The sequence below is a fragment of the Mesoplodon densirostris genome, chromosome 4 (genome assembly GCF_025265405.1).
Source record: "Mesoplodon densirostris isolate mMesDen1 chromosome 4, mMesDen1 primary haplotype, whole genome shotgun sequence".
Taxonomy (NCBI): domain Eukaryota; kingdom Metazoa; phylum Chordata; class Mammalia; order Artiodactyla; family Ziphiidae; genus Mesoplodon; species Mesoplodon densirostris.
The window spans coordinates 34,606,826-34,748,305 of NC_082664.1; the positions used below are offsets into that span (position 1 = coordinate 34,606,826).

Consider the following 141,480-nt stretch of genomic DNA (forward strand, 5'->3'; position numbering starts at 1 on the left):
CTCACAGACATCATAGTTCCTCCCTCTTTCTAAGGGAAGTTGGGTCATCTATTCCAGAGGTAGGTTCTTTCAGCAGCAAAGCACTTCTGGCTTTCTGGGTGATTCATCACCAGCTGGATTGGGGCTGCCTGCAGTGCTGGTAATGGACTGGGCTAGCGTCCCAGAGCCTGGTGCTGTAGAGCCGGGAGTTCCATTCCTTGAGCAGCTCCAGAGAAAGCCCCAGCTGGTGGAAAGGACCTGAGTATTCGCTTCCCGGCCACTGACTTGAGCAGACACCTTCAGTCTCGAGTCACACCCATTGGCCTGTAGAATGGCAAGACCTCTGCCCACAGTCTTGGTTCCTTTGTCATCGCATCCAGAGAAATCCAAAGGATGGATGGAAAAGGGGCCAGAAAGGCTGAGCCTCGGGGAAGAAAGGAGTCAGGGTGGTTCCCCAGATGAACCCTCTCATTTTCCTTTATGATCTTATCTTACTTGGGCTGCCCATGTGACCCTGGGGATTTTTTTTTGGGGGGGGGGAGCTGTTTTTCTTAACCTTCTTTTATTGAAAAGTCATAATGGACCTGCTCCAATGGAAACCAAAACGGCTCCCATCAGGGGCCAAACAGCCTCCCCAGACAATCATTCATGGAATATTTACTACGCATCTATTACCTATCTTAAGAGAGACAGGACCACGTCTTTCTTGTTTGCTCTTGTATCTTTACTCTCCAGCCCAGTGCTGTGCATAGAGCAGTTGCTTGATAAATATTTGTTGAATAAATGAATGAGTGAATTAAATTTGGGGAAATTAATAAAATATGCATGTCATCATCTATCTTAAGCAGCTAAAAAAATCAATTGCTATTATCAATGGCAGTAGGAATGACAGTTATTGATTCAAATGGTCAATAATCATATGAACAGATTAAACCCATAAGAAGAGACCACTACTCACCCATCTTCATGGCTAAAATTAAAAAAAAAATTTTTTTTTTCTTTTTGATAACACCAAGTGGTGGGAGAATGTGGAGCAACTGAAATTCTCACATCCTGCTGCTTGGAGAGTAAATTGTTACAGCCAGTTTGAAAAACTGGCAATAGCCACTAAAATGAAACATATATCTACTCTATGATGCAACAACTCCCTTCCTAGGTATATATATACCCAAGAGAAATTAATGCATATGTTCATCAAAAACACACATAAAAATATAAAACTGTTCATAGCAGCTTTATTCACAGTTTCAAATTGGAAACAATGCAAATGCATTGACAGGAGAGTAGATAAATTACTTAGCACATGCTTATACAATGGAATACTACACAGGAGGGAAAAAGAGAAAACGAAAAACAAAGAAAAAATCAACTACTGATACAAACCACAACATAAACAAATCTCACAGACATTAAACTGAGTGAAAAATCCAAAAACCAAAGTGTGCATACTGTATGAGTCTAAAACCAACTTTTCAGGCCTTACTTTCCTGGCTTCTCTGCCATATCCGATGTTGCTGATGCCCCTCACTTTGAAGCTTCACTCTGGATTTTTATGACACCATGTTGTCCTGCGCTCCTGCCGACCACTTCCTCTCTTTCCAGGGGTCCTTGTTCTTTACACTTCCTTTCTAAGTCCTGATTCTCTGGGTTCTGCTGGGCGCTCTTCTCAGCAGAAGAAGAGCTCTCATGGTGTCCATACTATCCGTAGTCAGATGACTTTCAGACACTGTTTCCCCTCAGGTCAGGGCTGTGCCATCACCTGCTTGCTGGACAGCTGACTCTGGACATTCTCAGAGCACTTCCAGTTCAGTGGGTTCAAACTCAATCCATGATTCTGCTCCCAAACCTAAAATTCTTTATCTCAATTGATTGTACTTCCACCATTCACCAGATCCTCTAAACTAGAAATCTATGGCTAAAACACTGGTTCTTAACCTAGGTATGGCTGATATTTTGGGCTGGATCATTCTTTGTTGTAGGGAGACTGTCCTGTCCACTGTGGGATGTTTAGCAGTACCCCTGGCCTTTATCCACTGGATGCTAATAGTAACCCACCAATTATGACAACTAAAAATGTCTCCAGGGCTTCCCTGGTGGCGCAGTGGTTGAGAGTCCCCCTGCCGATGCAGGGGACACGGGTTCGCGCCCCGGTCCGGGAGGATCCCACATGCCCCGGAGCGGCTGAGCCAGTGAGCCATGGCCGCTGAGCCTGCGCATCCGGAGCCTGTGCTCGGCCACGGGAGAGGCCACAAGAGTGAGAGGCCCGCGTACCGCAAAAAAAAAAAAAAAAAAAAATGTCTCCAGACATTGCCAAATATCGTGTGTGTGTGTGTGTGTGTGTGTGTGTGTGCGCGCGCACACACGCAACTATCCCAGGGTTGAGAACCATTGGGTTAAAGGCATGGTTTTAGGAGTCACATATAACTTTGGACTAGGTAGCTACCTCTCTGAGCATTAGTCGGTTTTCTCTGTAAGATGGAGACAGTCTCACATCACAGGTGGAGCTTAAATAATATAGGTAAAGTGCATGGTCTGTCCCATATCAAACATTTGTTGAGGGAATTCCCTGGCAGTCCAGGGGTTAGGACTCTGCGTTTTCACTGCTGACGGTGCAGGTTCAATCCCTGGTCGGGGAACTAAGATCCTGCAAGCTGCGTGGCCAAACAAAACATAACAAAAACAAACAAAGAAAAAACCAACCAACCAAACAAAAACATTTGTTGAGAGCAGCAAAGACTCCTCTCTCTCTCCTGCTTCACTCTCTCCTGCTCACATCCAAGATTCTAGGCCTCTCAGTTTTATCAAGTATTTCTTGTCTATCCACTCTTCTCCATTCGCGAAATACTCAGTGTTTATGTCCCTCCCAACCAAATTCATATGTTGAAATCCTAACCCCCAATATTATGGTATGAGGAGGATGATTTGGTCATGAGGGCGGACCCCTCATGAGTGGGATTAGTGCCCTTATAAAAGAGACCATAGGGAGCTCCCTGCCCCTTCCACTATGTGAGGCACAGTGAGAAGATGGCTGGTTTTAAACCAGGAAGCATGCTCTCCCCAGACACCAAATCTGATCATGGACTTTCTCCAGCCTCCAAAACTGGGAGAGATCAATGTTCTTGTTTAAACCATGTGATCTACAGTATTCTGTTATAGCAGCCCAAATGGGCTAAGACACCATTCCTATTTGGATTATTGCAATTTCTTTGCAACTGTTTGTCACAGCTTCCAGCCAGCCTTGTTCCCCTCAGGGCCACACTTCACAAGGCACAGGAGGCCTTCATGTTCTGGCTGCTGCCCACCTCTCCAGCCCCACCTCTTGCCCCTCCTTGCCTTGAGTTTCTAGTCTAGCCATGCTGAAATGCTAGGCATGCCTTTTATACCATGGTTTCCTGCCCCCATGTATTAGCTCACACTGTTACTTCTGCCTGGAATAACCTCCCACACTCTTCTTTGTCTGGCTGACTCTTGTTCCTTAAGGCTCACTTGAATTTCACCTCCTCCAAAAGGTGACACCTGGAGCCTCCTTTCCTATGCTGGGCTCAAAGCTTGTCCTCCGTGCCCCACTCTGTACCCCCTGGCCGGGGAACTATCTATCTCCTTGCAGTATATTTTTGTTTCTGTGTCTGTCTCTGCAGGGCTGCATGGGGGCAGGGAGTGTGTCTTTTTCATCTCTAGATACATAACATCCAGCACATCCCCTGACACACGGACGGTACTCAGCAAATATTTGAGTGAATGAATGGATACGGCGCCATCATTACCCTCTATGTCAGGTTTAGAGCCGTAGTTTAGAAGTGGATATAAAACAGTCCACAAATCTGCTGTCTCCGTGGTTCTGAAGCACTGCTTCCTCAGCCAGGGACTTGTGGCAGGCACAGTGCTGACCAGTGACACTTGGCATAAACGTGCGAGATTGACTAATGATGCAGGGAGCGACAGCACCACCCATATCTGCTTACAACAGCATCAGCTGGCTCTCCTGGGAGTCACAGGCAGTTTCTTCACCTTTTCCATCTGTGGCCTTCCAGGTATCCTAATTCACGGCCCTTTCTAACTTCTTCACTCACCTCTGGACTGACACACTTGCGTTTCTGCAGTAGACCCAGTCATCCCTCAGGGGAACAAATATAGATGAAGCACTGCTCTGTGCATAAGCTATTGGAGGCCTTCTTGCTACTGTTCCTCAGTCCAGGACCCCTCAGAGGTGCCCACCAGGGTGTGAGGCCTGCCTCTTCTTGGTGTCTGTCACTGCTGGAGCCCACTGGGTAGACCTCCCTCTTACTAGGCCTGAGGAAGGAAGCCCAGGCAGGCACCAAGAAGTTAAAGGTGTTTCGTCAATCTTGCCCTCCTTCCTTCTCCAATAACAATATGGCTTTGTTTGTCAGGCACACGATTACAGGGTTGGCCTGTGGAGTCCTGAGAACCTGATAAACCCTTTTTAAGCTCAGCTCTTTGAACCTCAGTTTCTCCATCGGTCAGGGGTGTGTGTTGGAGGGACGTGGCGTAGGTAGATCACTCGGAATTATCGGGATGCTGCCCAGGTGTATATGAGGGTAGCTCGAGCCCTGCCAGCCCGCGGGGACTCGCAGGGGATCCCGGGAAGCTGAGCGACATAGCCCCTGAGCCCAAGGGCGGGCGGCAAAGGACCCCGCGGCGAGGCGGGAAAGCTGTGTGGCCTCTGAGCGCAGTTGGCTGGCAAGAAACCTGGCTCCGGGAGGGCAGGGGTCTGCGGGGTCGCGCAGGGCGGGGCGGGGCGGCAGAATCAGGAAATTCCCAGGAAATTCCTTTCCATTCCGGCACTTCCCGCCCCCCTTCCTTGGGTGCCGACCTCTCCGGACCCTGGGAAAGAGAAAATGGAATGCTTTTCGGGTTTCCTAGCGTCTGTCCTCCAGCTCCTGGCACTCTGGGGTTTGGAGCGCGCCGGAGTTCGGGGCCTTCGTGTCGGCGGGGAGCGTGTCCAATCCCCCGGCGGCTCCTGGGGCTCCCGAGCGCGCGCCCGCTCGGTCCCCGAGCTCGGGGAGGCGTCCCCCGGCTTCGGTCCCGTTCAGCTTAAGCTGGTGTCACATGAGCCACGGGGGAGTGGGAACCCGGGGAGTGGGCGGGGGCGTGCGCGCCCGGAGGGGGCCGGCCAATCCACCTATATGCGCCGCGGCCCGGCTGACGGATGCCAGGAATTCCCAATGAGAGGCGACGGGGGGAAGTTTGGGCAACTCGGTCTGGCCAATGGAGAACCTCGGGAGGGCTCTGCCCCTTCCCCTCGCCCCCGCCCGCCTCTGCTCCCGCAGCGCCAGTGTGTCCGCCTCGCTCAGTGTGCGTGGAGATTAGGTCTGAGCGGCCGCCTGAGGCAGGCAGTCAGCGAGCTCGACCCGCCGCCGCCGCCGCCGCCGCCGCCCCCACTAGCAGCCGCCTTCGCGAGCAGCGCCGCGGCGGAACCGGGCGCAGGGGAGCTAGCCCGGCCCCGCCAGCCCAGCCCAGCTCAGCCCATCCCTGACTCCCTCCCCACGCCGGGGCAGCAAGCCGCAGCAGCCGCCGCCGGGAGAGAAGGTGGAGGAAGAAATCCAGCCCCTAGCACGCGCTCACCATCATGGACCATTATGATTCCCAGCAAACCAATGACTACATGCAGCCCGAGGAGGACTGGGATCGAGACCTGCTCCTGGACCCAGCCTGGGAGAAGCAGCAGAGAAAGGTCAGCAACCGCCCCAGCCCACCGCAGCCCTCCGCCCCGGGCCACTCCGCCCGCAGGGCTCTGGGCTCCCGGCTGCGAACCGGTTCCAGGCGCGCACGAGCGGGGGCGGGGGATGCGCGGCCGCAGCGAGGAGGGGTGTTGGGTTACAGGCGCGGGGCGGAAGGGGGAGCGCCCGGGTCCCAGAGCCCGCGAACGCCGAGGCCAAGCGCGGGGAGGTGGGGCCGCCGGCGGGCAGGTCGCCTTGGGGCGGGCTATCCAGGCCACCCGGCTATACAACCTCACCAGCCCCGGGAGGGCAAGGCGCAGGGGCGGTGCTCGGGAGGCTGGGGCTGAGTCCCCGGCTCGGTGGCTGTTAGCTCCGGATCGATTTTCCCTTCCCTTCCCCGCCCCTTGACCGCCTTTCCGTATGGCGTGCGGTGGCAGCGCGCTTCCTGGGTCGCCTTGGTACCTGGAGGGGACATGGTGCACGGATCCTCCCAGCCCCTGCCCGCAGGCCGAGGGGGAAGCGGGCGCCGGCGGGATTGGCAGCCTCCTCTGGGTCTGCCTGGAGGTGGACCTGCCAGAATGGGGTTGTTGGGGCCGAGAGAACCCGGGGGCAAACGCGAGCTCCCCAGTGGGCCCTGGCGGGGGCGGGGTCAGGACGGCAAACCGTTTTATTGCTTAACTCAGCGGTTGGTAGCTGCGAGTGGAGATGGGCTTGCGTCTGCGTCCTGCCTCTCCGACCCCCGCTCATTGCCGGGAGATCGCGAATTTGGGCAACTTGATCTGAGTCGAGGGGCTCTAGGGCAAGGCATTGTCTCCGGGGATATTTGGGGTCAGTCACTGGGGCTCCATGCTTAGCCAGCGAGGCGCGTCCCAGGCGCCGCGTGCGAGGGCGCGCTCCGCCACCGGAGCTGGGCTCGGAGCTGGCGATGGGACCCGGGCACAGTGGCCGGTGGCAGGAAGAGTTCACAACCTACTCTTGTTGGGGGGGGTGAGGGCGCCCCAACCCTGTCCCTGCTTCCTGCCTGCGCGGTGAGCTCTTGCCCCAGGCGGCCACGTACCCTGAACACCCCCTCCCCCTCCCCCGCTCCCATCCGGTCCCTCCTTACCCCCCAACCCCCCACCTCCACCCCTCTGCTGATCTGGGAATGGGGGGGGACAGGATGGCGCGTCCCTCTGGATAGTGCGGTTAGGGCTGGGCTTGAGGGAGAAAGCTCATGTCCAAAAATGGTAACATTCATTCCCTTTTTTAAACTTAAAAGGGGGGGGAGTTTAGGGAGCCGACTGAAGTTTTTTTTCAGCCAAAGGCATCCTGTATTAGCTCACTCAGGAATCCTAAGCCCTGAAACGGCGCCCTTTTACTCACTTCATCAGACAAGAAGAGGTAATTTAAAACACGCGCACAAAGGGCTTCCCGAAGCCGGGCGACCTGAGCTCCAGGGTCTTGGCTTCTCCTGGACCCAGCCCTCTGTGGCCGCATCCGAGGGTTCCCGGGCTTCGAGCTGACTTCTTTGCCATGTGGCAGTTGCTTAAACACCCCTCCCCCTCTTCCTGTCGGCCCCTCTGGGAGAGCTGGGGGAGAGGTGAGTCCTCCCTCACCCGGTTTATCTCCTGGGTCAGTTGGGCTGTTGGTGAAATTGAGAAGGGAGTGATTTGGAGATTCCTATGCGGGAAAAGGTGGGGCTCTTCCCCCCCCACCACCAAGGTGCAGCTTTCTTGAGAATAGATTTTAAATTGGACGTGAGGGGTGGAATTAGGGATTAGGGTGTGGTGGATATCTTGGGATCTTCCATGGGCAGTAGAAGTGGAAAAATTCCTGTTTGCCTAACACCTACTGTGTGCCTGGTGGGGCAGGAGTGACAGGACTGCCCAAGAATTAGGAATTAGGTCCTTTTAAGGACTGTGGGACTAAGCACTGGGCACTGGACCTGCACGCAGTGCTCATTATTATCAAATGAATGAATGAATATATTAAAAGTAGTTGAGGAGAAAAATTATGTAGTCTCTTTCTCTCCACACACACACACACACACACACACACACACACACACCCGCACTCACACTCAAAAACCCTGACCTGGGTGGTAGTGGGTGTGCACCAGGCTTTTGGGCAGCCAGGTGGGAACAGGGTCACCTGGGAAACTTCGTTATCTAGGGACAAACTCAACAGTTCCAAGAGCTGGCATTGGCTGATGTGTGCCGGGCACTCTTCTAATCATATATACTGTTTCAGTTGTTACTGCCAACAGCTCTGTGAGCTGGGCACACGTGAGGATGAAGAAATAAGGGGCAGAGGGGGAAGTAACCAGCCCAGCGTCCTGACGGGTGCACGGTGGGGCTGGGATGCAACCGTGTTCTGGGCAGGCAGCTTCCCCTCACTTGTTCCTTGTTGGTGAGAGAGGCCGGAAAGCTGGGTCTGGCATCCAGCCCTGCGAAGATCTCGGACCAAGAAGAGCCAACGCCTGCTTTGGTGGGGTTGATGGAGAGGGGTACACGGCACAAGCTCTGGGCCTGATTGGGAAAATCTGGTCCAAGGTTTGTTTTTTTCCTGCCATTAATTCTGTTACCTCTCAGTTTCTGCACAGTTCCCCTAGTTCTCAGAGGGCTGGTGGGGCTATAAAGTGGTACAACAAGTGGAGGATCAGACTTAAAGTAACTTGGTGCTTTTGATACCCTCCCTGCTGACCATGGGAGGTGAGGGTTGAGTGGGACCAGATTTAACGAGTGGACAGAGGCCGACCATTCCAGATGCAGGCTGGAGAGTGAGTCTGGGGGTGAGGGCGGGGAGGAGGAAGACACAGTACCGTGGGATACAAAGGCCACTGGGTGGGAGGCTGGAGACCCTGTTTTTAGCCCTGGTACAATCAGTGCTATGTGTGAGACTTCGGGCAAGTCATTTCACTTCTCTGAGCTGTTATTAGAAACTTCAGCACATACTTTTGGAGCACCTACTCTGAGCCAGGCCCAGTTCCAGGTGCTGAGGGTAGAGCAGTGAAGTAGACAGGTGAGGTCCCTGCCCTTGTGGCCCTTCCATTCTGTTTCCTCCTCTGGCTGCGTGCCTGCCCTGCCCACCCCTCGGGGCTCTTAACAGGCATCAGATTAAATGACTTCTTGGGCAAACGGTAAGGCTGATGCAGATGCAGGTAGAAGTTCCGTTCAGGCAGCAGGCATGACTCAAGAACCTGCCTCAGGTTGGCTACAGCTTGTCCCTTCAAAGAATGTTTCAGTGCAGAGTTCATCATGCTGGACTCCCTGCCTCCAGACACAAAATGCAGTGGATTGGGGAAGTTTACCGGCTTTCACAGTCTTTCTGATCTTGGAAGCTGAGCACCAAAGTCACCTTTTCTAGGGGCCCCAGGTCTGAATGCCCATTTTGGGGGGACGACCATAGTCCCCACTTTATTCCCTCATGTGGATCTCACCCACGTCCTCGTGTGCACACGCGCACGCATGCCCGGAGTCAGGTGGGCTGGAGAGAGCATGGATTTTGAGTAGCATCCTGGCTTTACACTTCTAGGCTTGTGGTCCTGGGCAAGTTACTTAACCTCTCTCAGCCTCCAATTTCTTATTTATAAAAAGGAGCTAATACCCCCCTGCTGGGCTGACAGCAGAGAATATGTAAAATGGCAGCTTCTGCTGTTCAATTTTTTTAAAAAATTAATTTACTTTTATTTTTGGCTGCGTTGGGTCTTTGTTGCTGCGTGCGGGCTCTCTCTAGTTGCGGCGAGCGGGGGCTACTCTGTTGCTGTGCGCGGGCTTCTCATTGCAGTGGCTTCTCTTGTTGCGGAGCACAGGCTCTAGGTGCCTGGGCTTCAGTAGTTGTGGCTCGCGGGCTCTAGAGCGCAGGCTCAGTAGTTGTGGCGTACGGGCTTAGTTGCTCTGTGGCATGTGGGATCTTCCCGGACCAGGGCTCGAACCCGTGGTCCCCTGCATTGGCAGGCGGATTCTTAACCACTGCGTCGCCAGGGAAGTCCCCCTGCTGTTCAGTTTTATTCTCTCTCTTCCCTCTTAAATCCTGGAGGCTCTGGTTTAATGTGTATTCCCACAGGTGCCAACCTGTTTTTTTTTTTTTTATAAATTTATTTATTTATTGCTGTGTTGGGTCTTCGCCTCTGTGCGAGGGCTTTCTCCAGCTGTGGCAAGCGGGGGCCACTCTTCATCGCGGTGCGCGGGCCCCTCACCGTCACGGCCTCTCTTGTTGCGGAGCACAGGCTCCAGACGCGCAGGCTCAGTAGTTGTGGCTCACGGGCCCAGCCGCTCCGCGGCATGTGGGATCCTCCCAGACCAGGGCTCGAACCCGTGTCCCCTGCACCGGCAGGCAGATTCTCAACCACTGCGCCACCGGGAAGCCCCTGTTTGTTGTTTGTTTTTTTTTTAACATGTAGGACCTTAATTAATATTTGTTGAGCTGATGGAAGTTCAAACAGAGAGGCAGCCCTGGCAGGTGAAAGAAGGTGGTTGTTCATAGGCCCAGGTGTTGGTTCTCTACCCACGTCAAGCCGGGTTGTCACGGGGTGTGGCAGGAAGAGAGGCCACATTGTTTACACTTGCTTCTGGACTGTGAGACCATCATCACAGGAGCTACCAAGGCCACCGATCAAGGTGGAGGACTGAAAAGAGGGGAGGGCCTGCTGTGGGTGAGTTTACCTGGGGAGGAGTGGGACGTCTGCTGGCCCTGAAGGCAGGAGGTTAGGACTTCTAAAGCCAGAGTGATGCCTGGTGGAGATAAAGCCTAAGAGGGGAGAGAATTGGCCATCGTCTCCATCCTCATACCCCCAGTGTTCTTCACTCCTTCCTGCTTCACTCCGTGCCAGAGTCCATGGGGGCAGGGACCCAGCCTGTCTTGTGCTCTGCCTGGCAGAGAGTCAGGCCTGTTGTACATGGTCCAGAAATGATGCGAATAACTGGATAAATGGCATCATGCATGGCTCCCAACTCCGGGCCAGGGGGGTGGAGATTGGGATGAAATGCTTTACATTCCAGATAAAACACCCCATCCTGGGGCTGGACCCCGGCTCCAACCTCTACAGGTGGACATGCTCTGGGCACACTGGGTTCAAGTCTTGGCCCCTCCACTGACGAGTGGTGTGATCCTGGGTGAATCACTTACCTGCTCTGTGCCTCTTGATGCCAAGGGGGAAATGGGGATAATAATTGTTCCCACTTGAAATAGCTGCGTAGAGGTTTAAACCAAGTAATGTATGTAGGGAATTTAGCATAGCACCTAGTAGCATATAGTGAGTACTCAATAAATGTTAACTATTTTGAGGAACCAGATTTTCTATGGCCTTTACCCATGATGCTCTGAGATAAGATGTAGTATATAAACCCATTTCAGAAGGAGACCAGGTTGACTAGAAGGGTGTGGGAGTTGTGTTGTCCTTGACCTTTGACCCCGAAGTCAGCTCTGGCTCATTCAGTGTCACCTGACCTCTCCAGTTGCTCAGTACCTTTACCTATAGAATGGTATCGAATCCCTTGCCTACCCTTTCCCTACTTCCCTGGGTATCCAGGATGAAGAGATGAATGCTGAAGTGCTTAAAAACTTTGTCAGTTGGTTGTAATACAGGTAAAATGACCTCAGAGAATGGATTTCCTCTAAAAGAGACAATTCTAGAATGTCTTCAGCCCCCTCTGATAATTAGCTGAGGCCACTCTTTGGGTTCGGCCCACACCCCCAGCTGCTTACCCAGCCCTGCTTTGCTCCAGGACGGGTTACAGCTGCTTCCTCTCTGAAACCTGTCCCACATGGGTGCGCTGAGCACAGGTGCCCCACTGGTTGGTGAAGTGATTGACAAAGCCCGAAAGAGAGATAGAAGAGATGGACGAGGCCTGGAGCATCAGGGCTGTGGGTGGAGGCTGCCACCTTCCCTGCCCTGGACAGATAGATGTGAGAGTGCCCGGAGCACAGGGCGAACCAGACTTTCCAGTTCTGAGGAATGTTGAGACGTTGAGGGCCTGCTGGTCACTCGAGATGGGCTTGTAGGATCCAGCCTTTTCAAAGGGAAAAGGAGGAAACTCATTTCCTGAAGTCTGACTTCTAGAGGAAGGCTGTCAAGGCTGTGCTCAATGGGATGGGGCTGGGAGAGGCCCTCACCGCTGGGACCTTCCTTGTGGGGCGATTCTGTGTGAGGAGGTCAAACCAAATGGGCGACCTGTCGTTTGGGATTTGTGGTTGGGATTTGGGCCTCCTTTTTCCAGCTTCTCGAGGAAGTCCTGAGGCTGGGCGCCTGGCCAGTGGCCACAAACCACAAACCTGGCTGGAGGACTTGTCACATGAGACCTGGTGCCTCCTGCCCTGCCAGGGTAGGGCGGCCTGAGACAGGACCCAGCCACAGACCTGCTACTGTGTGTCTCTAGGGAAGAGCCGTGTCTCTGCTCCTTAACCTTCTAGCCCCTTCACAGTGTGAGAACATGGACCATTTCTCCTTGCGGAGTCAATCAGTGAGCGCTGATCAAACCCCTGTTAGGTATCAGATGCTCCACCCATGTGGGGTTGTGGAAATGACAGTTTAGGTGCAGAGGGAACCAGAAAGACAGAAAATCCCACCAGGCCACGGCAGTCACGGCCAGGGGCGTGGCATTGGCCACTGTAGAGCAGGAGCCACCACTGCTGCCTGAGGTGACAGGGAAGGTCTTGCTGGGAAGCGTGTGTGTGTGTGTGTGTGTGTGTGCGTGTGCGTGTGTGTGTGTGTGTGTGTACAGAAGGGTAAGACAGTAGGGGAGAGGGAGACGGCTGGAAGGAGCCCAGGCAGCAGTGAGTAGTCCTGCAGGCCGGGAACACCCTGCCGTTGTTTTCCCTTGTTGTCCTCCTCCCCCCATTCTCTCTGTGCCTCCCGGAGCTGACCTGTCGCCTTCCCGAGAGGCCAGGCTGTTTGTACGGCTCACAGGTTGGGCTCTGGAGCCCCCCACCTCTGCGCAGGTGTGGTGTTAGTTGGGACCAGCGCCACCCGAGCTGCCCCCATGTGCGACCCGCCCAAGGTTCTCCTGGGACCTGGTGTGCGTGCGGCCCAGGGCTATGGTGTCAGGGAGGCTTCCCAGGGCCCTGTTTTTATCCCCTCGGAGTGTGGTCAGTGGGCCCACATCGCTGCAGGAAGGGCCCCAGGAGCTGGGCTGAGTTACTCACCTGGGGTGCTGGAAGCCCAGTCCAGTCTGGAGCTCCCCAGAGGAGTCTCGGCTAAGAGGCGGCAGGCAGAGGAACCCCCGTAGCCTGGTTCCTTAGTCCTGGTCAGACGGGGTCACCCTGCTGGGACTCGGGTGCTGTCTCCATCGGCCAAGGCGGGGTCCTGCTAAGTTCTAATTGCCGAAAGTGGCCGACGCCAGGCACCTGGGGAGTGGCGGGGGCAGGAGACCCTCAGAGCCACGCTGGGAGCCCACCTTCCTCTTAACACACGGCCAAGATTGCTCGCTGGTTCTCAGGCCGAGCATCAGGCCCTAGAATCCTCCCGTCTCAGCGGGTAGAGGGTCACGGCGTGGAGAGGGCTGGTCAAGCACTCTCCTGCTTGTCTTTCCTGTTCTTCCTTCCCCCATCACGTCCTGGCTGGGGATTACCTGGCAGGATCTTGCTGTGCAGGGTAGTGAGTCCTGGGTAGTGACCCTTTGGCCTCAAAGCCACGCGGGCAACACTCACGACCCCCACCTGCCCCCGCCTCGTGCCCTGTTCAGCCGCCCCAAATGGTGCAAGGCCTTCGTCCAGCTCCAGCCTCTCCCAGACAAATGAGCAGAAAGTGGCCGTCCCGGCAGCCCGAGAGCAGAGCCAGGAACAGGACTGGATTTTTTTCTTTCTTTTTTAAGTTGAAGAAATTCTTTTTCTCATAAAGATCACAGTGGCTCACGCTTTCGGAGCACGTGCTAAGTATCCGGCCCTGTGCTAAGGACTCTACGTGCATTAACACATCTAATCCTGTGAGGTGGATACTGTTACCCTGTTTTACAGATGACAGAGCTGCCCTGGAGCAGCCGCATGACTTTTCCAAGATCCTGCAGCGAGCGAGAGGTGGAGCAGGGGTCTGTAGCCGGGCAGTGTGGTTCCCGATTTGCCTGCTCAGACTGTGCTCTCCTGCTTATAAAGCAAATGCGTGCGAATCTAGGAACAATTTAACCGAAGCCAAACATATACAAAACAAAACCCAGTGATGAAAACGTTCTGGAATTAGATAGCAGTGGTGGTTGCAGAGCCTTGTGAATACACTAAAAACCGCTGAACTGTAGGCTTTAAACGGGTGACTTTGATGGTATAAGAATTATATCTCAATTTTTAAAAACCCTCAGAAAATGCTAATATAAGAAGGGAATGACAGTTGCCTGTCATCCCACCTCCTAGAGGTGAGCTCTCTCCATCCTTACCCCTCTTCCTCTCACTTGGGAGCCCACCTTTTCTGTCTTGCTCACTGTTTACGCTAAGGTCAGGGATACAGGCTCATGGTAAGCGAGTGGGAGAAGAGAAGAGGAAAATAATCAAGAAGGGTGGCTTTCATAAAAAGCATCATGTGGCCTTTTTCTTGGAAACTGCTTAAGAATAGGTCACCGATAAGAACAGGCAAACAGAAGGCTGGGCTGGGGGAGGACGGGTGACCTTCCTCATTCCTCCAAGGCCGAGTCCCATGGGACCTGCCTTGTTGGCCTGAGATTGCTTCTCACCTTCTGCCATCCCCAGGGTTAACAGGGTGGGTCCAAGTGGGGCAGCTGTCCCCAGGGCCTGAGGCATGAAGAGGGGAGGGCAGGGCCAGGGTCCTACCCCAGGAGGCAGCTGCCCATTCTCAGAGGTTGCCTAGCAATAATGGGAACAGGTGACTTAGCCCACTACAGAGGCGGGAGGAGAATAAAAGGCAGCCTAGGATAGAAATCGGGAGTAGTTTCAGAGGATGCTGTTACCCTGGAAACCGCCTGCCTGGTCCTTGGCTACAGCGGGCTACTTCTGGGCTGGGATCCACTCTTCACTGAGAGGTTGTGGGGTCCTCTCCAGGCCTGTCACCCACAGTGTCGGGGAGGGGGACGGAGAGAAACCCCTCTTGCACGTGGCCTCTGTGGTGGATGTGTTCTCTGCGGTGTCATTTAACATTCACAACAGCCTTGTAAGGCATGTGGGATGATCACACTTGATAGATGAAGATCCCGAGCTTAAAGATATAAAATAACAGGCTCACACCAGAAGGCTCACAGTGAGAAGGGGCTGGGAAGGAAGGTGCTGGTACCCTTGGTGCTTAAAACAAACCTTTCATTTCGGTTTAAAGCATTTCACATGCCCAGGATGTGGGAGGTAATGTAAACACTATCCACGTTCAGGGAAGGGAAGAGGAGATGAGAGAAGGAAGGCTGGAAAGGAGAGTTGTCTGTTTTATATCCAACAACCAGCCAGTAGTATTTATTAAGAAAGTCTTGGTTCCCCAAACAAGTAAAAAGAGTGATAGTTCACATGGATTGAAGGTTGCATGGTTTGGATTATCTCAATCTGTCAAAAACCCCTTTGAGAAAGGTACTTTTATTTCCCTTGTTACTACAGATAGGGAGATTGAGGCTCAGAGAGGTTAAGTAACTTGCCCAAGATTGACCAGGTAATAAGCCAGGTTATGAATGAACCCAGGCAGGTTGACCTTGGAACTCCACCCTTAACCATAAGTACAGACGCACCCTTTGTTATTTTGGAGGTTACGTTTTAATTGATACATGGCTGATATAAATGAAATAAGGAACAAGTCAAGATGGAATATAACCAAGTACTCATCATACGGTTCATGATTTTTAACATTTATGCTTTTACGTATGGTTTTTCTCTCCATTCATCATGATGAATAGACTTGTGAGGCCTTATCCCCATTTTATAGACAGAGCAAGTGAGGCTCAGAAACGGGGAGTGATTTTACCTCTCGCAAGCTGAATGGGGCAGAGTTGGTTCTGAATCCCAGGACTTTGAGGGTCTGTGAGGCCAAAGGGGTGGGTGTGGGCCTTTCCGAAGTTCCTTTTCTTGGTTGGAAAGGTAGTGGAGGATTCTAGTTGTATTTCTCCCCACTTTTCAGTAGGAGTAACTGTCAGGAATAGACTCAGGTCCCCGGTGGCCTCTCCTGGAGCTGCTCCCAGCTTTGGGGGACTGGCTCCCCCACTATGAAATTCAACCACGTCCCCTCCTTCTCTGCTGCTTGGGTTCCTTCAGCTTCACCTGCTCCTGCCAGCCCCTTTGTTTGGTCGCCAGGGGAACCTAGCACCCTTTGAACCAGGTAGCTGAGGCTCAGTGTTTATTTTGGTTTTAGAAGCCTGTGCGTGTGAAACGCCAAGGTGGAGGTTCTGGTTTGAGCTTTGAGGCTGTTCAGAAAGCTGATGAGGGAAAGTATGGGGGCTTAGGCTGGGGTAAGCAGTTTTGGCTTTCAGCGCCGCGGGCCAGGCCAGAGGACAGCCCTGGGGGGAGGACAGTGCCCTTCCTGCCCCCTCTTCCCTCTGAACCTTGCAGCTAAGGGTCTAAATCAAAGGCCCTGAATGGTTCAGCTGAGGGCAGAAAAGTGATGGGGGTGGGGAAGGGAAGGGAGCCTCCTCTACCTTGTGTTTACTGTTCCGTGGTGGTTGGTACTGTGGAGCTTGGTCGCAGGCCTGTGATTTGAGGCCAGGGCTTACAGGGGAGCGTTTTTTATGGGCCTGAAATTTTATTTTTTTCTTTTTTTTGTGGTACGCGGCCCTCTCACTGTTGTGGCTTCTCCCGTCGCGGAGCACAGGCTCTGGACACACAGGCTCAGCGGCCATGGCTCACGGGCCCAGCCACTCCGCGGCATATGGGATTTTCCCGGACCGGGGCACGAACCCGTGTCCCCTGCATCAGCAGGCGGACTCTCAACCACTGCGCCACCAGGGAAGCCCTGAAATTTTATTTTTTAAAAGCCATCGGCAAAGCTGATTATAACCGAGGGAGCAGTGCTGGGCTCTGTTTTCAAATCATCTGTAGGTGAAATGACACGAGGGGAGGGAGCGGCGAGGTGGGTGGCCCCCTTCAGGCAGGTCTCCTAATGAAACTTGGCTTTCCATCTTGGAAGAGGGGTGGCAGGTCCTGCATGTGGGTGGGAAGGGACTTATTACTGTCAGACTCTTTCTCCTCATGTCCCATGTGGAAATGTGCACATGTCACAGCCTGTGGTTTGAGGATGGAGAGAGAAGTGGGGCTTTTAATTCTTCTAAGTCCCAAGACCAGGAAATGGGATCACTACCTCCCCCAGTGGGAGGGTCTGGTGGGGACAGGGCCAGTGGCTTTGAGGTCCCGTGTCTGTTTTGACCTCTAGTACTGTGAGTGAGTGAGCGAGGATGTGTACGTGTATGTCAGTGTGAATGCAGGCGTGTGTGTGTGTGTGTGTGTGTGTGTTCACGTGTGTGTGTGTGTGTGTGTCTGGCTCTGAGAAGCCCCGCTGTTGTTTTTGGCCACTGCCTTGACTTTGGCAGGGGAGTGGCCCCCTTTCAAACACCACAGACATCCTCCAGATAATATATAATGGCCCCTTCCAGTAGAGTTCCCGATACTTCGGAAAGGCCTTTCTTTCCAGGAACCCAAAGTGCTTTTCCAGACTTGGCCCCGGGAGTTGGGAGATGGAGGAGGTGAGGGAAGTGGGGGCCAGACCCCTGGTTTCCTGCCCTTCCCCCTGGATGCTGTGCTGGCCGGGGCTGTTTGGAGGGATCTTTGCATGCATGAAGTCCTGAGGACGCCCCAAACTCTAGCCCCAAAGAAAGCCACTTATATATATTTATTTTTTTGGTAAGTTACGCAGTGGTAAATTGAGTTTCATTGTATATAATCAGCTTTTTAAAAAGTAAGGAATTCCACATTGGGGTTTCAGTTCTCTGGGCCTGTCTGGAACCCCCTTAATGGGCTGCTTGGTGCAGGCAGTGAGGCCACATTGGGGCCCAGGGGTGCCCGGCTAGGGGACCTGCCCCCAGTCCCTTTCCATGGAAGCTGCTGGTTCAGGACAAGGCCAGCTTAGGCCCACCTTGTGGCCCAGGGAGTATGTCTGGAATGATATACAGCGGACCATCTCCCCCCTCCCCCAAGCATGAGGCAAGCTGGTGCTGTGCTCCGGGCCAGGCACGTTTCTGAGTGTTTCACAGATATTCATTCGTTTAATCCTCACGACACCTGTGTGAGATGATTTGCCTGGGGGTAAGGAAACTTAGAAAGGACTGCGAAGGCTCAGGTGGTTACAGCCGTTATTTCTCCATTTTCTGCTCTGAGGCCAGTTCACAAAGACGATGCACATTCCAGACTGGAGGTCACGGCGCTCCTCTCCCCAGTCCCATTCCTGTCCCTCCGTGGAACTGACCGCTATCCAGTTTGGTGTTTTCATTCCTAAACATCTGTTTGTACAGTTCTTGCCTGTGTAGTTGTCTGTGTGACAGATGGTGTCCCACACAACGTGTCGCCATGCACACCTCCCTTTCTGCACTCACTTGTCCCGCACCCCACGTGACAGGAGCTCCGACCCCTCTGGCGTGGATGAGACGGCTGACGCCTGGAGGGGCTGGAGGACTTGGGGGATTTGCCCGGGTCACACAGCCGCTTACAGGTGGCAGGTGGGACCAGAAGCTGGGCTTCTTGCCTCTGCGGTTGGTTCTTTGTGTTCACCTGCAGCTCCCTGCCCCATCGGAGTTCAAAGACTCACTGGTATTTGGTGAGGGAGGGCCGGAGCCGTCACTCTTGTTTCTTATTTTCTTTCTTCCCACATGTGCTTTTGACACCTGGTTCTCGTCCCCTGGGGCACTTGTACCCTTGTCTGCTGCCCTCTTCCTGGGGCTCGAGAGTCAGGTTCTTAGGGACTCACACCACATTGCCATTTTTTTCTCCTCCCAGGAGAGAGCCCTTCTGCTTTTATTGTTCCTTGATGAAGCAAATATGCAATGACAGAAGGCTACTGTGAATTTGGGAATGCTTCTAGATGAATGTGTGTTGTACGTCTCACAGTGGCTTCTTGCAACATTTGGAAGTTAGTTGTTCTCTGCACATAGAGTTTTGGAAGAGGCGGGAGGTGGGAAGCCGTGGCTGAGCCCGTCTTGCCTGGATCCCAGGGGCAGCCAGTGGGATTCCAGTTATGTCTCTCTGTCCCCGCTTGGTTTCCTGGCTCCGGCCCTTTCTTCCTAATCCCGTGGCTCTCAGCCACTCAGCCCTTGCCTTGCTCACTTAGCGCCTAGGTAGAGGATGGGCTGGAGAGAGCTGGAAAGGACAGCCGTGTTGGCAGCCCTCACCGCACTTGCGTAGGGCACTGTTGTGAAGCTCTTGGCTCTGAGGACATTTGGAGGGTTCTCAGGGGATGTCACTCATCTGTGACTGACTTGGGACTCCTTGGATGAGTGAAGGTGGGTTTGTGGGGTCTCCTGGGGCCTCCTAGTAAGGGGTCCATTACTTGGGGCTCCTGAAGGCTGTGCCACTGGGATCCAGACACTCATGCCACCTCATCCCAGAGCCTTGAAGCCTAGAAGGATAGGGGTGGTTTGTGGAGTACAGCAGTGGTTCTCAAACTTGAATGTGCATCAGAATCACCTGGAGGGCTTGTTAAAACACAGGTCGCAGGGCCCCTTCCTCAGTATTGGTCATTCAGTGGGTCTGGGGTGGGGCCTGAGAATTTGCATTTTTAACAAGTGAGATGACACTCTGAAGTTACTCGCAGAGGGGGAAGATGTAGGCAGGGGTGAAGAATTGGGGCTGTTTTTGCAATCTACTGTAGAGGTCTTGAACCAGACTGTGACTTTGCTGGTAATTTCTACCTAGCGCCTCCTCTCCCTTCCCCCCCCCCAAAAAACCATGTTCTTTCTCTCTTTGGGAGGCCCAGGCTTGGGGAGGGAGATGTGCTTCTGCACCCCAAGAAAGGGTGACTCCTCAGGAGCCTCCTGCCGGCACATAGTAGGTACTCACTAAATATTGGATGGACGGTGACAGTGGGTACATTTCAAGGGGGTGCGGTAGCCGCAGTCCAGCAGGAGACGTCTGCAGATGCCGAGGTGCTGGGTGTGATGACCTCCCAAGTCACCAAGGGTCACTCCAGTGATGGGGCTGAATCAGGGCCCAGAGCAGGGCTGGCTCCCAGGACTCAGAAGTGTGCCCTGGGGTCAAGAGGACACCCGAGCTGGGGAAGCGGCCTTTTGCTTGGGATGGGGTCTGAGCCTGCCACGCTGCTGCTGCTCGGCACCCCCTCCCCGGGTGTCCTGTTGCGGGGAGGTGGGAACCAGTGCAGGGCTCCAGCTCCCTGTTAGGTAGTCCAGCTGCCTTTCTTTCTCTTTTGGCCGGCGGCCCCCTTTGGATTCCCCTCCCGAGGAGCTGGCCTTGCTAACACATCCCTCCACTCCCTGCCCTATTGCATTTGGCTGAGGCCTCTACTTCAGAAATTCTTAGGGAGTTTCTGGTCCTGTTGTGTGGGTTTGTGGGCCTCAAAGGAAGTAAAATCTGGGCCTCAGTTTTCCTTCTCCTTCCAGGTCCAGAGCCAAGGGTTTTCTCAATTATTGGACATCAGCAGCCTGCTGTCTTTGGGCTCGACCTCCTGGGGGTATGGAAGCAGACAGAACCCTGGGCTCTCCAGCTCCCCAGGATATGGGGTTCAGCAGGACCTTGGTCCACCTGCCTTCTGCTCCCTTTCGGTTGGGACCTTGGGGGGTGGCATTTCGGAGAGGAATAGGTTTGGAGAGACTGTCCCTTTTTTGCACCGTTAGGCGGAACAGGGAGAACGGTTGTACATGATCTACCGGGGCCTCAGGAGACCTGAGGTCTCGAGACCTCTTAGAACTTCCTGTGGCTACTGTATGATGCTGGATAAGTCACACCCGATTGTTACCTACAAAATGAGGGGGCTGGGTTATAGGATGACAGTGCTGCTCTGCTGTAAATGTCTTGCTTGGATTATCACATGAGATGATCTCCAGGGTCTGGGTCAGTGCCAGTATTCTGTGTTCTCGTCCTCTTTGGGGGGATTACTCAGCAGAGTCTAGCACTTCTTGAGGTGACCTTGAGGTTGATCCCTGGGCTTCCCAGTCTGGCCCTGAAGATAACCTGCTAATGCACAGTCTCTTATCTTACATGTCCTCAGCTTTCAGCAATTTGTTCCCACCCTCTAGAGAGGGCATGGGCGGGGTGAATGAGCTTCCCTTATGGACCCACAATGCTCTGTGTCTCGGGCCCTGCATGGACTCTCTTACTCTGGAAATGCCTGCTTGGGGTGTGGCCGAGTGGAAAGCCAGGTGCCTGGGGAGGGGAGAGTGGGGAGCCCTGTTTGGGTTGGTGATGGGCCCCTTAGCTTTGCCTTGTAGGCTGGATGCTCCAGGTATGGTCTGGGGGTGGGGATACTGGGGGGGGTGGCTCTGGAGGGATGGGGAGAGCATCTCTGCCCACTGCAAGGTGGATGGTTCATAGTCAGTCCTTTGTATAGGCTTGGCTGACCCACGGCCTGGTGCGAGGGAGGCGGCCTGCCTGTGGGTTCAGTGGGTAGGAGAAACTCCTGCCAGAGCAAGGGTATCTGCCCAAGGGACTGGTGTCAATGGGCGGCCTTGTTTTTCACTTTGTTTACTCCCAGAACCTGGCTCTATCCTTTCCCTTGTAGCAGTTTGAAGAAATCAATTCATGGAATGCCTGACCAGAAGGGACCTATACTGTTACCTGACCTTCCCCCCATTAGATGAAGAGACTGAGGTCCATAGTGGTGATCTGACTTGTCCAAGGACACACTGCCAGGAGTTCATTCCTCGTGGGGCTGGTTTTAGTAAAGAATTTATTCTGGGTACATATACATCATCTTCTGAAGTCATCCTTGCAGGTGGGCTCCAGAACAGCTGCTGACAGATAGGCGGGGTGCGCCTCTGTGCTCTGAAGGCAGATGGAGCTGCCAGACTTCTGGCTGGTGTGTGGGTGGTCAAGTTCAGGTGAATTTCACACATGCTGGCAGCTGTGCTCTGCCAGGCTGGAGGGGGTGATGGACAGACAGGTGGGCCCTGTGCATGGCTGCCCTTACACTCAGATGTTCCTGGCGCTGGCTTCTGATTTTGCCGTTGAGGAGGGGAGCAAGAAAGGAGTCAGAGGGACAGGTGCTGGTGGTACTAGTGGTCCTGGTCCTGATATTAACACTTAGTACCGCCTGCCCAGCCCTGTGCTGAGCCCGTTACACGTATTATATCAATGAGTCGTCATAACCACCCCGTAAAATCTAGGTCCTCATACATTTTCATCTTCACTTTACAGAAGCGCTGGAGCATTATCGCGAATAAATAATTCGCCCCAAGCCACCAACTCCTGGGCTCTGGCCTGTGCACCCAGGGCTGCTGGGCCAGAGCCTGGCTGTCTCCTCTCTGCCAGGACAAGCTGCCTGACGGCAAGTCAGCCCTGACTGGAGAAGGGAAGCCCCTCGCCAGAGAAGGAGCTGGGTCTCTACCCTCCCTGGGCCCCAAATACCTCTCTCCTGACACACGCATTCCTGCGCATTCCTGAGGAACCAGGAAGTGGCGTCTCTCTGGTCCCCGACGCTGCAGGTCCCAGCACTGTGTCAAGCAGTGCAGGTGGCTGGGGGGGGGCTCAGGGCCAGATGGGGGCTTTTTATGTCCCCTCCATACTCCTCTTTGCCCTCCTCCTTTCTTCTTGTCTGTTCTCTTTCCCTCCTGCCCCGCAGTGGCACCCCAGACACTGACCACCCCTGAGGATGGCCTTGGGAGGTGAGGCTTGGCCAGGCCTCACCTCTGGGGAGGGGTGGCTTTCTTTGCCTTCCTGGGGGGCGCAGGGTGTTGGTTGCCTTCACTGGCTGCCCCAGAGTGGGGCATCTTCTTGGCTGTGTCAGGGTTGGGCTGCTCCTGTGTCCCTAGAGGTGCTCCAGGCCCCCACCCTCTGAAATAGCCACGCTTGTGTTTCCCCATCTTTGTTGCAGCTCCTGTACTGGCTGTTTCACATCCTCGATCATATTTCCTCCCCACAACAAGGTAGGAGGTATCAGCCCTATTTGCAGGTGAGGGAATCAAAACCCCGCCAACTCAGAGAATGCGCTGAGGCTAGTATACGGCAGATTGAGTTTAATGCCCAGGTCTGTGGGCCAAAGTGCCCACATCTGCTATAGCCCAGTGTGAGCAGAAAGTGGCAGCTGAACAGAATCCCCCCCAAACAACAACAACAACAACAACAACGAAACACTTCCCAGCCCGACTATAGCATCCTGGGTCCAGGTGGGCTGGGGTATCTCCCTGATGAAGGCGCCTTGCTGGCCTCCTCTGAGAGAAGAGGGCAGCTGGAAAGCATTTACAGGCTTGTGGGCACCTCTTACTCACTAAGCTGTGGCTGGGGCATTGCTCAGAAAAGCTCATTCAAGAGAATACATGATGCAAGGGCAGCCAGAAGCCAGTCAGAGCCTGTCCTTTGTGTCTGGCCTTGTTCTGTGATTCCTTCTTTCCAGAGAGTTTCGGTGCCCATTGTCATCGGGACCTGTTAATAGGGGCTATGGGAGCCTGGTTAATAATAATAGTAAATAATAATAATACTGTAAGAGCTATATGCACTGACTTTCTAATGCTGTGTGCCTGGCACTGTCCGTAACTTTTTACACGTAAGCACTGGGACAAGGACTTTGCACATACTAACCCATATATTCCTCACAACAACCCTGTGAGGTGGGCATTAGTATCCCCGTTTTACAGATTGGGAAACTGAGGCCCAGAGAGGTTTAGTTATTCACCCAAGGCCCTACAGCTAGCCAGTGGCAGAACTAGGATTTGAATCCAAGGATTTCCATTCAGTAAGATCATGCATGATTCCCTGGAGGTCAGGGACCTCCTCATGGCTTTTATTTCTATCTCCAAAGCTGGCCTAGCACCGGATACTGAGTGGGCTCTAGGAAAAGTTGCAATGATAGGATGTAGGGCGTTTGCATCCTGCCCTTTGAGAGGAAGTTGCCTTTTAAGTTGCAGGGATCTTGGTATGGGATCCTGTGGGGGTGTGAGGTGGGCAGCAGCCCTGAGGCCCACCCTGGGGCTCCTGCAGCCACTTACTGAATTGGGGGAGCGCTGTGTATGGGGAGGCTTCAAGTGCAGATGGAGTCGGCAAGCCTGAGAAGAAAAGCCCAGGAGACACAGGGCCTAGAAGCCCCTCATTAGCTATTTGTTCCTTTGGGGAGGTCTCCCCTGTCTTCCTGTCATAAGTGACATTAGGTGTTTAACTCCCAGGGAGGGATAAGATAGCAAATAATTTAGAATTTAATAAAGTTATCAATTCATACAAGTGGGGGGCAGGGGTTGTTTCTTATTTCTCTTCATCCATGATGCCTGGCATGTGGTAGGCACTTAAGGAATGTTAGTTGCATGAATGAATGAATTTTAAAAAACCCTTATGGAAAATTCAAGCACAGGAGTAGAGAGTAGTGTAATGAATCCCCATGTACCCATTACCCAGCTTCAACAGTTAGCAATGGAACCTGTCTGTCGTATGTAGCCATCTGGGATACTTTACAGTGAGATTAGCATGCTAGGATGAACTGCTAAGACCTTCTCAAGTGGGAAAGGACAAATGGAGATGAAATGGTGCCCTTGTGACGCGGCTGTGCCAGGCACGCTGCAGGTGCTTATCTGAAGGTTTGACCTGACTGTACTTGATAACTGGACCAGGTGGCAGTGGGCTCCAGCCCCAGGGTGGGAGGAAAGTTTCTGAAGGATGAGTTCAGCAGATCCATGAGATGCTCAAACATGTACGCTGGGGCTAAAGGCGAACGATAGTTCATCCACTCAGTTCACATTTATTGTGGATCTCTTTTAAACATTCAAATGTTTAAAAAGTACAGAATAGTAAAACAAATACCCAGGCGCTTGCCACCCAGATTCAAGAAATATTAAGCACTCACTCTTTTCAGCTTAGGGCCAGATGATGCAGGATGTCTGCCTCTGAAGAGGCCAGTGGGGGAGAGACCCATGAACTAGCATTTCCCTGTCGTGTTCAAAGATGTCACAGCCCATATAGTGAAGGGAGCCCAAGGAAGGCCCCAGGCCACCTCGGAGGAGACTGGTGTAAGACCTCCTGGAGGAGGTGACAATGTGAGCTAAAATTTAAATCTAGAGTATGTAAGAGTGAGTCAGGCAAGGGGGGTGGTGGCGAAGAGTGGGCCAGGCGGGCCAGGCCTTGTGCGACCAAAGGCTTGAGACAGTGAGTGTCAAGTTCTGGGAAGGGAGGGGCCGGGGATGAGTGTGAAGGAGGTGCGGGAGGGGCGGAGAGGAAGAGGCCCGAGGGTGGGTGACGGTGAGTACAGGGGGAGTTGGACTGTGGGGCAGTAGCAGGGTCTGGGCCTGTCTGAACTGCACGCTGCACGCTGAGAGGATTAGAGAACCACATAATCCCCTGTGGAGTCTGGGGAAGGGTGGGAACTGCGGCAGAGGAGTATTTGAAGGAACCTGGCTGTTGAGAGAAGCTCCAGGCTGGAAGAGTGGCTGTGCTGGACTTGCTATGTTCGGTGGCCCCAGGGCTCAGAGAAGCAGGCCATGGGGGAGGTTGAGTGGAAATGGAGTCTAGCTCAGAATTTCTAATAGTCAGACTTTCCAAAGAAGGAATGAACTGTTAGGTTGGGAGTTTCCTGGTCTTGAATGTGTTTAGGTAGACCTGAGATAGTGAAACGGCAATGGGGGAATTCCCTGGTGGTCCAGTGATTAGGACTCAGCGCTTTCTCTGCCAAGGGCCTGAGTTCAGTCCCTGGTCGGGGAGCTAAGATCCTGCAAGCCAAAAAACAAAAAGACAAAACAAAATTTAAAAAACCTTGTAATTGAGGTATTCAACTAACCCAAAAAGAAAGGAGATGGGAGGGACGTGGAGGGAGGGGGGCACTGGGCCTTCAAGGCCCCTCCTCATTCTGGGTTCTAAGAATATAAGCTGGGGGAGAGTGGGTTAAGTGACCCGTGGGCACAGGCGAATGGTGCTCCAAGGAAGGCAGCCATGGAGGAGGTGCTGGCCTGTTGCCATGGGAACCATCTCTGCTGTGGGTTTCCAGTTCCAAGGATGCCCTGGAAGGGAATGAGCTCACTCCACCTGCAAGGTGATGAGTCAACCTGCTCCGAAGTCCTGCTTGCTCTCCAGGGCTGGGCAAGAAGTTGAGTGGCAGACCCTGCTTCTGCCCCTCCTCGGACCACTGATACTTCTCTGCCTGATGTGGGCTGTTGTCATGAGAGACGAGATGGGGGCAGTAGAGGAAGCCACCCACCATTCTGGTGGCCCTGGGGAGCCTCCGGTAGAGGCAGGAGGAAGCCTGTAGTCCAGTTGGCCAAACCGAGGCGCTCAGCAGGGCTGAACTCTGCTATCTGCAGGCCACTCAGCTCACATCGATGGGGCAACAGCTACACCTGTGCTGGGCCTGGGGCCTGCAGTCCCGTAGGTGGACGGATGCTGTGATTTCAGGCGTGCTGAGGGTTTTGAAGAAGTTCAGACTGCTCGTGAATGTGTATTGGTCAGGTGTGGGCTGGTTTCTGAGGGTGGATGAGGAAAACTTCCGGGAGGGAGTGGCATTTGTTCTGACACTGGAAGGCTGAGGGGTCACTAGTTTGCCAATCAAGTCCTAGGTATTTGGAGGTCCAGGGTTGTGGCTCATCTCCTTCCTCCCCACCCACCACGTGTGCGATTTGTTGTTCTTGTGAGGGAGTGCACAGAGCATGTCCACTGACTGCCAGGGGATGGCCAGAACCTCAAACAACTGTGATTTCAGGGCACCAAGCATCTTCCTCAAGACCCTATGAAATGTAGACCATCATCCACTGGGTTCCAGTCCCTAAGGATCCAGATGAGGGCCCTAACCTGTTCTCTCCCTCCTGGTGTGGCAGACTGGGGATGACATTGGAAAGGCCAGGGGAACTCTGCTTTTCTAGTTTCTGGCTTGCCTACTTGTTTCACCTACATGGGCCTCTGTTTCCTTTTGAGAAGTTAAACAACTTTGGAGGTTTGAGAAAATGACCGTTTTAACCCTTTCACCTAAACACAACTACTTATATTTTCAAAAACCTGGTTTTTTTTTTATCCTCATGCTTGTATTATTTTGATAGTGGTAATCACAGTGGATCTACAATTTAGTTTGCTTTTATATTTCCCCACTTGGCATTTTATCAAAGATGTTTTTTCTTATATAGCCTCATAGCCTTTATGTTCCTTCCCTGGAGAAAGTGTAGGGATTTTTTCATGAATAAATATTTATTTGTATTTTCCTGCCTCTTTCCAAAAAACGTTTGAGGAGACATGTTAAAAGGCTCATGTAAAACAGAGTTTTAAATTAAAGTTAGACGACCCAGAGCTTTGTCAGGGTGATGGTGGTGGGGTGAGGTAACTGAGAAAATAGTGTTAAAAGAGGTTTGTCTTGGGACTTCCCCGGTGGTCCAGTGGTTAAAAATCCACCTTCCAATGCAGGGAACTCAGGTTTGATCCCTGGTCGGGGAACTAAGATCCCACATGCCATGGGGCAACCAAGCCTATGCGCTCTAGAGCCTGTGCGCCGCAACTAAGGCCCGATGCGGCTAGAGAAATAAATATTTTTTTTTTTTTTTTTTTTTTTTTTTTGCGGTATGCGGGCCTCTCACTGCTGTGGCCTCCCCCGTCGCAGAGCACAGGCTCCGGACGCGCAGGCTCCGGACGCGCAGGCTCAGCGGCCATGGCTCACGGGCCCAGCCGCTCCGCGGCATATGGGATCCTCCCAGACCGGGGCACGAACCCGTATCCCCTGCATCGGCAGGCGGACTCTCAACCACTTGCGCCACCAGGGAGGCCCCCAGAGAAATAAATATTAAAAAAAAAAAAAAGGTTTGTTTTTGTAAGTCAGCACTGACCCTAGTTTTGAGCTTCCCGGCAGCCAAAACAAAACAAGAAATTGGAATTCACATCTGTTATTTCCTAGTAAAGGGAAGTGTACCAGTTCATTGGAAAGAGACACTTAGCCTCTCTGTGTAAGCACTGAACACCCAGGGCTCTTCCATTTTAGGAGACCAGGTGGATGATGCCATCAGTGTTAGTTTCATGGAACATAGAGACCTTTTTTGTATATTGGTTCTTAAGTCAGCCCCAGTAGAGCCAAAGGCATGATGTTAAATCACACTGGTGTGAAGGCATTTCTGTGGGGAGCTGAAGAATGAAATCTTATTCTACTGTTCCTGGAGGTGCAGCCTGAGCGAGGCCCCAGTCCTTGGAGATGCTTCTCAGCGTTTCCTGGAGACTTACATGCAGTTGTCTGACAGGAGCCGGAGGGCAGTCTGTGTGGACTCCTGTGTTCAGAGGTTTCCTGAGGCCTTTACTGAGATGAGAACTTTTGCTTTCAGTGCTGGGCACATGAGGGCCAAAGTTGCTATTTCGTTAGGAAAATGAGAGTTTGGCCGATATCACCTCTTCACGGGAAAGCTGTCAAGGCCAGAGCTGTCCTCTGGAAGCACTTGGGGGTCTGCTGTGCATCTCAACAAGATGCTCCTGGCCCCAGGCTCTTTGCTACAGAGGAGGGACGAGGCCGTCCAGTCGGGGCTGGGCCTGGGCCTGGGCCTGGGCGTGGACCTCTACTGGCTGCCCCACTCCTCAGCCATACGTCTCCTCTTAATTCTCCCATTATTGGACATTTTCATGGTTTCCAGTTTTTTTTTTTTAATTAATTAATTATTTTTGGCTGTGTTGGGTCTTTATTGCTGTGCATGGGCTTCTCATTTCAGTGGCTTCTCTTGTTGCAGAGCACGGGTTCTAGGCACGCGGGCTTCAGTAGTTGTGGCTTGCGGGCTCTAGAGCGCAGGCTCAGTAGTTGTGGCGCATGGGATTAGTTGTGCCATGGCATGTGGGATCTTCCCGGTCCAGGGCTCAAACCCATGTCCCCTGCATTGGCAGGAGGATTCTTAATCACTACACCACCAGGGAAGCCCCATGGTTTCCAGTTTTGAGCTCTCATAGATAATTACTCTATAAATATTCCTTTCATGTGGACATTTTCCTGCATTTTAGGATAATATCTAGGAGCTGAGTTAATCAAAGGAGATGATCGTTTCTATACATCCTTTTACATATTAATCAGTTACCTTTACAAGGCAGACTAGCTTAGTGTGCCACCAGCAATACACAACCTATTTTTTATTGAAGTATAGCTGATTTACAATATTATATTAGTTTCAGGTGTACAACATAGCAATTTAAAATTTTTATAGATTGCACACTCAACCTATTTTTTTTAAAACTAATTAAAAAGGAAAGTAATTTTTATTGTGGCAGATTTGGAAAATACAGCAAAATACAAAGAAGAAAATAAGGATTGCCTGAAGTTTTACCACCTGAGAGCACGGAGGTGTGTCTTTTTTTTTTTTTTTCCTCGGGCCTCTCACTGTTGTGGCCTCTCCCGTTGTGGAGCACAGGCTCTGGACGCGCAGGCTCAGCGGCCATGGCTCACGGGCCCAGCCGCTCCGCGGCATGTGGGATCTTCACGGACCGGGGCACGAACCCGTGTCCCCTGCATCGGCAGGTGGACTCTCAACCACTGCGCCACCAGAGAAGCCCGGAGGTGTGTCTTTTGATGGTCTGCTGTGGTGAACCTGTTGCCTCTTGTCAGGCAGGAGTTTGAGCTGGGACAGTCTCTCCTTTAATGGCTGTCCCTAGGTGCCCCTACCTGGCAGGGGGGTGCCTGATTTTCCTCTGACCCAAAATATCTTTTCAGCCATTGGCCTGTCTGGCTGTGGACTTACATTTCTAAGGTTCTAAAGACCTTCATAACATTTTCATCTAGTGCTCGATACATAAGAAGTTGGCTTGGAAACTGTCAGGATTTAGATATTTGGATGGAAAGTGTGAAATATTATCACCTAGTGGCAACTTAGCAGATTCCTCAGTAGCTACCACATACCGGGTGAGATCTAAGGGCCGCGGGTACGGCTGATGAGTGCCGGTGGGACAGGCGGTCAAAAAGTAGAATCTGAGGGCTTCCCTGGTGGCGTAGTGGTTAAGAATCTGCCTGCCAATGCAAGGGACACGGCTTCTGGCCCTGATCCGGGAAGACCCCACATGCCGCGGAGCAGCTAAGCCCCTGTGCCACAACTACTAAGCCTGGGCTCTAGAGTCTGCGAGCCACAACTACTGAAGCCAGCACGCCTAAAGCCCATGCTCCACAACAAGAGTAGCCCCCGATCACCACAACTAGAGAAAGCCCGCGCGCAGCAACGAAGACTCAGTGCAGACAAAAAAAAATAATAATAGTAAAAAATTTTTAAAAAGTAGAATCTGTGTCTGAGAAGATTCTGCCCAGCCCTGGCTCCTGACCGCATTCCCCAAGTTCCCGTCTGTCTGTGAGGCTTGTCAGAAGAGCCAGGGTGTTCGGTGAAATTGAAGGGAAGTAGAACGAGTCGTAAGTGAGAACCTACGCCTGCCATCTCTGTGCTGGTTCTCACTTCTCTGAACCGAGCATCCCGTGGACCAGGTGACCCTCTCCTCTACCGCTTGTCTGCAGGAGGAAGCCTCCAGGCAGAGGAGACCACTTCCTGATCTGGACGGGCCCTTGCTGAACTCTTGGTTAGGGTGCTGGTGATGGGCTGAGGCTTGCTGACACCTCCAACCCACAGTGATACTTCTGTCACCCGAGCAGTTACACATCTGCTCTGAATTTCCCAGATGCTGGAGTGAGAGGATGAAGAAGGTCTGTTCATGATATGACTTGACTTCAAGTAGGGACGGAGGCCTCAGTCCCTAAGAACTCTAAGAGCTGACTCATGATTTCTTAGGTGGCTTCACATGCCAAAATGGGTGATTATACTGGGGGTGCCTGGTACAGTGCATACGGTAGGGCACACCTGGATGGTTGTGTTATTTTAAGTATGGAGGAGGTGGTGCACAGAAGCTTCCTTTTCCCTACAGCTCTGGCCCTCCCCTTGAGTTGGGTGGGATTTGGGCAGGGACCATAGCTGGAGGCTCATGGATGTCTCGGGGGAGGAAGAAGTGATGCTTAAACGATGGCATCTTAGAGTTACCCACGTGTGGGACTCTCAGGCCTCTAGGAGGTGCACCTGGAGGAGGCTTGATGTTACTAGTGCTGTTTGTCCTATGGTCAGCTCATCTGACACAGTTGGGGACAGTTTTCCAAGGTCCGGGGGCTGTGGATGATCAGAACTTTGGAACCATGGGATTCACCACAGAGAATTTTCGTGTTGGGACATTTCCTTGGGGGCCCTGAAGGGGGAAGCCATCAGAACGTCTCAGCTACTGTTCTAGTTGTTTGGGTAAAGAGCTCCCTGTTGGAGCCTTGTAAGGCTCTCCAGCTTGCGGCCATGTGGAAAGGCTGGGATTGATTTGTTCTGTCTGGTTTGTTAGACACTCTACCCTCTTTGCCTCTCCCCACCCAGGAAACCACATGAACTGTCAAGGCGGGTCCAATTACAATTCATGGTAATTGGAGGGAGAGAGGGACTCCTGAGGAGGCAGTGACTTGTGCTTTTGCTCCGTGAAGGAGAGGTTTCTTTGCTGTGAGGAGTGGAGGTGAGTAGCAATTAAGGGCCTCCTCCTTACACCTTATTAAATGACCACCGACTCCAGGTGACCACGGCTTCCCTGTAGGTATTCTGGTTCCCGAGGGCACATCCACCCTCTGCCACCCAAGTGGAGAGTTTCACTCCAAGGCTGTCTTCCTTAAAGGGTGGTCCACGGACCACCTAGAGTTCACGTAAAAATTGTAGCTTCTTGGGCCTTGCCTAGACCGGCTGAACCAAGTACACTGGGCTCAGAGCCCAGGAATCTGCATTTCTAGCAAGCTCCCGCCTTAATTTTTAGGTAACACTAGAGACCTCTGCGAAGGATTACCTGGGAATATTGTTGCTTCGGTCTGAAGGGCAGGAGTTCAGCTAAACAAACTCAACTCCTCCATTCTCATTCACTCCTCCTCTGGGACATCCTGGTGATGCTTCGTCCTCTCGTAGACTTCGACCACAAATTCACTAGCTCTCCAAAATGTGAGCCAGGCACCTCTTTTGGACCCCAGACCCAGAGGGGGAATATTAACAGAGGAAAGGAAAGAAAGGAAAGAAAATCTCCTCTTGCTTCTCTGACTGTGATTGTTTTTGGCTTTGGAGCAGGTAGGCCAGTCGACTCTCTGCAAGGCTGTGTTAGAGCAGTATTGCAATGATAATGGTGGAAGCCACTTTTCTCATCCCAGGCATGCGGAGGGGTGTCTGTATCGGACAGGCGGCCCATCCTGCCCTCCAGTCCCTCCGGGCCTGCTCAGGGCCCGCCTTGCCACTGAGCACAAACATCTGTGTCCTGCAGTGACCTGCCAGCTCTGTTGTTTGGTTTCCTGTGCAGGGAGGGCTTTTCAGTGTTGTGTATCCTGCCTTGCCTGGCTCCTCTCTCCCTGTCCCACCTTAGTGACCTCTGGTCCTCTACACTCAGTTGAGCCAGATTCTGACTGTGGGCTGTTGTCTGGGTTCTAGCTTTCATCCAGACAGCGTGACAAGAGGAGTTTGGGTTGGCCCTAGACTGTGTGAACGCCTCCTCACTGTTATGGCCCTGGATTGTTTCAGCCTGCGGGTCTGCCAGCAGCATTGTGTTTTGCTGGCACGGACACAAACTGCCCCCTTGAGACAGGGGTCCCAGCAGCAGGAAGCTAGAAGGCCTGTAGGACTGAGCTCAACAGGCAATTCCCTAATGACTCCACACCACTAGGGGTCCTCTCAGGGATTCTAGGCCAAGAAACCCTCTGGCAGCCTCTCTGCCTAGTGGGAGGTTTTTTTGTTTGTTTGTTTGTTTGTTTTCAGTACGTGGGCCTCTCACTGTTGCGGCCTCTCACCGTTGCGGAGCACAGGCTCCGAATGTGCAGGCTCAGTGGCCATGGCTCACGGGCCCAGCCGCTCCACGGCATGTGGGATCTTCCCGGACCGGGGCACGAACCCGTGTCTCCTGCATCGGCAGGCGGACTCTCAACCACTGTGCCACCTGGGAAGCCCTAGTGGGAGTTTTGCAGGGGAGATGTGGCGCTGTGGAGGTCATGGCGTAGAAGAGGATCAGGGGCCTCAGAAATGGGGGGCGGGGGCATTGAGTCTGGTAGGGAAGGCGTCAAGGGAGCCACGACAGGTCTGCTGATGTCAGAGTGGACTAGGGTTACAAGAAGGATGGGTACAGAGGAGGTAAGATTTTAGAAAAAGGATCTCCAGAGCGCTGAACCTGGAGGCCCAGAGAAGATGAACTCTTCCAGTCAGTACAACTTAACTTTAAAAAGGTAAAAATGAAATCCGATCAGGGCAAGTTTCTAGTCGAATAAATGCTTGTGCTCTTTTCTGAAGGCCTTGAGGATTGGTGCAGCCTGGGTTAGTGTATGGCTCGTTTATGTAGCAAAAACTATGGAAATGTTCTTACCCTTGGGCTGGGTAATTCTACCCCCAGGATAGTGTCCTGAGGAAACTGTCCAACTAAAACAAAGAAATGCTTCAGAATATTCTCTGTGCTCTCCATAGGAGCAGAAGGAAGGCTTCTGTGTCTCACTAACGTCAAGGGAGGAATTTAACAAACCGTCCTGACATGTGATAGTGGTGGAACATATTTTCAGCCTTTAAATGACATTTAGGAAGATTACACAGGAATGAAATGTTCAACAGACTGTTGAAAGTAGGAGAACTTTATGTAGCATGTACATTATAATCGGTTGCAACTGTAAACCCCATGTAAACAGGAAGATAACGTACAAAAGTGAAAATGGCTGTGTTGAAGTTGTAGGATTAAATACTTAAAAAAAATAGTACTCAAATTTTATAGCAAGTCAGAGAATTGCTATCTGAGGCAACATCCTGCTTCAGATGTCTTTCTGCTATCACCTGTCCCTTTTCTTGAGGAATGGCAGCTCAGTGAGATCTGACTGTCCGTTCTGAGCGCTTTGGTGTGTGCTGTGCACTGCTGAGCCCCATGGGGCACACAGAGGGGGTAAGACATGGTCCCCTGAGCCTGAGAGCTCAGGGGGAGGTTTCTTCTCCCTGGGGAGACAAAATGTGCTGGGCAAGCTGATTAGTGCTGGGTGCTGAGGCTTGGCCCTAGCACGGCCAGGGGCCGTGGGGAGGGGAGGGGGCAGGTGGGTGGATGGCCTGGGCCTTCAGCCGGGAGTTGGAAGGATCTGTAGGACCAGGGAGCAAGCAGCCTGGCAGCCGGGAAGCCTGCAAAGCCCAGCAAGAAGAGTCCAGTTCTCCTAAGATGGGTTCTATCCAGGTCCTCACCGCTTTGACTGAGATCAGTTATTTAAATAAATGCCTGTGATTCACCCCATTTCTAGAGACTTGGAACTGAAGTCCAGTAAACGAACGCTTCCAGTAATCTCCAGAGTCCCCTGGGACAGGGCTGCTGCACAGGCCCGCTCCCCGCGTGTTGGCTGTGCCCCGTCTGCAAGCCCCACCCGTGCCCTCCCCAGGGACAAATCCCCTGCTCAGGATCCACTCCTGGGAGGCCGCCCTTTGGTCCCTTTTGGGTTGGCAGTGGGAGATCAGTGTTCCTTCCCCAGTGATCTCTCCTTTTAGATCTTTCCCTGGCGTGCAGGGGTGCCGGGCACTGCTGGGAGGCCGCCCATCCCCATTTTCCATTTGGAGACATTGACATTTTGTTTAAGAGGGGGTGAGGTTGAGAGCGTGTGAGGGTGAGAACCGGAGGTGCTGGCTCCTTAAGGCTTGGCCTTCAAGTGAATTTTGGCAGAAGGGACACTGAATGTTTAATTTTAGGGCCAGGAGGGGGTGGGGGAAAGTCCCTACTGCATCTGGTCTGTGTTAAGTCCTTCCCTTCAGAAAAGGGCTGTGTTTATGGTTCAGATCCGGCAGAGATGGGCGAGAGGGGCTCCACGTTCCCCTACTAGGCAGTGGGGCACAGGGAATGCACAGAGCTTCCTTCTGGTCCTCCGACCCCATCCCGAGATAAATGGTTCCAACTCTGAGGAAACTTCCACATCCATTTTATCCCTGAGGTTGAAGCAGGCATTTGCTTCCAGCAGCTGGGCTTTGCAGGCGGCGGAGCTGGCCGGCTGTCAGCTTGGCTCGTCTGGCGTCTGAGGGTCCTGGATGGGTCAGCACTGCTGCTGGCTCCCGCAGGCCTCCCGGCTGTGAGTCCGGGACTGAGGGCTTGCGTCCAGGAGGCCCAGGTTGTCAGAGCTGGAAGGTCCTGCAAAGACCAGATCCAGTCCCTTCTTGACAGATAAGGAACTTGAGGCCCAGAGGGCTGAAGAAGCTCGTCCAAGGTCAGAGAGTCGGGATTCGAACCAGCCTTTCCTGACTCCCAGTTTGGTTCAGTGCGCTTTTCAGGGCCCCGTATGGCTTCGCCTTCTGCCTGCTGTTACTCTTCCAGGCTCTGCTTCCTCAAAGGGCCGGCTTTGGGGACAGAGCTTGTGATGGCCAGTCTTGAAATTTGGTGGCAACATTCACAAGGCTGTGAGTGCCTCGAAGGCTGGCTGACTCACCGCCGTTTTCCAGCCCTGGCATGGTCCCTGGCTCAGGGGAAGAAGAGCTCAGAAAAAGTTAAATGAATGGATGAGTGGGTGGCTTGGCCTGAGGGTGGAGGTGCTGGTGTTCCAGTTAGAATCATTGTGCTTCCTTCTGGGCATCTGTTCTGAAGCTGTCCTGTTCCAAGGCTGGGTCTTGTCTTCTCCAGCCCTGGCTCAGTTCCGGCGCATCACCCAGCTTTCAGGGAAGTCTCGAGTTTCAGAGCCGAAAGGAGCCTTCGATAGCAAAGGGTCCATCCCCTGCAAGTTACAGGTAAGGAAACTGAGGCAGGGCCACACAGCTGGTCAGTGGGAACACAGGACTGGAGCCCGAGCTTGGCGTGTTCATGGAGGGAGTTGAGGGTCCGCTGGCCTCCCCATCCCGTGTCTTCCTCAGTCGGGCGGACGAGCCATTTCGTCTGCCTCCCTCTTCGCTCTAGCTTCCTCCCCACTGCGGAGGGTGGTTTCACCAGAGCCGACTGGGGAGAGGCCGGGGCATGCAGGGATGGGCCACGTCATTCCCTTGTGCTGTCCTAGAAGGGGAAAAAGGGCGGGCGGGCTCATTTCCTTGCGGGGGAAACCAGAGCTGGAGTCACCCTGGAGTCAGAGCCCAGGGAGGGGCTCCCAACCCTCTCACCGCCTCTGGCCCTGGGTCGGGGGCACTTCCCTCCTGCCGGGCTCATGAAGGGCGGAGGAGGGCCGGGCGACAGTACCGCTGTCCCCCACCCCAAGTCTGCCTTACTGCCTTTGGGAGGGCGTTTCTTGTGGTCCTCTGCAGGGCAGGCTGGTGGTGGCAGCAAGGGGAGGAGTCCGGTGACAGCATTGTCCCATTCTAAGCACTGGGAGTTGTTAAACCCCCTCACACGTCGTGATTTGAAATGTTTTTACCTTATAAGTCTCTATCTCTTTTTTGGTTTTATTATGAAAGTAAGACATGCTCATGGTAAAAAAAAAAAAACCCCAAAAAACAAAAAAAAACAATTCCCCACAGGTGACATGGGTATTCTTCTATGCCACACATAGGATTTTGTATTTAATTTATATATTATTTATTTAATTGTGGTAAAATATACATAACATAAAATTTACCATTCTGACCACCTTTAAGCGGACAGTTCAGTGGCAATGGTTACATTCACGTTGTTGTGTAACCATCACCACCTTCCATCTCCAGAACTTTTTCATTTTGCAGAACTGAAACTCTGTACCCATCAAACAACAGCTCCCCGTTGTTCCTCCCCCGGCCCCTGGCCACCACCATTCTACTTTCTTCTCTGTGAACTTGACTGCTTTAGGGACCTCATTAAAGTGGAATCAGAGAGCATTTGTCCTTTCACGTCTGGCTTGTTTCACTCAGCATAATGTTTGTAATGTTCATCCCCGCTGTGGTGTGTGTCAACATTTCCTTCCTCTTTAAGGCTGACTAATATTCCGTTGCATGTACGTGCCATATTTTGTTTACCCGTGCATCTGTTGATGAACATTTGGGTTGCTTCCACCTTTTGGCTATTGTGAATCATGCTGCTGTGAACATGGGTGTGCAAATACCTGTTCAAGTCCTTGCTTTCATTTCTTTTCTGTATATACCGAGAAATGGAATTGCTATATTTTATGTATTTACTTTTTGGGACTCTCAGGCTCTTTGAGCCCCCGTGGCAAGGGTTGATAGGTCAGCACAGTGCCCTGGGCACCCGCCCCCCTCCCCCCCTCCGACCCCGCCCTCCTTCCTTTTCCCCCAGGGCTGGGTCCCTGGCCCGCTGGTCTGCCGTGGTAGCTGTTGGCAGAGGTGGGCAGGTGGGCGGGCTGGCCAGCTGGGTCCCCTTTGTGTACCGTATCCGGGGCTGGCTGCAGCACAGCTCTAGGGAGGTTTGGAGCTGCTGAGCTAGTGTGAAGCTCCGGCATCTCCTGGGGAAGAAGGGCCTTTTTGGGCCAGGTTCCTATCCCTTCTCCTGCTGCAGATCTGGGGAAGGGGGCTGTAGTCTTCTGGGTGCCCTGGGGTGGAACAGCGACCCCAGAGCCAACTGGCCCCACTCTCCCCATTCGCTTTTTTTCTTTTTTCCCCCCAGTTCTTCCTGCCCCAGGCCATTTTCCTCCCAGAGGGTTAGCCTGTGAACGATCGCTGGCCGGGGAGTTCAAGAGACTAATGCAACACTTCCTAGCTGCCTTTGGAGAAAAGGTCTATTTCTTGCTAATAGAGCAGGCTCTCCTCTCCTGCTTCCTGCTCTACCCACAGTCGCCCACGATCTCAAGTCAGGCCCCCAAATATGCTCACACCGCAGAGCAAACTGGTTGCTGCCTGCTGTCTGGAATGGACCTCTACCGCGTGCCGCATACCTGCCCCCGGCGGGGATCTGTGTATCGTTCCCCTGAGCGCTCAGTCTGTGTCTCACTGGTGGGGTGTGTAGTTATCAGTCAGCTTGGCCATGGCTTCCTGAGAGCTGGGCCCTCTCTTGTTCTGGTAGTCACTGGTCTAGTGCCCTATACTTAGTGGATGCCCAGTGAGAGAAAGAGAAAGTGGAAGGAATTTGGAATTTGGTTAGGGAACTCCTGGTTTGGGGTTTGAGGCCTGCTCTTTGCCAGCTGAGTTACTTAACCTTCCGGAGCCTCAGTTTTTCCATCTCTAAAATGGGGATCAAAATCTACCTCTTAGGGCTTCCCTGCTGGCACAGTGGTTAAGAATCCACCTGCCAATGTGGGGGACACGGGTTCGAGTCCTGATCCGGGACGATCCCACATGCCGTGGAGCAACTAAGCCTGTGCTCCACAACGACTGAGCCTGCGCTCTAGAGCCCGCGAGCCACAACTCCCGAAGCCCGCATGCCACAACTACTGAAGCCTGCGCGCCTAGAGCCTGTGCTCCGCAACGAGAAGCCACCACAATGAGAAGCCTGTGCACCTCAATGAAGAGTAGCCCCCGTTTGCTGCAACTAGAGAAAGCCAGCGTGCATCAACGAAGACCCAACACAGCCAAAATAAATAAATTAAAAAAAAAATCTACCTCTTGTTGTGAAGAGTAAGTGTGATAATCAGTACAAAGTGCTTGGTAAGTGTCACTAAATGTCAGCTGTGTCATTGTTGTGCCCTCTAAGTGGGAGAGACGTCATCAGCTGCCAGGCCTGGGTGAGGACTCTGCAGGAAGGCGAGGTTTTAGGATGGCTATGGTGCTTCCCCTCTGCTTCTCAGTTGTCTGGTCCCTGGAGAGACTGGGTGAGAGAAGGAGGGGGCCGTGTGATGCTGTGTGGCTGGGTGGTGGCAGTTTCCTCTGCAGGAGGAAACTACTTCCTCTCCAGGGAGTCGGCAGTTGCTCGAAACCCTCCGTGAGGCTGGCTGCTGCTCGCTGAGCAGGGATTGTGTGTTGAGGGGAAGAAGGGGTCCGGGGTGCCTTGGGCTTCATTCCAGATGTGACATGTCTTCTGATCTCGGCACCCTTCCCTGCCAGACCCTCTTGGAGCCCCGCTCCCCAGCACCAGGAGGTCTGGCTCAGAACTGCCCCTGCCGTGGTTGCTGTATGACTGTTTCTTAGGGGGGTCCTACCTACCTTTGTAGGTTGCAGGCTCCAGGACCCCTGTCTCCCTCATATTTGAGGACAGAAAATAGCCGCCCCCACTGCCATGCAGTAGAGCTCTCCTTTCTCCTGCAGGATAGGATGGTTGGGACCACCCACGCATGGGTTGTGTCTGGGCCCTGGGGAGGGAACAGGATTGCGAATCCCACTTGGAGCTGCTGGCTCCTTTCTGCCCCTCCCTGCAGGAGAGTCCATCCTGCAGAGGCTTCGGGGTGTTGGGAAAAGCCCGGCCTCGGGGCTGCCAGTTCTGGGGTGAGGGGAAGCTCTGCCATCTTACTAGCTGTGTCCTTGAACAGGTCCTCCTTCTGAGCCTCAGTTTCCTCATCTATAAAAAGAAGGCAGGGCTTCCCTGGTAGTGCAGTGGTTGAGAGTCCGCCTGTCGATGCAGGGGACACGGGTTCGTGCCCCGGTCCGGGAGGATCCCACATGCCGCGGAGAGGCTGGACCTGTGAGCCGTGGACGCTGAGCCTGCGCGTCCGGAGCCTGTGCTCCGCAACGGGAGAGGCCCGCGTACCGCCAAAAAAAAAAAAAAAAAAAAAAAAAGAAGGCAGTCTGTCTTGCGGGATCACTGCCAGGACTAAACGAGATGATGGTGTCCTGCACCTGGTGGGCTCCCTAAGCAGGGGCAGGGCTTGTTATTTTGGAAGCGAGCCCAAAGCCAAGGAGCCCTTTCACAAACTCTTCTTTCCCTTCTCTACCCAGAAGGCAAGGTGGTAAAGACTTCCTGTTCGTTTCCACAGCCCAGAGTTGCCCAAATTCGCCTGATTCTAGGATTCACCCGAGTACCTGTTACTTGTTAAATACCGATTCTCGGCCCCCACCCCAGAACTTCTGAACCAGAATGGCGATTGTCGGGTTGGGGTCTGTATTTTCATCATGTTTTATCAGTAGGCCAACTCGAGAAAACTCGCCTCCCTCAGACTGCCCTCCCGGTGGCTGTATCATCTGATCTTCACAGGAGGCCACTGAGGCAGGTCTGAGGTAGGTGTGGCTGCACGCATAGGTGAGATGGCGAAGTTTAAGGGGGAGCCCGAGGTGGTGGTGGTCTGAGCCACTGGTTCCCTCATGGTGGAAACAGGATTAGAACTCAGATCTCCCAGTGCTGTGTGTCCGTTGTGCCTGCAGACATTCTAGCAAAGCATGGAAAGGGTGGGCGATGGAGGGAAGTGGGGTGACCGGAAAGGGGTGAGTAACAAGGCTGCAGTGCTGGCAGAGGGGCACCAGTGGTGCCCTTCTGCTGCCCCTTGAGGGAGGCCTGCAGAGACCAGCCACAGGGACAGGGGTGTAGGGTGTTGGGCGGAGCCCTTCCCCCACCAAGATACTTCCCCAGCTGTGCTGCCCCTTGAGGGAGGCCTGCAGAGACCAGCCACAGGGACAGGGGTGTAGGGTGTTGGGCGGAGCCCTTCCCCCACCAAGATACTTCCCCAGCTGTGCTGCCCCTTGAGGGAGGCCTGCAGAGACCAGCCACAGGGACAGGGGTGTAGGGTGTTGGGCGGAGCCCTTCCCCCACCAAGATACTTCCCCAGCTGTGCTGCCCCTTGAGGGAGGCCTGCAGAGACCAGCCACAGGGACAGGGGTGTAGGGTGTTGGGCGGAGCCCTTCCCCCACCAAGATACTTCCCCAGCTGTGCTGCCCCTTGAGGGAGGCCTGCAGAGACCAGCCACAGGGACAGGGGTGTAGGGTGTTGGGCTGGAGCCCTTCCCCCACCAAGATACTTCCCCAGCTGTGCCTTCTGAAAATCAGGGCCCAGGTGAGCAGGATGAGCACGGGCTTTGTCCCAGAGCCACTGGGAGTCAGCAGGTATAAGGAGGTTAGGGGGTGGCCTGGGCCAGGCGCCCGAACACCTTCCCGGGGCTGTTGGCGGAGTCCTGGAAGTCCTTTGTGCAGGTAGGTCTACGTCTCCCTCCCTTCCCTGCCTTTTAGGATTAGGTCTGGGAAGCCTTCTAGAAGCACAGGCAGGGCTGGCTCCCCTGCTCAGGTGGTGGAAGGCAGCGTGTGCGGGGAGAGAGGAACGGGCGTGGCCAAGGTCAGCTGGCCATGCCAGGTACAGGGGTCCACTGCCTCCCTGCTTCCTTATTCCCAAGGTTGGCCTGGTCCATTAAAGGAAAACTAGTTTAGGGCCTCTGTATACCACCCCCCTTTCCAGTTTCCCCTTAAGTGGCTCTTAATGATGCTTTCAGGCTGATTTTCTCCCAGTATTGGTGGAGAGGCTTGGGGAGGGTGGGTGGGAGGCACTGGAATTGCTCCGTTAGGGCGTTCCAGGCTGAGGTGGGCTGCCCTGACTGCACAGCAGCGTCACTTCTACCTGGGGGCTTCTACCTGGGGGCTTCGGGAGCTGCTTCTGCCTGGGCGCACCCCCGGAGGGTGATCCGACTGGGCTGGGGTGAGGTGGGCTGGTGCGCAGTGTGAGAAGAGGAGCCCCGCCCTGGACTGGTGCACGTGACATGACTTGCTGCTGGGCCCTTGGGAGGGGCCCGAGGGAGGAGAGCCAGGCTGACCGAGCCTGGGGTTAGGAGCTTGGGCTCTGCGCCCGGTTCTCTGGCTCCTCTGGCTACTGTTTGATGTGACCTTGTGAGCATCTCTATGTCTCAGTTTTCTCCTCTGTAGAATGAGATTAATGATAGCACCTACCTCATAAGGTGGCTGGGGGGATTAATTGTGTTAATACTGACAGAGCTCTTGGGACAGTGAGCTGGGGAGGGCATCCCTGGCCTCTGAAGTCCTTCTGCGCTGACCTTCAAATTAGATTGTCAGGCTGAGGACTGTGGGCCTTCTTCTGTAGCTGTGGTGAGTGCTGTAGGTGTCTGGGGGGCAGGGAGCCGCGTTTCAGTGGATGGCACCTTCACCCATACCGCCTTCCTCGGTTGGCTTGGGTCCAAAACCTGAGTGTGACCTCTGATCCCTCCCTCCCTCCCTCCCTGAGTATCTCTTGCATCCACCCACTTCTCTGTCCCCGCCACCACCTCCCTGGTCTAAAGCCACCTTTGTCTCTTGCCTGGACCTGTGCGTGGCCCTCTGACTGGGCTCTGCTGCCGTTCTGGCCCATCTCTGATCTGCTCGTCACGGTGCAATTAGGAGTCTCTTTCCAAGATGCAGGTGTAATTATGTGTAAACTAGCACCTGATTCCTGCACCCACCCTACCCACCCCCCAACCCTCAGCTGAAATCAAATAAAACCTCTCCCATTGTTCTCAGGAGACACTGTCCTAACATCCTATGGGACCCCATGCCCCTGCAGTAATGCTGACCTCTGGCACCCCTCTCTTCTCCTCCTGCACCAGCCCCAGTGGCTGTTTTCCAGTGGCTTGAGCAGGCCTTCGTCCCTGACCCCTGGGGCCGCTGATATTTTCTTTCCTCTTCTTGGGCGGCACCACGCTCCTGACCATCCCAGACCCCACACACGTGTGTTGGGTACCGTCCATCTCGGTTTGCACCTGTTGTTCTGATGTATTTATTAATAGCGCCTCCCTTTATTTTCAAGTGCCCTGGTTTGGATGATAAACTTTGTGGTCCCCCTTTCACATTTACAATCTCTTCATCTAATTAAAATTCCTCAGCTTTAAAAATTCACTGGCTTCCTCAAAGTAGTGGTCAGACACACACACACACCCTGGACCAGGTTAGGGACCCGTTTTAGCCTCATGCCTTCCAGAACTTTTCCTGTATGCATTGAAGCTCGGCTTGCAAATATATACTCATTGATGTGAGTCTTTGGTTAACATTTGTCATTCTTGTTAGACCAAAGGCTCCTTGATTTAAGGGACTATGTCTTGGGCTTCCCTGGTGGCACAGTGGTTAAGAATCCACCTGCCAATGCAGGAGACACGGGTTTGAGCCCTGGTCCGGGAAGATCCCACATGCCACAGAGCAGCTAAGCCCGTGCTCCACAACTACTGAGCCTGTGCTCTAGAGCCCGCGAGCCACAATTACTGAGCCCATGTGCTACAACTACTGAAGCCTGCGTGCCTGGAACCTGTGCGCCGCAACAAGAGAAGCCACTGCAGTGAGAAGCCCGCGCACCACAATGAAGAGTAGCCCCTGCTCGCCTCAACTAGGGAAAGCCCGCACGTAGCAACGAAGACCCAACACAGCCAAAAAAAAAAGAATAAATAAAATAAATTAAAAAAAATAATAAATAAGGGACTGTCTTTACTTGCCCAAAATGTGACCCCAGTTCCTGACACAGTCAGTGCTCAGTAAGAATTTACTGAATGAGTGAGTGAGTGAACGAATGAATGAATTTACCTTCTCCTGCTCACTGGCAGGGGGAGCCTGGAGCCTGCGTGGGTCAGGAGCATGGGCAGTGGCCTGCCTTGAGGGAAGCTGCTGACATCGAGCCAATCCAAGCCCAAACAAGCCGGTTGCCCACACCCTGGCATACATACCCCCTGACTTGGCTGCCCCTATAGTTATTCATGACCTTTCTCAACGGGCTTTGTGTTTGGAAAGCCAAAAGAGACAAGCGTTCAAACCCTCTTTCCGCCTCCCCAAAACTGAGACTTAGGAGAAAGAGTTGCTTGGCCCATTCTGTCTCTCTAGGGAGCCCCAAGGTCCAGGACCTTCTCGCATGGCTGGATATGAGTGCTGGCGTGATTCTCACCCAGTGTCCTGGGCTGCCCTCCCCGGTCCAGGCCCAGGGACTGCCTGGGGACGGCTAGCTGCACACGTCCCCGTGTGGTTCTCAGCAGACCTGGGACTGGCGCTGGCCGATTCCTCATTCTTCTCCAGCCTGAGCAAGGGTGGAAGGCTTACCTGGAAGAGCCGCAGGCCCCAGCACAGTGGAAAGGGCCCACACATTGGCATCCTGTGGACCCCAGTTCAGATCTCAGCTCTGCCTGTCACCAGCTGCGTGGCTAGGAAGGTTGCTTCCTCTAACCCTCGCGTTCCTCCCCTAACGCAGGATTCTTGAGTGGATTTGCTGAGATGGTGCATGCCTCACCCAGTGGTAATAACAGCCCACGTCTTTGAGCCACTCCAAGATCTTATTCCCTCTCTCTTCCCCTCCCCTTGGGGCTCCCAGAGGTCCACTTTGCCTTCCGTGTCCCCATCTTGGAGTTGAGGGCTTAACACGGTACCTTCCTCTGGAACAAGGTTAGGGGGAGGCTGCGGTGCCCTTGGACAGCCCGTGTTCTCTGCGGCCCCCTCTCCCACTCACTGCACACTTTCCGAGCTTAAGCCCGGTGCTGGGAGACAGAGCGGGTGTGGCTCTCCGAGCTCCCAGGAGGCTGTGAACACACTCACCCACAGACAGAAGCCCCGTGTCCCACCCCGTCCCAGCAGTTAGTTGGCCAGATCTGCCTACAGCTGCACTTCTTCCCACCCTTCTGGAAATGTGGAAGTTTCCACAGACATGTTTCTATTCCTTAGCCTCTGCTCCCTGCTCCTGATCCCCCTGGCGCCCCATCCCTTGAGCCAGGCTGGCCGTGCTGAGGTGTTGGCCAGCCCCCTGGCCGGCAGGCCCGCCGCGCTGGGCTGCCGACGCCCCAGGTCGCTGATGGGTCTTAGTGGAGGCTGGGAGGGCAGGGACGGTGTCGGGCCACGTCCGCCTGGGCCTGGGTAGGGTTTTTCATGGCCCACAGGTTGCCTGTGATTTCTTCAGAAAGGGGTTTTGGGGTTTCTGTGCCGCTTTATAATGCGCTGATCTGTGTCTGTATTTTGGGAGAAGAAACTTTATTTTCCTGGACCTCAGGTGAAGAGAACTGGCTTAATGAGGCCCCTCAGCTCATGGCCCACTTGTGGGTCCATCCAGGTGAGGCCACTGTGCGTCCATCATGTTTCACCCCACAGTCTCCCTACGATGGGCACATAGGGGGTCCCCACCCCTTCCCTGCCAACACATATAACGGAACGATGAACATTCTCCCACGGACCCCCGGGTTCACCATGTGAGGATTTCTTTGAGAGGAGATTTCCCGGGTGGCTTGTTGGGCAGGTACGGGGTGAATTTCATGATGTAGTGCTGGCTTCTCCAGCATGGCTGCACAGCCCACCCTTCCAGCCAGGCATGAGGGCTCCTGGATTCCTCAACCACAGCGACATTTGGGGTAATCACCTCTCTAATTGTTTACCAGTCTCTTAGGTGTAAAGGACAAATGATTGTTTTATATGCAACTGAGGAGGAACTCTAAAGTGCCAAGCCTCTCTGTTCCCTTCCTCCATTCAGAGTTCCTAGAACCAGAAACTTCCTCTTAGGCATGGGGTGATTGCTGTCATAGCTGAGAGTCACGGAGGTTCTCTGCAGAAAGCCCCCCACTCCCCAGGGAGTGGCGGTTTATAGGGAGTCTGTTAATGCCCCAACCTCCCCACCCCCACCCAGAGTGCACATCACTCGTGGGATTCCTTGTGGCTGGTGATGCTTACACAGCTGCTGGATTCTGAGGTTGTGCCCCCTGCCACCTGCTTTCTGCTTCCGGCGTCTCTGGCATCCTGAAGGTTCTGGGTTCCCTGGAGCTTTGACCTTTCCTTTGGGAGGCTGCGAGTCTACCTGCGTTCCAGTGTGAGGTCATGTGGCGGTCCCTCGGGAGGGAGGTGGGTGGCATCATAGCACTGGCGTGGGGTCTGGGCTGAGGTCGTCTTACTGAACTTATGTCCTTGATTGGGTCAAGGAGCCTAGGGCCAGGGAACGCTGGGGCACAGTGCCGGCTGGTGCGTGCTGGCCCAGACTCAAGCACACAGTGGGCATGAAGGCGATCTCTATAACCCCAGGATGGTGCCAGGTGACCATTTAGTACACATGGGCAATTCCATGGGCCCCGAGTAGGTCTCTATCTCACTCTTTTCTGTGAGCATCCTTTTTCATTTCTTTCTTGTATTTTATTTTATTTTATTTATTTATTTTTTTGCAGTACGCGGGCCTCTCCCGCCGCGGAGCACAGGCTCCGGATGCGCAGGCTCAGCGGCCATGGCTCACAGGCCCAGCTGCTCCGCTGCATGTGGGATCCTCCCAGACCGGGGCACGAACCCGTGTCCCCTGCATCGGCAGGCGGACTCTCAACCACTGCGCCACCAGGGAAGCCCTCTTTCTTGTATTTTAATAATGAACTCTAGATATTATTAACAGCTTATCATGTGCTTGGCTTTTTGCAAATGTTAGCTCATTGAAACCCCTTAATACCCCAGTGAGAAAGGTATTAACCCCTTTTACAGATGAAAAGACTGAGGTTCAGAAAGGTCAAGAACTTGCTCAGGCCCCAGTGTTACTAAGTGGCAGACCCAGATCACATCCAAGTCATCTGCGCCTAAACCCGTCCTTGTAACCGTCAAGCCCGTGGTCCTCAGTGGGATCTCTGGACCAGCAGCATCAGCACCACCTGGATTCTTGTGGGAAATGCAATTTCTCTGCCTGTCCAGAACTACGGAATCAGAAATCGGGGGGGATTCATACATCTGTTTTCACGAGCCCTCCAGGTGATTTTGATGCACCTTCAAATCCGAGAACCCCCACACGGAGCTCTGCTGCTTTCCTTTTTCTCCTTTATTTTTTCTGCCCTGCGCTTGTGTCATTGGGCCAGTCAGCGTACGCACAGACTTTGGGCCTTGGCTTCTCTTCATGGGTTTCATGCCCACTCTAAGAGGTACAGTGTCTGTCCCTACTGGGTCTGGGGCCTGCAGGAACCCCTCCCACGTCCCTGAAAGCATTTGATAGAGCTGTCTCCGCTGCCTCCAGCTGCAAGCCTGGCGACAGTGGCCACCACGGGGGTCAGAGTTCCCAGCACTGTGCCAGAGGAGATGCCTCGAGAGGGCAGGGGTCCCAGCAGTGGACTGTGGGACAGGCCAGAACAGAAGCTCCAGTCCAGCAGGTTATTCAGGGACACAGAGAAGAGACCTGGACATTTTCTTTATCCAAGCAGTGTCTCTTTCCTTCTTGCAAATTTGTAATAATGGTTTGGCCTCTGGAGAGGCCACATGGGGGGCTTGGAGCCTAGGCAGGACCCTTGTTCCCAGTCAGCAAATCACACTCAGTAGAAATGACCCTGGCGAGAGGAGGGGAGCTAGCTGTACTTGATTTTACTTTTTGAGCCCCCACTATAAGTCAGGTATTGTGCTATTTGATTCTTACCACAACCCCAGGAGGGGGTGGGCAGATTGATTATTCCCATTTCACAGATGAGACCATCGAGGCTTCAGGCTGTGAAGTTGAGGGTCACAGCTCAACCATACAGAGGAGTCAGGTGAGATGCTCGAGGCAGCCAGACCACAGCTCCCCGTATTTTATGAATACCAGGCTGGGCCAGATTCTTGTCATGCGGGGAAGTTCTCTGTGGGATTGAGTGGCCCATGGCTCTCAGCATTGTGCCAGAAAAACCAGATGACCTCACATGTGAATGACTTTTCCTTCTTTGGGGAAGGAATGTGTGGGCCATTCCTGTGAGCTGCAGCCCACAAGACCTGTGTGCTGTCAGACCCACAAGGGCCAGAATCCGACTCCAGACATGGGGGAGGTGTCATAGGCAGGCCCAACCTTGGGGTCAGCAGTGGGGAGCAGGCTGTTCTCACACTGGCCTCCGTACGTAGTGTCAAGTGTGCCCAGGAGGGGCCAACAGGCCTTTGATGGTTAAGCAGATGTCCTGGGGCGTGACCTGCTCTTCAGAGTAACCACTCCCTGGGGAGGCATCGACAAGGCCAGTGGCACCTAAAGCCCACACAGTTCAGGCCTGGCTTGAGTGCTACATATGCCCGAAGATGAGACCAGACCTCCCACCTTGGAATCTTGGTCTCATTTACCTCAGTACCTGGAGAGAGCCAGGGTCTGGGGCCTGTCTTTGAGCCTGGTTTCTTGCCAGTGGGCCAAATGGGTAAACAAAACAAAACAAAACAAAGACCCCTTGATAAAAGACTTAGTGGGGTTCTGGAATATTTTAGTTTTTTTTTATTAATAGCTTTATTGAGATATAATTCACATACTGTACAATTCACCCATTTAAAGTGTACAATGTAAAGTTTTTAGCGTAGTCACAGATATGTGCAGCCATTACTGCAGTCAATTTTAGATCATTTTCATCACCTCTAAAAGAAACCCCATCCCCCTTAGCTATCACCACCCCCAGCCCTAAGCTACCACTACTCTATTTCTGCCTCTGTAGATACATTTTTGGTTTTTTAGCATCCAGTGAGCACTTAGTCTGCATCTGGCACTGGGCTAAGCCTTCTGTTTAGCTCACACAACCCTCCCTCAGGATAGCCGCCCGGGGTAGACACTCTTTTTTGTCTTTGTCTTACTGATGTGGATGGAGACTGAGGCTCAGCGAGTCCAGGGTCCCAAAGGCCATAGTGACAGAGCCTGCCAATGGCTGGACCATTGCTGTGGCTCTTTGGTCCCAGGAGAGGCCAGGCTGTGGATGGTGGCAGACTGGTGGGGGCAGCTGATGCTCCTTGGCCAGGAGCTGAGAGGACAGTCCTTGTTTCTTCACTGGAATCTGGCGCCACCTGACTTTTAAAACGGCCCTGAATTCTCTCAGGAGCTCCAGATTCTGCCTGCACCTGGGGGAAGGCACTGGACTGCTTTCCAAAAGGGCCTTGGTGAGAAGGGGTGCCTGGGCCTCGTGGAGGGGCTGGCAGCTCTCCTCTCTCCCACCAGGGTGTGGTCATTAGGTCAAATCACCTCCTAGAATGAGCCATTTGGCCATCTGTGCTTTGGCCTTGTGGCCTTGGCGACCCTCCGGGCATCTGGTGCTGTGTCTCGAAATGGGCTGCAGGTGGACATGAACCGGAAACACAGGCCCCTGTTCCTCCGACTCCTGTTCTCACCCTGGCCAGGGGCTGGCCTCAGGGTTTCCTCATCAGTCAGTAGGAGAGAAATAACAGACCTCTTTCCTCCCAACCTGTAGAGCTCTGTGAATGATTAACTTTGATTGAATAGAAAGGGAATGGGAAGTGAGAGCAGTAGGACAGAGGGCAATTATGAGGCTCCTGCCCTTTCCTGACGGCTGGCTATTTTGCTTCCATTGCCCTCATTCTGACAACAACCCCACAAACTTGTGATACGATGTATCCCCATTTGTCAGGTGAAGTAATTGAGGCCTAGACAGGTTCATTAAAGCCACACAGCCAGCCACTGAGTGACAAAGGCCGGCTGGATTAACGTTTTTTAAGCCTCTGTTGTGAACAGAGCACCAGACAGTCTCTGAGTTCATGAGATCTAATTTGGTCCTCTCTAATGCTGTGCCGTCATAAGTCTTGTTATCCCCATTTTACAGATGGGCATCCTGAGGCTGAGATTGAGAATCCTGTACAAAGAGACAGAGCTAATGAGAGGTGTAGGCCGGGGGCCCAGCTCTTTCCAGTTACAAAGTCCAGCTCCTTTGGGAGCCTCCAGCCACCTGCCTCTGAGTTTCCAGGGCCCCAACATTCACATGGCTTTGGGGGCAAGCGGTTAGAGAGGTGCCCTTTCAGAGCAGAGGAAACCGCCTGGTAGTTCAGCACCACTCCCAGGGGTGGAAAGTAAACAGATCTGGGTGGAGATGTTCTTGAGGACTCTGCTTTTCATCTGTGAGTGAACCAGCTGACTGCTTGCTTTGAAAGGCTGGCAGCCAGCCCTTGATAAGTTAACCAGATACTTCTATTTACGTTACCGGAACACTGGGCATCTGAGATCACTGCTGGCAGGCCTTTGCTTAGACAAACCACCCAGTGCCCACGCCCTGGCGAGGCTGGCCACGTGCAGGGGTCAGAGGGACTCCACGGTGGCCTGAGGGAGAGAGAGTGCTTCCTGGCTGGTCCACAGTGACCTCCCCCGGGCCAGCAAATGCTGCAGAGACCTCGGCCCTGAGCTCTCAAGGGGCCCTGGCCTGACGCTTGCGCATGGTGGCCAAGAGTGGCAGAGGAGGGTGGGCTGTGACTGACAGTCATGGCAGGGCGCCTGCCCAGAAGGGTGTGGAGATCGCAGGGCTGCTGAACTGATTTCTCAGTTGATGAGCCTAGACCAGGACCAGGGTCCTGGTTGCTGTACTCCAGGGAGGGGAAGATCATCCGATGAGAAGCCAGCTTGTACAGGAAGCCCTGTACCACCTTCAAGAGGCTTAGAAACTTGCTCGGGTTTTTCTGGGCCACTGGGCCAGGGGGTACTGTCCTTCATCTCCCCCCACAGTTAACAGTTTGCTGTCTGTTGGGGTGGACATGTGGGTGTAATTGCTGCTTTATCTTCATGTCCTGGTCCCTAATTATGACTTTCCTTATAATCGTTTACACTGATAAGGCACTTCAAAGTTTTTCACAACCCTTTCTCTATATAATATTTTATTCTATTACTAATTCTTTTAAATAGATGGAAGAATTTTTCCTTTTTCATCTCTTCCTATTCTTTTAAATTTGGAAACATTTGTTTCCCCCACCCCGAGAATTCATGAGCCCTGACCACCCCCCCCCGCCAGCTCACCCCCCATCCCAAGTAATCCCAGAGAAATGGGAAGTTCCCTCTATCCCATCCAGAGGTCTGACTCAGCAGATAAACGTATACACGTCCACACAGACTTTTCTTAGATTTGCATGGCTTTTTGTTTGTTTGTTTTAACAGATAATGACTGCACATGGTATAAAATTCACAGGAAACAAAAGGGTATTCTGTGACAAGAAAACGCCCCACCCTCCCCTGTCAGGAGCCTCCTAACTCCCCTGCCTGAAGGCAGCCACGGTGCCAAGTCCTGTGTATCCTTCCAGGGATTCTGGCATAAAGCTTTTATGGACTATCCAGCAAACTAATAACAGGTGTCTTTTTGTGAGGGGTAGGCAGCCTTGGGACCGAAACCCTGATCATGCGTTGAGTCATTGAGGTGAAACTGCCCCTGTGGGATTTATTGGCCTCTGACAAGGAGCTGAGCCCATCAGTGGCCATCAGCCCTACGTGGGAGCCGAAGAGTGTCCCTGGGTCCTCTACGTGGCTGTGTCTTTTACTTTTGCACGTTATGATGGGACACGTTGCTGGGCTCTGACCTGCAGGGTCTGGGACTCATTTGGGATTACATAGCTGGAAGGGGTTGAGGTGATACATATGAGGTCACACGCATGCCTGGCTGAGCCAGGGCAGAGCCCAGGTTTCCTGACCCCTGTGCTCTGAACAGTAACTCCCCTGGAGTGAACTGTCCCTCCACCCGCTGAGCCGGCCTCATTTTGGCTGCAGGTGGGTTGTCTTGTTGGCTCAGGACCAGTGGAGAGGTCAGCCAGGTGTGGATGGCCTGGATTGTGCGCTGAGGGGAGTACACATCACAGAGGAGCGCTAGCAGGGAGAAGGGCAGGGAGGAGGTGGGGATTGCCAACCACATTTGCAGACGGCTGGGCAAGGAAAGAAAGTCATCGCAATCCAGTTACAGGAGCCCAAGCACTGCTTGCGTCAGGATGGGTTTTGTTTCCATCGTTTTCTCTCGTTCCTGTGATCGCTCACATGGTTTTAAGCCTGTGGTACATACAGTTTTGCATCCTGCTTTCTTGGTAATTACATATCAGCCTTTTCCCATAATAATATATAGTTTCAGAACCCATCATTTTGGCTGTCTAGTGTTCCATTAAGTGGATGAACCATAATTTATTTAACTCATACTTTATTAATAGAATTTGGGGCTATTTCTAATTGTTTCCTCTCAAGTAATGCGGGCGAGGATGTCTTTGTGCCCGTAACCCTTCTCTTTCTTGAGCGATATTTACCCAGGATAGTGTCCCAGCATTGGGCTAAAGGTTATGCCCGTTTTAGCTCCCCTCGGCGAGTTGCCTTCCACCGGAGTTGTACAGAATCAGCCTACCTGCTGTGATGTGTTGCGGCTTGGCCACTGTACCCACCCTTTAATGGGAATTAGCAGAAACTTATTTTTGCAGATGTAATAAATGAAAATTGGTACCTTCGTTTGAATTCACAAAACATGGTGGTGTGTGTGCACGTGTGTGTGTGTATGGGGGGGACGCACACCTGATTGTCGTCCCTGGTGACAGGTGTGAGTCCTTGATCAACCCAAACAAGGAGAGCTCCTGTGGCCCCTCACGGAAAGTTCTCTCAGTTTTTGCTTACAGATTCCCGGATGGCTGATGCCGGTGGTGGTCTGCGAGGAATGTTAACCGTGCTGGGCACAGCTGTCTGCTCGCGTTAACACACCATTCGTTCCTGTGTGGGAACTCTTTTGTTAGGAGACTTAGAAAGTTTTCACGTTTTCCCACTGTGGAACCAGAGACCCTGTCAGTCTTAATTCAGATTTAGCCTGCCCCTATCTTTTGAGGGGCTGTGGGATGTCTTATTTTTAAGTTGGACCAGCATTTAAAAATGAGAAGACTCACATAAAAGTCCAGATTTCTGGCTCCTCTTCATTGGAGGTCTGGCACCTGGGGACGCACGTTCCCATATGAGCCAAGGAGAGACGCCTCCCATCCCCTCACCACACCTGCCCTGATACCGAGATTGTGTTCTAACTGCGATTATCACCGTGTATGCTCGGGACCAGTTCTCTGTGCCCATGTTGCTCTGCTGAGTGGAAACCCAAAGGATACCCCGAGAGGGCCACTGTTTCAAGAGAAATCCATGAGCGCACATGGAGGCAAGGGCGCTCGTCATTCCCACTTTCCTTACCCTTTCCCCTTTGGCCTTTTATTAAACTTCTTTGTGCCTTAGTTTTCTCATCTGTAAAATGGGGAAAATAATAGCACCTGCCTTGCCGCATAGCACAGGGAGATCAGCTCGGTGCTTTGTGACCGCCTGGAGGGGTGGGATAGGGAGGGTGGGAGGGAGACGCAAAAGGGAGGGGATATGGGAACATATGTATATGTATAACTGATTAAATTTGTTATAAAGCAGAAAAAAAAAGAAAAAAAATAAATATGGATCTCCCTAAAAAAAAAAAAAAAGAATATTCTTGGTGAAGTAGTAAAAATATTAATTGTATTAAATTTCAAAAAAAAAAAAATAGCACCTGCCTTGTAATGTTGTTTTGAAGATGGAGTTAAAGGGGGTAAAGCACTCAGAAGAGGGTCTAGCAAGAGCAAGTACTCAACAGATGTTAGATACTGCCATTATTATTATTATTATTATTAATGGCATATGTGCTTGTCTTCTCCAGACTAGATTCTCAACCAGAGGTGATTTTTGGTTGTCACAACTTGAGGTGGAGGATGTACCTGCATTTAGTGGGTAGGGTCCAGGAATGCTGCTAAACATCCTATGATGCATAAGACAGGCCCCAAACCCTTAACAAAGAAGTAACTAACCCAAAATATCAATGGTATTGAGGTTGAGAAACCCTGCTCAGACATTTGAGTGTGTGACTCTTGGTCTAACTGAACTCTTCAAACACATCTCTAACCCAACTTTTCAAGGGCTACCTTGGGCTCTCGAAGAATCAGCATTATAAGGGACCTACTTAGCTCAGCCCCCAGGGGGAGCTTGAATCCTCTCCCAGCACCCTCACCAAACACATGCCTTTGGTGGGTAATGCACTGTATACCCAGTGTTTGGTCTGTTCTTTATTACATTGAACTCTAGTCTTCCCTGCAGCTTCCTATCCTTGATCCTAATAATAGTAGCTACCATTTATTGAGCCTTATGTGTGGGTGATTGTACTTAGCACTTGCCATGTGTTGCTGCACTGTTCCACACCACCTTTCGAGGCAGGTTCTATTATTATACCCATTTTACAGACGTGGAGATTGAGGGTTGGAGAAGTGACATCACTTGCCCAAGTTTACTCAGGGCCAGAGATGGGATTAGATCCAGGTGAGTCTTGCTCTAGAATCCACGTTCCTCGCCATTACTGCCTGCCTTGTTCTGCCCGGGGCTGCACTCAACAAGTTTATTCGCTCGTCCATGGGAGGGTCTTTCAAATATTTAGGATGAGTCCCTGACTCTAGTCTTCTCTCTTCCTGGTCAAAGAGCCCCAGTTCCCAGCATTCTCCTCAAAGACATGTTTCTGATCTGCTCACCATCCAGAACGATCTCCCACCTCTGGACAACCAGCTACCTGCCTTGGGGCTATGCTCCCTTTGCCTCTCTTCATCACGCTGCCTCCAGAGAGGCTGCCCATCCCATGCCCATCCCATGCCAGTTGATGGCCCATCAACTCAAGACTCTCTGTGCCAGTGCTGACCGGAGTCACCCAGGTTCCCTCTGGGTGGTGTTTTCACTTCACAGTGACCTGTTTTTCAGTGACATGCCACAAGATTCAGCCCACCTGTCTGCCCTTGGTTCTGCTGTTCCCTTCCAGCACCCCACACACACCTGCAACCTGAAATCCACATTGTCCTGGTGGAGCAGAAAAGTATACGGGACTGGGAGTCAGGAGGCCATGTTGTGAACATATCCAGCCGTGTGGCCTGGGAAAAGTCACTCACCCTCTCTGGTCCATGTGTCCTCAGTTGTAAAGTGAGGGTTTTGACTCGGGTGTGCCAAGCATCTCTTCCAGCTCTAACATTCTTTGATGACATATGTTGGACAGCGTGAACTTGTAATAGTTATCTCTAATTATTGTGGTACCCGTAATGATAGGTAATTATGGAGCAGTCATTGTGTTCCAGACCTTCTTTTCCATGTTTTAAGTGGGTTATCTTATTGAATTCTCCACCAACCCCATGCTGTTATTACCCCATTTTACAGACTGGTGCCTTGAGGCAGAGCCATGTTGACTCACTTGCCCAAGGTTACCGCCTGGCGAGAAGCTGATGGACTGGAGTTTGCCTTGTCTTCTTCAGAGTGATTAAATCCTTCCAGGCTCTTAGATCCTTGCTCTGTGGAGTGATTTTTATTTTTAAATTAAAAAAAGAAAAGAAAAGATTTTGGCCACACCTTGCGGCTTATGGGATCTTAGTTCCCCAACCAGGGATTGAACTCACGCCCTTAGCAGTGAAAGCACAGAGTCCTAACCACTGGACTGCCAGGGAATTCCCTCTGTGGAGTGATCTCAAGCAAGTCCTGTGATCTTCCTGTGCTCAGCATCTTGTGTTTTACCACTCCGTCCTCCCACCAACGTCAAGACTCTGAATGCCACTTGACTTCAAAAGCTCAGCCCCTGGCTCATGCTTATGGGGTAATCCTCTGTACCCCAGATCCCAGCTGAGCGTGATTATTCAGACACCCTTTAGAATCTAGAATTTAGATAATAATGATGACAGTAGTGACTACTTCTTACACACTTAATGTATTTCAAACACATTAATATTATCATTATTAATATAAATTAATATTAATATGTTAACATTATCATTTTTCCTAGTTTTTTTGGTTGTGGTGAAATACACTATATTATTATTTAATCTTCATTGCAGTCCTGCCTGGCAGGTGCTGTTGTCTCTAGTTTACAGTATGAAAACTGAGGCTCAAAGAGGCCTGTGTGGCTGAAGTCACATTCTAGTGCATATGAGCTGGGGAGCAGGGAGAACATGTTCTCAAAAGCCACTTGCCTTCTCAACACATTTGAAAGGAAATATAGGGAATTCCCTGGTGGTCCAGTGGTTAGGATTCGGCGCTTCCACTGCCTGGGGCCTGGGTTTGATCCCTGGTTGGGGAACTAAGATCTTGTAAGCCACTTGGGGCAGCCAAAAAAAAAAAGGAAATATATGGATAGGATACTTGTTAAAGATATAATGGAAAGCCCTTAGAGGATTCTGTGTGAAAGCAGGACTGTGAGACCCACAGAGAAGGTAGACAAAGATGCTTCTCTCTCCATCAACTCCGTGGACCTTGGCCCAGCTCAAGTGTCCTGTACTCCCTCACCCCCTGTTGGGTTGGAGGCTGGCCTGGCCCATTTGTAACCTTGGACTACAATACTGAATAGTTAAACTCTGTGTCTCCTTAAAATCACCTTTATGCCAGATTAAACATGGGTAGATGCTTCAAGGTCAGTGAGAAGTTGAGCAGGAGTCTGGGTTCTCTGCCAGCCCCTCCCTCTCTGTCCAGGGCCTTCCGAGGCTGTGCAGTGGGGCTGGAGGTAGATGAAGTGCGGAGAGAGGCTGCTGAGAAGAGAGCTAAGCTAGCCCTCACTGTAGCTCTGGGAGCACTTCCAGCATGGTGCCCAGGCCCTTTTTCCTGGGACCTGTCTGCACACCCGAGCTCATTCTGCAACACAGTGGGTCCATGGAAGGCCCATCAGTTCCTCCTATCTCCTTAGTCAGGCAGTGAGCCACAGCAAGGATCCCCTGACGGGGCTCTTGGAGCAAGCGGAAGTTCAGATAGGGCAGGGCCTGGTTGGGGGTGAGGCAACAAGATGCCACCTGCCCTTTATTTAAATGAGGCTGGACCGTAACCCTGCTGGGGTAGCACCGCCCACCATGCTGGGGCATCTGGGCTGGAGGCCAGGGGGCCAGGGTCTCTAGCCATGGGCATCCCTTGTGGCTGTTTGCTTTTCCTCCTGCTAAGGAGCAGGTGTCCCCCTCTGTCAGAATGTGGGCGCTCAGGCTTCCAGTCTAGGGCCTGCCTGTGCCGGAGGAGAGAGCGTGGCTGTGCGGTGCACTGCGTGGAGGACCTCGCTTCTGACCCTGCTCAGGCCCCGCCAGCCTCCTCTGCTGGGGATCCACAAGGCCACGGTCAAGGTCACAGGCTTTCTGCCCCCATACCGCAACTTTAGCCCTCTCCGAATAACACTTCAGCACCTGTTCAAAGAAAAAGAGTCCCCAGACACAAGCTGTCATCTTGGGGACACAGCGCAGCACTTGGCAGGGTGGAACCCAGGACGGAGTTTAGTGGCTGGAGGCCGGGGGAAGGGTGTGGGCTGGGCGCACGGGGGGCCGAGTCCTCTGAGCCCCTTCCCCCGGAGCTTCCAGGGGAGCTAGCTTTTCTTCTCCCTCCTACCATTTATTGAGCTCGTGTTACGTGGTAGACACTTTATAAATATTTTCTAGTTAATCTGCTTGACTTTTATAGCGTGCTGTCACTATCCCTATTTTGCTGCTAAGGGACCCGAGGTTTAGGGAGGTGAGTCGGCAGGTCTCACCTGCAGACTGGTAAAGAGCGGGTCTGAGCGCTGAACCGGATCTGGTGCCCCCCCCCCCAAGTGCATGTTCTTAATCACTGAGTTACCCTTTCCTCCATGACCTGAGCTTCGAGCTGCTTGCTGGGGAGGTGCTCAGAGACCCCTTCATAGCAGCCACCTGTAGGGGCCGGGAAGGGGGCTTGGGGTTTTAACCAACTGCAGCCCCTGAGACCTCAGAGGCCGGGCTTTGTGTGGGGAGTCTTGAGCAAACACAGGTGCGTGTCAGCCTCCAGGGCTCTGGGACTGGCTTCTCCAGGAAATGGGGCTGGCTGCTTTCAACAGCCCTTTTCCTCTTGCAAAAGTGGTACCTTTTTACCCACGTGGCCTCTTCCTCCTTTCTCTCACCCCATCCCCTCTCCACGACTAGGTGGTAAACAGATTTCACAGCCCCTCCAGCTGCGGGGGTCTGGGGATTCCCACCAGGACCCCGGCTCCACTGGACCTGAAAACTATCCCTTTGAGCTGCTGGGGTGACCCACTTCCTGCCAAGTCAGCAGAAAACCCCAGGCAGAAGCTGAGTGTGGGCCTGGGAGGGAGATGAGAGCAATGTGCTGTGGAAATGCAAGATGGTGGTAAATGACCGCCCCCCCTCCATCAACGTACAGTGTGATGACACCCGGGCAGAAGTGCATATACAGGAACATGACAGCTGGGAGAGAATAAGGAACTATAAACAAATTCATATTTATTTTAAAGATTTAAAAATTCTTTAATATTTTTTACATCAAAAAATTGACAGCACAGTGAAAATAAAAACTAAGTAGCCTCTCATCCCCTGCTGGGTTTGCAATGCCAACACGAGAGGCAGGGGGCCTGGTAGATACTCTTTCTTGCCCTGCTTCATCCCCTTTCCTCTGAGCTGTCTTCCTCTTCCAGAGGGTCTCTGAGAGCGCTGTTTGGCCCATCACCCCCCTGCACTGATACCATCCAGGTGTGGTTGGATCTTCCAGGACCCTCCCACTTTGCATCGGTTCTCACTTTTACATCCACTAGAATGTCCGTTGCACAGGGCAAGGAATTTTGTTATTTTGTTCACTGCTGCGTCTACGACTCTGTGCCCCGAGACTTTAGGGTGAGTCCAGGTGTGAAGCTGACCAGTGGTCACCATGCAGTGGGATACGGGCAATGATAAGAGGGGTTGCAGGGTGCCGTGGGCTCACACATCAGCCCGATCTGGCGGGTGGCTATCAGGAAGGCTTTCTGGAGGAGGTGATATCTTAGCCCAGTCTTAGAAGAAGAGTGTGAGTTAGCCAAGCATGACATCAAGGACATTCCAGGCAGAGGAATCAGTGTATGTCCCCTGCCCACCCCCAAGCTGTGTGCCAGGCTTACGAAAGCTTTGGGACAGCACACACATCCCTCTTGTCTGTCATGGGTGTGGACTGGCCTACAGAGTGGAGCTGTGTTTGCAGGGAGGGAGAAGTACCCTGCGTTGCTGAGTTTCTGGTGAGATACGATTTAGGAATGAGGCCCAGTGTTGGAGGGGTGTCACAGTGCGGCCCCCTGTCCCCACCTCGTGTGGGCTGCTGTCTTGCCTTCTTGCTCACAGGCTCGTCAACTCTTGGTTATACGCCTACGCAGCCATTTCTTCTCCCCAGTACTCACTGCTGTGGCACTGCCCCCTTCTCCTGCCCATTTATTGCCACTTCACTTTGGAGTTCCCCAGGGCAAGAGGATGTGGGGGGGGGGTCATGAGTCTGGTGACCTTTCCGCGGAGGAGGAGTAGTTCCAGGGTGGTTGCTGCTGTTATGAGAAATAACAGTCACCATTGCCACTTTGCAGGACAGGTGGGGAGAGAGCTGGCTGGCCCTGCTGTGGGGGACTGAAGGTGGGCCCTTGAGCCCCCGTGTAGTTGAGAGCACCATCTGGGGCAGAGGAGTCTTGAGTTGCCAAGGAATAGGTTGGATCTACAGTGAGAGAGCTCTTCCCTCTGTGTGTGACAGCTGGGGAGAGACACTCGCCCAAGTTCTGTTTGGATGGGCGAGCGAAATGGAAGCGCGTGCTGTTTATTTCTCATGTTTGTTGAGTCACCCTGTTCCTTGTGTGAGCCACCAGAGGGTGCTGTTGGCACAGGATAGCTTGGCCTGCCTGATGGTCTGCTTAATACAGAGGCTTCAAGGTTGCAGCTCTCTCCCCACAGATCAGAAAATGACGGCGCTGATGGTCTTTCATTTAGTCTTCTGACAGTCCCTTTTTGAAATTCTTGCTCTTACTTTTGCACCTTAAGGTGCCTCCACCTCCCACCCCAAATACACACGCATACACCATGGGGGCACTTACTTCTCTCTCTTTATTCTGACTGCCCCTCTGAACTCTGTCCCCAACAAAACGGATTAATCTTCCTTTAGCTAGCTGCCAAGTGGACAAGGATTTAATAAACTTATTTACCCTAAGGTGTTAATGAGGCTCAATACCTTACCCCTGGGGTACTCGACCTTGTAACTGTGAAGATCGAAACTAAGCCTTATAATCTAAGAGGTGAACGGCTAAGAATGGAATTGTGCCACTTCTCAGTGTGGGTGGGGATGATGTTTTGGGAAGAAGGTTGGGAGGGGAGCTGTTAAAGGAAGGTGCTGCTTTGTCCATCCCACTGGTGCCCACCCACGTCACTGGCCCTGCAGGGCGACCCCTCAGCTGTTGCCCTGCGGTGAGGTGAAGGAGACTGCAGAACAGCCACGCTGAGAGGTTTTATGGCCTCTGCTGAGTGGGTTTCTCACCCTTTATGGTTAGATGTCTTGACCAACAAGGATGACACCACCAGCCTGCCCAACACCTTATACAGAACAACTGGAAAAAGGGCGTGAGACGGACGGGTCCTCAGGGCCTCAGAGACCATGCGGCTTGTGGGAGAGACTGACCACTTGCTCTTCTTCCCTTTGCGCAGACGTTTACAGCATGGTGCAACTCCCACCTCCGGAAGGCAGGGACGCAGATCGAGAACATCGAGGAGGACTTCCGGGATGGCCTGAAGCTGATGCTGCTGCTGGAGGTCATCTCAGGTGAGCTGGACCACTGGCCTTGGGAGAGAGCCAGAGCAGAGGTGAGGTGATGCCAGATGGGTGGGGCCACCATGGCCCAGGATCAGGCACTGCCCACTGGGTTCTGCCACTTTGGGAATGCTGCCCCGACACCTCTGCGTCTGCTCTGTCCTTGGTTATGGCTAGCTTTGGGTGTCTTGAAAAAAGTTGGGGGTGACGTATGACTTCAGACAAGGAGACTGAGTTTGGTCCTGCCTCTGCTACCGGCCATCTGTGTGCCCTCGGCCAAGTCGCTGCCTTTCTGCCTCAGCATCCTCATTTGCTTGAAGAGGGGTTTGAAGGATGGTCTCTGAGGTCTCTTCTCCAAATACTAGGATTCTGTGGTCAAGAAAGCAACCGTGGCTGACCATCTCCAAACACTGGCTCCACTGCTACCTAGCTACCTATATCCAGGTGATCCCAGTCCCTTATCCAGCCCCCAGCTTGGAATTTGGGTGTCCAGATATCTGGAGGGACAGCTCCTCTCCAATGCATATCTCCTTTTTCTTATGAATACCTTTCCTCCACCATCCCTTAAAGGTTGGAGGTCCCGAGATTCTAGCCTTGGCTTCTGCACTGGAGGATCTTGGCTGCTTTCTTCACGTTACCTTCCACCTTGCCGCCAGTCCTAGGCTAGTCTCAGTCCAACCTTCTCACTGGAGCCTCCTTTTCAATACTGAATCGCACTGGGCATCTTCCCCCACGTGTGCCCCAGGGTTCAATGCCTTTGCTCTTTGGCATTCAAGTTTCATTCATTCTGTTGCCTTCTATTATCCTTCTTTTACCTCTGCTACCTCACGGTGTCAGTGTGCCTGCGTCAGCTGTCACCTAGATAATGTCCAGAGGCCTTTGACCCCTCCTCCCAGCTTTTCCCTTCCCACCGCCCTCCGTTACCATCCAACGGCCCATATATGGTCGCACTCTTCCCTGCTTGAAACTTTTCATTGCCTCTCTGGGGCTTTGCGCCTGCAGCCCACATTCCTTAGCATAGCTAGCAGGATCCTTCATGAGCTGGCACCTGCTTTGTTTTCAACTAACTATTCCCCAAAATGTGTCAGACTTCAGACCCTCTGCCACATGGGGGCACACGCAGTCCTCCCCAGATGGCACGCTCTCTGTTTTCTGTGCTTTTGCACAGGCTCCAACCGCCTTCCCCCACTCCCCAATACTTGAAAATATTTTCATTGCAGGTGAAATCTGTGGGGTGGGGTGGGGGGGGTGTGTGTGTGGTAAGATATATGTAACATAAAATTTACCATTTTGATCATTTTTAAATGTACACAGAGGGGTTAAGTACATTCACATGGTTGTGCAACCATCACCACCATCCATCTCCAGACTTTTTCAGCATTCCACACTGTGGCTCCATACCGTTCAATGCCAACTCCCCATTCCCTTCTCCCCCACCTCAGCCCCTGCCCACCACCATTCTGCTTTCTGTCTCTGTGAACTTGATTCACAGATTCTGTTCTAGGTTCCTCGTATTAGTGGAATCATATAGTATTTGTCCTTTTGTGACTGGCTTATTTCATTTAGCATAATGTCCTCATAGTTCCTCCATGAAGTAGCATGTATGAGAATTCCCTTCCTTTTTAAGGCCAAGTAATATTCCATCGTGTATATATATCCCACATTTTGTTTATTCAGTCATCTGTCAATTCACACTTGAGTCATTTCCACCTTTTGGCTATTGTGAATAATGCCGCTAAGAACATGGTGTACAGATATCTGTTCAAGTCTGTACTTTCAGTTCTCTTGCGTATGTACCCAGAAGTGGAATTGCTGGGTCCTAGAGTAATTCTATATTTAATTTTTTTAGGAACTGCCATATGTTTTCCTCCGCTTTTTAGAGTGTCTTTCCCGACCTCTCTTCCAACATTTCTGAGTTTAAACAAACCTGGCATTGTTCTTTTTCATTTTTCAAAACTCAGCTTAGGTGTTTCCTCCAGGAAGGCTTCTCTGACTACCACTGCCCCCCACCCCCCACCCCCACTCGTGTTCTGAGTGGCTGCCCTCCTCTGGGCTCCTAGAACAGGCCGTTGATTACTCTAGTGTGTCATTTGCCATGCAGCAGGACCATTTTTGGCTCATGTGTTTTCTCCCCACTGCACACTGAGCCCCTTGGGGTGGGGACAGTCTCATCTGTATCCCAAGTGCTTAGACCTGTACTTGGCACATAGGTGATGCTCAACAAATATTAGAGTGACTGACTGCCCGCTGGGCTTTTCCGCATACCCACCAGGGGCTCTCACTGAACGGGCCGACCTGTGCACATCTGTGGGGCGGGGAGAGATTGAGTCACCGAGATGTTGCCTTTTCCTCCTTGAGCGTTTCTGGAGGTGGGTAGGATAACAGGGGAAGGAAGAGGGTGCTCCCTGCAGAGGTCCTCTGAGTGTGGTCCCTGGACCACCCAGCAGAGTCAGCAGGACTGCTTGGCCACATGCAGATTCCCAGCCCACACCCCAGACCTCCTAAATCAGAAACTCAGGAAGCAGGGGAAGGGGACTGGACGTCTGCAGTTAGCAGGTCCTCCTGGTGGTTTTGTGCTGATTGAAGTCCCAGAACCGCTATCCTTGCTACCTCCACTGTCTTGGAGAAGCCCCGTTCCAGCCAGTGTACGTGGCTGGCGGGCTGGCTGGCGAGCTCGGGCTTAGCAGGACCTAAGGTCTGGGGCTCTAGCGGGAGCAGCCTTCCGGGGGCACGAGGGGCTGCCTCCATCCATCCTATCGGAAGGGAGCCCTGCGGCATCTCATCTGCTCAGGAGGGCGGTAGGGTACCTTGCCAGAGAGGGGAGCAGTGGCCACAGCCTTGGGAAAGCCGTGAGCGGAAAGTCTTGATTTAATAATAAAAACCTAGCTGTGCTTCCCTGGAAGCTGCCAGGCCAAATGACATCTGTGGCCAGAATTCTGTTCTCTAGAAGCTGGGGGGCCCCCTGGGGAGTTGGGAGGCCCCCCCCCGGAGAAGTGCCGCTCTGACAGGGTGGGCATGGCCCAGCATCAGGGCCACCCTGCCCCTCGAGGTCTCTCAGCCAGACTGTCGATGTGCTCGGAAGGGAGCAGGGAGGGCACTGCTGGGCTGGGCCGGAGACCGTGGCAGGTGCAAGGGTCCCAGGTCCTAGGATGGTGGTTCTCAGCCTTTTAGCGTCCCTGACCTCTTAGAGACTCTGAACGCTGTGCGCCCCTTCCCCTGATATGGGCACACATGTTGTACATACGCATTTTTCAGATGGTTTCAGGAGGTCCCTGGACACCTCTGGTCTGTGCTCTTAACAGGGTGTTTGGAGAACCTGCTCCTCAACGCCTGTTTCCCGGCAGCTTCTGACCGAAAAGCCTGAGCAGCAGGGGCTCCCCTGTGGAAGCTGGAGGTGTGTGGTGGGGTGGAGGAGTGACTGCTGAGTGACGGTGGGGGGTTGACTCCGAGCTGAGCTGAGGGTACCCCTGGGAGGCAGTAACTGGACAAGAGCAGCGGTGCTCAAATGAGAGAGGACCCTGGCAGCGCACAGGGAACTCTTCCAGAATACTCTAGAGCGACCCAGACACTCTCCCAGGCCAAAACGGTCTAGGTTAGGAGTTCGGGGCCTTTGCATATGCTGTTCCTTCTGCCTTGGTCACCATTCCCTGCAGTCTGGGCCTGGCTGCCTCCCACTCAGAGGCCTCCCCTGACCACCTCACAACTCTTTCGCCCTCCTACCTGCCCTCCTCTGCTGTCTGTTTTAAAGCATTTATTTTAAGCATTTACCCTTCTGGCTATTTGTTCATTGTGTGTTTCTCTGATGAAGAGCTGTCTCTCCTCCTGGACCATAAGTACATGAAGGCAGCAAACTGTTCTGTTCACCCCCACATTCCCAGCACACAGCCAAGTCTTTGGCATATGTTAGGGGCTTAATACAGACTTGTTGAGTGGCTGCAAGCAGTTTAGACCTGAGAAGTAGGAGAATAGCATCTCACTTCCTGTTCCTCCCTCTCTGTCTGTGTTCAGGTGAACGCTTGGCCAAGCCGGAGAGAGGCAAAATGAGGGTGCACAAGATCTCCAATGTCAACAAGGCCCTGGACTTCATAGCCAGCAAGGGGGTCAAGCTGGTGTCCATAGGAGCTGAAGGTGAGTAAGGCCTGCCCCTGGTTGCCCACTGGAGTTGGATTCTCCCCACCCCCCAACTTCCTGGTTCTTTTGGCCTTTTCCAGCCTGACTCCTAGACCCACTCCTTTGTCCCACCCACTTCTAGACGTCCCTGGGGGCATTTGGAAGTGGGGCTCCCAGCACCTCCATCTGGTCGACCCCGTGGATCCTTCATGTAAAAACAGCACTTTCATCCAATCTCAGCACCTTGGCAACCCCTCCGCTGAATCCTAGCGCTGTGGGATATACCTGTGTGGAATGCCACCCTCCCTCTTCCACAGGCCTGGCTGCGCTGCGCTGTCCCAAGCAGAGAGTTCTGTGGTCTGGGGAGAGTGTGCAGACACTGGCTGGGTGGAGGCAGCCCCCTGCAGGATGGCTGTCTACATGCCTTTAGGAACATTTTTAATAACATTTCCCTGCAGAGCAGCTTCTTGACGCTTTGCCCTTTACTTAAAAAAAAAATTGTTTATACACCTGAAACTAACACAAGATTGTAAATCAACTTTACTTCAATTTAAAAAAATTGTTTAAAGCTCAGTCTAAACCATTATTAGCATGTTCTCTTTTTTTTATTTTTTAAAATTTTTTTGCAGTATGCAGGCCTCTCACTGTTGTGGCCTCTCCCGTTGCGGAGCACAGGCTCTGGACACACAGGCTCAGCGGCCATGGCTCACGGGCCCAGCTGCTCCACGGCATGTGGGATCTTCCCGGACCGGGGCACGAACCCATGTTCCCTGCGTTGGCAGGTGGACTCTCAACCACTGCGCCACCAGGGAAGCCCTATTAGCATGTTCTCAATGGTTAAAAGGAGGTTGCACAATTTTTTGTGTGCACTGTAATGGTTCTGAAGGATTTAGGGAGGGTCGTGAGGTGATTAGAATAAAATACCATAACTAGGCCCCATCAGGACTGTGTCCCATGGATTCTGCAATGGATTGGGCATCTGCTGTGTGGTGCCAGAGATCAAAAGGTGAGTAAGACACCATCTCCATTCATTCATTCCTTCCTTGTAGATATAACCCTGGCTGTGATTACTGATCACTCGCTCTGCAGCAGGTACTGTGCTGAAGCCCTTTGCACCAGTGATCTCATTTCACCCTCACCAGCTCTATGAGGTGGCTCTAATTATTATCCCCATTTTACAATAGGAAAATACATGCCTGGCGAGATTAACTTGTCCCAAGTCCCATCATCAGCAAGTGGTAAAGCCAGAACTCAAATTCAGGTCTGCGTGATTCCAGAGAAATACCCCAGAGGGTGGCCTTTCCTTGCAGAGGCTGGAGGGTCTTGCTTCAGTAGATCCATAGGAGCTGATCTCTTCTCTGGTTGATGGCTTTAAAGTCCTCCTCTTTTTTTCTGGAAATTGAGGGATTTGATGTATCAACATCAAACTGAGAAACTTGAGCACAGCGGTTGGCAGACTACAGTCCATGGGGTCCAACCTGGCTGACCTGGGTTTTTGTAAATATTGGAACACGGCCATACCCATTTGTTTACATATTATTGGCTGCTTTCCTGCTACAGGCGGAATTGAATAGTTGCGACAGAGACCATATGGCCTGCAAAGCCGAAAATATTTCCTATCAGGCCCTTTACAGGAAAAGCTTGCTGACCGCTGCCTTACCAGGGACTCAAGCTAGTACTTGAGGCCATCACGGGTGGTGCCTTATGACATCCCATCCCCTCAGCTGTGAGGAAGAGATCACGTCTTCTACATCCTTGTGGCCCCAGCTCCTAGCAGCACGTTGCACACAGTCAGTGCTCAGTAAATGTTCGAAGGACTTGTGCGTAGCAGGATACTTCGCTTTGTGAGTGGGAAAATAATCGCTGCCTGTTCAGAAGAAAAGAATAGTTTGTTCTCTTAGGGAGGAATCAAGACTTGGCAGAAAAAGTTTCAACCAAGCAGGTTTGGGAAGCCAAAGAAATTGCCACTGAGGTCGTCTGGTACAAGCTCAGGTGCTCACTGGGACAGGGAAGTAGAGGACGTATGGTGTGGGCTGGGGTGAGCGGTAGGGATGAGTGGGGAGAAGAGGGCAGAACATGTCCTTCTAAGCAGGGCAGCTGCCATGTAGATCTAGCCAGTCGTTGCTGTGTGGGAATACTCATCAAGCATTGCTAGATCTTCCAATTTTTCAAAAGAAGCCAGAAATCCAGACTTTTAGAAAGGAAAATTTAACAACTACCTAAAAAGACATATTTGTAAAGACTCTGAATACCAAAGGGGAGGAAGAAAGGAGAAGATGGGCGAGAATAGCACCTGCTGAGTTCCAGATCTGTGGCTGACTAGACAGGATACTTTAACAGGCTTGTCATGTCACCAGCCACATTTTACAGTCAAGGAAACTGAGGCTCGAAGAAGTTGATGGAATGGAAGTGTGTAGTACAGGCTCTGGGCCGGACTGCTTCCATATGGCGGAGCCCAGTAAACCCCGGGGGTTTGGGCTCTGGAGCTGAGGTCTGAAGCTCTCTCATCACCCCAAGGCTTTGCTGCCTCCTCTGCAGGGGCCCAAGACAGAAATGTCACGTCTGATTTTCCTCAGCTCTGAAGTGGCAGGTCAAGCTGGCTGTCTTGTCTCAACAGAGGGGTAAGGAGCAAAGACTGACATGGGTGTAAACGCTCACGACCCCCCTCTAATCTCTGGGGAGTCACCTAACCTAGCTGGCCAGAGTTTTCTAGCTCCTTTGGCACAAGCCTTGCTTCTCAAAAGATTTCTAAAGCCTCCTTAAAATGAGACATTCCCTACCTTCTTGCTGCCTTTAGGCCAAGGCTTCCCTCTTTGAGATCCTCGCTCCCGTTTCAAGCTGAAATAATAACCTATACAGGAAAAGAATCTGAAAGAGAATGAATATATGTATATGTATAACTGAATCACTTTGGGATACACCTGAAACTAACACAACATTGCAAATCAACTATACTCCAATAAATTTAAAAAAAGAAAACAAAAAAAGCTGAGCACCAAGATCATGCCAGGACGGCCACTCTGTTGAGCCAGGAAACTGGATGAGGCCCTGAATGGGTTTTGTTTATTTTAATGAAGTGAAGTTTACTGCTGTAGACTATAAAAGGCAGTGGAATGGATCACCTGGAAGGAGCCCTCTTGGGGTTGGGGTGTGGGAGACGTTGCCAGTTGTCCTGGCTGGGGTGCCCTGGGGACCAGGCCCAGCCCAGGTGAAAGGCCCCAGATCTTTGAAGGGTTATCACGTGGGGCAAGGTCTCGACTCTGGCTGACTCTGACGTGCAGAACCAGGCCCGGAAGGGAGACCCTGTGGGCAGGCTGACTGTGGATAACATACAGAACCTTAGGGGATGCAGTGGGTGCTCTGGGAAAGGCACGGGTTCCCTGCCCCCAGAGATGGAGGCCAGAGGCAAGAAGCATCCACACCGCGGCAGGGGTTAGAATAGATCCTTAGGATTTCTTGTGTGATACTTGATTCTAGAATGTCTAGACTTGACGTGGGTGAGTGGTGGGATTTAACCAGATGAGAGCACCTGAGGATTTTTTCTTTTACAATCTTGAGGCAGGGAAAGCTTGATGGCTTTGGGTGCTAGAGCCTGGGTATGGGCTCGATGATTTAGCATCTGTCCTTAGGATGGAGGGGGCGGCGGGTACAGTAGCTAAACCCAATGGTCTTGGGAGGTGGTGACCCCCAGGGTTCTAGTTTCTATCACGTGGAGTTCCTTCGGCATCATTCATTCCACCATCTGAGTACTGCTCAGGTGACTGCCTCCCTGGACTGGGGCCAGGGGACAGGCAGGTTCTGAGTAAAAGCAGGATGTGAACAGCTTCACAGGTAGCTGTGGTCTAGGAATGGCTTCTTCCCACATCCACAGCGACACTGTGTTTTTGGTTTGGTTTGGTTTTTTAAAGATTTTTTTGATGTGGGCCATTTTTAAAGTCCTTATTGAATTTGTTATGATATTGCTTCTGTTTTATGTTTTGGTTTTTTGGCCACGAGCCATGTGGGATCTTAGCTCCCCAACCAGAGAGCGAACCCACACCCTCTGCATTGGAAGGCGAAGTCTTAACCACTGGACTGCCAGGGAAGTCCCAGACATTGTTTATCTAGCATCATGGTTTTTCCCCCAGGGGCCTGGTTGTGGCCTTGGAACCCTTCTTTTGGACCCAGCATTTTAGGCCATATAGATGCCTGTGAGATGGGCAGCCTTACTCCAAACACAGAGATGCCTGGGGAAAGGATCTACCGTTCTCGGGACCAGGGCAGGAGAGCCCTCTGGGGAGGGTTACACTCTGAGGGTGTGTGGGGAATCAGGTGGGCACTGGGGATGGGTGGTACATGGGCTGTTAACTGTACACACACCACTCTCTTTGCCTGTCCTGGGCCCCTCTGTTTTCTGGAGTGAAACTGCTTCTTTGGTAGGAGTTAGAGTTCAGTAAGCAACACCCCCAGGGCTTGGGTGTTTCTGTGGAAGGAGCAGAGACGTAAATAGGCAAGACCCAGAGAAGAAGCTGCCTTGTCTTCCTTGGTGCTGGGAGGACACTGAGCTCAAGGCCAGCAGGAGGCTGGGATATTTTGATCTTCACAAATGGGGCAGCTGTGGGGGGGGGACACTGGCCCCAAGTCATTAAAAACTTGTGAACATAATTTTTAATTATGCTCTAATTGTCTATTTGGTGAGCACAGCTGTGCTCTGTTCCAGACCTGGGTCTGGTCCTGGAAGAGCCTGAGTGCTCTTATGTTCTCTGCCCGCTCGCCCGCCTGTGATTAGTGTCCTCCAGTGTCCTATTCATTCATTCATTCATTTGTTCATTCATTCAACAGATGTTGATGGAGGGCCTTTTCTGTGTCAGGGACAATGCTGGGCTCTTAAGCAGTGATGCAAAACAAAAAATCTTTACCCTCAGGGAGCTTACGTTCTAGAAGAGGGAGAAAGAAAATATATAAGTCAGTTGTAGAAAAGTAAAGTGGGAGGTCCAGGAAGGGCTCAGTGAGAAGATGAAGGGTGAGTGGAACCAGGAGGGAGGTGGGGGGTATCCCAGGACGGGGGAGAGCTGCGGGGAGGCCGTGTGACTGGAGGGGTAGAGGGAGGAGGGGTCCCAGAGGCCCCACCAGCCACTGCCTTTGGCTTCCAGTGGAGGTTTTGAGCCAAGGGGTGACAAGTCTGGGGATTTGCTCAGTCATGCCTTGTACTTTGCACCTTCACAGGGTTTCCAGTGTGTGGTCATGATAAATACCCTGGCAGCAAGCGCCTTCACACAGCAACCTTACTCTGTATTTCACTCCACTGGCTGGGGCTAGAGAGAGAATTTTTCTCTCAATAAATTGAGCAACTTCAAGATGCTTGCTCCCTATTGCCACATTATTTCCCAGAAAGGTGTTTTTTGTTTTTTTGTTTTTTTAAAAACTTTTAGCCACAATATGGTAGCCTTATTACCATCCTGGTGTGTGTTCGCTTGTTTTTCAACTTTGCTAATTTAATAGCTGGGAGATGGTATCTTATATCTTTAATTCCAAGTGAGATTGACATTCTTACAAATTGGTTATTTGTATTTCGTGTTTTGTGAAGTGTATTCATGTCTTTTGCCTACTTATGTATTATGAATTTAGACTTTTCTCTTATCGATTTATATAAACACTTTGAACGTTACAGATGCAAAACCATTGGGAGTCACAAATGAAAGGGCATTTTTAAAATATCAAACTTTTAGGAACTGGTTCTTTTTTTTTTTAAATTAATTTTCATTGGAGTATAGTTGCTTTACAAGGAACTGATTCTTTTTTTTGTGTGTGTGATAAGCGGGACTCTCACTGCTGTGGCCTCTCCCGTTGCAGAGCACAGGCTCTGGACGCACGGGCTCAGTGGCCATGGCTCACGGGCCCAGCCGCTCCGCGGCATGTGGGATCTTCCCGGACTGGGGCACGAACCCGTGTCCCCCACATCGGCAGGCGGACTCTCAACCACTGCGCCACCAGGGAAGCCCCAGGAACTGATTCTCGACTGATTAACTGACTCCACTCCCGCTCCCCGCAAGCCTGCCCTGCAAAGTGCAGCCGGCTGTTTCAGTTATTAAGGAGGATGGTCGTATGCTGCTACATCTCTCTGTCTCTCTAACCCAGGTTCTCCAACTCGGATCATTGTCCTGCGGATGCCTAGGGTTCTGGGAAGGGCATTCAAACCCCCTTCTTTACAGGAAGAGTCACATCCTGTCCCATGTCCAAAGTGGACACTGTGCTTCCTTTACTCAGCACCCTGATGCAGGCTCAGCAGAGTTACCCACTGTCCCCACCAGAAGCTGCTGTGGCCAGGCATCACTGCTCAGTGCCTTTACCTTGCATGCAATTTTGCCCTCCCTTTTGAGGAAGGGGATGAGATCTTAATTACCTTAGTGGAATCCACTCTTGTTTAAGGGGTTTGTTTTGTGGGAAGCAAACCCAAGTGGATGTGGGCTCAGGGAATTAGGAGTCCCTGGAAGTTGCCCCTTCTTATGGTTTTGTTGGGTCTCCCCTAAAGCTAGTGTTGCAGGTAGGAAAAAATGAGATATTCTTTGGATGCCTGAGTCTTAACTGAGAGTACCTCACCATGGGGCCAGGTTACCATCTCCTGGCCCGGAAGCAGGTGAGGGTAAGGAGTCTGTATTTGATTGTTACCCTTCTCAACCCCCAAGACTATAAATAACTCCATGTCTTAGGCTCCTTAAAGACAGGGCTTATTTATCTTTGTATTCCCTGCCTTTGAGTCTGGTACAGAAAAAAAAAATTACTTCATAGAATTTATAACATTTTTTAAAAAGTCTAGAAAGTGCTGCTTAGACTGAATTTAGTGGGGTATCTCTTTTTTTTTTAAAGATAGATTTTATTCATTAAAAAATTTTTTATTTATTTTTAGCTGCGTTGGGTCTTCGTTGCTGTGAGCAGGCTTTCTCTAGCTGCAGCGAGCGGGGGCTACTCTTCGTTGCGGTGTGTGGCCTTCTCATTGCGGTGGCTTCTCGTTGCGGAGCACGGGCTCTAGGCACGCGGGCTTCAGTAGTTGTGGCTCGCGGGCTCTAGAGCGCAGGCTCAGTAGTTGTGGTGCACGGGCTTAGTTGCTCCACGGCATGTGGGCTCTTCCCAGACCAGGGCTCGAACCCGCGTCCCTTGCATTGGCAGGTGGATTCTTAACCACTGTGCCACCAGGGAAACCCATAGTGGGGTACCTCTTAATTGTGATCTTGAAGCTGTTGTTTGTTTTTTATTAAAAAATACCCAGCTGGGCTTCCCTGGTGGCGCAGTGGTTGAGAGTCCGCCTGCCGATGCAGGGGACATGGGCTCGTACCCCGGTCCGGGAAGATCCCACATGCCGCGGAGCAGCTGGGCCCGTGAGCCATGGCCGCTGAGCCTGCGTGTCCAGAGCCTGTGCTCCGCAACGGGAGAGGCTGCAGCAGTGAGAGGCCCGCGTACCGCAAAAAAAAAAAAAAAAAAAAATACCCAGCTAGTGGCATCATGAACTTGATTTGTGAGTTAGTGGATCCTTTCAGTGGCAGTTTATAAACCTTTGTCAGGTTGGTTAATGTTGCCTGAACTGGCTTTCCAGCTGTGGATGCCTGTTTTGAGAGCTGTGCTTGCCCAGAGGTCCTCAGCTCACAGAGGTGCCAGGACATTTGTGATGGTATAGAAATTCTCTCCTTCTTCTCTGTTAGGCTGGTGGGCACCACTCAGGGTTTAAGACACCCCCTTCTCTGTTGCCTTTCCTGTTGTACCCAGTCGAATTGACCACTCTCCTGGTGCTCCCAAGACACCCCCAAGTAGACTTCCTTCCTGACACCTGTGACGTGTAATTGCACTAATTTTTAGACTTCCCTCTAGAAGTGGAGTGTGTAGTCGTTGACTTCCTAAGTGGCACATGGAGTGACATGGGCACTCAGGGAGTGTGAACTCTGTCCCTGCTGAGACCCTTCTTAATGTGTCCTACTGCTGTTTCTGTAGAAATCGTGGATGGGAACGTGAAAATGACCCTGGGCATGATCTGGACCATCATCCTCCGCTTTGCCATCCAGGACATCTCCGTGGAAGGTAGGTCTTCTGCCCTGTTCCATGCCATCCCCAGGCTTCCACCTCTCCCGTGCCTTCACCATCATGTCTTCCTCCCTGATCCCCAGGGCAACAGGGCCTTGATCACGGGCCACATCCTGGGCCGCTTACCCATCGCTGGCATCTGTGCTCTCTCCTAGTCTACAGGGAAGTAAGAACTGTTTGGAGTGCTGGTCCCCATAGATGTGTTGGCCCCAGGGAAACCCCTCACTTTGAGAAGGCCCAAGGTTGCTGTGGGGAAGTGTATTGGAAACACCCCACCTGGCTCTTGGGTTGTTAAATCTGAAAGGGTAGGGGAATAGCAGTCAGGAGGGAGTGACAGGAGGGTGAGCCGACACCAGGTCCTCCACTTTGCTCCCATAGCACCCTCTGGTGGCCACCTTTTAGATCTGCAAGGGGCCACCATGGTCTGGGGCAGTGAATCTCTCTAAACTTTTTTTTTTTTTTTTTGCGGTACGCGGGCCTCTCCCGTTGCGAAGCACAGGCTCCGGTCGCGTAGGCTCAGCGGCCATGGCTCACGGGCCCAGCCACTCCGCGGCATGTGGGATCTTCCCGGATTGGGGCACGAACCTGTGTCCCCTGCATTGGCAGGCAGACTCTCAACCACTGCGCCACCAGGGAAGCCCCTCTCTAAACTTTTGATTTCACACTCCAGCAGTTTTTGAGCTTTATGTCTGATACGTGTGTATTTATTTTGCACTAAATTATATGCATGTATTTCTATGCATATTACAAAACACACCAAACCAAATTTTTAAAAGATGAGGTGGAGATATTTTAAAAATATTTTTTATTCATTTTAATGGCCTAGAAATCAAATCTTGAAAAGATTTTTGTTCAGAATAATTTTTAATGAGAACAATGTGGATTAAATTGCTTTGTTATGGAAATCTTGGTTTGACGCTTGGTGATACAGCAATGTGAAATTCTAAGTTTGGTTTATAGATACCTGGTATTTAGGGCTGAAGTGGTTAAAAAGATACCCACAGTAGTCACTTAGGTCATGGTGCTTGTTAGTGATAATAGATATAAATCTGATTTTCAAATAGCTTTCTTGATGAGTTTATTCTTTTGGGTAGACATCTTGTCAGTTCTGATTAAATCGTTGTTTTTTCATCTTGTAATGTGACTGACAAAGAGCTTGAACTAAAAGCAGAAGCGTTAGCTTTGCTGATTTTTTAGTCGTTTTCTTGTGCTTGAATTATTATATTATCTTTGCAGGAATTGTTTAACATCACTTTAAAGTCCATTTTGTGAATCAAAAGTAAATGAGATCATCCACAAACCCACTTTACTGAGTACTATAACCTGCAATTCACAGCCTTGAACACATGGGGGCGGTGCGGTTTGCAGCCATTCTGGGCTGGGAGCTTCTGGGGTCCTCTCAGATACCTGCCCTATCTTACTGACACATGTCTGCTTTACACACAGCAACAGTGTCGATCCATGCATTAAATATAAGGAAACCATTTTTTTTTAGATGAACACTAAATGCAACCGGAAGTCCTAATGCTTTCTTCCCACACGGCTGTGTGCCCTCCACAGGGTACATGGGGCCCCTATCTGAAGATTCTTAGATTTCAGATTTCACAGACCAATCAAACCTTCCTCCCCAAAGTGGCCACCTGACATAAGTTGTTTTGTATTGTTGCCATTTCTTTGCATAAAAGGGAGTGAAGGGGAGATATTCTGAAAGTTTGAAAAGCCATTTTCTCAGTATTTAAATGTGTAAGGTGGCCAGTTATGAAACGCTTCCTAGCTTACTTCTATGTTTCTCAAATAAGTTCTCAAGCTTTGTCAAGGAAATAGATTTGGTAGCCTGGTAGCAGCAGGGTTGAAATCTAGGGGTCTTTGTGTGGACCCCCTGTGTGAAAGAGCATAGACCCTGTGGTCACGGTGGGACCTCCATGAGCCCACGCCCCTCCCTCCACCAAGCCAGCCACTGACCTCTCTGCCCGTCATCCCCTTCCCCACAGAGACTTCAGCGAAGGAAGGGCTGCTCTTGTGGTGTCAGAGAAAGACAGCCCCTTACAAAAACGTCAACATCCAGAACTTCCACATAAGGTGAGTGGCTGGGGTCTGAGGGACCCTTGCAGCACCTGGGCTGCTTCCCCCAAAGACCCCCGGGCACACTTGGCTGGGTCAGTCTTAGCTCTAGAACAGAACAAAGACACTTGGGTAAGAAGTCGCTTTTCTGGGAAGGGAGTGTCACCGTTTGATGCCCCCTTCCTCCTGGAGAGGAGCCCTCTCCCTCCTAGCTACAGCCTGATACACCTTTGGTTGATGCCCTTGGAGCCCCCCAAGGAGAGTGTCTGGGAAGTTCTAGCCTGGGGCTCTGGGACAGAGCAGACGAGGGCCCTGGACCTTGGGGGCGGGGAGGGTTGGATGTGGCAGGTGTGTCTGAACTTACCAAGCCCCACAGTGTCATACCCCAGTGCCTGGGGTCGTGGCAGGAAGAAAGTATCTTCTCCCAGCTCCTGCTCCGAAGGGTTATGTACTCATCTCTGGAAAAAAGGAGACCCCTGCTTAGTGCTTTACCCCTACTGCTTAGCCCGACTCACCAGCTTGCCCCCCCTTCTCTCCCCTGGGCAGCTGGAAGGACGGCCTCGGCTTCTGTGCCTTGATCCACCGACACCGGCCTGAGCTGATAGACTACGGGAAGCTGCGGAAGGTTTGTGTGCTCACCTGACCCTCCTGCCCCCTCCCCCAGCAGCTCCTACCGACTGGTCCCCCTTGTTTGGGTGGGAGATGGGCAGGACTGGGCCCCCTCTTCTGAGAGCCCATGGCCCAGTGTGAAGGGGTGTCAGTCTCCTTAGACTAGCTAAGGAGACAACCCTTCCAGAAGTAAGAGAAAAACACCTCCTCTATCAGGGCTGCTTGAGTATGCATGTGCATAACACATAGGTACTTGCTGACATGCCCAACCTGCCAGGAAAAATATCAAAACCACCAAAGCAATTTTGTTAGGATGATGGGATACTAAGTGGCCTTTTCCCCTTCTGTTTTTCTGGGTTGTGCAAGGTGCATATATTACTTTCACAATTTAAGATATTGCAGGGGCTTCCCTGGTGGCGCAGTGGTTGAGAGTCCGCCTGCCGATGCAGGGGACACGGGTTCGTGCCCCGGGCCGGGAAGACCCCATATGCCGCGGAGCGGCTGGGCCCGTGAGCCATGGCCGCTGAGCCTGCGCGTCCGGAGCCTGTGCTCCGCAACGGGGGAGGCCACAACAGTGAGAGGCCCGCGTACCGCAAAAAAAAAAAAAGATATTGCATATTTTTAGAGACATCTATCCCAGCCTTGTCTGAGACTTGCTCTACAGTCCTGGGCAGGTTCCTGCCATAGATTTGCTTTCCCTCATTGCTGAAGTTTGGCTGGGGATTTTATTGCTGCTTGATTCATTTATGCTTTTGGTGTGAAGTTGCTAAGGGGTTTTCTGAGCAACAAGATGTTGAGGAACAGACCGGGAGGTGGGAGTTGTGTGTCTATCCTCGTGGTGGTTCTTAGTGTCCAGGATAGTTAAAGATGCTGGCCTGACCTGGGAGAGGTCTGTCTGGGACACCCTGACTATACTCAGCATCCTCCCTCTCAGCCCATCCCAGCACCGAGAGGCCCTGTGGTGCAGACATCCTGGGAGAGGCCACCCGTGGAGCCCTCCCCATGCCCCCGGTATATGGTCTGGAGCTCGGGTTGGAATGTCACCTGTTGGTGCTTGAATCTCTTGGCAAAGGGCTTCTAGGAATGACCGTTCTGGTATTTGTCTCCTTGACCTTGATACTTGGAGAGCTCAGTGTTCAGTGAAGTCCCCCACCTTGCCTCTGCCCCCAGTGGCCAAGCAAGGCTTGATGTTGCTGGTGCAGCAGCAGCTCTGTGGCATCAGAACCTCCGTTTTGGGGGGTGTGTGGTGGGGTGAACTGCCAAAAAGGATTTGTGAGGGAGAAAAGGAGTAGTTTCCTATTCCCTCCAGAAACCCCAAGCTGGGCCTGAAACTTGAGGCTGGGCCTCTGCCCACCTGGAAAAGCCTACCTGCCGAAGGAGAGAGCCCGCTGCCTGGCCCTGTGCATGGCGGTGTCCAGGTGTATGTGGACGAGGGTCCAGCTAACCTCTTGGGGGTTGGGGGGGGGGGTCCCAGCCCTCTAACTCAGCCACTTTGCAAAGAGAAAAAAAATCGATTTGAGAACCCCCCCTGACCCACCTGAAAGCTGTGTGGCCAAACCAGACAGGGGCCAAGGTGGGGGAATCCTAGAGGCGGAGACTTTTTTTAAAGGTATCATCAGCATGTACCGCCCTAGCGGTCAGCTGATGCCCTGTGGTGACAGATGTGCATGTGCCTGTGTCCTTGCTTGGGGGGCCGGGGTGGGCAGCAGCCAGTCAGTGCACAGCTGTTCCCCACCCCCGTATAAAGTGGGGTCCGTGCTGACTGTGGCTTTTCAGTCTCGGCCCCCGCCCCGCCCCCCCAACTCCAGGAGCCTCAGTCGTTCGGGAGGTGAGAGTCCAGGGGCCTTTGTCTCATTCCTGGCCAGCCTCTCCCCACCCTCTGTCCCTCTCTGTGTCTTTTCATTTCTCCCTGTCTCTCTGTGTCTGTCTCCCCTTCTCTTTAATTCAGTAGCAACAGTACAATCCAGCCCAAATCCTAGCACAGACCTGTTCCCACTGAACCGTGGATTCTTTCCAGAAAGCACAGAGGTTGCCAGAGCCTCTGGTGCTTGGGAACAGGGGAGAGCCAAGGGCTCTGACCGGGAAGCACTTCCTTCCGGCACCCGCTCTAGGTGGGCGTGGGGTCCTGGCGGTCCCTGGGAATCGAGGGGGGCAGGTGGGTGTGCACCCGGGGCCTGAGGATGGCCGAGGGCCTGGACGGAAATGACTGTTGCTGCTTGATGGTGGTTTTTTATTATTCTGGAAGCTGTCAGAGACTTTCCCAGAAGGACTCCACCTTCTCTATTTTGAGCAGTTTCTTCCTGAAAGCGTCCCAGATGAATGGATTTATCCTTTTGTACCCTGTGATTCTCACCTTAGCAAATGTGGAAGCTGGGTGGTAGGCTGACAAAGCCGGTTTGCTTTAGGTTAGTCTGGGAACCACGAATCGAGTGGGAGGTCCAGCAAGGAACTCCCCCGACTAAGTTATGGGTTTTTTTTTCCACATTAAAATTTTTTTTTAATTTGGTAAAATATACATAATTTTAAAAAAATTTTTTAATTAGTTTCTGCTTTATAACAAAGTGAATCAGTCATACATATACATCTGTTCCCACATCCCTTCCCTCCTGCGTCTCCCTCCCTCCCACCCTAATATACATAATTTTTAAAGTACCACTTTAACCATTTTGAAGTGCACAGTTCAGTGGCATTCAGTACATTCACACTGGCGTGCACCCATCACCACCACCCAACTCCAGAACTCTTCATCTTGCAAAACTAAAATTCTGAACCCTTTAAACCGTCATTCTCCACTCCCCCTTCCTCCAGTCCCTGGCACTCTACTTTCTGTATCTGAATTTGACCACTCTTGTAGGTACCTATATAAGTGGCATCATGTAATATGTGTCCCTTTGAGTCTGGCTTATTTCACTTAGCATAATGTTTTCCAGGTTGTATATGTTGTCATATGCCCATCTCAGGATCTCTTTTCTTTTCTTTTTTTAAAATTAATTAATTTATTTATTTATTTTTGGCTGTGTTGGGTCTTCGTTTCTGTGCGAGGGCTTTCTCTAGTTGCAGCGAGCGGGGACCACTCTTCATCGCGGTGCGTGGGCCTCTCACTGTCGCGGCCTCTCCTGTTGCGGAGCACAGGCTCCAGACGCGCAGGCTCAGTAGTTGTGGCTCACGGGCCCAGTCGCTCTGCAGCATGTGGGATCTTCCCAGACCAGGGCTCGAACCCGTGTCCCCTGCATTGGCAGGCAGATCCTCAACCACTGCGCCACCAGGGAAGCCCCTCTTTTCTTTCTACGTCAGAATAATATTCCATATCTATTTATCTGTCAGTGGATGTTTGAGTTATTTCCACCTTTTGGCTATTGTGTATAATGCTGCTATGAATGTGGGTGTACAAATTATTTGAGTCCCTGCTTTCAATTCTTTGGGGTATAGACCCAGAAGTGGAATTGCTGAGTCATACAGTAGTTCTTCGTTTAACCTTTTGAGGAACCTCCATACTGTTTTCCACAGCAGCTGCACCAGTTTACAGTCCCACCAACAGTGCACAAGGGTTCCGATTACTCCACCTCCTCACCAATCCCCAATAAGTTTTCTTGAGAAGATAGCAGAGCCAGAATATAGTCAGGAGACTGTAGCTGTTTGAAGGAGCCCCAAATTTTATGGAATATGAGCGCCAAAGGTGCTTGAGAGCTCCTGGGCCAACTCTTGAGTAATAGGCGGGGAGACTGAGGTTAGGTTACTTACCAGTCAAGCTGGCTGGTGGCGGAGCTGAAACCAGAAGCCAAGACCGATGGCTCCCAGGCCAGTGCCTGGTCTCAGCTTGCATTTCTTTCTTTCTTTCTTTTGTAATTGTATTTATTTTTGGCTGCATTGGATCTTCATTGCTGAGCACAGGCTTTCTCTAGTTGAGGCGAGCGGGGGCTACTCTTTGTTGCGGTGCTTGGGCATCTCACTGTGGTGGCTTCTCTTGCTCTGGAGCACGGGCTCTAGGCACGCGGCCTTCAGTAGTTGCAGCACTCAGGCTCAGCAGTTGTGGCTCGCGGGCTCTAGAGCGCAGGCTCAGTAGTTGTGGCACACGGGCTTCGTTGCTCCGCGACATGTGGCAGTCCCCCCGCCCCCAGTCTTGGTGATCATCGAGATGGGGGTAGCCAGAGACTTCTTGTGCCTCTCATCCACCTTCTTCTTCTTCTCCCCCTAGGACGACCCACTTACAAACCTGAACACGGCCTTCGATGTGGCGGAGAAATACCTGGACATCCCCAAGATGTTGGATGCAGAAGGTGAAAGGCGCTTTCCTTCTGGGCCTCCGGCTCTTCTCCCGGCTGCGTCCAGCGGCCAGGAAGGGCGGGCCCCGCCCCTGAGGCCAGAAGGGAGAAGGCTTGGTCTTCATTTGGGGAGCCAGGGGGTCAGTTGTCTCTCAGGGATTCCACAGACAGATTCCCTGAGGTTTGGAGGGAGAAGTGGTAGCTGGTGTCGGAAAGGGCTGCCTGAGCACGGTCCTCAGCTTGGTCTTGGAGTCGGGGTGGTGGGTGCGGGGCGGAGTGCAGTGGTCCTTTGTTGTTGTAGGGGAGGGAAAAAAAGTTTATTATCATGTGCATCATGGACACACATGGGAGCTTGCAGTGATGAGTAACTCAAAGGGGTGATTTGAGTTTGGGGTCTATATACGTACCTGACTTCACAGGGGTAAGGGAGTGGGAGAGAGGGCACTTGTGGAAATACAGATGACTTTTTGGAAGGATGAATGGGCCCTTAGGAGGATAGATGGAAGATAGGATAGTTTGTGACAATGTCTGTCAAGGTGTAAGGCCATTTTCAAACATGCAAAAGCAGGGAGAATAATATAATTAGCTTCCATATACCCACCATCCAGATAGAACAGTTATTGAGATTTTGTCACACTTTCTTTTTTTTCCCCTTTTGTTTTCTTTGTTGAAATATTTTAAAGCAAGTCCCAGACATCACAGCATCTCACTACTACATACTTCAGAATACATACCTTAAAAATAGCAATATTTCCTTACGCAATCATAAAATAATTTTCTCACCAAGCAAACTGACAGTAATTCCTTGATACATCTGCTGCCTGGTTCAGCATCAAATTTCCCCATTATTTCTTTTTAGTTGTTTTGTTTTGATCCAGATCCGAACAGAGTCTGCACGTGGCATTTCGTTGTTCTATTTCTTGTGTCTTTTCTAATCGGTCGCACTTCTCTCTTCCCTCCGACCCCTTTCGTTCCTGGCATTGAACTTGTTGTAGAACCCAGGCCAGCTGTCCCGAGTACCCCTTACTCTGGTTTGCCTGTTTCCTTCCTCGGGTACCATTTCACTCCTTCCTCTACCTCTCGCGTTCCCGTAAGTGGAAGTTGATGCCAGATGGCTGGTTAGATGCAGGCTCAGCGTCTTGGCAAGAAGACTTGGTGGTTCGGAGAGCTGCTTTCCCCATCACATCAGGAGGCGTATCATGTGTTTGGCCTTAACTCCAGATTTTTCTTGACAGACATTGTCGGAACTGCCCGCCCAGATGAGAAAGCCATCATGACTTACGTGTCCAGCTTCTACCACGCCTTCTCTGGAGCCCAGAAGGTACCCGGGGCCCCCTGCTCCTTCCTTGCCTAGCACACCTCATGCCAGACCCCAAGCCATGCCCTCCCGCCCCTCCTCTCCCTGCCTCTCCTTGGCGACAGGGTCCGATGGTCTGTCTCTTCGGTGGCGTCAGCCCCCGGTGCCAACGTGGCATGTCGTTCTTGCTCAGCTCCTCTCCCACCCGCCCCTCTGCTTTCTCTCCTCTTCCTCTACTGCCTCGGAGAACACTGGGAAAGCGCTCACCTTCTGGGACCCAGATGGCGGGCTTCAGCAGGAAGGACGGCATGGGTGAAATCAGCCAGGATTGTTCTGGAGGCCTGGAAGCGCTGTGGCCCCTCTGTGCCCACCTCTGTTGAAGCTACGGCTTTAACAGAGCAGCAGGCGTCCCTTACGGAGGCACATCTGGGGAGGTGCCTCCTGTCTTCACTGACCTGTTCTACAGAGGTGTCACGAAGCCCCCGCCTTTCTCCCGCTCACAGGCGTGGTTTAGCAAATCTATCCACAGCCCTTTTGGGCCTTGGTGCCTTCTATATCTTGCCTGGGGCCCCCATGCGGGGTCATTCTGCACAACCCCTTGGGGAGACGAAGGGAAAGGGTGGCCGCAGTGAACACATCAAGTGTCCTGACCCAGGTTTGCCCAGGAAGGCCTGAGGTTCAAGTCCAGTTGTGCAGGTTCTGCACTCCACAAAGGCATCATTCACACTGCAGACACTGAAGATTTGAATATTTTCATTAGCAGGCTTAGCTCGGGCGGCAGGCGCCCCTCCCCCAGGTCCCCTCACAGGCAGGACCCCAGAAGCACAACATCCAGGTCGCTATGACCACAGACCACAGGCTTGGCCCTCTCAGCTCTGGGCCTTGGAGCTGCCACATACTCAGGCAAATTTCCCACCCTCTGCATGGAGTCTGAGTGGCCTGTTTTGAAATGCATGATGGGGTGATGCTCCCGCCTCCCCGACCCTCTGCCCAGCCTTCCCCAGCCCCCCCACCCCTTTTTCCCCACCTCTTCCCTCTCTCTCTCCCACCCCAGCCCCTTTTTCCCCACCTCTTCCCTCTCTCTCTCCCACCCCAGCCCCTTTTTCCCCACCTCTTCCCTCTCTCTCTCCCACCCCAGCCCCTTTTTCCCCACCTCTTCCCTCTCTCTCTCCCACCCCAACCCCTTTTTCCCCACCTCTTCCCTCTCTCTCTCCCACCCCAGCCCCTTTTCCCCCACCTCTTCCCTCTCTCTCTCCCACCCCAGCCCCTTTCTCCTCCCATCATCTCATTTTCTCTTTCTGTCCATTCCCTCATTGTCTGTCTGTCTTGTGTGCTCTGTCCACCATGGCTGTTTGGGTTTGTCCTGCGCCGCTGCTGCCTACTTTCTTCTCTCAACCTCTTCTCCTTCTCTGTGCAGATGTGTAGGCACGCTAAGGCCGGATGGGAAGGCCATGTGACCTAATGTTTCATGTCACTGCCACGCCTTCTCGGTGCGCAGAAGGTGAGCTCTCCCTCGGCCTCGCCCTCTCTCCCAGCGCCCACTTGCCCATCTCTCCCATCCGCCCTGGATACTCCAGCCGCAGCCCCTTGGAACTGCAGCCCCTGGAATGAAAGGCGGGATTAGAAAAGCCCCCCTCCCCCTACCGCAACCCCAGCCCCTTGTAGGAGGGCAAGATGCTCTCTGAGCTTCAGCCAGGACACTTAAAGATGCCTGAGAACGCCAGCCTCTGGATGGCCTGCATCTCTGTCCCTACACGCTGGGCATAATAGGTGCCACTAATGGGAAAGAAGCTTGCGGTCTCAGCGCCTTCCCTGGACTGAGTTGAGAGCCCTTATCCCAAGCAGCACAGTTCTTGGCTCTGCTTCCTGCCTATTGTCTTAAATATCCAGCACCTCCTCACCTCTCTCTCTCCCTCCCTCCATCTGCTTAAGCAAGACTACCCTCTCAAATTACCCAGCAGCCAGGGCAGGGCGAAGTCTTCTGCCTTCCCCCTGGTGTCCAGTCCAGAGGCTCAGAGTCCTGCCTGGTCCTTCCCAACCAGGCCTGCCAGGGACAGTGGTGCAGGTTGCATGCTACCCAAGGGTGCCCTGTGTGCACCACAGACCATGAAGATTTGAATATTTTTTACAAAAATAATCTTGCAAATGGCAGTAAAAATGTCTTCTAACAGAATAAGTATGACAGTTTTGCAATAGAGGTCCGTTAGAGAAGAGGTGCCTTTAAAATATATATATATATATCTCTCAAAGCATTATGTGGGGTAGCAGCAGCCCCATTCCCTGCCTGGATGGGCACCCAAGACCTTCCTCACTTTCCTTCCAGGCCTCATGGGTACTGCCTGACAGGAAACAGCCCCGCCTGGAGGCTCCCCATCCTGGGTGTCCCAGCATCCCCAGGAGGCCCAGCCCTTTTCAGCCTCTTCTCTGGCCTGCCCCTTGCTTCTTCTTTCTCTTTGTCCCACCTCTGCTGCTGCTCTTTCTTGTCAGCTTCTTCTGGCCCCTCTTACACCCCACCTTTTAGGCAGGATGTGCGCACCATCTATCTACTTGCCTCACTGGGCCTCCAGCCCTGAGAACCACACAGAGTCTTGCCTGCACCCAGGGCTAGGCTGAGCTCTCGGCCGTGGTCTTTCCCCTCTTTCCAGCTCTCCTTCCTCCTCCTCCCCTGCTCCTGCAGGGTTCTCTCCTGGGCTTCATGCCTGTTGACACTGGCCTTCCCTGTCTCTGAAGCCTTCCCTGTGTCCTGGCTGATGATGCTCGGAAGGGAGCGTGTGTGTGTGTGTGCGCGTGTGCGTGTGTGTGTGTGTGTGTGAAGCAGCCTGCTTTTCTCCCTCCCAAATCTCATACCACCTCCCCCCATGCCCTCTACCCTCTCACTCATCCCTGTTGCAATCATTTCATGCTCCTTTTGTCCATACATGAGGACAAGGTCACCAGCTGGGGGGATGGGGTGGGGGGGTGGGAATGGGGGGGTGTTCCTCTCACGTCCTGGGTCAGGAGCCTCACCCAGAGTTGCCCCTCCCATCCCACTTCGAAGGAGTCAGGCAACTGCTTACAGCTCAGCAGGCCAGTAGGAGGGGAATCTTGCCCCTCTCCCGTGGAAGAAGGAGGAGTCTTTCAGACTCATAGGCTCTTCTTGTCTTGACTGTCTCCGTGTCTGGAGCCAATGGGGGAAAGTCTCCTGAAACCCACGCCCAGTGCCCTGCATCCTCTTCACTGTCTTTCTCTTGTCAAGCCTTGGGCGGTGGAACTAGAAAGACAGCTGAGTCTAATACATGCGTGCATGCAGGTGTACACGTGTTTGTGTGCCTGTGTGGATACTGTACTTGTATGGATGCAAGTGTGTGTGATTGACGTTCCTAGTCAGATGAGGACCAACTCCTGTTTGATGTGTTGGTTTTGGTTCTCATTCTTTCTCAGCTTTCCTTTCCCCTCCTCTTCCCCTGGAGGGATTTAGAATGGCTTGTGAGCAACCAGTTTGTGTAGTTTGTTGCTTTAACATTCATGGCCTATTGGGAACTGTTTCTGAGAAACAGCCTTTTACGGCAGGAACTGGACTTGCTGTAGGGGGTTCTGGATGCTTTTAGGAGTAGATGATGCTGTTTGCAGCCTTCCATTTGTCGCCAGCTGGTTGTGAATCTTCTAAGGGAAAGAAACCCCGTTCCTGCCCTCAAGGGATTCATGGTCCATCTGGGAAAACTCTTAATAAAAGAAGCTCATGATGCTGTGGTCTAATCTCTGCTCTGCTGCAGACCTGAGCAGGGGAGGGGCGCTGCAGGGCTGCGGGACATGGAGGCTTTCTTGAGCAGGAGACACTGGAGCTTGAGGGTCTTAAGGGTTGAGTGGTGGGGATCTGCAACTGAAAGGCTCAGGGAAGGTTGAGGAAGGTGGTCACAGCTTGTGCGACGCTTCGTGGTGTGACGGTGCAGCCTCCAGAGGAGAGCATGTCCATCCCACTGCCTGGAGTGAGGATTGGGGGCAAAGCCAGAGTCGGTAGCTGGGGTCAGGGCTGAGTGCCGTGGGGTTGGCTCCCTTCTGTCTGGGGGCCTCGCTGGCAGGGACACCAGGGCAGGGAGCTGACTTGGGACATGGAGAAAGACTAGGCAGTGGGAAGCTGTGGGAGGAAGGAAATGGACAATTCTAGCTAGACTTGGGAAATTTTTGACTAAAAATGTCACAGATGAGATCTTCGTGGCACTCGCATGACTCTGTAGGTGGTGGGTGGCCGCGCCATGGCGCGTCATTTGGCCTCATTTGGCTGTTTGATATCACCGGCATTGAGGCTGCTTCCTCTCCAGACTACCTGTACCAGCTAATTTGATACTGATTAGTAGAGTGGCAGTTTGGCCTGGTAGCTGAGGGTTTCATTTGAAGATAGCTAAGCCCTCCGGGGCTAATAATCCATAACTTAGAAACAAATAACTAATATAAAACTAAGCACATTGTTTTGTATTACGTTGTATAACAATACACCTTAAAGTGGGTCATAAAAAACAAAAGAACAAACCATGGAAGGGTCAACACAAATTTCTAGTCACCTTTTCCTTTGGCACTTGGAAGTCATCCTTTGGCCTGTTTCTATAAAATATTTTCTCAGCCCATTTGATGATCTTTATAAAAAGTCCCCAGGAGGCCCACCCGGGAACTCCCTGAGACCTCATCCAAAAGGAGCCCCCTTTGACCCTGGGGCCTCTGAGGGACGGCCAAGGCCCTTAAGGCCCGCAGGACGTGTCTTCCAGAATCCCATGAGCTCAGGCCTCACTCAGCCCACCAAGTTCACAAATTGACACACCAATCAAAGCTTACGGCCTCTGAGCCCAGGATCTCAGGATGAGTCAGCAGGATAACACGATTCAGGTGGGCTTGATCCATTCGCCATCACAGTGGCAGCTGTTTCTTGCCGATGATTAGGGGCTACCTGTGATTCTTACTTGCTTGATCAGTATGTTGGGCTGGGGGCTTTGCAGCCACCCCACATTCTTACATACATGTCAGCACACGGGAGAGCACTGGCCTTCCCCGGGTCCCCTCCCCAGCCATCAAGAGAAGTGGCCCCGGTGACTCCAGGCAGATTCCTGGGGCAGCTTCATGGGGACATCAGCCCAATTCCCATGACCCTGCTTGTTCCGGGGCCCCACATCTTCTGGGACGGGCTCCAGGAAGGAATGTCTCTCCTTATGGCCTCTTGGGATCCCCCATGGTTGCTTGTTGGTTCCTTAGAGGAAGGACGATCCGTCAGGAGTTCCTGATGGTCCTGTGAGAAGTGGCCTTGGCATCTCCAGGACAGAGTTAGGTTGGGGCGCAGTGGGTGAGGATCTAAGGATGTGACTGCTTGTCTCAGTTCCTTGAGACCTGGGACTCTCAGCTCCCCCTCTGGCCACGCCCACAGTGCTTCCGCTGGAGGCCCACCCGCCCTGACATCTCGCCCTGGAGGGTGCAGTGTCTTCTCTTGGAGCTTGAAAGAACCTTCATGGTGATCTCATCCTGCCCCCTCGCACACACACCTGGCAGTCACCCACGCATCACCTGATTTGGTGGGCGTGTGTTCTATTTGCAGAGTTCTGCAATGAAAAAGCATTTACATCTTCTCAGTTGTTCCTTCCCAAGTCAAAGCACCGTCATCCTCAGGAACAACTTCTTGATGCCCAGCCTCAGTTTATCTTGCTGCAGTTGAAACCCGTTTTGTCTTGTGCATCAACCGGGTGCAAGGTCCCATCTTTCTCCCCCTTAAACCTTTGCCATCTGCAGGGTCACCCTTCTCCGGGGCCCCAGGATGCTTATCTGTTTGCTCATTGGCATTACCTGCTGCCACCCTTAGGCCGTCTTCCTATCACAGGACCCCAAAATGGCTTCGAGTTCCCCTCCCCTTGCACTTGGGTTAGGATGTGCACAAGAACTGCATTTAAAGATCACCTGGGGCTTCCCTGGTGGCGCAGTGGTTGAGAGTCTGCCTGCCGATGCAGGGGACGTGGGTTCGTGTCCCGGTCCGGGAAGATCCCACATGCCGCGGAGCGGCTGGGCCCGTGAGCCATGGCCGCTGAGCCTGCACGTTCGGAGCTTGTGCTCCGCAACAGGAGAGGCCACAACAGTGAGAGGCCCGCGTACCGCAAAAAAAAAAAAAAAAAAAAAAAAAAATCACCTGAGCAAAGTGGGTTTAGGAGTGCCTGGCCCTGCTGGTGTCGCGTGCACAGTGCCCTCTAAGCGGGAGAAGCAGTGTCCCCTGGGGTTTCTGGGCCTTTGCATCTGATTGCCGTTCAGTCCTATTTAGTTCCTCTCGCCACCAACGCCCACGTCGGGTGTCTGCTGGCCCAGCACTTGGTGTGGAATGTGCGCTTAGCTTTCCCAGGGGTGCCCGTGCCTGCTTTCTGGACATCCTGCCTGTGCTGGGTTGATCCTTAATTCCTGCAGCTTCTCTAAAGTTCTCTGGGCTTTGGGCCAGGAGCCTAGAGAGATTCTGCAGGGGTCCTGAGAGGCCCCGCTCCTTATCAGCACCTTATTCTAGGACTCCCAGATTTGAATTCCTGCATCTCCAAGATCCTGGCAAAGCCAGTCTGAAAGCCTGAGCCTTGGGAATCCCAGGGTCTCCAGTTTGGAATTCTAGGATGGGCATGGATTTTCTCACCCCTCCACCTGAGCTGAGTATTTCAATTCTACCAGTCATTGGATTAGTTTCTTCCCAACATACGTGTTGGATCTCAAACTTAGGCTCTTCTTCAGGGGCCCCCAGTTCAGCCGCTAAGATCTCCTTCTGGGCTCACTTGATCTGTGGGACTCGGCCCGGGCTGGCAGAGAGGATGCCGAGGAGCCTGTGAATTCAGTCTTGGGAGGTGCCTTCCAACCGCGTGATCTGCAGGGGCGGGGGGAGACGTCACCGCAGGCATGTGCCAGGTGCTCCCGCTGTCGTGAGGCTGACCGTGACCCTCTCTGTCTTGTTGCCAGGCCGAGACAGCCGCCAATCGCATCTGCAAGGTGCTGGCCGTCAACCAGGAGAATGAACAGCTCATGGAAGACTACGAGAAGCTGGCCAGCGATGTGGGTTCCCTCTGGGTTCTCCCGGCCTGGCCCCAGCAAGGCCCCGCCACCCTACCCTGAGAGACGAGGGGGCCCCCGAACCCGTACCTCCACATCTGTGCCCAGGCACAGTCCCAGGCTGGGTGTCATCCCTCATCCCCAACAGTCCTCCTAGGGCAGCTTCGGCTGTGCTCCTGCTCTCCCAGAAAGCAGAGGGTGGGTCCGGGGCCAATCTGGGCTTTGGAGAGCCGAGTTCCAGGCTTTTTCTATCACCGAGCTTAAGCCTGGGAAATCCCTTCACCTCTCTGGGTTTTTCACTTAACAAGTGAAAGCTGTGCTAAGGGACCTCAGAGGCCTTTCGAGACCAGTGAGTGTACTGTTGTTCTGGGGGTTTTGCTTGGACTAGAAAAGGAGTGTGCAGTTCTGAGACGGTGTGAAAGGGGGAGAAATCAGTGCTGGTTCAGGCTAGCTTAGCAGCTGGGCCCACCCAGGGGACAGGAGGGGACAGGACTGGATTTGCTGTTCTGCCATTGGCTGCATTTGGGTTAGAGCTCCACTTGCTTCTTCCTTAGAAGAATTCAGCCCTCTGAACAGCTCAGCCCAGCCTCTTGGTAGATCAGACCTGCCGTCCAGCATAGTGACAACCCAAGTTCGGGTGCCCAGGTGCCTGGATTTAATCCCTGTGCTACCATTCCACCTTGGTCACCTTGGCAAGTCACAGAACCTCACGGTGCCTTGGTTACCTCCTCTGCCACCTGAGGCAGGATCACAGTACTTAACCCCATGACGAAGTAGCTCTGCCATCATTCAGATGAGTTAGTTCAGGCCACGTGCCTGGTACCCTGCAGGGGTCGTTCCTCTCATCACTTCCACTCCTCCTCCATCACCTCATCGAGGAAAACAATCCCTGCCTGTGCCCCAGAGGCCAGCCTCTTCCTTTTTGAGTCAGGGATCCACATGCTAGAATCCTAGAAGGTCAGGTGGCAGGCGCCTCAGGGAATGAGTGTTCACACCTTCATGGTAAGATAAGGAAACCAGCCAGGTAGTAGACCTAGAAATAGAACTCGGGTCTCCTGCTCTTAGCTGAGCTATCTTGCCCCCAGGTCTCCCCTTGGCAGAGCAGGGAGGTGGAGTGATGCTGGCTGTGAGTTAACATACCCTAGCGGCCAGGCTTCATGAGGCCTTTGATTCTCAGAGGGAACACCCTGGAACCTGGCCGAGTGGCCTGGGGTGGTAGTTGGGAAAGAGCGTGCCGTTAGGAGAGATGCCCCCCCAGCATCAGGAGGAGAGGGAGGCCAGTCCTTGCCCCCATCCCAGCATCCTTCCCCGCTCCCTCCAGCTGCTGGAATGGATCCGCCGCACCATCCCGTGGCTGGAGAACCGGGCGCCCGAGAACACCATGCACGCCATGCAGCAGAAGCTGGAGGACTTCCGAGACTACCGGCGCCTGCACAAGCCGCCCAAGGTGCAGGAAAAGTGCCAGCTAGAGATCAACTTCAACACGCTGCAGACCAAGCTGCGCCTCAGCAACCGGCCTGCCTTCATGCCCTCCGAGGGCAGGATGGTCTCGGTGAGCACCCAGACTTCCCCCACCCTGAGCTGTGCCCGGTCACCATCAAATGCTGCATCGTGAGTGGGGCAGGGCTGGGGGGTGTGCTCACTACCTGCCCACCCTGCTCCAGAGACCACTTCTCCCTTCCAGGTGACCGCCCAGGCTCCAGCCCACACTCAGCCATGTGGGGTTCCCTCCCTCCCCAGGAACAGGACCCCTTCTCTCCTCACCATTCCGGGTCAGACTTGCCCTTCCAGACCCCTGAACATCCACTTAGATCTGCCCCCAGTACCTTCCTCCCGACCCCTCAAAAAAATCATCTTTGCAAACAGAATCTCTCTTGACACGTTGAACCAAACAGGGTATAATAGCAATAAGGATAATTTTCACTTTCATGGAATCTTAAAAAATTTTTTTATTACCTTAAGTAATAGATTTTTTGGTAGAATATTTCAAAGGTATAAATAAGCAAAATTCAGAAAATAGAAATTATTCATAATCTTACCACCCAGGATCAACTTAAAAGATGTTGGGGGGGAAGAGATTCTTTTAGTCTCTGTAAATGTAATTTTTAAGGGAGTCCTAAAGCATGTTTTAATTAATAAGCTGCTTTAAAAAACAACAACAATATATTGTGACCAGGTTTCCATGTCATAAGATTTTCTTCATTTATGTCACTTTTTGTTATTCCTCCCTCTTTACCCTCTCCTCAGAACTTGAGAAATTTTATGAGCCAGAGAAACATGTAAAAGAAAATTTAAAATTCAACAGGGTAGAGCTTTTGCCCTTTGCAATGGAGAGTTGATGAGGAGACATGAGCACATAAGGCAGGAATGGAAGGGAAGGGGAGAAGCATGCAAACAGCATTGGAAAAGGAAGCAGGATCCTGGGGGGACTCTGGGGGACAGGAAAAAGGCTGTGACGTTGTACATGCAGTTTGGAAAATTACAGTCCTTTTACAGGTTCCAGGATGAATCAGCAGTTTTTAGATGGCCAGAGCTGCTGCTAGCTGGAGGGTGCTCTGTGCTTTAAAGCCCCTCCTCTGGGTGGATGCAGCGTGGCCCCTGGCACATGGCAGGGACCTGGGTGGCACTCGAGCTGGGTCAGCCATTACTGCCCAGGGGTGCCCTTGTGCTAACGGTAGGGGATGGTCCTGTCAGTGGCTCTCTGTCTGAAGGCCTGTGGGTTTATGCTCAGTACCTGTCACTATCTCTGGGCAACTCTTGGCTGGCTCACCCAGGCCAGGGTCCCTACAGGCTCCAGGCTGTTGCCCAGGGCCCGGAGGCTGGGGCCCATGAGTGGACCCAGAAATGCGGGAAGGCTGGGAGGCTCCCACACCTGCCTGCCTCGTTCAGTCTGTTACTCTGTCTCCCTGGCTGGCCCTGTGACCTCTGTGATTGCTCAGAATCCTGTCAGAAGCCAGTCCTGGAACACAGAGGGCCTTGGGCTTTCTCCCCACTGAGCTGCACACCCAACACCCCGTAGCTGGGCGGCCCCACTCTCTGTCCAGGAGGCCTGGTGCCCGGGAGCCCTGGGAAACCGTGTGGGCTGGACGGGGATGGCTGAGCTGGGGAGGAGGCTCCTCCTGGAAGGCATGGAGCAGCTCTGGGGTCTCAGGGGCCCAGGCGGGCTAACCCTGTGCCTCCCATCCTTAACAGGACATCAACAACGCCTGGGGTTGCCTGGAGCAGGCAGAGAAGGGCTATGAGGAGTGGCTGCTGAATGAGATCCGGAGGCTGGAGCGGCTCGACCACCTGGCAGAGAAGTTCCGGCAGAAGGCCTCCATCCACGAGGCCTGGACAGATGGTAAGGCCAGCCTAGCCCCTGCCCCCTACTCCAAGGGTCTGGCTTTCATGCTGAACCAACAGCCACAACTCCTTTTTTTCTTGTTTTTCATTTGTTTTGTTTTGTCTCTTGCTAGTTCCTTGACATTAGGCAAGTTCATCAGCCTTTTGGTTGCCTCAGTTTTCTCATCTGTAAAGTGGGGACAATAATAGTACCAACCTCATAGGTTTATGAGGGTTAAATGACTTAATACATTAGATGCACGGAAAAGAGTTCCTGGCATAGTACAATGCTATATATGTGTTAATTATTCTTGTCACTATAATGATTTCTTCTTCCCTGAATTAGGTTGGGGTTCAAACCCCGACGTTGCCACCTTGAAGCAGTGTAGCTTGGACCAGTGGTCTTGTTTCCTTGTCTATTACATGCAGGTGATGATGTACCCCCCCGGATTAGTTTCCTAGGGCTGCAAATTACCATAAACTGGGTGGTTTGACAGGGCAGAAATGCATTCTCTCACAGTTCAGGAGACTAGAAGTCCTAAAGTGAATTGTCATCAGGGTTGGCTCCTTCTGGAGGCTCTGAGGGGGAGCTTGTCCAATGCTTCTTCCCCACGTCTGGTGGTTGCTGGCAGTCCTCCGTGTTCCTTGGCTTGTAGCAGCATCACTCCAATCTCTGCCTCCATCATCACGTGGCTGCTTCTCTCTGGGTCTCTGTGACTCAATCTGCCTCTCAGTTTTCTACTAAAGACACCAGTCATTGGCTTTAGGGCCCGCCCTAATCCAGTATGACCTCATCTTAACTAATTACATCTACAAAGACCCTATTTCCAAATAAGGTCAGATTCTGAGGTTCTGGGTTGGACATGAGTTTTGCGGGGACACTATTCAACTCAGCATACCTCCTCATGGGGTTGTTATATGCTTACCTATCATAAGTGCATTTTATGCTTAGTTGGGTGCCTGGCACATATAACACACTCAGTAAATGGTAGCCCTTGATATCTTCCGTCCAATGCCTGCCCTTTTCCGGTTTCTGGCCTCCCACTGTAGTAGCCTGGAGCCCTGGCCTTAGCACCTGTGTGTCTCCATCACTCTGACCTGGAGGTTCTTGGGGCCACGTCTGGTGTCTGCTTGTTGGCAGCTAAGGTTAACTGCCAAAGAGAGAAGATCATACCTGGAATGGTCTTTTCCTCAGAACCTGGGTTGGGGCTGGAGAGGGGACCATGCTGCTGATATCCTAGGGCCTTGCAGCCTTTTCACCTGGAGCCCCTGGGGCAGACCAACTGGCCAGTGGAGCTCAGTGCCCTAAGACACCCCCACTCAGCTCTGTTGTGATCGTCAGACATTAGGCTGGAGACAAGTAGGGACGGCCACTTGGGGGTAGCGCGGCTTGGTGGGGGATAGGAGTGTGCTTGACTCAGCAGAGGGGGTTTGCTGAGCTTTGTATACAGTGATACGAGGTTGCTGCCCCACTTTCCACTGCGCATGTACGGAGCTATCTATCCAAGCGTGGATGTGCGGAGTAGAAGGGGGATGGTGGAAATTGCACCTGTTCACCCACATGCTCCTATCATGTCCTCTCCGGAGCCAAGGAGCAGCTTGCCAAAAGGTACAGAGCAAGGATTGGCCCCGCCAGCTTGCCAGCCACCAGCAAGGTCATGAGAGGTGCTGGCATGCCTGTAGTAGATGCCGGCACAGCTGCTGGGCACAGCAGTCTGGCTACACATACTCACGCTTGACTGTTATTGCCCGCTTACCCGGGAATTCCATTTCTTGAGACTGTCTAAAAAATTAACCCTGGGACTTCCCTGGTGGCGCAGTGGTTGAGAGTCCGCCTGCCGATGCAGGGGACACGGGTTCGTGCCCCGGTCCGGGAAGATCCCACATGCCGCAGAGCGGCTGGGCCCGTGAGCCATGGCCGCTGAGCCTGCGTGTCCGGAGCCTGTGCTCCACAACGGGAGAGGCCACAACAGTGAAAGACCCGCGTAACGCAAAAAAAAAAAAAAAAAAAAAATTAACCCTAAGCATGGCTGAAGTCACATGTCTGGGATGTTTGCGATGAGACCATCTACAATAGTGCAAGCTGAGGGGCCTGAACGCCCCATGGGCAATGAGTGGTTACGCCAGTGACGGTTCAGCCATGCGACAGAATGTTATGCAGCCGTCAGAGTGGCTCATATAAAAGCCGCTGGAGCCAGAGTAGAAACTGATGATGTGCTGCTGAGTATTTTAAAAGCAGGAAACCTTATGTATATACACCCGATGGTTTTAACACAACATCCATATAAGGCAAGACTGAAAAGGAGCAGATAAGTGGGCTCATCTGTGATATTTTTTCCCTAAACTTGTCATATTATTATTCTGACAAAGAAAAAAGAGTAGAGAGAAGGAAAGAAGCCCTCACCTCACAGCCCAGCCTTCATTTACTGAGAGGGGCTGAGCATCCCTGAGGGGTGCAAACACAGGAGGTGGGAGTGCAGGCAGGGCCAGGTCAGCCCCTGCCCTGCAGCAGCTGCTTCCCAGGGTAGCTGATAACCATCATCTAACAACAGTCTGGGAGGTCATTTCTCATCCCCTTTTCCTCCTGGGAAACAAAAATCCAAGAAATCCAAGTGTGCCTTGCCCCTAAAAAGGGAGGGCAGTGCACCTGATGATTGGAGAAGATTCTGGCCACTGATGGCTTATGTGCAGAGTGCACTGGACACGCTACCCACACTGAGCGTAATTGAGGGGAGGGGTCCCTGCTGGGCTGCTTGGGACCAGCAACTATGACTGGAGAAACTCTGAAGATGGGGTATCCCTGAGGGGCTTGGCTTGTTTTTCCCTGGTTATACCACAGGCATAGATCATTGTTTGCTGCTGTTTATAAAGTTCATGTTACGCCCTAACTTCCCCTCCTGGTCCTGCATAGCCTTTGTACATCACCACCCCCGATGGCCCTGACATGCTCCATGGAAAGTAATGACTTTCCCGCCCTTGCCCCATCGTGGATGGGTGTTCCAGTTGCACATCTGCTTTCTCGAACTGCAGATAATGGATCATCGCGTAGGGCACGCCTCCTCGGGATGTACCAGAAGTGGAGCTCCCGGGCCCTGAGGGGTGGGTAGTTGGGGTCAAGAAGGTGGGGCCTCCCGGCTCCCGCCCAGCCTTGTGCCCTGTCTCTGACCCCAGGCAAAGAGGCCATGCTGCGACAGAAGGATTACGAGACGGCCACCCTCTCGGAGATCAAGGCCCTGCTCAAGAAGCACGAGGCCTTCGAGAGCGACCTGGCCGCCCACCAGGACCGCGTGGAGCAGATCGCCGCCATTGCGCAGGAGCTCAAGTAGGCCCAGCCCAGCGGGCACAGGGGCGCCGAGGGAGGTGGGAGCGTGGCCTGAAAAGTCATCCGTACGGAAGGCTAAGGACGTTCCCCCCAGGTGGGGAATAGCCTGTGACCGTTCTGTCCCAGGCCTTTGGTCCTCACCTGTAACTGGTGTGGGACCAGAGGATGACCAAGTCTTGGCTCTGAGCTCTCGGCTGGTCTTAGTGGCTTCCTGTCATTGGGCATTGGGGTCAAGACTGGTATGGCCTACAGGCAGGGTTGGGGTGGGGGCCCTTGCAGAGGAGAACTGGTCTTCGCTGGTCTCCTGCCAGCGGTCTCCTGAAAGCCAAGGAGTTGAGAGTGGGAGGGGAGTCCTGGAAGGTCTTCATGAAGAGAGCACACCTGGCCTTCCAGTGCTACCGGCGCTCCAGCCCCAGGGAGAGGAGAGCAGGTCATGGAAGTCACCTGGGTCATCTGACTCTTCCTGTCTCCTCCTTCCCAGTGAGCTGGACTATTACGACTCACCCAGTGTCAACGCCCGGTGCCAAAAGATCTGTGACCAGTGGGACAATCTGGGGGCCCTAACCCAGAAGCGGAGGGAAGCTCTGGAGGTGAGGGCCCCCGAGGGAGATGGAGGCCTGCCTTCAGCAACTCTGTGTGCCCCTTCCAGCTTCGTGACTCTCTTTGCTCTGGGCTAAGAGGCTCCACTGGGTTCCCCGGACCTTCCCCAGGCCTGGCCTGCCTGTGGAAGGCTCACATTGACCCTGGACTTGGCCTTTGCCCTGATGAAGATGTCCTAATCATATCCCATCCTCCCAGTTTATTGTACTCAGCCCCACCCCAGCTGTTTGAGAACTTTCTTGTTCTCCAAACCATACTCTCTGGGGCCCAGGCTGGGTGACTCAGTTGGGGGGTGGTCCATACACCCCAGATTAAGAACCAGTGCCTCAGAGAGAGCCTGTTCTTTCTGTCTGAGTTAGTCTTGTGCTTCCAGACCTGAACCCCTTTGGGCTGGCCCGGAGGATCTCAAAGGCTGTTGGGAATAGGGGTGGGGGGACGTGGTGATTCTGGACATGACTTTGCCAAACACCTCCCCACCCCCATGCCATTGGCACTCCCAGCGGACAGAGAAACTGCTGGAGACCATTGACCAGCTGTACTTGGAATATGCCAAGCGGGCCGCACCCTTCAACAACTGGATGGAGGGGGCCATGGAGGACCTGCAGGACACCTTCATCGTGCACACTATCGAGGAGATCCAGGTGTGCTGCCGCCCCCGCCTCGCCCCCGGAGGCCGGCTCCCCAGCTGCCCATGGCCCACACTCCTGCAGCACTGCCCCTGTAAGGAGAGGACTGAGGGTAGCATCCCCAGGATGTTATAGATTCGAAAGCTTTGCATTTTATGTATTTTGACTCAGTAATATATGCACATGGTATAAAATCTAAAAGCTAAAAAGGCTAAGCAGTGAGTTCCCTTCCTTGTCCCCCAGCCCCGAGTGCCCCTCCCCAGAGGTGAGCAGTATGACCACATGGTCTCTGTATAGGCAAGCACATTTATTTATTAACATGTTCTTCTCCACATCCCTTTATTTATAAAAAGTTTATTATATACTGTATCCTGAGCCTTATATATATACATACATATATATATATATATATATATATATATATATATATATTTTTTTTTTTTTTTGTGGTACACGGGCCTCTCACTGTTGCGGCCTCTCCCATTGCGGAGCACAGGCTCCAGACGCGCAGGCTTAGCGGCCATGGCTTACGGGCCCAGCCACTCCACGGCATGTGGGATCTTCCCGGACCAGGGCACGAACCCGTGTTCCCTGCATCTGCAGGCAGACTCCCAACCACTGCGCCACCAGGGAAGCCCCTGAGCCTTATATTTTTAACCTAACAATTATTTAGGAGCCCATTTCATAGCAATAAGCTGTTCTTTTGTACAGCTGCAGAGTGTCAGACGAAAAAGGTTTTGCAAAGTGCTGAGGAACGTGTGTTGGGGGAGGTCACCTGAGGAGCAGCCCTGGAGCACCCCTTGTCCCCGACCTGACTGTGGGGTGGTGAACGCCCCCCAGGGGGTTGCTGCTGACTTCACCAGTCCTGAGCGTGAAGCTGTCGGCACCTTCCCGTGGCCAGCCCGGCCATCCTGGTGCTCAGCCGCGAGAGCCCTGGCTTGATACCGCTGGGCCTCCCAGCTGGTGTGGGGCCGGCCTCCGGTGGCCCCTCCACCCACCTCTACCCTGGGGCCTGCAGGTCTCCCTTGTCTCCTCTTGCCCACGGAAGGCACCAGTGACTGGGAGGGACTTCCCTCCCAGTCACTGTGCTTCTCCTGCATGCCCGTCTATGTCCAGGGACTGACCACAGCCCATGAGCAGTTCAAGGCCACCCTCCCCGATGCTGACAAGGAGCGCCTGGCCATCCTAGGCATCCACAATGAGGTGTCCAAGATTGTCCAGACCTACCACGTCAACATGGCGGGCACCAACCCCTACACAACCATCACGCCTCAGGAGATCAACGGCAAATGGGACCATGTGAGTCCAAGGGCTGGGTGGGGCATTGGCGGAGCCACTGTAAGTTTCAGAGGGGCAGGGATTTTTGTCTGTGTGTGTTGTTGATTTTCACTGACTTTTCATTGATTTCATTGTCACATAGTAAGTACTCAGTATCTGTCAAGTGAATGACAGTGAATGAATGGCTGAATTTCTAGAACAGGTCAACGTGTTCACTGACTGGCCCCTTCCCTTCACGGCTCTTCCATTTCCTCTTCTGAAGTGGGGGCAGATGGCTGGCCCATCCCAGTGTCCCATGATTGTTCCTGCCCCAGGTACGGCAACTGGTGCCTCGGAGGGACCAGGCCCTGACGGAGGAGCACACCCGCCAGCAGCACAACGAGAGGCTACGCAAGCAGTTTGCGGCCCAGGCCAACGTCATCGGGCCCTGGATCCAGACCAAGATGGAGGTGGGGCCCATCGTGGGAAGCAGGGAGAGGGTTTCCACCCTTCCCAGCACCATCCCAGCCAGTCAGGCTTGCCCTGTCTCCTCTGGGACGGGACCTGTGGGGACTGTGGAGTCTGGTCTGCTGCCCTGTGGGTGGGGCCGGAGTCTATGCGAGGAAGGCCTGTGGGGTGATTCCGGTGTCTGGTTTGAGAGCAAATACCCACACAGGGACACCACTAAAGAGTCACATGAGAAGGTCCCACAGAAGGAGCAGTGCCTAGGTGACGGACTCGGCTTGCCCTTTGGCTTATGTGGCTGACCAAGTCTCCCTTCCTCCTGAGTCGTGAGCTTGGTCAGACAGGGTGATCTCCCCAGAGAGAGAACCGAGCTTTGGGCAAGTGTGGAATTTTTTGCTGAATTGTTGGGCCAGGTATTGGGGTGATGTAGATAAGGAAGGGACACTGTGTGGGTTAGAGCATGGTGTCCCTCTGAGCTCCTTGAGGGTGGAGACCACATCGAGTTCATGTTTGTGTCTTCCCTGCATCCCACCCCCACCTTCTTAGCACATTGTGCATAGTAGGTGCTCGGGATATATTTGCTGAGTTGAACTGAGTGCACAAGCAAGGTGTGTTTACATGGATGAAAGACTGACAGAAACGGGGATTAGTCCTGGACCACGGAGACAGGTGGGATTGAGGTGGGCCAGGCAGGCATCCTAGGAACAGAGCAGCAGGAACACGGCCATTGAGAAGGGAGGTGAGGTGCGCTGAGCCTGTGAGGAACCCAGCTCAGTGGGAGAGTGCCTGAGATGGATGGTAGCCAGGAATAGGCTTGGGAAGGGAGTTGGAGCCGAGGGGTGAACATTGAGGTTAGCAGCTGACCTTGCATCCACTTCCTAAGGCTCAGAGGTGCCCGAGAGACATGAGGTATTCAGCCGGTGAGAACAGTGCTGGTCATACTCCTTTATGATGCTGTTTCCATGCCAAGAATCATCTGAGGGGTTGGCCAATGACCTGGGGGCCCCAATCTCCACCCCAGGGGCCCAGAGTGGGGCGGTCTGACAAGGGCCTCCTTCCCGGGTGAGCAGGAGATTGGGAGGATCTCCATTGAGATGCACGGGACGTTGGAGGACCAGCTCAGCCACCTGCGGCAATACGAGAAGAGCATCGTCAACTACAAGCCCAAGATCGACCAGCTGGAGGGCGACCACCAGCTCATCCAGGAGGCGCTCATCTTCGACAACAAGCACACCAACTACACCATGGAGGTGGGTGGCACCAGCCTTGCTTCTCCAGAGAGGGAGCCCCAGATCCCCTTCTGCTCCACCATCCTGGGCTGGGGTAGTGGTGGGGGGTTACCCGTCATCCAAGAAAACTGGTCATAGTAGGATAAACTCTGGCTTTTAAGTGAGGGGATACTTGCTTCTCCTCACTCCTGGGGCTCTGGGTCTTCAGTCCTCAGTGCCTTCTGAATTTCCCGAGGAGCTTGTTGAGAATGCAGATTTCCAGGCCCCATCTCCAGAATTTGATTCTCTAGGTCTGGGATGGGGCTCAGGCATCTCAATTTTTTTTTTTTTTTTGCGGTACGCGGGCCTCTCACTATTGTGGCCTCTCCCGTTGTGGAGCACAGGCTCCGGCGCTCAGGCCCAGCGGCCATGGCTCACGGGCCCAGCCGCTCCGCGGCACGTGGGATCCTCCCAGATGGGGGCACGAACCCGTGTCCCCTGCATCGGCAAGCAGACTCTCAACCACTGCGCCACCAGGGAAGCCCAGGCATCTCAATTTTTAACAAACAGCCTGGTGATTATGAGGCTGGTGGTCTCCAAACACTGGCCTGACATCTGCTTTCTAAATGACCTACTTGTTTTGACCGTGAAGGCATGTGTGTGAGGTTATGGAGTTGGATATTCAGGCAATTACCCGCTTTTTTGTCCTTTAGTTTTTCCTGCCGCCAACTTTGCCCTCCTTCCTGACCTGACCACACTGGTCATTGTGGTCTCTGCCATCCCAGGCAGAGGCCACCACCCTCCTGTGCTTCCCGCTTCATCATCAGGGTCCTCTGTCCTGGTGGGTTGTCCTTGTCCTGGTTCCCCAGCCTCTGGTGACCCTGTAAATCTGGACAGAAGGCCTGGTTCGATTGCTTTGGCCATTTTGGTGGTCAGGGGAAGGAGTAGGCAGGGGTGGCCCAGGCCTGGGACCCCTTTGCTGACAGGCCCTGCCCACCCCCAGCACATCCGCGTGGGCTGGGAGCAGCTGCTCACCACCATCGCCAGGACCATCAACGAGGTGGAGAACCAGATCCTGACCAGGGATGCCAAGGGCATCAGCCAGGAGCAGATGAACGAGTTCCGGGCTTCCTTCAACCACTTTGACCGGGTGAGCCCCGCCCCCTGCACTCGCTCAGGGCAGCCCCAGCCCCTGCCCCAGGGCCCTGGAGGGCACTGCCCAGCACGTGGGCCTCCTTCCTGGGCAAGTAGGGGGCGGGTGGCCAGGAGGAACTGTTGTCAGCCTGCCCTGACTGCACCACACCAAGCCAGGCTTAGAAGCTGTCCTGGTATCCCATGAGCTTCCCCGCTTTCCTGGAGAGAGTGCTCGCATTGTGAGTTAAGGAGAGAGCCTTTGACCCCTGACCCTTGGTGTCCTGCGACCAGGAGTCCACGCCCCGGAGCCAGGCTGCCATAGCCTCAAGGGAAGGCCTGCTGTCCGCTGGCTGTGGGGACCGTCCCTTGCCTCTGCCTCAGGACAGAGCAGGGGGTCCCTCCCGCCCCCCGGCCCCCTGTAGCCTTTGGGACACTCTGCGGAGGTGTCAAGAGTTGTCAGTCCTGGGTTCTCCTCCTATAGCTCTGGGACAGGACAGTTCTGCGTGGGCTGCCCCTCCCAGTGCCCTGGGGCTTCGCGGTGGCCACAAGGGGTGGGAGCATGGGCTTAGGTGCTACCCAACCCCCCCTGCCTGCTTCACTGCCCTCCAGGCACCTGGGTGGGTGGAACCCTCCTGGAAACCCCGGTCTGGGCAGCAGGGCCGGAGGTGGGCTGGGCACTTGTGAGGCAGCTGCTTACCCCTGTGGCTCACCGTGCTCCCCTGTGGCCTGCCTTCCGGAGCAGGGCTGAGTGTGCCAGGGAGAGGGCCCCTGGGCCTCGTCTGTGTGTCTAACTGTGTGCACTTTTATTTCCTCCTCCTCCCCCGACCCTCCACCCTCCGCCCTCCCCATCCGCATGCCTTTGTCCCTGTGTCTCCCCACACTCGCTACCCTCCACCGGGGCATGGCCCACCCCTCCCCTCACGGCCTCCACCTCCCTGGCACCGCATGGCTCGCTGGCTGGCGCACGGCGGCCCCAGGATCACTCCGGCACGCTGGGTCCCGAGGAGTTCAAAGCCTGCCTCATCAGCTTGGGTTATGATATTGGCAACGACCCCCAGGTACTCGCCTCCTGCATGGAGCACGCTCAGGGGTGGCGTCGGGGGCGAGAAATAACGCGTTTCTCCTTTTTCTTTTCTCTCTCTGTCTGGATCTCCCTGTCTCCCCTTTCCTGTGGGCCGCGGGGCTCGTCTCCTGCTGTCCCCCCCTGGCCCGTGTCGGGCTCCTCCCCCCACTACTCCGACCTCTGCCCTCGGTTGTCTTTCGTGGGAACCTGCTCGGTGCCCACCTTCCTCTCTCCTCGCCGCTCTCCATCCTGTGGACGGATTTTTGCATCTCCCTGCTCTGTCTTCCTTCTTCCTGTGGACGTTTCCCCCGGATGTGTATTTGCATCTGTTCCTCCTACATTCCTCTCCCCTTCCTGACCCCCAAACCGTACACCTCGACCTCCCCTCTGGCCACCTGGGCCATGTCTTCCTGGCCCTCGGCCGGCCCTTCCTCCTTGTGTCTCGGTGCCACTGGCCCCACAGAAGAAGACAGGCATGATGGACACGGATGATTTCCGCGCCTGCCTTATCTCCATGGGTTACAACATGGTAATGTAAACCCCGCTTTCTGGCCAGGGGCAGCCAGCTTACTCGAGAGGCCGAGTCCTGGCCGTGGCGGGCTGGAGACCCTCAGGCTCAGGGTGCCCTCCCCAGAGGGGCCTCAAGATTCTGGTCCATGGGGAAGATGGCGCCCTGAAGGCTGAGCCCAGCCGCAGGGCCTGTGTGTGTCCCAGAGACCTGGCCTTCTCGCCTCTCTCTGCTGGTTTATCTTTTGATATTTACAGTGGAGGTGGGCCTTTTCTCTCCCACTGTGGATGGTGGGGCTGACCCCAAGGCTGCCAGGAAGGACTGGTGGTGGGCGCTCTGGGTGGGGCTTGGTTCTGATTCGTCTCGCGTGGGCGTGGAGGTTTCCACCTCTGCCCGCGTGACGGCTCCAGCCAGGCCCGCTGCCCCTTTGCCGTTTCCTCAAGCCCCTCCCCAACCTTCTCAGCTGCCAGCCCTCGTGCCGGCCTTCTGAGCAGGACAGGGGCCTCAGCCAGGCAGCCCGGCGACGCCTGGGCTGTGGTGCAGAGTGCAGAGCCCGTGGGCTGCCCAGCAGAGGGGCAGGGGCATGGGCTTTAGAAACAGGGAACCCGGGAATAAATCCCAGCTCTGCCATCACCAGCTTGGGGGCCCGGATAAGGTGAGGGGAACCCTGCCCTACTGTTGTAATGGTTAAATGAAAGAACTCTCGTGAGTGCTGTGCCCATGTCTGACACATAGAAAGTACAGCGTGGTGGAGGCAGACCACCCAAGTTCAAGTCTCAGCACTTCTACCTACTGGCTGTGTGACCTTGGGCAAGTCACTAAGCCTGTCTGGGCCTTAGGTTTCTCATCTGGAAACCTGATGGAAAGAATAAAATAAATACCTACCTCATATGGTTGTGAGGAGGGTTAAATGAATTATATGCACAGCACTTAGAATAGTGCCTGGTATATAGTATATGCTATGTGAGTGTTAACTGTTGCTGTCATTAATTATTATCAGCATTATCATTTCTGCTCCAAGAGGAATCACGGCATCCGTAGAGGGTGGGAAGCCTGAACTGGGTCTTCACTATTGGGTATTATGTTCCTATCATGCCCTCAATACAACCCAGGTTAGGTCAGGGGTCTGCTTTGCCCTCTCTAATAGCCTCAGGCTACTCTGAGCCTGCAGGGGCTTCAGGTCCATAAAGAGAGGAGACCGTGGCTGAGAAGATGACAGGCCTGGGATTGGCTCTTCCCTCCAGGGAGAGGCAGAATTTGCACGCATCATGAGCATTGTGGACCCCAACCGCCTAGGGGTAGTGACGTTCCAGGCCTTCATCGACTTTATGTCCCGTGAGACGGCTGACACAGATACAGCAGACCAAGTCATGGCTTCCTTCAAGATCCTGGCTGGGGATAAGGTGCGTCTGCTGTGGTGTGGGCACCATGCTGGGGCGGACTGATCTGGAGGGGTGGTCGTGAGCACCTCCACTGCTCTTCCATTCCCCCCGCCCCGGGCCTCCTTGATGTCACCCCTACCCATTTCCGTAATGTCTTGGGATCAGCTAAGGCATTAGGACACAGCGTTAGCTTAAGGGGGTCCCCTGCCAGGGACACTGCATGTCATACTTGTGATGAGATACTGGTGATGAAATGATGGGTGGTGGAGGGCAGTCCAGTCAGGTGGAGTGTGTGATTGGGTGATGGAAGGTCCATCTGGGAACTTGGACTTCGCCCCTATATCATTCTGGGCACAAGGTATGGCGTATAGGTGGGGAGCAGGAAGGAAGCGTGTGTCTCATTTTTCTACCCTGAGCAGCAGTCATCTTCAATTTTCCAAATCTCCCAAGTTCCCTGCAGTGCCCTGCTTGACAGTGGAAACGTGGGAGCATCCAGGGGAATTTGGGGGCAGAGGCATCTAGAGGCCAGGTTCCCTGTCTGAAAAATTCACAGGATAATCCTTATGGCATCCTTCCTTAGCCAATAGGGAGTATAGTTTCTGCAATGTTTCAATCTATATGGAAATAAAGACTCAACCCACAAAGTGGTTCCTAAAGGTCTGATTTAAGTTCGAGGACAGCATGTTAGCGTCAGCACTTTGGAGCTGGAAGGACCCTGAGAAGCCACCTCCTTGAAGTGACTCATTTTGTAGAGGAGATCTCCGGGGCCCAGAAAGGGACCTGGTCTTCTGACTTTTGAAGTGACCTGAGGGCCAGCCCCTCCCTCCTTCAGACTGGCTCCTGGGGGACTCTGGCAGAAGTAGGACACAGGACGGGTTCCCGCCGTGTGGGTCAGAGCCCCTGAGCTCCTGTGGAGCCGCAAGCTCCCAAAAGAAGTAGCTTCCAAGTAGACTTTCATGAGCAAGCCCAAGCTGGGGAGAAAGCAGAGACCCAGACTGGGAACCAGGCCAGGTGGGGGTCAGGTCCAAATTTTGCAGACACGGTTCAGATAGCTGTCTGTGGCGATGATGCTATCTGATGATGATTGACGCTCATGTAATTTGCAGGAAGTGGGTGATGTCCTCGGAGCCCAGCTGAGTGGGTGTGGGGGGCCCTACTCTGTCCCACCAGATTCGGTGCTGCTGATCCTGCTCCAGCCTGTGGTCGGGGCGGGCTAGAGCGATACCTGGAAGGTTACAGGTGCAGTTAGCACTTCCAGTTAGCTTGGAAACCGCCTCAAGTAGTTATAGAAGTGGAAAACTTATAAGGGGATTTAAATATACACACACACACATATGTATATGGTTATATATGTGTATATGTATCGTATATGTTTATATACATACACATACAGATATATGTACATGTGTATGTGCAATATACATGTGCATGTATGTACACACATATATGGTTATGTGTATATATCGTACATATTTATATACACACATGTATACGGTTATATATGTGTATATGTATATATAGCGTACATATTTATATACACACATGTATATGGTTATATATGTGTATATGTATATAGTACATATTTATATACACTCATGTATATGGTTATATTTGTATATATGTATATATCATTTATATTTATATACATACACATATATACGTACATATGAATGTGTAATATACATGTGCGTGTGTGTATGTGCCCAACACACACACACGTATTTCTATATCCAGAAGTAGGAGGACAGGGCCAGAACGGGGACGGAACAGGGTACCTAATGTCACGAGTGAGGTTTACGGCCTCTGGCCTTTGCGGCCGCTTTGCTTTACGGCCGCCCTGACCCGCCGTCCTGACCGCGCTCTCTCCGCAGAACTACATCACTGTGGACGAGCTGCGCCGTGAGCTGCCGCCTGACCAGGCCGAGTACTGCATCGCGCGAATGGCCCCCTACACCGGCCCCGACGCCGTGCCAGGTGCTCTGGACTACATGTCCTTCTCCACGGCGCTGTACGGCGAGAGTGACCTCTAACCCCCTCCCGCCGGCCCACGCCCTCGCCCCCGCCCGCCATGCGCACCCAGCTCTGCGCCTCAGCTGTCCCCCCTCTCCCGCCGGGTTTGGTTCGCGCTCCGCCTCCAAAGGGGCGAGCTGGACCCAAGTGGCATCGAGCCTCCCAGACCGCGAAGTGACAGTTTACAAAATTATTTTCTGCAAAAAAGAAAAAAAGTTACGTTAGAAAAAGTAAAAAACCACATATTTTATTATAGAAAAAGTATTTTTTTCTCCACCAGACTTAAATGGAAAAGAGGAAAAATTAACTATTTGCACCGAAATGTTTTGTTTTGTTGTGACATAGGAAAATAACCAAGCACAATGTTATATCCATCCTTTTTATCGATTTTTTTTTTTCTATCTGTACCATCTGCTGTATTCATTTCTCCAATCTCATGTCCACCTTGATGTGGAGTGGGAGGGTGAGGGTAGGGGATAATCTTGTCAAAGGCACATTGGTGCATGTGTGTTTGCTAGCTCACCTGTCCATGAAAATATTTTATGATATTAAAGAAAATCTTTTGAAATGGCTGTTTTTTTAAGGAAGAGAATTTATGTGGCTTGTCTTCTCATTTTTAAGTCCAGAGGTGTAATTAGCCTATTTATCAGCACACACTTTTTTTTTTTTAAATATTGCTCATTAAAAATGGTCAGGACAGGGGCTTCCCTGATGGGGCAGTGGTTGAGAATCCGCCTGCCAATGCAGGGGACACGGTACGATCCCTGGTTGGGGAAGATCCCACAGGCCGCGGAGCAACTAAGCCCGTGCGCCACAACTACCGAGCCTGCACTCTAGAGTCCCCGAGCCACAACTACTGAAGCCCGCGCGCCTAGAGCCCGTGCTCCACAATAAGAGAAGCCACCGCAGTGAGAAGCCCGTGCACCGCAGCAAAGAGTAGCCCCCGCTCGCCGCAACTAGAGAAAGCCCACGCGCAGCAACGAAGACCCAAGACCCTTGCAGCCAAAAATATAATTAATCAATTAATTAATTATTTTTAAAAAGCAACACTAAAAAAAAAATGGTCAGGAGAAAATTGGCAAGTGTGGACCACTTTGATGCTGCTTGGCACACACCATATTAAAGCAACAACACTCCCATGTCAGCTCTTTGCTCCTTGCTTACTGTTTTCCAGAAGTGTGTGTGGGGTCGATGGTGTGGGGGCACCTGGACCACCCCTAATATGCTCTTGACCTTGGCGCGTTCCATCTTCTTACACTTCAGTTTCGTTTTTAAAAGGAGAAGGTCGTTTCCTCAGGAGGCTCCTATGAGTTGAAAGTAGACTCCACCTTCGTTTGTTTCCCACAGCATCAAAGAGCTCTGTGACATCTACATGCCCCCCTTTTATTTTTGCCACAGGGGACACATTCTCAGAGGCATCTCGTCCCTTGCTATTCAGACTGTCCCACAGACGGCCGCTGTCCAGCATCGCCTGGAGCTTGTTGGAAATGCAGGCTCTCAGGCCCCACCCCAGACCTTCCTGAATCAGAATCTGCCTTATAACAAGGTCCCCGGGACATCTGTGTGCACTTCTGTAGCTTCTCCTGTTTTTTCCCCTTACCTGTGTTTCCTCCTCGAGGTTATCAGGCAATGAAGACTGCCGATAATGATATCAGTAATAGTAACAGTGCAGTGATTTACAGAAATGTAACTTAGCAATGGAAGCTAAAGGTCTGTGTTCCAGTTCTGGCTGTGTCTAGGAGTAAAAAAGTTTGATGTAGTGGTTACAGGGAGTTGGGTCTGTGGAGTCTGACTGCCAGTGTTCAAATTCATGACTGCCACTTAACAAAATGGATAACTGTGCACTACAGTTCCCTTATCTGTTAACAGGGAATAATAGTGCTGTTGGAAAGTTGATGCTATAATACACAGAGCTCCTAAAATATTAATGCATATAAATGTGAGCTGTGGTCAATCTTATTCTAAGTTTCAAGGGATTCGCGTGAAGGATCTCTTAAAAAGAGAACCCTCAACATGATACGTCCCCTCATATAAGAGGACTAAGACTAAATCAGAACTTATTGAACTGGGGCCAAAGATAAGTTCTTCAGTGTGAGGCCCTCTTGTTTAGGAATTAGTTCTATGAGTTTCTGGAACAACCCTGCCCTGGGAAAGAGGCAAGCCTGCTCAGGAGAAAAGACATGGGGAGAGAGGTTGGCTTTTGCTTTGGTAAACATTCCTATAGGTTTTACCACTGGCTGGTAAAAAGCCAGTAAATGCTCAAGGTGGGTCTGCTCTGACTGCAGCTCTGTGGGGAAAACTGGAAAAAGGCCAGAGCCTGCTCTCAAAGTCTTTTGAGGGAGGCGGATAAGCAAACGATACATTGTTTTAGCTATTTACATGCAAGTCTACCCAAGGGCATGGTGGTATAGGAGTTGAGGAGAGGGAGACTTCCAACCAGAAAGTTTCCTAAACTCAGGGTGTAAGTGCTTTAATAAGCTTCAATTTCCAGGGACTTCCTGGTGGTCCAGGGTTAAGACTCCATGCTCCCACTGCAGGGGATGTGGGTTCAATCCCACATGCCATGCGACGAGGCCAAAATACTTAAAAAAAAAAAAAAAAAAAAAAGCCTCAATTTCCAGAGATATCAATTTTTAAAAGAACGTGTGAGTCATTTGAACGAAGTGTGTTTACAGAGTTATTCCACAGCCTTCAAGAGTTTGAGTTTCTCAGTGTTCAAGCGTGCTTGTATGTGTGCAAATGACTATAATTAAATTAATTTTCAATCTGTTAAAGAGGTAAAATCTTAAAAATTGATTTCTTAAGCTTTTAAGGTCATCATGGACATCTTGTTTTACTGATAATGTAATTTTTCTGTAAAAATAAAAACACTCTTCCTTGTCCTAATCATTCATACATTTAACAGATTTAATCCCCCAAAACAACCCCACTTGCAAACTACATTAAATTCCTTTAAATATTTTCAATGTATTTATAAGTTTTAATAATTCTTTCCAGGACATCAGACTCCCAACCCAGGAAGATTCAAGTCCAAGCGGCAAAGCTTCACTCAGCACAAAGCAATTGAAATATTATAAATGTAGTAAATCACATTCTCTGGAGCAGTTCAAAGCTGTTTACTAACAATTCTCTTACACCTCCAGAATTAAAATCACACGTCTCATTTCAATTATACATTTCAGATGAAAAACCACAAAGCTAATATATGCCAGGTTCTCTGCCATGTTCCGTCACCTTAAATTAACCCACTGGTTGTCATGATGCTTACAAAACTGCTGAACACCTCCAAAGTATTAGTACTAAGAGTTTGATATACTTCATCTGTTTACTTATTTCTAAATAGGTGATTTCAAGTCCCTTTACTACTCATTGCTGGCTTTTGGGGTCAAAGGTTCAGGTGATAACGTATAATTTACATCTAGGAAAATACCATTAAGAGGAGTCCTCTTCTAGTCTTTGAACTCTGTGGTGAGCTGAATAATGGTCCCCATAAGATGTCCATGTCCTAATGCCTGGAACCTGTGACTGTGTTACTTTACATGGCAAATGGGACTTCGCAGAGGGTAATTGAGTTAAGGTACTTAATGGGGAGGTTATTCTGGATTATCTGGGTGGGCTCTTACTAAGGGAGCCAGGCCAGCTGTGTCAGAAGATGTGATGATGGAGGTGGAGGTTGGAATGACATGAGGCCACAAGCCAAGGAATGCGCTGTGCTCTAGAAGCTGGAACAAGCAAGGAGATGAACTCTCCCCTAGAGCCTCCAGAGGGAATGCAACCCTGCTGACCCATTTTGGGTTTCTGAACTGTAAGATAATAAATTCCTATTTTAAGCCACTACATTTGTGGTAATTTGTTACAGCAACAATAGGACACTAATACTTGCTCCCTTATCCAGGCCTCTGGGAAGCCTGGCTGTCTCCCTGACGCCAGTGACCCACGTTACAGGCTTGAGGCTTTGGAGAAACCACCCCAGCTTCAAAGGCCTGAACTTGCAACGTCATCCCTGGGAGGCTGTCACAGCTACTGGACCAGAACTCCTAACCCTAACATCGCCAGTCTGCAGAGGAGGGAGATGGAAGCTTCAAAGCTCTGAAACCCCAAAAGGGCCAGAATGACTAGGCCCAGCAGGAGGTGGGTATAGGCTGATTAGCTCACCTGGTTAGTGGCACTGGCTGAGGGGCTGAAGGCTGTGGGCTTAACCCCTGATGGGGTAGATGACCTCACACGGACAAGTCTGCCCCAAGGTCATAGGCTGCTCCTTCACCCCCAGACCAGGCCAAACCTAGGGGGACAGAAGAGAGGTAACTGAGCAGCAGCACTGCCACTAAAACCATTGAAGAACCTTGTCTACATGCAGTGCCCTGGAGGATGGCACTGGACAGACACCCCTCTCACACCCAGCACCGGGCCAACCTGGACATCAGAGCTGGAAGCCTTCGTTGAGGCAGAGAGGGCCCAGAGATAACAGGACACGCAGACATGGTGGGATAGGGTCCTTCAGCTAAACTACAGCTCTAGAAGCCACCCTGTGACCATGGAGGCTTTCAGAGCCCCAAGAGTGGTGGGGAAGCCCCTGTCTGAGCAAGCACAGCTAAGGTGCTGCAGTGGGACCCTTTGCTAGTGATTGGACCACCTCGCCGGCTTAGAGACAAAGGGGAAATAGGCTTCAGGGTGTCTCCAGAACCCAGGGCCTAGGCAGGAACCCAGCTTCAGGTAGGGGACTGGCCACAGCCCCCAGAAAGCCCTCGGGAAGCCAGGAGCCTGCCATCTCTCCATCTCATCTCGGCCCCTCTCTGTGTGGCAGCTTCGCTCCTCTCTCGGGCCCAGCTCTCTCTGGTCGTGACCCCTGTGGTGGGAGAGGCTGACCCCACGTACCCCAGTGTTTTCCTCTACACAAGAAGCTAGTCCCAATTCCAAGATTGCAGGACCCACTTGGCCCAGCCTGGCCTGGTCTGACACAGTGATGCCTACCAGTGGATGAGGCTGAGGCCATCGGTCAGGAGCTGGGTGGGACAGATAAAAGGCCACCTTATAAGAGCTACCTCAGTTCATTATCAATTTTCACATCTCTGAGATTGGGATGTAGCTTATGACCAATCTCACGTTAGAATTAACGGTATCCTACCATTGCTGTTGGCAAGGTGGCAGTCATGACCTAGAGTCACTGCCTGCCCTTTTGAAGTAGAAAAGTGAGTCCTGGTTTTGTCTCAAACTTCCATTAACACCTTCTAGTAAGATCAGGCACCAGGATCAAAGCCTGCAGAATGGGTATACAGAAAGACAATCTGGAGGTCATAGTGGAGCTCTCTCTTATGAAAAGCTGCATTATTAATGCTATGGATCGAAATGGCATGTGGAAAATGCACTTAAAGACCGTGACAAGGAATTCAGAAGAGTTGGACTCTGCGTTTGAGGAAGTTTTAGCAAATTTGCTTTGCTCATACTTTCTTTTTTATCTCTGCACAAGAGTGACAGATGATAAAAACGTTTAAAGTCTAAAAGAGCTCTTTCAATAAGTACACAATGCACATAAGTACAAAATAAAAGAATGATAAGAAAGCATTGTATTACAGTTTAGTTGGTTACACATTTCTTTCTTGATGGTTTATAAAATAATGAAGCATCTTCTACATCTGCCCGTATTTTAGATTCAATGAAATGTGGCCCACGGAACAGATTACCTGTCAACTCCCCAACCTTCTGGATTCTATTTTTGATGAGAGAACAAAAGAAAGATTCATCCTAAGCCTACTCTATGTAATTTGGCAAGCTAAGAGATCCTCACGCAATGTAAAACATCCATTCTTATCACAGATTACTTTAACATATGGTCTCTAATCGCCCCTCTCTAGCATCTTCCCTTTCTAATTATCCTTTTTTTCTTAGACATCTCCTTGAATCCCACTTTTCCAACAGAAAGTGCAAGGGAGATTTTGCAAACTCTTAATACCTGGGAAGATGGCAAGCTATTTGAAAGAGGGTTTGTGAACACTTGTAAAAGGATGCAGTCATCCCTGGGTGCAGCCCGGTTCCATGAAGAGCAGGCGCTGCTGGACTAACATTGTCTTCTTTTGGGGTTGCTACTGGGCTCTTCAGAAAGAGCAATATAAAGACGTCTCAGTCCTGGGCTTCCCTGGTGGCGCAGTGGTTGAGGGTCTGCCTGCCAGTGCAGGGGACACGGATTCGTGCCCCGATCCGGGAAGATCCCACATGCCGCGGAGCGGCTGGGCCCGTGAGCCATGACCGCTGGGCCTGCGCGTCCAGAGCCTGTGCTCCGCAACGGGAGAGGCCACAACAGTGAGAGGCCCGCGTACCGCAAAAAAAATGTCTCAGTCCTTGCTGAAATTCAGACAAGCAGCGTCTCCTCTATTCCTGGTGGGGACGATAGAGAGTCCCACTGCAGTGCTAAGTGGCTGTGTAAACAAAAAGCGTGCCCAGAGTGGGCTGCCTTATGAAACTGATGACTTCTGGGAGATTGCTATAGGCTGTAAGGACCGATTGTTGGTTCTGTTTTGTTTAAGTCCTACTGACTTGGACTCATCAACCCCACAGGTGCTGTGAAGCCTTTAAGGTAAATGAGAGAATTAGGATCTCAAAAGATCTCAACAGGCAATAAAGATGGGAGTAATCTTATAAGGTTACATTTCATGGGAGTGCATGTAAAACCCTGAAAGTGGGTCTAAAAACAAACAGGATGTGGGAGATACCCTGGAAAGGAGACCAAGAATATCCTCAACTTAATATGAGTGAACAGTGTGGAGAAGCAGCTTCAAAGAGCTAATTTGACCTTGGGCTGGACCAGTAGCTTGGAAACTCAGAAGATGCTTGTGCTCACATTATCTGCCAATTGCAGGAGAAGCATGGAAAGCTGGTCTCTAACAGACAAAATGAAGCAATGCTGCAGTGGGGGAGAGACCTAGCCCCATGTCAGCTCAAGCCTGTGAGTGAGATGAACTGGATCCTGGTACCTCGTGACACATTTTCCTTTTCCTGCTCTGTCCAGAACAGCCAAGCTTGGAGCCAAGGTAGGTGGGAGGAGAAAGGGGGGATGGAGAGAGAGAAAAGGATATTTTGCTTTCATACACAATCAGCCTGAGATGATTAGATGTAATATCTCATGCATGTACTCAACCCAGTGTCTTCTGAGGATGTTGCTCAGTAACTATTAGGTTGTGTATTTGGTTAGGACCCTTCTAGACCAAGAGCCACAAAACCCAATGCCAGCTGGTAAGGCCAGAGGGTGATTTACTGGCCTGCATAACTAAAGTGTCCAGAGGTAATGCCTGAGGCAGGCGCTTACATGCTGCCAGCAGGACCTAGTTTCTCTGGATGAACTTCATTCTCAAACATGCTGTCCTGCTTCAGTCCAGTGAGTTCACAGCACACCATCGTCTAGAGCTTTCCTTGGGGGTAAGTAACCCAAACTAAGACACAGACCATTCTTGGGGACATGCTTGGGAGAGTGACTTCGCCTGAGACTCTTGAGATGGGCGCCCAGGGGCTCCATGCCTTGTCCTCACACTAGAACACTCGGACCTGCCGGCTGCAGAAACTGACCTTGCTGCCGCGTTGGGAAGGGAACACCGAGGGTGTGGGAAGGGGGCTGCCACCTCTCTCTGGGCTGCCTACGTGTTTCTTCATGTGCCACCAGCAGCTGGCAGGATTGGAAAATAGGGAGATTCCTGCATGCCTTGGGGAGGTGTGGGGAGTCCTGGTGGTCAGGCATGTGGGCACTCAGAAAACTGTCACTGGGCACCTGTGGGAGAGCCCAGAGTTAGGATCAAAATTCTCATTTTGTAGTTCAAGGCAATGGGAAGATAGGGTTCTTTACGTAAAACTTCTCTTTATAGGTTATACTTTAGAACACATCTATTCACCAAGGGTTGCCTAGAGTAAGGTGGATGTAAATGAAATCCTAGAATGAAGCAACTAATCCTGTGTCCTGTAAGCCCCCATTAAGGCTTCCTTCCACCTTCCCCACACTGCTACCAGAAAGCTGCTTTTTGAGGACGCAGTTCTTGAAATTAGCTAGGTGGATGCTGCCCTCCAGTGGCCAGATGTGTCCTTACAGCGTTTCCCAGTTTGAGAGGAGCAGGGAGCAAGACCCAAGCAGGAGCCTTCACATCCTCCTTGCTTTCTTTTGCACTGCTCCCAACGGGTCCCAGCTGGGCTGTTCCTGGGATGTTGGGGGCCATGGTCTGTGCCACAGAGGGACAGCAGAAGCAACATTTAGCAGAAGAAAACCAATGACTAACACTTGTTGACACTTACTTTTTGCTGGCCCAAGTCTTAAGCGATTTCTCTGCATTTAATCGTCACACATACTATTATTACCCCATTTTAAAAACCAGGGAACCAAAAAAATAATAAATAAATAAATAAATAAATAAATAAATAAATAAAAACCAGGAAACCAAGGCATAGAAACCTTAAGTTAGTGGCCAAGGTGAGGTTTGAACCCAGGTTTCTCTAGTCTCCAGAAGCAATGTTTCATTCACTTTACTAGTGATACTCAAACTTTGCGATGCCCAAGAATTGTTTAGGGAGTTTGTCAAAGATGCAGAATCCAGGGCTCTGTCCCCTAAGATAGTGATTGAGTGGGTCTAAGAGGAGCAAAGACAACTGGGAATCTGTCCCCAGGACATGATGGGTAGAATCTAGTAAGTAGCGCAAGCAGGGTCACGGACCACACTTTGGGAAGCATTAGATTAAGATCTCATCATTAATAGGAGGGCTAATTTGTCAGGACATAAGAAAGAACGTTATAATAGTTTTATATTCTGATTCAAACTAATGTCTACATGCCAAGCATTCTGGTAGTTGCTCACAGGCGCGATCTCATTTCCTGTCCTTGGTGACTCTTGGAGGTTGATGGCCTCAATTTGCAGATGAGGATGCCAAGGTGTGAACCTCCAACAGAGAAGAAATCCCTCCTCTCCTTTCTTCTTCTTTTTTTTTTTTTTTTTGCGGTACGCGGGCCTCTCACTCTTGTGGCCTCTCCCGTCGCGGAGCACAGGCTCCGGACGCACAGGCTCAGCAGCCATGGCTCACGGGTCCAGCCGCTCCACGGCATGTGGGATCTTCCCGGATTGGGGCACGAGCCCGTGTCCCCTGCATCGGCAGGCGGACTCTCAACCACTGCGCCACCAGGGAAGCCTCTCCTTTCTTCTATTTTGAGGCTCCTTTCATTGGCACTCCATCATGGTGGGTAGCCCCTGATGCCACTCCAAAATATGCCACTTCGACATAAGGATTATTTTGAACTGAAGGCAATTGAGAAGAAGTAGATACAAGAAAAGCTCTCTTCCCTTCTCCTATTTGCCTAAACGCAGGACATACATTTGTAAATGTACGTATCATTTGTAAATTTTGCTCTCTACCAGGAAGTCCAGAAGTTAATCACTGGCTGCAACTCTAGATCCTCAGCAACCGGAGACCGCATCAGAGGAATCTACACACAAACCTTTTGCTAAAACTAGCTCTTAGCTACCATTGGCTTCCCCATATATTTGCCTTCCCACAATTTTCCACCCTAGAAACTCAGTCCTTTTCCTGTGTCTGATCACTTCTCTAAAAAAATTTTTTTAACATCTTTTTTTTTAAAATAAATTTATTTATTTATGGCTGTGCTGGGTCTTTGTTGCTGAGCTCAGGCTTTTTCTAGTTGCGGTGAGCGGGGGCTACTCTTGCGGTGCGCGGGCTTCTCATTGCAGTGGCTTTTTTTGTTGCAGAGCACGGGCTCTAGGCACGCGGGCTTCAGTAGTTGTGGCTCATGGGCTCTAGAGTGCAGGCTCAATAGTTGTGGCGCACGGGCTTAGTTGCTCCGCGGCGTGTGGGATCTTCTCAACCCAGGGTTCAAACCCATGTCCCCTGCATTGGCAGGCGGATTCTTAATCACTGCGCCACCAGGGAAGCCCCCTAACATCTTTATTGGAGTATAATTGCTTTAAAATGTTGTGTAGTTTCTGCTGTATAACAAAGTGAATCAGCTATACGTATACATAGATCCCCATATCCCCTCCCTCTTGCGTCTCCCTCCCACCCTCCCTAACCCACCCCTCTAGGTGGTCACAAAGCACGGAGCTGATCTCACTGTGCTATGTGGCTGCTTCCCACTAGCTATCTATTTAACATTTGGTAGTGTATATATGTCAGTGCAACTCTCTCACTTCATCCCAGCTTACCCTTCCCCCTCCCCATGTCCACAAGTCCATTCTCTCTGTCTGCATCTTTATTCCTGTCCTGCCCCTAGGTTCATCAGAACCTTTTTTTTTTTTTTTAGATTCCATATATATGTGTTAGCATATGATATTTGTTTTTCTCTTTCTGACTTACTTCACTCTGTATGACAGACTCTAGGTCCATCCACCTCACTACAAATAACTCAGTTTTGTTTCTTTTTATGGCTGAGTGATATTCCATTGCATATATGTACCACATCTTCTTTATCCATTCATCTGTCGATGGACACTTAGGTTGCTTCCATGTCCTAGCTATTGTAAATAGTGCTACGATGAACATTGTGGTACATGTCTCTTTTTGAATTATGGTTTTCTCGGGGTATATTCCCAGTAGTGGGATTGCTGGGTCATATGGTAGTTCTATTTTTAATTTTTTAAGGAAACTCCATACTGCTCTCCATAGTGGCTGTATCAATTTACATTCCCACCAACAGTGCAAGAGGGTTCCCTTTTCTCCACACCCTCTCCAGCATTTATCGTTTGTAGATTTTTTTGATGATAGCCATTCTGACTGGTGTGAGGTGATACCTCATTGTAGTTTTGATTTGCTTTTCTCTAATGATTAGTGATGTTGAGCATCCTTTCATGTGTTTCTTGGCAATCTGTATATCTGCTTTGGAGAAATGTCTGTTTAGGTCTTCTGTCCATTTTGGATTGCGTTGTTTGTTTTTTTGATATCGAGCTGCATGTCACTTCTCTAAAAGCTTATTGTTCTTTTGTTAAGATGCTACACAAGCCCAAGTTCTAACTACTCTTTTGAATTACTCAACTCTGAGAGCTTCCATGTGCAAGTGGGGTGCACATGTTAAACTTCTGTTTGTTTTTCTCTTGTTAATCTGTCCTTTGTTAGTATAATATACAACAGGGCCCCTGTACAATGAACCTAAGAAGGGTAGAGGAAAAAAGGATTTTTTCCCCTCCCCTGCACCCCCATGGAAATCAAGCACCTTGGCATTATTGGGGGCCTTTGTGTTGTCTGGCAGGAGGCACGGAGAAAGCACAGGAGGGCATCCTTGTTGAACCCAAGTTTGTGTGCCCGATACACAGTGAGGCCAAACAAACCGAAGTGTCGGAGTTTGGAGCAGAAAAAGGTTTATTGCAAGGACCAAGCAAGGTGAATGGGCAGCTTATGCTCAAAAGACCCAAACTCGGGCTTCCCTGGTGGCGCAGTGGTTGAGAGTCCGCCTGCCGATGCAGGGGACACGGGTTCGTGCCCCGGTCTGGGAAGATCCCACATGCCGCGGAGCGGCTGGGCCCGTGAGCCATGGCCGCTGAGCCTGCGCGTCCGGAGCCTGTGCTCCGCGATGGGAGAGGCCCTTGTACCACACAAAAAAAATAAAAACAAAAAAAAAATACCCAAACTCTCTGAGGGTTTTCAGGGAAGCATTTTTAAAGGCAACATTTGGGGTGAGGGCTGCAGGTGTGTGACTTTCCTCTGATTGGCTGGTGGTGAGGTGACAGGGAGGTGTTCCAGGAATCTCAATCATCAGCCTTCTGTTTCCAGCCAGTCAAGGTCTCAGCATGTAGTTACCATCCTCCACATGGGTAGGGGCCTTAGTTCCCACAGAACAACTCATAGATATATATCAGATTGTTATGTACATCCCTTGAGGAGAAACTAGGACTCTTTTATCCCTGCACTATTGTTTCTTGCCTGCTTTTCCTTGGTTTCTGCATTCCCTCACTTCCCTAATTTGTAAGTAGCTGAATCTGCTCTTTGGAACTCCGGGAAGGTCTAGGAGACTAAAGCTTTTTTCTGCAAATGAGAAATGGAGGCCTTTGTACCTGGGAGGGCCTCACAGGATCCTGCTCAGTTTCAATTCCCCTTTTCTTTGATACTCCTCAATCTTGAGCATACAGGGGTGGGACAAGAAAGGGAATAAAGTTTTGCATAGAGAGCTTAATCATAAACTCAGCAGAGGAACTCGGCTTTGGGGGACTGGGTTTCAATATCGTTGAGCTAACTCGCCCCACCTGCTGCGAGCAGGCTTGAGTGAGGGTGTGGTGGGCCTGCCGAGCAGCCGCCCCAGGTGTCACTAGGGTGGCATCAATCCTGGGATCTGGAGCAGCTAGTCCCTGGGAAAGGCCTCACAGGGGAAGACGAGGTGCTGTAACAAGCGTTTTGGGAGCCAAGTCCTGGTCGCTGTGGGACTGCTTTTCAGGGGAGCCCACAAGTGCCGTTAAATCAGAACACACCCTCTGCAGTGAAGAGCTCCCACCAGGTAAGCCCAGGGCTTGCACAGGAGCAGCAGGAAAATTCTGAGGCAGGCTGGGAGGAGGGAGGCCAGCTTTTCAATTTGGGCCCCGCTGCCATTGCTGTTGCTGTGCTCGCCCCAGTTGAGGCCCCCGGCCAGCCTAACAGCCGAGGAAGGGCACCCGAGGGAGTTGGGAAAGCCCTCTGGGGCTGTGGCCACAGGCCTGATGTTCACCCAGGCTCAAGGCCTCCAGGGTCTTGGGGTCCCTGCCTAGACCTTCAGTTATTTGGGCAGAAGACAGAGCCTGTGAGTCCTCCGACCCGGCTCTGTGAACAGGGCTGCCTGGGGAAGGGGCTGCCTCTGTGGCTAGGCCCTGAGGGGATGAGGGGGCAATGTGTGCCCACCCCTCCTCTGCACCCCAGGGGTCCAGGCCCTCCAGCCAGAGAGGGCCCGGGAGTTTCTGTGAGCTGTGCGTGCCGGGAGGGGAGGCCTGCGGAAGGACAGAGCTGGAGGCAGGAGCAGTAGGTTCTCGGCTTCTGCTTCACCTGATGCCCGGCCTCTGGCAGTTGCCAGAATGTGTATGTGATTTATGTGGGACCCGTGTTTTGGTAACACGGGGAGCCGAGGGTGAATTCTAGGGCTGCCTGGCCCTGGTGTACCAGAGGCTGGGGGTGGTGGCCAAACCGGCTGTTCCTGCCCAGGCACTGGGTCCCGAAGTAGGAGCCTTGCCTGCAAGAGGATCCCCACCCCCGCCTTCGCTTTCATAACCGGGAGGACTTCCTCCCCACCCCCAGGACCCCTCGGGCTCCCCCTCACTCCCCCTCGCCCGCCATAGCACTCCTTTCTTTAGGGTGTGCCCTCCTTACAACCTCCTCTTTATACCATTTGTATTACCTGATTTTTTTTTTTTTACATGAAGTGAGTGTTATTTTTACAATTACATATATTAAAATACTTTTCATCTGGGGGAAAGCACATATTGGGCAATCCTCAGGAAAACAGGCTAGTTCACTGGGAGCAATAATTTTATTTAAAAGGAGCACGTTCTTGGGGCTTCGCTGGTGGCGCAGGGGTTGAGAGTCCGCCTACCGATGCAAGGGACACGGGTTCGTGCCCCGGTCCGGGAAGATCCCACATGCCGCGGAGCGGCTGGGCCCGTGAGCCATGGCCGCTGAGCCTGCGCGTCCAGAGCCTGTGCTCCGCAACGGGAGAGGCCACGGCAGTGAGAGGCCCGCGTACCGCAAAAAAATAAATAAATAAAAATAAATAAATAAAAGGAACACGTTCTCACAGATGTTTAAGAAAACCTCCCAGAACCCAGTTTGAGAAATTCTGACTTGAAAATTTAAGGGCTAATTCAACTTTAAGTGTTTTTCAGTTGTGAAATATCGATATAAAAACCTCACCTTTAAAACTTGTAAAAAAATCTTAAGATTATTTATTACAATGATCACAAAACTTAAAAATACTCATAGGATTTTTGATTCCTGAACTTGGGAAGGTCTAAGGACCCTGATTTGAGAAAGGCTAAAGTCAGGTGTCAGGCTGATGCTGAGAGGGTTTTTTTGTTTTTTGTTTTCTTTTTGTTTTTTTGGTGGTGTGGTTAAACCTTGCTCAGTAAGAAATACCAAGTATTACACAAATGTAGGAGAAGAATGCATGATGGCATGGAGGAATGTCCAAAATCTAAGCCCACAGTAGGATATAAAGGAAATTGTAGAGTCATGTAGGGGAGGAAAAATATCTTTCCTTCTACCCTGCTAAATTCTGGACTCTGAGCTGGGGGCCATGCAACAAAAGACAGATTAACCAGAGAAAAGTATATGCATTTATTTAATATACATTTTATGTGACCTGAGAGCCTTCGTAAGGAAAATGACGACCTAAAGAAATGGTTAGGGCTTCCCTGGTGGCGCAGTAGTTGAGAGTCCGTCTGCTGTTGCAGGGGACGTGGGTTCGTGCCCCGGTCTGGGAAGATCCCACGTGCCGCGGAGCGGCTGGACCCGTGAGCCATGGCTGCTGAGCCTGTGCGTCCGGAGCCTGTGCTCTGCAATGGGAGAGGCCACAACAGTGAGAGGCCCGTGTACCGCAAAAAAAAAAAAAAAAAAAAGAAATGGTTAAACCTGAGCACTTTTGTGTGTGTGTGTGTGGTACGCGGGCCTCTCACGTTGCGGAGCACAGGCTCCAGACACGCAGGCTCAGCGGCCATGGCTCACGGGCCCAGCCACTCCGCGGCAGGTGGGCTTCTCCGGGACCGGGGCACGAACTCGCGTCCCCTGCATCAGCAGGCGGACTCTCAACCACTGCGCCACCAGGGAAGCCCAAACCTGAGCACTTTTATAGTAGGTTTGATGAAGAATGGAAAATTGTGGAGAAATATGAAAGGACAGAAAGTATGAGGGAAGTGTAGTAAACTGGGGGAAACTTAGCAAGGCCTGTTCCTTCAGATTCCTCTCTCTGTCCCTTCACCTTCAGAGATAAGGATGCTCTTTTTCTCTGGGCATAGGGAGGGCACCTCTCACACGGGTTTTTTTTAACGTGCTTCCGGGGAAGGTCAGAAAGTCCTTCCTGCACGTACAATTTCTCAAATCCTTCAGCTTGGCATGTTCAATATGCCAGGTGCTGTATTTAAGGGTAGCGTGTCCTGAACCCGGTCACTTGAAAGCACAGGCTCCAGAGCCTAGCTGCTCTGCAATGGGAGAGACCCTGCAGCAGCAGGGTGGGCGGGCTGGCGGCAGCAGCGGTACCTGGGCGCTTGGGGTCCCGGTCGCGAGGAAGAGGAGGATGTGGTGGGCGGAGGGGAAACGGCTGCCGAAAACAAGCCGGAAGAGCGTTTCCCAAAGTGTATTCTGTGGAACTAGCGTCTACTGTGTCCTCAACACCCTGCCACCTATAGAAAATGACCATGGGAACAGCAATAGTAGTCATGTAAAAATCTTTTTACCGAAAAAACTGCTTGAATGTCTGCTGAAATGTTCAAGTTTTCCCAAAGAGAGTCACCATTGGAACACTAGTGAGGGATCATGCTGCAGCCGTCCTTTTGGATTTCTTTTTAATAATGTGTGACTTTTCACCTTTGATCCCCTGACCTGCATTACCTTGGTAACCATTTCATTTTTTAATTTAATTTCATTTTTTGATTTTGGTGTACAGGCTGTAACATTTCATCTCTCAAAGTGTAACATGCTGATTTTCTCAAAGAGATACCCCTGTGAGCGATAGATTTGCAAAACGCCGTCTTCATTTTCTGTATTAAAATTCATTTCAGTTTTAAAAATAAAAAAATAAAATAAAATAATAACTGAAAAAAATCAATTGCCTTTTGCACAGAAATAGAAAATATTGCAGGCCACCTAAATAGGGGTCACTTGTACAGTTCTTCACGTGGAGCAGCAGCTGGGTTCAGAGGTAAGGGTGAGGGTTTTATTTTTTAATTTTTAATTTTTTTCAAATTTTTTTTTTTTTTTTTTTGCGGTACACGGGCCTCTCACTGTTGTGGCCTCTCCTGTTGCGGAGCACAGGCTCCAGACGCACAGGCTCAGCAGCCATGGCTCACGGGCCCAGCTGCTCCGCGGCATGTGGAATCTTCCCGGACTGGGGCACGAACCCGTGTCCCCTGCATCAGCAGGCAGACTCTCAACCACTGCGCCACCAGGGAAGCCCAGGATGAGGGTTTTAGAGTCCGGTCTGGACTCAAATCCCAGCTCTGACACTTTCTCTCAATTTCCCATTTCCTGATCTCTTCTCTACTGTGGGTGTAACAGTGAAACAGGAGGGAAGGGGGCAGGGCACAACCTTGAAAAGAACGACATAAACCCATTAGAACCAAATAGGTCCAAGATGGAGGATGCCTCGACTTCCAGTAGACCTGAGTCTCAGTATACCTTCATTGTAACACATTAGCAAGCTAAATGACACACCCACAGGTGCCATGACAGTTCCAAAGCCAACTATATAAAGGTCAAAAAGTGGGCAGTGGCCCAATTTCTGGAAATCCCCACCCTTTCCCCGAAATAGCTGGAATACTCCTCCCACTCATTAGGCTATGAAATTACTCACCCTATAAAAACTGACAACCCCATACCCTGGTGCCACTCTGGCCTTCTGAGATGGTCTACACTCTGTCTGTCGAGTGTTTCTCTCTAAATCAATCCACTTCTTACCTATCACTTTGTCCCTCACTGAATTCTTTCTGTGACGAGACATCAAGCACCTGAGCTTCATTAAGTCCTGAGACCTGGTGTATGATCTCAGTTAAAAGACCGTGGGTTCAAGTCCCAATCTGGATTGCACAGTTTCAACAATACCTCAGTGGGGTTCCTGGGGGGATGAAGTGAGATAACCTATGTGAAACAGTCTTGTATGTGGCACTGTTTTCACTATTTATTTGCAATTTTCTCCATTAGACCAGAGGCAGGGGCTCAGAGGCCCTGGTAGTTTCTGTTTGCTGGGCTAGGAGGTGGTCCCATCTGCAGAGTGGGGGCTTACACCCCACTTTGCAGCCCCAGAGGACTAATCCTAAGTGGAAACCAGAAACACTGGCCTCTAGCAGGCTCTTGTATATTGTGTGGCCTGCTGTCTGTGGGTTCCAGGCTGGCAAGCTGGGATTCCGCCTGGAGAAGGCACTGGGGTGGTGGGCCACCTGCGACTGCCCCTTCCCCTGACCACCCCCTTGGGTCAGCTAGATTCTGAAGGCTATGACGTATATATAAATGTGTAACATATATACATATATGTGTGTGTATATACATGTATGCTTATGTATGTATTTATAAACACATCCCCACACATATGTGGAGAGAGAGATGGAGAGTGGGAGACTGAAAGAAACTGGGGTTACAAAATTGCCCCCATTTTAAGAGTTTACATTTAACAAGTGAATGCATCACAAAATCACTGCAGGATTAATTAGCATTTTAATTCAATTATCATAGGTTCTATGGTCTCATAACAGGCCTCAGATTTTAACTGTGTGATGAACTTTCCTTTTAAATCTCATCAAAGTATCTATAAGCACAGTGATGAGGACCAAGTCTGGCCTGGCCACATAGCCCTGTGGTGTCCCTGGGCCCATGGCCCTGGTCACATTCCTTTAGTGGAGATGGAACAGACACCACGGCTGCAGTAGAGAGTGTATATTTCTTAGTTTTTGCTGCCTCTAAAGTAGAATCAACAGCTAACAGTCCCAGCAACCTGGCTTGCTCCTCTGGGCTGACAACTGCAGGTACATGTGTAACAGGGAACAGCAAATCTGACTCCATGTTGGATCTGTTTCTTTGGCTTTAAACTTTGCTTTTTGTTGCTTATGTTATTATAATCATACTTAATGGCCTGCCTCAGGGAACCCTGCCCCTGTGCCTGAATGTTAAACTAAAGGGCCTTTGTTCAGCTCACAGGGAGACAATCTGACCCTGCCCGTCTGTGAATGGCTGCAGAAAAGAAGAAATTAACACATCCCCTCCCTATGCTGGTCAAGCCAGGCAAAACTAATGGCATTTTTACTTTACTTCCTCACCTCCTCTGCCTCTCTGTCTTATGACACTGGCATCCAGACCCCAAGAAGATTTTTTTGGGGGGACACTAGTCCGCCATCTTCTCAGTCTGCCGGCTTTCTGAATAAAGTCGCTCTTCCTTGACTCAGCACCTCGTCTCCCGATTTATTGGTCTGTTGTGCAGCGAGCAGGGTGAGCTTGGACTCAATAACAGAAGCTACCCCCATAGTGTCTCTGTTGACCTGTGTGCTTGGCTTTCGTCCCTAGTACTTGGTGATGGGGTTTTTGTATTGCAACCAATCTGGTCCCCTGCTGAGAGATCTGGGGAAAATGACAAAGCATCTTGCAAAACAGCTTTGTAGTGTGAATGGGGTATTTCCTTTTTTTTTTTTTTTTTTTTTTTTTTTTTGAGGTATGCGGGCCTCTCACTGTTGTGGCCTCTCCCATTGCGGAGCACAGGCTCCGGACGCGCAGGCTCAGCGGCCATGGCTCACGGGCCCAGCCGCTCTGTGGCATGTGGGATCTTCCCGGACCGGGGCACGAACCCGTGTCCCCTGCATCGGCAGGCGGACTCTCAACCACTGCACCACCAGGGAAGCCTGGGGTATTTTCTTTTAAATAGAGACTATTTGCCTTGGGTTAAGTTACATATTGTCATGACAAAGACTTGCTCAGTTGGAGCTGAGCTCCTGGTCTAGGTGGACTGTGACCTGGGGGACTGAGGGTCCAGTAGGGTCAGACCATCCTGCCTGGGCTCAAATCCTGAGGGTACTAACCTTGGGCAAATCTTTCCACCTCTCTGAGCCTCAGTTTCCTCGTCTATAAAATGGGGTTGATGAAAGAGGAGATAATGATACATGAAGCAGTCATCTGGCATGTTCCTAGTTTGTAAAGTTTCAGGCCTCATTCTCCCCAAAGAACCTTCTCTGCATGGTCACCACAACACATCTGCAGTTTGTTCCTTGAGCTGAGCCTATAGTGATTCTCAGACATTTTCCCCCCTTTTTTCTCTTAATTGTGGTTAAATACACATAACAAAATTTACCATTTAAATTATTTTAAAGTGTAAGTTTATAAATTTTTTAATTTTTATTTTTATTTATTTTTGGCTGTGTTGGATCTTTATTGCTGAGTGTGGGCTTTCTCTAGTTGTGGCGAGCGGGGGCTACTCTTCGTTGTGGTGCACGGGCTTCTCATTGTGGTGGCTTCTCTCGTTGTGGAGCACGGGCTCTAGGCATACAGGCTTCAGTAGTTGCAGCACGTGGGCTCAGTAGTTGTGGCTCGCAGGCTCTAGAGCACAGGCTCAGTCGTTGTGGTGCACGGGCTTAGTTGCTCTGTGACATGTGGGATCTTCCCGGACCAGGGCTCGAACCCGTGTCCCCTGCATTGGCAGGAGGATTCTTAACCACTGCACCACCAGGGAAGCCCTAACATGTAAGTATAAAGTGCTGTAGCGTGAAGTACATTTGCATTATTGCATAACCATCACCATCATCCATCTCCAAGAACTTTTTCATCTTCCCCCAACTGGAACTTTATCCATTAGACAGTAACTCCTCAGTTCTCAAGCTTTTTGGTCTCAGGGCTCCTTTACACTCTTAAAGAATTGTGAACCTGCAAATGCTTTTGTTTGTATGGGTTATATCTACCAATGTTGTTTAAACAAATTTCAACTGAGTAAATTTTAAAGATCTTATTATTCATGAATTGGGCAACAGACCATGTAGCAGGAGCTGTACAAGATGAAACATTTTATAGGCAGAAGGGAGCAGGACAAAGAAGTTATACGAGCAAAAAGTGGATTGGTTGTAGCAAGGTTACTTTCCTCTAGGGGATGGCAGGGGTCTACCAGGCACATCACCTCCCTAGTGGTGAGGAGGTGATTCCTGATTGACTGGTTTAGGATTCCATTTCTGGGAGAGTAATTAAGTATCTAAGTCTTTAAAAAATTTTTTTATATTATTTATTTATTTTTGGCTGCGTTGGGTCTTTGTTGCTGCATTCAGGCTTTCTCTAGTTGTAGCGAGCAGGGGCTACTGTTCGTTGCGGTGCGCGGGCTTCTCATCACGGTGGCTTTGCTTGTTGCGGAGCACGGACTCTAGGCGCACAGGCTTCAGTAGTTGCAGCATGTGGGCTCAGTAGTTGTACCTCGCAGGCTCTAGAGCACAGGCTTAGTAGCTGTGGCGCAGGGGCTTAGTTACTCCGCAGCATGTGAGATCTTCCCGGGCTGGGGCTCGAACCTGTGTCCCCTGCATTGGCAGGCGGATTCTTAACCACTGTGCCACCACAGAAGTCTCAAGTATTTAAGTCTTAATTTGGTGACATGGGGCTTAGCATAAGTGACTTCATTTGGGCCTGTTCTGTTGTTTTTAACATTGTTTACCATATTATAATTGAAAACTAAGAAAAATTTAAAATAGAATTTGATTAAAAATAACAAAGAATGTAAATATTGTCATATTTATAATGAAATACCTTTTTTTTTTTTTTTTTTTTTTTTGCGGTACGCGGGCCTTTCACTGTTGTGGCCTCTCCCGTTGTGGAGCACAGGCTCCAGACGTGCAGGCTCAGCAGACATGGCTCACGGGCCCAGCCGCTCTGTGGCATATGGGATCCTCCCGGACCGGGGCACTAACCCATGTCCCCTGCATTGGCAGGTGGACTCTCAACCACTGCACCACCAGGGAAGCCCTTGAAATACTTTTTAAGAAAAATAATTTTATCTTCCAAAACAAAAAAAGTTAGTAGTGAGAAGATCAGTATTTTTTCTACAATTTTACAAATCTGTTTAATGTCTGGCTTAAAAGAACAGCTGGACACTCACATTTGCTTCTGCTTTCAATCTGCTGCAATATTACATGTCATGTAGCCCCTGGAAAATTCTACTGTAGACCCATGAGAGAATGAGAAAGCAAAATACTAACATCTTAGTGTTGTTATAGAAATAGTTTTGATTTCATGGATTTCCTGAAAGAGTCTTAAGACCCTCAGTAGACAGAATAGCAGAGTCTCTGCCCTGGGGGACTTATAGTCTCCGGAAGGCAGGAGTAGGCTGGGTCCAAGAAGCCAGAGAGTTAGTGCCGACCAAAGACTCACGGGGGTGAATATATACCCCAGCTTCATCATGGCGTGGTGGGGGACTGAGTTCTCTCCTCGCTGTGTGGTCCCCAGGATTGAGCTCTGGTTGCCCATGTTGGCAAAATGCCTTGTAATGCCCCCTTAAATAAGTTCCTTCCCTTCCCTGCCTCACTGCTGTTGTCCCCTGAGATCACTTTTGGAATAAACCACTTCTTCCTAAATCCTTGTCTCAGGGTGTGTTTTTAGGGGGAACCCAAACCAGTGGCTCTCCCTAAGCCCATGGCCCTCATCATTCTCCTCCCACAGCGGCCTGCTAGTCCATCTTTAACAACTTGCTGTTTAGGGGGGGGGGGAAAGTCCTGGTTTGCTGATTTCCATGGAGTAAATCCCCCCCAGCAGGGCTGAGTTCCAATACCAAGTTGATGTCACTGAGGCCATAGGGTAGAGCGGAGGTGCCCACTGCTGCTCTTGGGCGGTGTGAGCCCACTCCCTGGCAGCGCTGCTGCTGCTTGCAGCCCTCCACCATGTCTGCTTCTGCTCCGTGTCCCCTCTGTGGTCACCTCAGCACTTAGGAGAGTGTCCACCTATAGTAGGTACAAATATTTGTTGAGCCTGTTGACTAAAAAAAATGTACCAACTTAAAGTTGAGAGTTATGTTTCATTCGGGGACCCTACTGAGGACTATAGCCCGGGATACAGCCTCTCAGATAGCTTGCTCTGAGAAACTGTTCCAAACAGGTAAGGGAGGAGATAGGATATACAGTTTTTGCTGAAAAACAAACAAACATGTAGTCAAACATCAAAAGATTACTGCTAATCACAAAAGCAGACATCTCAAGTGAATGATTTTAGAGATCTTCTCTGTAGGGGAAGATACAAGAGTCTGGGCTTATTGAAATCATTCCTTTGATCTGCACCTCAGCTATCTGGGGCCGGTATCCTGTTTCTCTCCGTCGCGAATTCCCCTCAGGGTGCACCTGTTGGGGGCAGCTGCAGTGGCTGGTGGCTTGGTGGCGCACAGCCTGTTTACTGAAATGGCAGGCAGCTTTTTTTTGTCCACAAGCCAAGGAGAGTAACAAGGCCACATGGTGGTACAGGTGAGGACTACTCAGGGAGGTGTGTTCTGGCAGAGGGGAAGGGGACCGGTGGGCCTGGGAGGGCTGAAGGCTGCCTAGAGGCAACAGTCTTCCAGCAAAGATTTGAGACCCAAAGCATCGACTTTGGGTCCACATACACTTCAGGGCCTGGCAGGGGGAAATTGAACACACAGGCAAAGCCGGAGCCCCGAGGTGTGGGGCGTGGGCCTGGGGGGTGATGTCAGGTCCTTGGGGGGGTGGGTGGCTGCAGCGTAGAGGGGGAGAGAGGAGAGGGGTCCCTCAGACTCTTTGGCACTTGTCCCCTCGCTTCACCCTGGTTTGACCTCCCATCCTACTGGCTCCCCCAGGGCTGGAACCCAGGCAGGCCTTCCCAGTGGCCTCTTCTGTCATGGGCTGTTTTGAAAGTGGGAGCCCTGGCCTGGTCATCCTGTCAGTTTCAGTCTGCTGAGACAACTAGCAATAGTGTCCCTAAACTTCCACCTTGTGGAGCTCCTTTAGCCTCTTTCCCCAGAATCTGGGGTGGACGGAGGAGCAGGGGGTAGGCTTGGCCAGGAAAGCACCCAGTGAGCCTGGGAAGGCAACAGGAAACCCAAAATTAGAGCTGGGGAGGACGGGAGGTGGAGACAGGCCAGGGATGTCTGTGCTGCCCCAGAGCCAGGTGAGTTGTGAGCCCTGAACTAGGGCTTCCTAAGCTTCTGAGCTTGGAGCTGAAGAGTAAGGATCCAAGTAGAGCTGACGGAGTAACCTACCCAGGAGAATCATCCAGGACATACAGATCCAAGACAAAAATAACAACCTGGATTTGACCTTGTCCCCCTCATTTCATCTAGAAGGAGGGAGGCTAGGACAATGTGGTGGGAAACACAGGGGCATTGGGGACCAGCAAACCTGAGTGTGAATCCTGCTTCGGCTGCTTACTAGCTGTGTGACCTTGGGAAAGTTACTTAACTTCTCTGAGTCGCTTTCCTCATCTGTAATAAGTTGTATGATAATGAATGCTAATTGACCAACATGGTGCCTGCAACATATTCAGGGCTCAATAAATAACGTAGTTCATTGAGTCTAACATGTCATCAATTTTAAGAAGCATCTTTCAAAGGGAATCCTTTCATAATGTATGTGTGCATTTTGTACACTTTAAATATCTTATAATTTTATTTGTCAGTTATACCTCAATAAAAAAATTTTAAGAGGCATCAAAGAAAGAAATAAAAGAAGGAAAGAAAGAAAGAAAAAAGAGAGAAAGAAAGAGAGAAAGAAAAAAACTGCCAGATAAATTGACCTGCCAGCAATTGTGAGATACACTCAGATTTCAGAGGTAATAAAATATGAAAAAAAATGTACATCTTAGCATTCTTTTTTGCTTCTCATCTGAGGTTTTTCTGCCTCTGGAGTATTCGAAGGGCGCTATAACCTCTCCCCGCCTGAGTACCCCCACTGGAGAGGTCATTTCTGACCCTCTACACTCTCCGTTCCAAACTGTGCACATGTGCTTCCCTTCCAGGGCTTGTGCTTGGGGGTCTGGGACATGCATGTGGTTTCTGGCTGCCTTGAATGTCCATCTTGAGATCCAGGAGGCTGGGCTGCCCTCCTGAGGCCAGGGAAGCTGTTTTCTATCTCTCGGGTCCCTTCTGCACTTCCTGGGGCAGAGCTGAGCACACATCCAGAAGATGGGAGGTAAAAGTGTAATGAGCTATGGATGAGGACAAATGAGCCCACCCCTGCCCTTGCCATGAGGTTGGCAAGCGTTGGGACTGGATCCTCTCCACCCCAGGCCCATGAAGGAAGCAGAGAAACCACTGGGCTCCCCATGTTCCCCAAGAGGAACTAGAGTTAGGGAGTGATTTGGTAGCATTACTGTCTCATAAGCGCCCAATTAGATCCCAGGCCAATCCTAGTGGCTTCTTTTCCCGTGTTAAAAAGGCTCTGTAAGGGGCTCCCGGGTGCAAAGCACTGTGAGAAGAGCGCGGGTGGAGAGATATCAGGCTGCACGGGATGGTGTGGGCCTGTTCACATCAAGGATGGTGACTACAGGGGACCAGGGCTGAGGCCTGAGCTGTCCAGTCTTGCAGCCACCAGCCTGCACGTCCAGTGAGTGCTTGAAATGATGTCATGAGTCCAGGTTGAGTTGGGCTGTCCATGTAATATACATGCTGGATTTCAAAGACTTAATATGAAAAAAAAAAGAATGTAAAGTATATGAATAAAGTTATTAAAATATCTTAGTAATTTTTATATTGAATACATGCTGGAATGATACTATTTTAGATATACAGGGTTTGATAAAATATGTTGATAAAATTTGATAAAATTATTTGATAAAATTAGTTTCACCTGTTTCTTTTTACTTGTTTAATGCTATTAGTGGAAAATTTTAAAGCCATGTATGTGGCTCGTGTTATATTTCCACCGGACCGCGCTGGCCTGAGAGACAAAGATAACTGCCTTCCCCACCATCCCCAGGCTCTGTGGGGCTTCTCTAAACAGTGAAGCAATGGCCTGCTGACTGGGTTCTCATATCCCTTCGGGGTCAGGTGTCCGGCCCAGAGGCCCCTGTGCCAAGGGGCCCAGGAAATCAGGGTCCACAGTGGCTTATATTGTGTCCCGGCTCTGCTGCTACCTCTGGGCCGTGGATGTTGGCCCACGTGGCTCTCCCATCTTTCGGAGGCTGACAGGCCCATCTGATTTCTCCTGGCTACTACATGCAGGGGTTTAGGACCCAGTGAAACAGGCCACAGGCTCGCTCAGCCCTGCTTGAGCTGCAGCCCTGACCCTTGAGCCCCAGGGCCTGACTGAGGCACTTGGGAGGCTCTGTTGCTCACCCAGACACAGGCCATGATTTGGCTCTACCGTCATTCTGTTCCGTCCAAGGGTTTTCAGTCCACGACTCACGACTTGACTTCCCTTTGCCACACTCTTAAGGTAAGGCTGACGGTTATGAATCAAGAATTTGTTTCCCAAAAGTTTTTGTTGTTGTCGTTTCAAGTATCTTGGCTAAATGGTCGGTGGTTTTGTTTTGGTTTGTTTTTTTGTCTGCCTGGAATTTATATCTGCACTTCAAAACCTACTGACCAATTCATGGACCTACTCAATTTGCTCTGAAACCCTAACTGTGGCCCCAGGTACATGGATACCTAGAAAAATGGTTTTCTTTGAAAATTTACCAAAACTTTTTTTTTTTTTTTTTTAATTGAGGAGTGTGGGTTTTGTACTTCGATGGACGTGATGTTCGGGCCTGGCTTTGGTGCAAACGGGGAGACTGACCTTGGGTTAGTGTCTGAATCTTAGTCTCAGTTTCCTAGTGGGTCAAACGGAGACAATAACAACACCTCTTTTGTTGTGAAATGGAGTGAAATCATCTGTATCAAGTGCCTGGCGCGGCGCTCTGTACATAGCAGCCATCCAATCCATGCTGCTACCGCTGCTCTTCCTCCAGAGAAGCAGCCAGGAGCCAAGCCTCTCCCACCCCACTCACCCAAGTGTATGACCTTTGTGGAGGGGACTTTGGCAACCTGTTTCCAGAGTGCTAAGATGAACGTGTCCTCTGATATTCTAGACATTCCACCTCTAAGATTCAATCCTAGGGAAGTTGTCAGGAGGGGTGCAAAGATATGTCAGCCTGAGGGTCACTGCAGTACTAGTTATAAAGCAAACTCTGGAAGCAGTCAAAGTGTCCAACAAGTGAGATTGGTTAAACAAATTAGAAAATCCCTATAGGATGTAACATCATACACTCACTAAAAAGCATGTTCTGGGCTTCCCTGGTGGCGCAATGGTTAAGAATCTGCCTGCCGGGCTTCCCTGGTGGCGCAGTGGTTGAGAGTCCGCCTGCCGATGCAGGGGACATGGGTTCGTGTCCCGGTCTGGGAGGATCCCACATGCCACGGAGCAGCTGGGCCCGTGAGCCATGGCCACTGGGCCTGCGCGTCCGGAGCCTGTGCTCCGCAACGGGAGAGGCCACGGCAGTGAGAGGCCTGCGTATCGCAAAAAAAAAAAAAAAAAAAAAAGAATCTGCCTGCCAATGCAGGGGACATGGGTTCGAGCCCTGGTCCAGGAAGATCCCACATGCCGTGGAGCAACTAAGCCTGTGCACCACAACTACTGAGCCTGAGCTCTAGAGCCTGCGAGCCACAACTACTGAGCCCGCATGCCACAACTACTGAAGTCTGCATGCCTAGAGCCTGTGCCCCACAGCAAGAGAAGCCATCACAATGAAAAGCCCACGCACCGCAACGAAGAGTAGCCCCACTTGCCGCAGCTAGAGAAAGCCCGCGCGCAGCAACGAAGACCCAATGCAGCCAAAAATAGAAAATAAATTAAATAAATAAATAAAAAACAAAACAAAACAAACATACAAAAAAAAAAAGAACCAAAAAAGAGGTGCAAAACTTATTAAAAAAATAAATAAAAAGCATGTTCTTAAAGAATGTTTTAAGGACATGGGAAATTTTTCATGATAAGGGAATTGATGGAAAGAATGGGACAAAATTATCTGTAGTATGTTTATGACATTGTAAAACAGAAAATATGTATACATAAGAAGAGGCTGAAAATACACCAACATATTAGCAGTTGCTGTAATTGGGTAGGATTATAGGTGATTGTAGTTTCCTTCTTTTCATATTTTTCTTTATTAAAAAATTTCTATAATAAACATTATTCTGAAAATTCAGAATATTCAGATCCCCCCCCCCTGACTATGTGAGTTTGTGTTTGTGTGTGTACACGTGCTTAATCTGGGTCTTATCACACTCGAAAAAAAGAGTTTTCTTCAAATTCTATTTATGAGAAAGTAAGTGCCTGTGTATAAAAGAGAGAGAAAATATCTCTTTTTTTTTTTAAGTTATTCATCTTTTTTCTTTTTTTAAAGTCTTTTGGCCACCACACCACATGGCATGTGGGATCTTAGTTCCCTGACCAGGGATCGAATCCAAGCCCCCTGCCTTGGAAGCACGGAGTCTTAACCACTGGACCACCAAGGAAGTTCCTCTTTAAGTTATTAAAAACTTGAAATCATTTCTTATTCTATTTAAATTCTTGGGTCAGATGCTGCTGTGGTAACTATGGAATGATGAATGCAACTAACAAATAATTTACTGAAAGAGCATGCATGCTCATAGTAAAAATACATATATTGTACAAAGGGTATATAATAAAAATTTCCCCTGCCCCAGAAGCAACCACTATTAAGTTTCTTATGTATTCTTCCAGAATTTTTCTATGCATGTTGTCATGCAACCATCACCACAGTCCGGATATTCAGCCTGGGGCTTTGTCATTCAACATTACGATCTGGGAGATGGCTCTGGATCAGCAGGTATGGTCTCCCTCATTCTTTTCGATGGCTCTATAGCTTTCCATCGCATGGCTGTGCCATCATTTATTATTTAATCAGTGCCCTCCTGGTGGTCCCCAGTGTTAAGGAGGCTGCAGAAGAAATCCCTGTGCATTCTTCTTTGCACCCGTCATCGTGGATGTGTCTGTAGGGTTCATTACCAGTTTTAGGATTGCTGCTCTGATGCACTGGGAGGTATGTACGTTTATCATTTGATAGACTGAAAATTATTTCTAATTTATGTTCCCACCTTAATGTTTTTGAGAGAGGCTATTTGCTTAAAGATGAGTTTAAGACAATCTAATAAGATAAAAGCTGCCTAGTCTAATTTGGTACAAGAAGTGGCAGAGATCGTCATCAGTTAGATGTCTCAGTGTATTTGTACTTGTGTGTATAGAAGTACATAATCTTTTCATTGCCTAATGTATATAGTGTGTCTGGTACTTTAAAAAAAAACTGCTTCATTGAGGTCTGGTTGATAAACAAAAAACTGTAGATATTTAATGTATACAACTTGATGTGTTTGTGTCTGGTACTTTTTTTTTTTTTTTTTTTTTTTTGCGGTACGCGGGCCTCTCACTGCCGTGGCCTCTCCCGTTGCGGAGCACAGGCTCCGGACGCGCAGGCTCAGCGGCCATGGCTCATGGGCCCAGCTGCTCCGCGGCATGTGGGATCTTCCCGGACCGGGGCACAAACCCGTGTCCCCTGCATCGGCAGGCGGATTCTCAACCACTGCGCCACCAGGGAAGCCCATGTCTGGTACTTTTAAAATCTCTCCATCCCTGGAAATCACACAATTAATATATGTGGGGGACAATAAATTAGACATCACTATTGTGATGGGGCTTTTAAAATGAGAACAATCGGGGAGGGCCGAGCCGGGTCTGGGCTGCCCCTCGGTGGAGTAGCTGTGCGGGCCTCTCCCCAGCACCTTGCCGTGAATTCTGCTTTGGGCCAGCAGGTGGCGCTTGTGCTCCCCACTGGCCACCCGGCTGTGAACTGGACTGAACAGAGTAACCCGCTGTTGCCGTGAACATATAATTCTCAAACCTCCTACTCCACCACAAGGAAAACTTCGGGGGATTTTCTTCTGGGAAGAGCGATTGGCCTAATCTCTTAGCAGGAGAAATTGCATCGCCGAGCTTGTCCGGGAAAGTAAAATCTCCTGCCGAAGTGGTCTTCGGGGAAAGGAGAAAAACCAGCAAAGGCCATGCGGAAGGAGGGAGGTGGTGCTGCGGGGGTGGGGGTGGGGCTGGGGCTGGGGCTGGGGCTGGAAACTGCGGGACAGCGGTTAGGGCTCCGCGTGGGAAATGCCTCCGGTATAGGCTGGAGGGTAGTGGAGACACCGAGCAGTGCAAGATTACTTGGGGGGTGGGGGGAAGTAGTGACCTCCCACCTGAGCTCTGCTCGGCCCTCAGGCGAGCTCGGGAGACCCCTCCGCCATCTACCTACTGTGACTATATGCCACTGGGGACACAGCTGTGACTAGATGGGCCTGGTCCCCGCTCTCACAGAGCCTGCGGTGCAGGGGATCGTGTTTGGGTTGGGAGCAGGGGAGCCTTTGGTGGAGTCTCCTCCAGATGTGAGGGGGAGGAGGGCCCAGGCTGACGGGTTTAGACTCTGGACACCCTGGGATGGGAGAGAAGATTGGAAGGATCTGGGAGCAGAGATGAGCCGAACCAGAGGGGATGGGCTGGGAGGCCCACTCAGCAGGGGAGAGAGCTGGCTACCAGGGGTTAGTGGGGGAGCCAGGAGCTCTGAGCTGGGGGGCACCCACACCAGACTCCTGTAGGAGGAAGGGTGGGGCATTATGGTCCCCACTACAGACGAGGCTGGGCCGTGCTTGGGCACTGTGTCATGTCCTGCTTTGAACAAGAAGCCGTGATTTGGCAAAGGCTCTGGTGGGGGGTGAGGGGTTGGGGAGGGAGCAGAGAGAGGGGGAAGTACCCTGTCCCTGCTCTCAAAGACAGTGTGATGTCAGTGGAAAGAGAAGATAAGTGTGTGAGTGTGTGCACATGCAGACACAACAGCTGTTACCATAAGGCTGTCAGTAATTGGAACCAAAGGAAGCATCCAGATGGCCAAGACTATGTGACCTTGGGCAAATACATAACCTCTCTATACCTCAGTTTCCTCGTCTGTAAAATGGGAACAATATTAGTATCAACTTTGTAGGGCTGTTAAAAGGATTAAACACAAAACAATGCTTGTAAAGCATGTAGCACAGTCCCAGCACCTAGTAAGTATCACAAATGATTGGTGTTGCTGTCATTTATCATCATCATCATTATTATTTGTCATCTGCTGGAAGAGGAGGGGTGGGGAAGGGTAGGATATGGATGGGCACTGAGAAGACCAGTCATGGGGTGGGCAAGGCAATGCAAGCTGGAGGGGGGAAGAGTGGGAGCAAAGGAGAAGAGGCAGGAAGTGTTGGATGACAAAAATAAAACAGTTTAGGGCTTCCCTGGTGGCGCAGTGGTTGAGAGTCCGCCTGCTGATGCAGGGGACGCGGGTTCGTGCCCCGGTCTGGGAAGATCCCACATGCCGTGGAGCGGCTGGGCCCGTGAGCCATGGCTGCTGAGCCTGCGCGTCCAGAGCCTGTGCTCCGCAACGGGAGAGGCCGCAACAGTGAGAGGGCCGCGTACCGCAAAAAAAAAAAAAAAAAAAAAAAAAAAAAAGAGTTTAGTAGTGAGTTTAATGTCCTTTATTCAAGGGAAAACAATCCATGGGTTGGGGGAGTACAGGGCCTCACAAAGGGTGGAGCACCCTTCCTGAGGGATTTGAGGCAGGAGTTTCATAGAGCCTTAGAAGCAGCGAGGGGGAAACAGGGCATGATTGGCTAAGGGGTCAGTGGTTTCCTTGTAAGGCCAGCGGGTCCTCTTTTCTAGGGCCAGGTAAGCTAGCTCCAGCTCATTTGGAGGATTGCCATTGGTGTGTGTTAGGTTTCCTTGACAGTGAGGTGTTTCAGCAAGTGGGGCCTGATTTAGTGTTAGATTTGTGACGTGGGCCAGGCCACTGGGGCGACCTCCATTTTGTGGATCCTGATAGATGAATTATCTTTGTCAGGAGGTAACAGTCAAAGTCCTTGCTACTCAAAGTGTGGTCCGAGGACCAGCAGCAGCATCACCTGGAGCTTGTTAGAGATGCAGACTTGGGCCCCAGCCCAGGCCTCCTCACTCAGAAGGAGCATCTTATCAAGGCCTCCTGGTAATTTGTTTGCTTGTTGGCTTTGGAGAAGCCCAGCTCTCAGCCACAACTCATGGGAGTAACCACTTTGGTGGGGCAAGTTGACAGAGGACTGGAGAGACGGGTTGGGACCTACTTCCCCCTAAATGTTTCCACGTGCAAGTTGTTAACTAGGATTCAGTATTTGTTTATAGTTTTTTTTTTTCCTTTGAGGTAAAACTTATATAACATGAAATGTTCATAATAACTGTCCCTTTGAATTTTCCATGAATGCATCTAATAATGAAACCAGACTCCAATCAAGACATAAAGCATTACCAGCAACTAGAAAGTTCCCCCATGCCTCTTTCCAATCAATCCCTGCCCCAGCCCCTAGAGGCAACTGCCATTCTGATTATTTTCCCTCCACAGATTATTTTACCAGTTTTAGAACTCCAAATAAATAGAATCAGACGATAGATTATCTTGTGTAATACTTTTTTCACTCAGTATAATGATTTTGATACACCCCTGTGTTGTGTGTATCAGTAATTTGTCCCTGTTTATTGCTGAGCAGTATTCTGTTGTGTAGGTATGCCACGGTCTGTATATGCGCTAGCCTGTTTCTGGGTTTTTGCTTATGAATAAGGCTGCTAGAAACATTCCCGTACAAGTCTTTTTGTGAATGTATATCATCATTTCTCTTCGGTAAGTACCTAAGAAGTGGAATTGCTAGGTCATGGAAGAGGTGTATGTTTGGTTTTATAAGAAACCACTAGAACTTTTTCCGGAGTGGTTGTACCATTTTATACATTTACCAACAATGTATGAGTGTTCCCGTTAACATTCTAGTTAGCATTTGGTTTTGTCAGGCTTTTCAATTTCCGCCGTTCTGGTGGGTGGATAAGGTGTTATTTTATACTTCCTAATGATGACTAATGATGTTGATTATCTTCTTTTCTGTGCTTATTGGCCATTCATATGTCTTCTTTTGAGACGTGTTTGTTCAAACCTTTTGTCTATCTTTTTTTTTTTTTTTTTTTTTTTTTTTTTGCGGTACGCAGGCCCCTCACTGCTGTGGCCTCTTCCGTTGCGGAGCACAGGCTCCGGACGCGCAGGCTCAGCGGCCATGGCTCACGGGCCCAGCCGCTCCGCGGCATGTGGGATCTTCCCGGACCGGGGCATGAACCCGTGTCCCCTGCATCGGCAGGCGGACTCTCAACCACTGCGCCACCAGCTAAGCCCTTTTGTCTATCTTAAAATGGGGTTATTTGTCTTTTTACTACTGAGTTATATGCGTTCTTTCTATATCCTGGATACTGGTCCCTTGTCAGATATGTTTTGCAAGTATTTTCTGTGAGTGGATTTTTACAGAAATCTTGGGTATTGGATTTGGTACCAGGTGGGGCTTATGTGGGTTCAAGGCTGGAAGTTATGTGGACCACTGACTTTGGAGTTGCATGCTGCATGTCCCTAACAGGGCTGGTGTGAAGAGCAAATGAGATAACACAGGGGAAAGTCCTTTGCAAAGCACAAGATAAGCGAAGATTTAACACTGACCCTTCAACCACGCGAAGAGGAAGATCCATTTCTCTGTCTTAGGCTGGAAACAGTCTCTCTTGTTAGGATCTGAGTGGTTATAGTGCCTAAACCACAGTACAAGCCTGGCATCACACCCCGGTTCAAATCCGGGTTCTATTTGAGTGCTTTTGTGCAAGCCTCCATTTCATGAAAACTGGAAATAATAAACACCTACCTCCCCAGAGTGCTGTGTCATCATTATTATTTGCAGAATGTCATGCTGAGAGGGCTTCACACGTTGTGCAGTCCTCACAATGACCTTTTAATGTAAGTCACATCACGTTTTTTTTTTTTTTTCCTTAGGAAACTGTGGGTGAGTTATAAGGTGCTCCTGGAGCCTCCAGGAGGCTGCGTACGGACTGCCCTCCTAGGAGTCCGGTCAGGGGAGTGTGGCTCTACGTGCCTGCGCCACAAGAAGCCACCAGGGGGCGCTCGCCTCCTCTTCAGGGCCGGGGCTGAGGCCGGGCGGTTCCCTGCCCCCCACTCTGCTCCCATGTCCAAACTGACCTCTGCGGCATTTTCCAATGCAGTGTAGTTTCCAGAAGGTCCCCATGTGGGGAGAGGGGGCTAACAAGCCCGAGGACCCGACGTGGAAAGGCCAGGGAGGGCAGTGCTGGTCTCTGTCCCCTTAAAGACTTCCTTGGGGCAGGGGGCTCACGCAGGGCTTTGGGCCGCAGGGGAGGGAGCCAACTTGTGGAGCAGTTTTCTGTGCACCCTGGCCCCGCCCCTTCACACGCCCATTACCTCCCTGGACTTCAAGTCTTCCCCCTCATCCCCCCACCCCGCCCCTGGCGGGGTGGGGGGGGAGGCATAGCAACTCAGGGCTGAGGGCTGTGCCTGGCCAGGCATGCCCCCGGGTCTCCTGGCCTCCTCTGTCCCCAAGGTGAGCAGTACCTGCGCTTGCTCTCCAGAGGCACTTGGGCCTCCACCTGCCAGCCCCCCCGCAGAGAGCTGGCTGGTGGGAGGGCAGGGGAGAGTTCCTCTGAGAGCCCTCCTGGTCACAGAATTGTCCTTGACTTGGTCCGGTTGCTTTCCCTTGGGGCCTCATGGAAGGTGTCGGGGGTGGGCTCGCAGACCCGTAAGCGCCCCTCCCTCCAGCTCCAAGATACTAGGGTACACGGCCCCACATGAAAACGACAGCCTCCTCCTCACCCCCTTTCTGCCACATCATCTCCACTCCTGGGTCCATCCTGCTCCCCCCACGCCCCAGTCTGGAGCCCAAGTGGGGCCTTACCCCAGAGGCAGGGGCCCTTGGCCCTCCCTGGCCACAGCAGCAACCCCTTGGTGAGTCGCTTCCACGCCAGCTTGCACCCACCCCGGTAGGCAAACAGGCCTGGGCACTGACCCCGGGGCCAGGTGGCTGGTGGGCAGGGCCGCTGTCCTGGCCACCACCCCTACCTGCCCCTCGGGCAGGGCCAATGGGCCTCTGGATCCTCTTTTCCTCCCAGCTGGGGTGGGCAGGTCGATACCTGGCCCAGGGTCCTCTAAAGCAATCAAGCTCTTGATGGCCTGTCAATGCCTGACCAGGCCAGCCAGTTACTTGGTTATGGAGTGTACGTGCATGTGGCGGGCAGGGGCCCTGGGGCCCCTTCTTCTGGAGACTTGCTGTCTAGGGAGGGAGACCCGGGGGGTATTCTTCATGGTCAACCAGCACCCAGATGGGCCACCCAGCTTCTCATAAGCCAGGTTCCTTCCTGTCTTCCAGAGACCATGTGACGGAGCCGCAGTTACTTTTGCCTCCTGATCCCTTCAGCCATCCTACCGTTTGTGTACTAGTCCACTTGCCCACCTGTCCACTTGCTCAACTGCTCGGCGGCCATGGAAGTAGATGCACTTCTCCCCTCACTCATCCCTACCTCTGTCCGCTTGTCCACTCCCTTGTCTGCTCACCCCCTCATCCAGCGAGTGCCTGAACAGCTCAGTTGCCAGTCCTGGTGCTGGGCACAGCCAGCAGGGAAGCTCTAAGTGATCCAAGGCAAAGCCTTTGGGGTCAGAGGGACTGGACGTGAATCCTGACTGTACTGTTTCCAGGCCACATGGAAATGGGCATGTTTCTCAAATCTCTGAGCCTCAGTCTCCTCATCTGTAAAATGGGGACGCTGTGCACCTTCCTCCTCCCAGCCTGGGTGTAAAGATTGGCTTCAGGATTAATTAAAGTGCTTTAACCAGAGCCCAGAGAATGGAGTTGAAGTCACTGGCCCTCTCATTGGCCATGTCCTGGCTGTGGGGACACCACTTGGCCTATTCCCCATGGCGGCCCCCTCTGCCTCAGGATACACCTGGGACAGGTAGGGGCTCATCCCTACCTCTTGGCCAGGCCATGCTCTCTGGGCAGGTGGCCCCCACACCCAGCCCTCAAACGGAGGGCGATAATCACCGCCTTCCCACACACCCTGTCCTCTGCCTTCTGGCCCGCAGGGCACTCTGGGGTTGCATCAGTTCAGCCAAGACACCTGGGAGAATCAGCCTGCTCCCTCCCCTTTTGTAGCCAAGGTCTCCATGACAGCTGTGGAGGGTGGGGACAGGCCTAGAGCATCTGACCCCTGGAAGGATCATTTCCCCTCCCACCTGAGGCCTATACATGGCCAGGACCTGTCAGTCCCCACCCCATTCCCTTCCTTCCACAGGCCCAGTGGGACTGTTCCCTCCAGCTGCTCTGGGGGCTCCCTGGGGGCGGAAGATGCTTCCTGACCTCAGAAAGGCTAGTCGAGCTAGAGGGTCAGCTGGGGCGGGTGAGGGGAGAGGGCAGGATCATGGTTGGGGTGGGACTCTGGGTTAAGGGGGGATCTCTTCCCTCTCCCCCAGACAGTCTAGCCAGGAGGCTGCATGGTACCTGGGGGAGCGTTGGGTGACAGCCTTTTTTTGGGGGAAAATGTGTAGAACAGTGTGTGTGGACTTCAGAGTGGGTCAGACCAGAAGGCAAATTCTCCACTTGCCCTGGCACCTTGGGCAAGTCACTGGTAAAAATCTTACTGGCTTAAGAAATGCATGTGATGTGCTGAGCATGTGCCCAGCACTGGGGAAGCGCCCTGCGGCTGGGGTGCTGCTGTGGGCGGGGGCCCAGCCTGGCCATCAGGTCAGCCCAGCACCCCCACAGCAGCCTCTAGGAGCGATGCGATGGAGCCCTTTTGGGGCTCTGGATATCCTTTCCTCCCCTCGGCCAGTCCTCAGGGGACCTTTGTGGGGACATTTCGTGCTGGGGAAAATCCTTCTGCATCCTGGATGGGGGTGCAGGTAGGGGTAGCGGCTAAGGAGCACAAAGCCCTCAGGTCCATGTTTCAGCCTGATTGACTGAATGGGTGTGTGTGTCGGGGGAGGGATTATAGTCTAGAGATGGGCCCAGCTGTGGGACGTGTGGGACCCATGCTCCAGCTGCAGCCGCCCCGCTGGGTTGGGGCCCTGGCTCTGGTCTCCTTGCCCCGGGCCACGTTTTGCAGTCCTTCTCCGGAAGGACAGGGACTATTTGTGGTTTTTTTTAACCTTTGCATCCTTGTTGCTGAGTAGGGTGATGGGTGCTGACCGACTGAATGAGATGAATGGACGCTAGGTGGGCACGCCGTCAGGATAGGGTACGTGGACAGTGAATACTGCTTCCTGCTTGGGCACTGAAGAGCCCAGGTGGGCATCCCAGGGGGGCATCCCAGCAGCCTGTGCATGAGCTGCCCTGTGCCCCCCACCTGCCCTGAGGCGGGAGGGAGGCTGGCAGGCCTGGCATGTGCAGCCTTCTTGACCGAGGTCAGGGATTCCCTGTGTCCCTTGGTCCCAGCACCTGCTTTCTGTTCTGGGGTTGGTGCCTTCCTCAGAGAGGGAGCACCTTAAAGGTGGGGTCCCTGGCATAGAATGGGTGCTTAATAAACGTTTGTGCATTGAGGTATCCACTTGCTGGGTGAGCAGGCGGCTCTACCCAGAACCATCAGCTGGCTGGGGACAGTGCTCCTGACCTGGCCGGCCCACCAGGCTGCCCCAGGGCTGAGGCGCCTCACAGCCTCATGACTCAGTTGAGAAGGAGGGTTTGGGGCCCAGGAGTGCCCTGACCTGCGGTTGGCCGGGACCTGGAATTCCACTTGAGGTGGCGGCCTCTTCAGCTACACTCCGGCCCAGCCTGGAGCAGGGTGAGTGGGAGGCCACCTTGCCCACACCTGTGAACCTGTGCTGAGAAGAGGCTGGGCCACACCAGGGGGAGCCCGCATCCGCCCGCAGGGGCAGCCCTCCCCAACCCTGGGACGCAGGGCTAGGCTGGGGCCCTCTGGGGAGCGGGCCCGCGTGACCAGGTTTCCACGGTGTGGACTCAGGCTGGGATCCAGTCCTGCTCTGCCACGGACAGGCTGTGACCTTTGGGTGTTGCTTGTTTGCCCCGAGTCTGTTTCCTCGTCTGTACGATGGAGATGCTTACATACAGTGGAACAGTATTCAGCCATAAAAAGAAACAGAATACTGATCTATGCTATAATGTGGGTGAACCTTGAATACACGCTTCGTGACAGAAGCCAGGCACAAAGGTCTGGATACATGGAGCATCCAGACATGCAAATTCATAGAGATGGAAAGTAGTCTGGTGGTTTCCAGGGGCTGGGGGGAGGGGGGAGGGGGAGCAACTGCTTAATGGATATGAGTTTCTTTCTGGGCTGGTGAAAATGATTTACAACTATGTACGGGTGGGAGTGCACACTGTGCATGTGCTAAATGCCACTGAATTGTTCACTTTAAAACGGTTCGTTTTCTGTTATGTGAATCTCACCTCAGTGAAAATTATGGGGCTGCTACTGACCTTGCTAGGAGGTTGGGAGGGGTGAGAGAGGTGTGAGGTGGATGTGAGGCCCTGGCGGATGTCAGGAATGGAAGCTGCGTTACCCTGGCAGCCACAACCCTTCCTCCCTCCAATCCACACTGCGGCCCAGTGCACAGGCCAAGGCGGAGATGAGGGCAGGCGGCTTAGGCTGGCGCATCCTTTAGCCAGAGGTAAAGGGGTCTTCTGTGGCTGCTCCACCCGCTGTGGGTCAAGGGTCCTGTGCTGCAGACCCAGGTTCTAGCCTTGGATTTGCTGGGCGGCTTTGGGCTGGGCCTTCAACCTCGGTCTGTTTCTTAATTTGCCCAGACCTGCCTCTTACCTGCCTTGGAAAGTGCATGTGACCACTGTGTCTGAGATGTCACCCCTGCTATATCCCTGTACCTCGACCCCTGTCTTCTTCACAGTGCAGACCACGGCCAGGCAGAGTATTAGGGATATCTTGGTGCTTGTGTTTATTGTCTATCTTCCACTCAGAATGCAAGTTCACAGGGGGGAAATGCTTGATCTGGTTTGTCCATGATGGTATGTCCAGCACCCAGGGCCTGGCACAGAGTAGGTGCTTAATAAATGTCTGTTGAAGGAACAAATGCATGAGGCCCTACAGTACTAAGTGCCGTGAGGTCAGAGCTATCGCCATCCCCACTTTGCAGATGAGGAAACTGAGGC

At 51.8% G+C, this 141,480-nt stretch overlaps 1 protein-coding gene across 3 annotated transcripts; it reads left to right on the forward strand.

Annotated features, from left to right (window-relative positions):
- Window positions 1-5,271: 5,271 nt before the first annotated feature.
- Window positions 5,272-104,413, forward strand: ACTN1 (actinin alpha 1). 3 transcript variants are annotated; one of them, XM_060095942.1, is made up of 22 exons: window positions 5,272-5,671; window positions 59,423-59,537; window positions 63,534-63,653; window positions 71,598-71,684; window positions 73,679-73,766; window positions 74,295-74,373; window positions 78,553-78,634; window positions 79,855-79,940; window positions 86,856-86,948; window positions 88,267-88,497; window positions 90,138-90,285; window positions 93,438-93,588; window positions 94,070-94,178; window positions 94,689-94,829; window positions 95,931-96,113; window positions 96,407-96,541; window positions 97,607-97,786; window positions 98,748-98,894; window positions 99,856-99,936; window positions 100,405-100,470; window positions 101,694-101,852; window positions 103,703-104,413. In XM_060095942.1, exons 1-22 carry the CDS (start codon window positions 5,567-5,569, stop codon window positions 103,859-103,861), a joined length of 2,745 nt encoding a protein of 914 aa, XP_059951925.1. In that variant the 5' UTR covers window positions 5,272-5,566; the 3' UTR covers window positions 103,862-104,413. The 3 variants fall into 3 exon arrangements, with proteins under 3 accessions (XP_059951925.1, XP_059951926.1, XP_059951927.1); XM_060095943.1 differs by lacking the exon at window positions 100,405-100,470; XM_060095944.1 differs by lacking the exon at window positions 99,856-99,936.
- The last annotated feature ends 37,067 nt before the right edge of the window (window positions 104,414-141,480 follow it).

Excerpts from the sequence above, each read along its gene's own strand:
- ACTN1 (XM_060095942.1), top strand. The coding sequence starts at position 5,567 with ATGGACCATTATGATTCCCAGCAAACCAATGACTACATGCAGCCCGAG. Across the intron at positions 74,374-78,552 it reads ACTACGGGAAGCTGCGGAAG|GACGACCCACTTACAAACCT; the intron begins GTTTGTGTGCTC and ends TTCTCCCCCTAG. Across the intron at positions 98,895-99,855 it reads CCTTCAACCACTTTGACCGG|GATCACTCCGGCACGCTGGG; the intron begins GTGAGCCCCGCC and ends CGGCGGCCCCAG.